The 135,971-nt window shown below is 59.6% G+C and overlaps 6 protein-coding genes and 3 non-coding genes across 30 annotated transcripts in view; 7 read left to right on the top strand and 2 right to left on the bottom strand.

Moving 5' to 3' along the window:
• The window catches only part of RAMP3 (receptor activity modifying protein 3), an 11,861-nt gene extending 7,755 nt beyond the window's left edge, over positions 1–4,106 (bottom strand). Inside the window, exon 1 of the mRNA XM_046020026.1 lies at positions 3,860–4,106. Coding sequence (XP_045875982.1) covers positions 3,860–3,923 — 64 coding nt within the window. The 5' untranslated portion in view covers positions 3,924–4,106. The remainder of the gene's footprint in view (positions 1–3,859) is intronic.
• An 18,656-nt stretch (positions 4,107–22,762) lies between these two features.
• Positions 22,763–24,320, top strand: LOC123951559 (whey acidic protein-like). Its single transcript, XM_046020266.1, has 4 exons — positions 22,763–22,850; positions 23,298–23,438; positions 23,787–23,945; positions 24,304–24,320. Exons 1-4 carry the CDS (start codon positions 22,763–22,765, stop codon positions 24,318–24,320), a joined length of 405 nt encoding a protein of 134 aa, XP_045876222.1.
• Positions 24,321–32,321: 8,001 nt separating this feature from the next.
• On the top strand, positions 32,322–40,572 carry TBRG4 (transforming growth factor beta regulator 4). 12 transcript variants are annotated; one of them, XM_046020633.1, is made up of 12 exons: positions 32,322–32,563; positions 33,025–33,186; positions 33,652–34,139; positions 36,097–36,420; positions 36,910–37,081; positions 37,360–37,517; positions 37,978–38,097; positions 38,782–38,926; positions 39,204–39,449; positions 39,570–39,681; positions 39,774–39,888; positions 40,307–40,572. In XM_046020633.1, exons 3-12 carry the CDS (start codon positions 33,666–33,668, stop codon positions 40,406–40,408), a joined length of 1,968 nt encoding a protein of 655 aa, XP_045876589.1. In that variant the 5' UTR covers positions 32,322–32,563; positions 33,025–33,186; positions 33,652–33,665; the 3' UTR covers positions 40,409–40,572. The 12 variants fall into 12 exon arrangements, with proteins under 12 accessions (XP_045876589.1, XP_045876593.1, XP_045876590.1 ...); XM_046020634.1 differs by having other exon boundaries at positions 32,364–32,563; positions 33,028–33,141; XM_046020632.1 differs by having other exon boundaries at positions 32,364–32,563; positions 33,025–33,141.
• LOC123952412 lies at positions 36,605–36,741 on the top strand. The gene has a single exon (XR_006820654.1). It is a non-coding gene; the product is annotated as a small nucleolar RNA SNORA5 (small nucleolar RNA).
• On the top strand, positions 37,127–37,261 carry LOC123952411. Its single transcript, XR_006820653.1, has one exon. It is a non-coding gene; the product is annotated as a small nucleolar RNA SNORA5 (small nucleolar RNA).
• Positions 40,573–53,122: 12,550 nt separating the features above from the next.
• NACAD (NAC alpha domain containing) lies at positions 53,123–61,674 on the top strand. Of its 4 annotated transcripts, none has more exons than XM_046021661.1 (9): positions 53,123–53,310; positions 55,172–57,119; positions 57,168–60,139; positions 60,267–60,382; positions 60,468–60,542; positions 60,894–61,040; positions 61,133–61,279; positions 61,377–61,499; positions 61,586–61,674. In XM_046021661.1, exons 1-9 carry the CDS (start codon positions 53,244–53,246, stop codon positions 61,598–61,600), a joined length of 5,610 nt encoding a protein of 1,869 aa, XP_045877617.1. In that variant the 5' UTR covers positions 53,123–53,243; the 3' UTR covers positions 61,601–61,674. The 4 variants fall into 4 exon arrangements, with proteins under 4 accessions (XP_045877617.1, XP_045877619.1, XP_045877618.1 ...); XM_046021663.1 differs by having other exon boundaries at positions 55,172–57,840; positions 58,021–60,139; XM_046021662.1 differs by having other exon boundaries at positions 55,172–57,960; positions 58,021–60,139.
• A 1,416-nt stretch (positions 61,675–63,090) lies between these two features.
• On the bottom strand, positions 63,091–107,268 carry CCM2 (CCM2 scaffold protein). Of its 6 annotated transcripts, none has more exons than XM_046020943.1 (11): positions 107,123–107,259; positions 106,289–106,380; positions 82,452–82,625; positions 70,342–70,425; positions 69,724–69,910; positions 66,875–67,011; positions 66,090–66,225; positions 65,031–65,088; positions 64,757–64,895; positions 64,365–64,503; positions 63,091–63,540 (listed from the first exon to the last, which is right to left on the bottom strand). In XM_046020943.1, exons 2-11 carry the CDS (start codon positions 106,376–106,378, stop codon positions 63,266–63,268), a joined length of 1,419 nt encoding a protein of 472 aa, XP_045876899.1. In that variant the 5' UTR covers positions 106,379–106,380; positions 107,123–107,259; the 3' UTR covers positions 63,091–63,265. The 6 variants fall into 6 exon arrangements, with proteins under 6 accessions (XP_045876899.1, XP_045876900.1, XP_045876901.1 ...); XM_046020944.1 differs by having other exon boundaries at positions 69,724–69,907; XM_046020945.1 differs by lacking the exon at positions 106,289–106,380 and having other exon boundaries at positions 107,123–107,268.
• Positions 107,269–113,987: 6,719 nt separating this feature from the next.
• On the top strand, positions 113,988–114,119 carry LOC123952416. Its single transcript, XR_006820656.1, has one exon. It is a non-coding gene; the product is annotated as a small nucleolar RNA SNORA9 (small nucleolar RNA).
• A 3,459-nt stretch (positions 114,120–117,578) lies between these two features.
• MYO1G (myosin IG) lies at positions 117,579–131,216 on the top strand. 3 transcript variants are annotated; one of them, XM_046021441.1, is made up of 24 exons: positions 117,613–117,731; positions 117,918–118,052; positions 119,500–119,708; positions 119,832–119,925; positions 120,626–120,791; positions 121,025–121,078; positions 121,377–121,472; positions 121,596–121,715; positions 122,177–122,401; positions 122,512–122,657; positions 123,018–123,132; positions 123,204–123,374; positions 123,548–123,618; positions 124,025–124,216; positions 124,495–124,569; positions 124,739–124,871; positions 125,389–125,555; positions 125,860–126,067; positions 128,241–128,464; positions 128,922–129,066; positions 129,617–129,721; positions 129,879–129,992; positions 130,571–130,725; positions 130,972–131,216. In XM_046021441.1, the coding sequence occupies exons 2-24, from the start codon at positions 117,961–117,963 to the stop codon at positions 131,126–131,128; spliced, it is 3,234 nt and encodes a 1,077-aa protein (XP_045877397.1). In that variant the 5' UTR covers positions 117,613–117,731; positions 117,918–117,960; the 3' UTR covers positions 131,129–131,216. The 3 variants fall into 3 exon arrangements, with proteins under 3 accessions (XP_045877399.1, XP_045877397.1, XP_045877398.1); XM_046021443.1 differs by lacking the exons at positions 117,613–117,731; positions 124,025–124,216 and adding an exon at positions 117,579–117,594; XM_046021442.1 differs by lacking the exon at positions 117,613–117,731 and having other exon boundaries at positions 117,894–118,052.
• The last annotated feature ends 4,755 nt before the right edge of the window (positions 131,217–135,971 follow it).

Below are 135,971 nucleotides of genomic sequence, written 5' to 3'. Positions count from 1 at the left end.
AGGGGGTCTTTCACAGCGACCAACAGTTCAGAGCACCCAGAAGACATAACCGTGCTAAACATGTACGCGCCTGATAACAGGGCGTCCAAACACAGGAGGCAAACGTGGGTAGAATCGCAAAGAACAAAATAACAGATCCATAGTAACAGCTGCGGATTCAGTCCTCCTCTCTCAGTAATGTACAGAACAAACGAGTCGACAAAAACAGCAGTGAGATTACAGAAGTGGGCCGTGAGGGGGCTAGAGAGCCAGACTGCACTCTGCTTGGGGGGAGGGGGCACCCACGGGTGTTAGGAGTGAAGGGGCGGCAGTGAGGTTGGACAGGTGGACCCCGAGCCAGACTGAGGCGGGCCTCCCAGGGCACTTCCCAGCCCCCGCGCTCCCGCTGAACCCAGTCTCAGGGCCTTCACTCGCAGGTCCAGGCTGCCAGCAGTCAAGTCTCAAGCTGATGTTCCTTCAAGAGGAGCCTTGCCATCTCCTCCACAGCGCCGGACCAGTGTCCAGAGTGGCCTGTCCTAAGTGAGCTCCCGCTCATGGAGGCACTTAAAAAGACAGGGTCACCCCAAAGGGAAGGTCATCCACCTGCTCAGTAACACAGCGGGGGGGTCAAGCCCAAGCCACCTTGCCCGCAGAGATGCCCCCTCCCGGTGGCCTGTCATGCTGGCCTGAGCCGACACCCTCATCCCAATCCCATCCTTAGGTTGCAGCATCCCTGCCCCCATCCCCCCAGTTTAAATGCCCAGGGTAAAAGCAACTTTCCCACAGGCAAATGCAGAGTCAAGTGAACCAGGGTGTGCCATGGCCCCACCTCGCCCCACCACCCTGCCCAGATGCACTGCCCAGCTGCAGCAGGAAGGCAGCCCTGGGTCCAGGGCCACATGGGCATGGTGCCTGTGACTCAGGAGTGCAGGCCCTTGGGAGCCACATGGGGGCAGGGGGGATGATGACGAAGCCACCCCGTGTTCCTTTCCCCTATCACTGCTCTATTCCGAAGGCACCTCTCTCTGCAGCTCCCCAATGGGCTCCCCACCATAGGTGCTGGAAGTCCACCAGCATTCTCCCTACCCAGCCCTTGGACCCATCCCTGGGCCTGGCCCTGCCCTGATGGGATTATTGCAGCATCCCATCTGAGTCTCCTGAGCTCCACCCCCCTCCCACAAGGGTGTAAGTCACACAAATCCCGCACTGTCCCCTCCTCCTGGCTGCCACCACACCTTCCAGTGAAAACCCACCTTCACCTAGACCGTCTACCTGATCTGACACCTGGACCTGCACCTCTGGACCCTCTGGACCCCGGACCTGCATCCTGTGCACATGGACCCCTGGACTGGCAGCGCCTGGACCGGACCCCCAGGACCCCCGCAGCGCACCCGAACCACCTGCTGTCGGCCCACTAAGAACGAGCACAGCGCTTCCTTCTTCTCGTTCTCCTCCCTCTGCCCCGGACCCTCTCTCTTCTCACCCCTCCTCCTCCTTCCTGGACCAGAGTCCCCACCAGCCATGGAGCAGGAGCCTGGCCAGGGCTGGTGGAAACTGCGCCATCAAGGACTGTGGGGCGGGGGAGGGAGGATGCTAGACCAGTGCCACCGCCGGGTCCGCACAACGCAGGCCCCGTGGGACAAGCCAGAAGTGTCCTGGATGGGGGGCGGGGGAGAGGCATTCTAGCACCATCTCTGCCATACGCCCCGCTCAAGCGCTCCCAGCACAACCCCACGCCCCAGCAGCTATAGAACAGCAGGTAAAGACGCAGATTCCTGACAACACCAAGAAAGTGGGCGGCCGCCACAGGCTCCAGCTGCATCGGGAAGGTCTCGGAATGAAGCTGACACACTTCGTTTCCACCAGGGAAACGAAGAAAATGTAGCACCGGGCAGCGCCAGGCTCCTTTCGTCTCGGGGACTTCCAGACTCCAGGAGATGATAAACAACCAAACAGAAGCATTTGCCAGAGAAGGGCCTCTTACAGGGGCATTTGGAAAAGAAATACAGGAGCCTCTCATCCTTCCCCAGATGGAAATGAGGAGCAGCCACGCGGGGCATTAGGCTCTGTGGGCGCGCCATGGTGTCTGGAAGGTTCTGCCCCTGCCCCTGAGTCTGGGCGGAGTCCTCCCACCCTGGACCTCAGTTTCTTATCTGTAAAACGAGGAGTAGGGTCAGAAGACCTTTGAGGCCCCTCTCGGCCAACCACCTGTCACCAGGCCCGGTTGGAGTACGAACGGTCGGGGTGAGAACAGGTGAGCTCACTACCCCGAGGTCCTGCGTGGTGGCGGGTGCCTCCGAATGGAGGTCTGGAATTCCCCCCAAGAAACCTGAATTCACCTTCCTTGTCTGGCCCTCCACCGTCAGGTCTCAAGGAGCCTCTGTCAGCAGCCACCTCCAGAGCTCGGCCCCACCTGTGACATGGCGTGGGACCATGAGCAGGTCTTGCCTCTCCCTGCATCCCACTCAGCCAGCAGCCCCCTCCCAAGGCCCTCCCTCTGGCAGGACCAGCACCGGGCTGGTGCCCCACCCACGCTCCGTGGGAGGGAGACCGTGGAGCCACCAAGGGAGGACCAGACGCCTCTGGTCTGCATCTGGTCCTTCACAGTCCCATGCTGGAGGCAGGCCAGGGGAGCCTCAGTCATCTTGGGAATAAGGCTAAGAGCTCCCTTCCCTTGAGGAACCCAATCCCCATTCCAGCGGCCTCGCACTGGAGACTTACTGAAATCCCATGTCGGTGTGCTCCCGATGTCCGGAAGCCACCACACACCCTTCCCTTCAACACAAAAATCCACCTCTCCCTAGGCTCTGACCCTGGATGGTGAGACGAAGCCCCACTTTCTCCACCCAGACAGACATCTCCAGGGGAAGGGTGGCCCAGAAAGCGGGAAAGCCCCTTCCCACTTTCTGGCAGGTTCCAAATCAGCAAAGCCGACCACAATTTCGAACAAGGTCAACTTTGCCTCTTATAGCCCCGGACATGGGCCAGCGAGGGCAAGGCTGGCCTCCCACAGGACCCAGGGGATACTGACCCCTCGGAGAGGCCCTGAGCACCGGACCCCCAGGCCAGGGCTCCCCAGCTCCGCTCAGCAGGCTGCCCACCCAGCCTCTCCAGCGGAAGCCGTCCTCAAACACACACATGCTCTCTTACTTGATCTTGGATCATCTCTTTAGTAAAATGTTTTAAAACAAGCTTTTCATTCGACTCATTCCCAATTCACAAACAAGGTATCCTCCCTAGAGCCCCGCTTTCTTGCTGGAGGAGGGGCCTGGGAGCGAAGCCTCAAGGATCTGGTGCCTTCCGGGTCCTGCAAGCCCCGGGAACACCCGCACACACGCGGAAGGCCTGCCCTCCCAGGACAAGGACAAGTGGAAAGGACCAGCCCTATATGGGGTCTGGATTCCTCCCACCCAAGCCCTGAGCGTGGGGTGCGCGCAAGAGCTCCAGGACAGGGAGCTCACTACCTAACAGGGAACTGGGAGCCGGACCTGCGCCGCCTCTGCTTGCTCGGGGTGTCGCGCTGGCAGGCCATCCCCAGCCTGCTGGCAGCGAGACCCGAGACATCGCAGCTGCGAGGAGCCTGCGCGGCCCCCACCCGCTGGCCGGGCAGAACCTGAACGAGACCCCGCGCCTCCCTTCCCAGACCCGATCCGTCGCCTTTGGCTCCTCCGGAGACGGTGCACAGGACCCTCCCGCGGAGGCTGGGGACGGCGCCGGGGTTAAGCCTCGCCGCTCCGGAGCCGCGCGCGCCGGGCAGGCCGGGATCCGTGCAGGACAGGAGGCACGGCCCGGCGCGGGCGCGGGAGGTCGAAGCCCGTGCGGATCCCCGCGGCCCCGGAGGAAGTCGGGGCGCCCCAGCACCAGACCCCGCGGCCCTTACCGCAGAGCAGCAGCAGCAGCAGCAGCAGCCGAAACTGCGGGCGCCGCCGCTCTCGCGTCTCCATGGCCGGATGGCTGCGGCGCGCGGTCGGCTCCGTCCCGGCTGGGTGCGCTGGGGGCGCCGGGGGACGCGGCCAAGGGTGGGGCGGCGGAGAGCCCGCCCCTAGACTGCGCCCTCCCCCTCGGGGACGCGCCCACCCACAGGGGACACTCCTGCTTCCAGAGCGCGTGCCTGGCCGGGACGCGCCCTCCAGGGAAGCGCCCCACCTCCCCCCAGGACTCGCCCCCTAGCCCGAGCGCACACCCTCAAGACAAGCCCCCAACCCCCGGTGCGAGCCCCGGCCCTCCAGTTCCGGGGTGCTGCCGGCGGCGAGCGCGCGGTTGGCAGGACGGGGGCGGCTGGGGGGGGAGGGGCGGCCTAGGGAGCGGGAAGAAGTGGGTGCGCGTGCGGGAGTGTGCCAGGAGGCGGGAAGCGGGCGGCCGAGGGCTGGGAAGGTGTCTGGGGCGGGAGCGCTGTGCGGCTCTGAGCCCAGGAGAGACGGGACGGTAGGGTGTGCGGGGGCGGCACCAGCCGGAGGAGAATCGGGCCCGCGGAGGGGTGGAGCAGGGAGGGGCCGCCAGAGTGAAGCAGCTGGTCCCCGAGTCCCTATTGGCCCCAGGCCCCCCAAGATACTTTTCTGGGGGCTTCTCTGTGCCTCTGTATCCCTCTGCCCCCGAAGGGGACGGGGGCCTGGGCAGGTACGGCACCCTGGTGCACACACCACTACCCGTGGCTGGGAGCCCCAGTCCTTAGGCCCTGGTTCCTGCCCTGTGACCTCTGGGAAACCTCAAAGGACAAAATCAGGGCCAGGAGAGTGACTGGGAACCGGGAAGAACTGACCGCAATGGGCCTGAAGTGGGGGAGGGAGAGGCAGGTAGATCAGTTCCCCGGGTTTGGACACCTCGATCACCTTCAGCCCCTAGCGTGGATCCTGGTCCCAGCGGACAGCTGGTCACATTGTCCTTCCTGAGCCCCTTGGAAGGAGGAACCCCTGTGTCCTCGGTACCCACAGTCCAGCCTTGGGAGCGCATATGGTCTGAGGGCTCACAGAGCCAAGCCTGGAGGCAGGGCTCCCTCCGGAATTGCTCTCTGCCTGTGCCCAGCCCAGACCAGAGGTAGGAGCAGGTGGGCTCCCCACCTCGACAAGCCTTCAGCCTCTCTTAAGTGGCAGAGGTAGGGGTAGTAACAGCCCATGGGGTCACCGCGAAACCCAGGTGATGGTGGCAGTCACCATCACTGCTGACCGCATGAGCTGATCTGACCCTTGCCGCATTAGTAAGGAATCGAAGCTTCTGTGCCTTTTCTGGAAGAAGGCAAAATTATCTCAACAGAGACATAAAGCTAATTGAAATTGATCAGCCCCTTCCTGCCTGCCGTCCTCCGGAGGTGGTGGGGTGGGCAGGCACAGGAGCAGCCCAAGCCTTCGGCTCACGCAGAGGGGCCATGGGCTCAGGTCCGCTCCGTGCCAGCCACCCCCTCTCGAATGGCCTGTGCCAACCCAGACAACGCAGGAACAGAGTGCGGGCACCCACCAGCATCCCTGGAGAGTGTAGACTCACCAGTGCCCACGGCACTCACAGGAGGGGCTTGGCCAGACTCCCAAGACCCCCTTGTTCCCACACAGTCCCACACAGAGGGACTGGTCAGACAGCAGCCAGGAGCCTGTGCTAGCCTGGGGGCTGTGGCTCCGTGGGCAGTCCTTGGCAATGAACAGCCTGGCCAGGCAGGGCTGCAGCGATAATGGCCTGAGAGCCCGAGGGCCTTGTACACTCCACCTTGGACCAGGCTGAAGCTGCTCCCCCACCAAGAATACCCTCCCCTCCCGCATTCTGAGGTCCCGTCTGCCCCTCCTGCCCAGGAGCTCCTGGGGCTTCATTGATCGCCCCTTCTCCCCGCTAGAGGGAGTCCCTGTGAGCTTGAGCTCCTCCGACACTCGGGGCCAGGCACTGAGCAAGAGCTTGCTGGTACAGGCGGTTCACACAGCTCGCTAGAAGGGGTGAGGACAATCGCTGCCCTTCCCCCTCATCCTGAGTCCTTCCTGTCCTGGCACCAGCTGGGCACATGGACCCCCCCCACCCCCGTACACAGCTGCCTCCCCTGCCACAAGCTTGCTGCTCCTCTCCTCTCCAGCTGTCGGAGATGGCCTCCACCCTGCCCAGATCCAGGCTGGCATTAGCGTTTGCGGGGACCCCGGGTCATGGCAGAAGGGCCGTTCAGGGAGCTCCAAAGCTGGGACAGAAGAGATCTGCAGCTCTCGCTCCAGGCTGGGTGGAGCAGCTTCGTCTTGGACAAGGAGCAGCCCTGTGGGCAACCCTGGGATAAGTGCCCACCACGTTCCAGCGACTTGGACATCCGGGCTGGTGGGCACCTGGCCGGTCTGAGCCCACCTTGAGCAGGACAGCCTCCTGGCGGAGCCAGGCACTCAGGCTAGTGAGAACTGGTGCGTGTTTGCGGTGTAAGCTGTGGGTGCACAGGTGCAGCGTGTCCAGGGCCAACAGAGGGGCTGTCCCGGTGGAGGGATGAGCTCAAGAGGGGAAGAGGGAAGGGGACAACACCAGGCGGGGTAGGTTAGGGTCCATGCTCATGACAGGGGGTGCTGGCTAACTCGGGGCTCCCTGAGGATGACGCATGGTGAATCCACAAGCAGTCGGAGAGACAGTAGCCTGGATCCCTCCCTCCAGCGACGGAAGCCCCCAGCTCCTCCAGCCAAGCTGGCGTGGGATCCCAGGGAGGCCCCGCAAGCCAGCCGCAGCCCTCAGGCCTCAGGGCGGAGAGGACAGATCAGGCCCAGGGCAGGGGCGGCCCTGATGTCTGGTTCCTTCCCTGAGCTCACAAGCTGCCACCCTAGAAAAGCCAAACATGGGGCACCTGGGTGGCTCAGTGGGTTGTGCCTCTGCCTTCGGCTCGGGTCATGATCTCAGGGTCCTGGGATCAAGCCCCGCATCGGGCTCTCCGCTCAGTGGGGAGCCTGCTTCCTCCTCTCTCTCTGCCTGCCTCTCTGCCTACTTGTGATCTCTGTCTGTCAAATAAATAAATAAAATCTTAAAAAAAAAAAAAAAGAAAAAGAGCCAAACACTCTTTCCCAGGGCTGTCTGCTCCCCATAGACAGGACCTGCACCTGCCTGTGGGCCAGCTGGAGCCCCAGGCCTTCTCCTCCACCTGCCCCTTTACAGAGGCAATGAGACTTGCTTCTGCTGAGCGGCCAGACCCCCTTGACTCCCCTGCGGCCGGCTCGCTGGGGATACCCTCCCCCGCAGACGCCCTAGCTGCTGTTCCCCTCCTCTCCTGTACCTCGGCTGGCAGCCTGGACCCATGCGGTGCAGGGCTCAGCCAGGCAGTCAGTGGGCACCGGAGGGGGCTTTGCTCTGGCTCTTGGCCATCTCTGCTCCAGAACGTGGTGTCCCTGCACCCAGCCAGCCGTCCCCAGGTCCCTGGGATTCCTGCCCTGCCCAGGGGTCCAAGCCAGGAAGGCAGTCCAGCCCCCAAGGAAGAGAATGTCATGGTAATTTGAGTTTCCCACCTACCCAGCTGCCCTCAGCTCAGCCCAGACACCCTTGAGAACAGCCCAATCAGGTTTTATAGGAATCTACCCCAAGCTCCCACAACTCCCCTAGAAATGATGGGTTTCTCCTCCTCCCAGAGGCTGAAGAGAATCTCGGGCATGAGTTGGTGTCTGCCTCTCCATTAGGGCTCCCCCGCCTGGCCGCCTCCCCACGTGGCAGGGCTCAGGTCATGATCTCTGGGTCCTGGGGTGGGCTCTCTGCTCATCGGGGAGTCTGCTTCTCCCTCTCTCTCTCTTCCTCTCTCGCACTCTCTCTCTCTCTCTCTGACAAATAAATAAATAAAATCTTGAAGCTGCAGAAAATCACTGCCCTGCCTCATTCCCAGATTAAGAATGAGGACCGAGGCCAAGGGGGCCACTCCATGCTGACATACATGGCAAGGGGGGGGGGGAGTGGAGGTGGGGAGCACCAGGACGGCTGGGGCCCAGAGCAGCTCTCCTTCCTGACAGCCCCATGTGTCTCCCCCTGCTGCCCTGTGGCCCTGAGCAGGCAGCTTCTACAACAGGAGAGCGAAGCCATCAGTCCCCCCTCCTCCAGCAGGCCTGCAGATGGCTCTCTGAAAGTCCTGTCCCCTCTCCTTACTCTTCCCAGGTGGAAGACTGAGCATGTGTTCTCTCCAGGCTCCTGGACCCCGTGGCAGGTCCTCTGGGGAAAGGACAGGCACGGGTGAGTATGAGTCCCCTGGGTAAGATAAGTGCCTTTCCCAAGGTTCCCAGTGGCCCCAGGCCCTGCAGAGACAGCCGGGCCCTCAAGGGTGACCCTGAGTGGTCTAGTTCCCTTGTGGGTGGCCTGGCAGCCCGGTCAGAGAACGTCCCACTGCATGTGCGCCAGCGTGGGAGGGGCTGAGGTCCGGCAGGCTTGCTGATTCTGGGAGCCCCCCCCCCCCCAAGGCCTGGCTTGCGAGGCCGCAGCAGAGGGCAGGTGCATGGGTGCTTGGCTCCCTCTGCCGGATACGGCCGGCCACTGCATCTTCTCCCTCAGTGCCCTGTGGGACCGTGCAAAGGGGAGAGGGGAAGGTCCGCCAGGCCCCAGGACTGGAGAGGGGGACCCGCAGCCATTTCCCAGCGGCCCCAGGACGCAGGACTCAACTCTTTATGTCTTATCATGATTACTGTCGTTATAATTGTTACTATAAAACGCACACAGCATCTCCATCCCTGTCCTCACCGGCTCGAAGTGCACGCTTCAGTGGCATCAAGCACGTGCACTCTGGGGGCGGCACCGCCACGGTCCGTCCCTACAACTTTCTCCCCGGCACTGTCCCCCACAAGGGAGACACTAGCCCCCATCCCCCGCCCCTGTGCTGCTGCCCACCATCTGCTCTCCGGCCCTATGGGTTGGACACCTCCCAGCACCTCCCGGAGCTGGAACCCTACAACATGTCCTTCTGTGCGCGGTTCCTTCCACTCAGCGTGGCAGCCTCCGGGGTCAGCCACGCGGGAGCAGGTTAGGGGCTCCTTCCTCTTCCAGGCTGGGGACGGACCACGGTGCCACCGGGTCACGTTCTGTCTACTTGTTCATATGGTCACCCACTTCCCTTTTAAGTAAACAAGGCAAGTTCACCTTCCTTTGATTGCAATTTTGTAAAGTCAATCAGAAAATGTTTTGAGGAAAATACGCCCCGATGTTAGCCCTGGTCATTTCTGGGTCTGGAGGGATCTGGAGGGATTCTTCTAGCTCCTTTCTATTTTCTCATTTTCCCACAGTGCCACAAGGGGCCCAGGATGGTTTTTATGTCGTGTATGTGTTGGGAATTTGCGGGAGCGTGTGCGCATGCGTGTGTATGTATGTGCGTGTGTATGTGTGTGGTACGTGCGTGTGCCCATGTGCACGTGTGACTCCTACGGCTCGCACCAGCCTCATGGACTTGGTGAATAGATAAGGTGCACTTCAGGATGAGAAATGGGAGCCACACGGCCACTTCCTCTGCCCTGACCAGGCGGAGGCCTCTCCAGATCCCGGGGACAAGCAGGCCACGCTGCTCACAAGAAGAACATGACCAGTGGAGAGAAGAGCTCCGGAACTCGGGGGGTCTGGGCTGCGATTCCCCCTGCACAGCACCCCTGTCCCTGCAGGCATGTGGAGCGCCATGGGATCTGCAAGGTCAGGGTACAGAGGTAGACATTCAGATGAGCACTCAGGGACATGAACCCGACCACCGCAGAGCCCAGTCGAAAAGCCCATGGGGCACCTGGGTGGCTCAGTGGGTTAAAGCCTCTGCCTTCGGCTCAGGTCATGATCCCAGGGTTCTGGGATCGAGTCCTGCATCGGGCTCTCTGCTCAGCGAGGAGCCTGCTTCCCTCTCTCTCTCTGCCTGTCTCTCTGCCTACTTGTGATCAATGTCTGTCAAATAAATAAATAAAATCTTTAAAAAAAAAAAAAAAAAGCCAGGCCCCAGATCCACAGGGAAGGTGGCTCTGGGGAAGGGGTGGGCAGCCGCGGGCTCCGACTCCTTGGCTCTGGCAGTCACACAGGGGAACCTCACTGTGAGCCTCATTTCCCAGTCTCTTGGGGTCTGCATGCAGTACCAGGTGCGGAGGAAATGTGGGGGTGAACAGGCCTGACGCTAGGACCGGCTGACCATGCTGGCACCTTGCAGGTGCCCAAGGCAGCCCAGGGCAGGAGCTCAGGACTGGGAAGAAGGACTGACCCTGCCCGGAGCAAGGGGGAGCAGGAGGAAGACGAGGGCAGCTCCCCCTCCGCACAGGTCCCCCTCTGGTACCCCAGCTGCACCCCTAAGGACCCCTCGCTGCCGGCCACTGTTGATCCCAATAACTGCAGCTCAGCAAACTTAAAACCCAGCTTCTCGTTGGCACACCTCCCCCCACTGCAAAGGTTTGAGGGGTGCCGTGCCCAGATCACCAGGGCATGTCCCATGATCATGCAGAGGAGCTGGCGGCCCAGCAGGGTTCATGCAAGCGACAGCCCAGAGATAGCAGAGAGACAACGCACAGACAGCCAGACAGCCAGAGACAGCCGGAGACAGCCGGAGACAGCCGGAGACAGCGAGAGATAGCCAGGGACAGCCAGAGACAGCCCAAGACAGCCCAGAGACAGCCAGAGACAGCCCAGAGAGCCAGACAGAGATAGCACAGACACCCCCAGAAGTACTCGGAGATGCCTGGAGGAAGCAGGCCTTTGGCCTCGCGGGGGAGCAGCTGGGAATTCAGGCCATAACAGCGCTGGGTGAGCACATGCTAGGGCCGAAGGCTGAAGGCCAGGAGACAGACTGTCCCTAGCCAGTCTGCAGGCCCCATTCAGGGAGCACAGGTGATATCCTGGTTTTTGTTTGTGTTTCCCCCATTCATAGAAGTAATACACATCATTTCAGGGAGAAACAGAAATGAAGTGAATCAAAAGGAAATAGACACCATTTCTTACAAACTTACTTTAGAAAGAAAGAATCTCATTTGGCTGTGCAAACTGCTTTTTAATGTTTTAAGCGAGAGTCATGTAAAATTAAATAACAGGGAAGATGCCAAAAGTTTTTTCACTTGATTTGTTATGATCATTTTACCACTTGGTAATTGTAAAACCCTTTTTTTTTTAAATTTAATTAATTTATTTTTTTTCAGCTTAACAGTATTCATTGTTTTTGCACAACACCCAGTGCTCCATGCAAAACGTGCCCTCCCCAATACCCACCACCTGTTCCCCCAACCTCCCACCCCTGACCCTTCAAAACCCTCGGGTTGTTTTTCAGAGTCCATAGTCTTTTATGGTTCGCCTCCCCCTCCAATTTTTTTTTTTTATAAACATATAATGTATTTTTATCCCCAGGGGTACAGGTCTGTGAATCACCAGGTTTACACACTTCACAGCACTCACGATAGCACATACCCTCCCCAATGTCCATAACCCCCTCCCCCTCTCCCAACCCCACCTCCCCCCTGTAAAACCCTTTCTTAAAGTTAGTACCTGATGATTGCAACAGAATCAAGAGATTCACAGGGTGGAAACGCCACAAAGCAACAAAGTATAAAGTGGAGGAGGGGAGAGGAGGAGGGGGAGGGGAAGAGAGGAGGGAAAGGAGGGAGAGGAGGGGTAGAAGAGGCAGGAGGAAGAGGAGGGAGAGAAGGAGGTTTGGGAGGGGGAAGGGAAGAGGGGGAGGGAGAAGAGGAGGAGGAGAGGAGAGGGAGGTATAGGAAGGGGAAAGGAGGAGGGGGGAGGAGGAAGAGAAGGGAAGGGAGGAGAGAGAGTAGGGAGAGGAGGAGGTGGAAAGGAGAAGGGAAGGGGAGGAGGGGGAGGTACAGGAGAGGAAAGGGAAGAGGGGAGGGAGAGAAGAAGGGAAGGGAGGAGGGGGAGAAAGGGGAGAAGAAGGGGGAGGGGAGGAGAAGGGGGAGGAGAAGGGGGAGGGGAGGAGGGGGAAGAGAAGAGCTGCGCTGGGCGTGCTGGCAGGGTGGTGTCTGTCCAAGTCGGCTGAGACAGGGTCCCGGAGCTAGCTCCCAGTCCGTCACCACCGGGATGCGCACGTGCCAGCCTGAGGCTATCGCATCTCTGACTAAGCGCTGCCTGACCCTCTGCGCAGGTGGCCCGGTCTCCCGGGAAACCATGCTACCCAGGCTGGGGTTGGATCGCAGTCTGTCCTGCCGATGGTTATTCCGATGGGACATCGATCTGTTGCTGTAAGAGCTTATTACACGTCTTGGCTGATCAGTGTCCTTCCCTGAGGAATGAAGTCCCCGTGACAGGCTCACGAAATAACGTTTCTTGGCCAGGAGATAGGAACCTGATACCGTGGGACCCTTAAGTTATCTCTCCGGTGTCCCCACCTGCGACACCTCCCTGGAGACACACTCGACCTGGCGCGCCCACCCCTCAGGGTCTCCTTCCCTCCCACCCCTCAGAGTCTCCTTCCCTCCCGCTCAGAGTTTCTACAGGGACGTGTAGCCACCACCCAGCCATCGCCATCGTTTGCAGGGCATGCCGGCCCTCACCATCTCCTCGCTACCCCCTGAGCCTCCCCTAAATGGGAACCAAGGCCGGGGCAGGACAATTTCAAGAACAATCAGTTCGGGAAGTTCTAAGGAGGTAGTTACTGTATTTGAAATTGGACACTTTGTTTCGGACACTGACTCCCCTGTCTTCCTCTCCACACCTGTCCACTTGCTGCAGACAGTGCACGACGCCCCTCGCGGGCCACTGCCGGGTCCCCACAGCCGGCGCGGGCTGCCTGGGGGGCTGTGCGGTCGGCATTGGCCTGGGTGGGAAGGGCAGCGGGGATGCAGTGGTGTGAGATGGAGAAGACGAGGAGATTGAGGAAGACAGAAGGCTGGCATGGGGAGCATCACCCTCAGGATCCGGCAGGGCAGAGCTGACCACGGGAGAGGGAGGAGAGAGAGAACAAGGGGTAGGACACGGCCACTGAGACGCCCCCCCTTCCTGGTGAGGGATCGGGCTCCTGGCCGAACACCCATAAATATTGCATGTTTCAGAGCGCCTGGGTGTCTCAGTGGGTTAAAGCCTCTGCCTTCGGTTCAGATCATGATCTCAGGGTCCTGGGATCGAGCCCCGCATCAGGCTCTCTGCTCAGTAAGGAGCCTGCTTCTCCCTCTCTCTCTCTGCCTGACTCTCTGCCTACTTGTGATCTCTGTCTGTCAAATAAATAAATAAAATCTTTAAAATATATATATATATTACATGTTTCCTGAAAAATCAAGTCAGCTTCAAACCTCCAATCCCAAAAGTGTGTAGGAATGTAATCCTGCCAACGGCATGACCTGCTGAAGTGGGCCACCCAGGTCCCCGGGGAACTTACAAGGGTCTTCTCCTGGGACCTCAGCACGCAGACAGCAACAGGAGTGCAGAGCTGTGCGGTCCCCGGTAGGAAGGGTGAGGCTGAGAACCATGTCTGGGGAACATGCCCCCTTTTGAAAGCTCGTTGAGCGGTCGAAACAGGAGGAAGGAAGAAGAAGCCTTGCCCTGCATTGAAGAATAAAGGCTAGACGACATTGCCAAGGCGGCCACCAGGAACCCTGCTGTGCTCCAAGACGGATGAGGGCTGATTTGAGAAGCCAGGCCCGTGCCCAGGCTGCCCACCCAGGGACCGAGGGCTGCAGAGCAGGAAACCGTCCCTCACCCCTGAGGATTCAGCCACTCAGCTGGTCTGTCACCACCATCAAATACCAAGGGACCTGGAAGGAGTCTCGTGCACCTCTGTGTCAGCCCAGGGCTCTGCCTGTCACACACACGCACGCGTGCGCTCGCATGCACACACACACACACACACACACACACACACACACACCACGGCCAGCAGCTTGTGCACGTTCCCAAGCCCCAGCAGTGGCACGAGCGAGCTCTTGGAGACAGCTAGTGGACGCGCCCAGAAAGCCAGCCCAAAGCCGCAGTCCGGGGACAGACCCAAACAAGGTTTAGCCCCCTCTGGGAAAGCAAAGAGGAGGCTGTGGGCACGTGGCTAGACTTGGCAGGATAGAGGAAAAGAGCACAAGCTAAAGAATTCTGCCACAGAAAGGAGCCAGGAGCCGGGAAGGGGGTGTGCCCACCGGTGCAAGAAAGCCTGGGAATCCCTAACAGAGTTAAGGGAAAGCGCGTCTCCCCGGGAGTCAGTAGGTGAAGACTGCAGCTTCCATTGTGAAGACAGTAACACAAAACTTCAAGGAACATGAAAAATCAAGGCAACATGACACCACAAAAAAGCCCCACAATTATGGGGGTGCCTGGGTGTCTCAGTCGTCATACGTCTGCCTTCGGCTCAGGTCATGATCTCAGGGTCCTGAGATCGAGTCCCGCATCGGGCTCTCTGCTCAGCAGGGAGCCTGCTTCACCCTCTCTCTCTCTGCCTGCCTCTCTATCTACTTGTGATCTCTCTCTGTCAAATAAATAAATGAATAATCTTAAAAAAAATAAAAATAAATAAATAAATAAATAACATCTTTTTTTTAAAAAAAGCAATTTTCCCAACTTGCAATTTGCCCAGTAAGTTTAAAATACAGGCATTGTGTTCAGAGCCCTTCGATAAAGTGAGCATCGCAATGAAGCAGCTCTCCCAGTGCACATGCAAGTTGTGTTTACACACTGCTCCACTCCATCATTGTGTGATAGCGTCCTGTCTTAAAGAAACAATGTACAGACTTGAATTAGCAAACATTCTATTGCTGGGGCACCTGGGAGGCTCCAGCGGTTGAGAATCTGACTCATGATTTCAGCTCAAGTCATGATCTCAGAGCCGTGGGGTTGAGCCCTGTGTCCAGCTCCAAGCTTAGCATGGAGCCTGCTTGGATTCTTCCTGCCCCTCTCCCTCTCCCCACTCATGCATGCTCTCTCTCTCTAAAATAAATACATAAATCTTTAAAAAGAAAAAAAAAAGAATTAACACCAATCTCTCAAACTCTTTCAGGAACTTGAAAAGGAAGAGACGCTCTAAAACTCGTTTTATGAGAACAGACCCACCCTGATACCAAAGTCAGGCAAGGGCACTCTAAGGGGAAAAAAACCTATAGACCAATATCCCTCATGAATATAGGTTCATCAAAATCTCAACTAAAACTCAACAAAAATTCTCAACTAAGTATTTGCAAACCAAATTCAGCCCTATATACCCGGATTAAGGGAGATTTCTCTCTGGGATGCAGGAACGGGTCAACATTCACCAATTATCGATGTGGTACATCACATTAATGGAATGAAGGATAAAATTTACATGGTTTATCTCAATAGATGCAGAAAAAGTATTTGGCAAACTACAGAATCCTTTCATTATAAAAGTCCTCAACAAAAACAAAATGAACGGGAGTCAACAAAGGCGAACCTACCACTAGCCTCACACTAGCAGTATGGATGGAAGGTTGGAAGTTTTCCTCCAGGACCAGGGACAAGACAAAAGCACTCTCACCACTCCTCTCCGACATAGTACCGGAAGTCCTGGCCAGACCAGTTAGGCAAGAAAAAATAAATAAAAGGCATCGAAACCAGAAAGTAAAAAGTGAAATGGCTTCTGTTTGCAGATGATATTGTCTTACATTCAGAAAATCCTAACGACTCCCCCAAAAAACTATCGGAACTAATCAATGAATTCAGTCAGTTTCCAGGATACACAGAAATCAGTTGTGTTTCCCTGAGTTTTCACCGAAATATCTGAGAAGTAGATCAAACAAGCCCATCCACACTAGCACCAAAAACAATAAATCACCGAGGAATATGTTTGCCCGAGGAGGTGGAAAGTTTGTGCACTGGAAACTGTGACACTTGGATGAAAGAAAGTGAACCACACGAAGCCAACGGGAAGATACCGTCATGGGCGGATGAAGAGCGTTAAAACGTCCCCAACACCGGAAGCCTGGTCCTGGGTGAGCTCAGCCCTTGCGATTTGGATGCCGGTTCCTTCGGTCCGGGTTGTCACAGGGACCGTGAAAGGGGGAGCCGTCCGTCCCCAGGCTCCCCCGTCCCCGGCCACGCCCCCGCTCCCAGCACAGACGCTGCCCCTCGGTCTCGCTCACAGTCCATCCACGGTCTTGTGCTTCCAAAGACTGAGTCTGCAGGGCGGCTTCCTTCACACATTCCTCTCTGTGCTTCTCTTCCAGATTTACTGATTTCTACCTCCATCTTCACTGTTCCCTTCCTTCTCCTTGACCTTCCCTTCTTGGCTCCTCCAGGGGAGCGCTCAGATGAGTGACGGAGGCGCTGCCCCGGCCATGCCCACAGGCTGCCCCACAGGCAGCTTCCTTGCCATCCAGCACAAGTGGGCCTTCCCTTGAACCCGTGGATTTAGTTACCACCGTGTTTAGTTACCGTGTTTAGTTACCAAGAGTTTGGGGACTTTCCCTATTATTTTTCTGTTATTAATTTCTACTTGAATTCCACTGTGGTCATGGAAAACACTCTGTGGCCTCACTCGTTCTGTGGGCCAGGATGAGCCCATCTTTGTCTGCAGGCGCTTGGAGAGAACGCGTCCCCTGCTGTTGGTGGACGGGGAGTCCTATCGGTGTCAGAGGGGTCCTGGTGGGTGAGACTGGCGTGGAGTTTTTTCCACGTTCCTGCAAATCTTCCTTGAAGTCATTCTGCCAATCGTCGAGACAGGGGTACTGCTGACGGCTTCTGCTTAAACGAGGGCTGGTCCAGATCTCTCAGACCTGCGGGGAGAAGTGGCCACATCCACACGGGCCCCTGGTGGGTTCTAGCAGACCTGGGGAGCCCTGCGGGCCGAGCCCACTGTCCACCTCCCGCCTCATGGGCCTTGGCTGGAGGCCAGCTTTTCTGTTCCCTGCAACCAGGAAGGAGCCCAGGGCAACCTTCCTGCGCGGCCCAGGCCTGGCCTCTTCTGCTCACATCAGCTCCCCCACCTGCCCCTTGAAGGCGGCACACAGGAAGGTACAGCCCCAGACACAGCCAGCGGGGCCCACTCCTGAGGCCCCGGGAGCTCAGACGGACGGTACCTGGAGAAATCTGTGCTGTTGAGAAGTTCCGTGCCCCGAGGTCACACTTCTCGTAGGAGAAATCCCTCCCAGCTCCATAGTAACAAGCAGGGACAGCGCACTGTGGGTTCATGTTCAGAAAATAGGTATCTCCGTGTAAGTCCCTCTGCCCCTGGCGAGATCTGGGGATTCCTAAACCTGGCTTGGCAGGATAGTTTCTGGGGGTGAAAGTCCTGACCCAGATGTCCTAAAGGAGAGTCACGGGGACGGGCCGTGACCTGCCTCGTGGGGTCCCCACAGGTGGCCCCGTGTTTGGACAGGGTCGAGGCGGAAATCAGCACATACCATCCATGCCAAATGTCATGTCCGTGTCTCACTCATCCCAGCTTCCCAACCCCTCAGGATGTTGTGAATGTCCTTCCCTATCCACACCGGAGGTCTCATGCTGAAACAGACCAGGGAGGCAGGGTTGGGGGCGGGGGGCCGGGCTTAGCGGAGTCAGAGCTGTAGCCTCACCCTGGCCATCTGGACGAGGGCTTCTCCTGCTCAAGGCTGAGCACCAGCCCCTGCAGCCCCTCCCGGATTCCTGCCTTACCCGAATACAGTTGTGAATACCTGTGTGTAGACGCCCTGTGGGCCTGGGCTCCCAGGTGGACCCCGCTGGCTCCTCATGGGTGGACAGATCAGATTGCTCTCCTGGGCCCGGCTGGCCTCCAAGCCAGGTTCTGCAGGTAGAGGGTGAGGAGACCCCACCGCAGCCCTGGGCTGACGCGCCTGCCGTCACTTTCCTATCACGGCCCCTCGACCCCAGGTCGGGGGTGGGGGGTGCCGGGAGTCTCTGAGCCCATTAGTGTAGAATCCAGGAGGCTGGAGTTCGACTGAAGAGCGGCATCTGGAGGACGGGTCCAGGACATCTCGGCAGCCACCGGGGTCTGCGCTCTGGCCAGGCACAGAGACAGGGTCCACATCCTTCCCAGAGGCCGCTGCAGAAGGGAAGACCTCGGTGGTCCTTCTGGAAAGGGCACTGGACACAAAGGGGCTGCACAGACGTAGACACACGCACAGACAGAGTTTGCACATACACACGTGCACGCACGCACACACACAAACACCGTCCGTGTCAATGCGTACATTCTCCCACACAGATCACACGGGGATGCCCCGCCTCTCCTTAGCGCCCTCTGGTGCCCCAGGCCTACAGTCCCCCGGTCCTGCGCCCCTCTCCACCAGGAAGCCCTCCCCTCCCCTGCCTTTCTCTCGGCCTCTGCCCATGCAAGTGATAGGGACTCCCATGTTTCCCCACCAGAAAGCTAGATTTTAACAGAAAGTCTCCCGTTCTCTGAACGTTGGCTGGAAAATGAGATGTTTAAATGCTGGGCAGGGGACGAGGTTGCGGTATTGTTGAAGGAAGTGGCAGTTTCTTCTGCTGGAACCCCCCCCCCAAGCTCAGCATCTGCTGGAGAGGACGTCCAAGGGCTTCTTCAGCCTCACCCCAGGTCCTGGGAGCCACTGAGCCAGTGGGGCCCCCCAGCCCTGCCATCTCAGGTAGCCAGTGATGGTGTGGCCGTCAGCCTGGCCCTGGGGTCCCGCCGAAGCCTGTTCCAGATCCATGCCTCCGCCCCACCGGCTCCCCAGGCTCGTGGGAGGGCTCCTCCTGTGCTGGCCCATGGTGTCCAGCTCTCCGGCCCAGGCTGGCTCTGAAGCGGGACCCACCACCAGGCTGGCGCGTCAGAGTGAGGGCAGACACCAGACAGAAGGCCCTCCCCACCCTGCCCTCCTGCCACGGCCTGGCTGGCCCCTGATTATGAGGCTGGGCCCCTCTCCTCTGTCCAAGACCCGGGCCACCCTGGTCCCGTCTCACAAGGACGGGCAGTGGCATGTCCTGGGCACCACCTACCCCCATCAGCCAGCAGAGGGCCGTCGTGAAATCCACTGTTCAGTCCCCCCCCCATCCAACCCCGGGCCCGTGGCGTTCTCTGGTCCTGGCCCCGCAGCCTCCCAGCCCCTCCCCCTTGGTGACCTGGGCATCGGCTGCCCCCAGAAGACCCCGTTTCTCTGTGCCCAACAACATTGTTGGTCATGGCGCCTGGACTGTGGGCGCCTCCCACCCTCTCCTGCAGGCCCTCAGGGGTGAGGCACCTGCATCGGTGCATCCCCTGGGGCCAGAGGGCCACACCTCATCTGGCGGTGGTCTCAGCCACACAGCCAGCCCTACAGCTGCCTTCCACCCTGAGGAACACCCAGCAGCTCCCACCGCCCACTCCTCACCCTAGACATCCAACAGACTAAGGAGCCACCAGGAGGTGCCTTGAGAGACTATGGGTAGGAGAGAACATTGCAGAGAGGAGTGGGAGGCAGGAGGTGCAGCCGCTGTGCACAGGAGCATGACCCAGTCAGACTGGGGTGTGGAAGGTGGGGACAAGGACCTCCGCCCAGGGGCCTTGACGCCAGTGATGGGGACAGGACCCCCACCCAGGGCTCAAGACACCCATGATGGGGACAGGATCTCCGCCCAGGGCTTGTGACACCAGTGATGGGGACAGGACCCCCACCCAGGGTTCGTGATGCCAGTGATGAGGACAGGACCCCTGACTAGGGCTCAAGACACCCATGATGGGGACAGGAACTCTGCCCAGGGCTCATGACATGCGTGATGGGAACAGGTCCTGCCCAGGGCTTGTGATGCCTGTGATGGGGACAGGACCCCCGCCCAGGGTTCATGATGTCAGTGATGGGAACAGGACCCCCGCCCAGGGCTTATGAAGCCCATGATGGAGACAGGAGCCCAGCCCAGGAGTTGTGACACCTGATGACGGGGACTGAGCTCAAGATCCCCACTCCGGGGCCATGATGCCCCCCACAAAGAGGGGTAAGTCTGTCTCCACCTTGAGAGCTGAAGGAAACCCCAACCCAGCCGACCCCGTAGGACCAGTGGGAATGCTGTGTGCTTAGCCCACAAAGGCCACAATGCTCCAGGTGAGCACAGTGGGGCCTCAGTTTCCCCACCTGTCCTGGCTTTCAAGGGCTGCTGGGAAGCCGGAAGGCCTGACTATCTTGGAAGAAGATGGGCTGAGGCTAGGCCGGCGGGGCCAAGAAGCAGTGCACGTCCCTGCCCCGCGGCTGGAGAGCTCACGGCAGCAGCGTTCCTGGAAACCGCTGGTTTCTCCGCCTGCCCTCAGGACTGTGAAGCAGAAGGGCCCTGCGCCCACGCTTCTCCCGCCAACACCTCCTGCTCTGTTCCCAACCCCAGCCCTCTGGGCTGTGCATCCCCTCCCGGCATGGCCACGGCTCGTGACCCCAGGGGGTTACAGCCAACCTCCGCACTCCCCTACCGCGAGACCCCAGCTCAGGGAGAAGGGTGGCCCAGCCACACAGGAGGCTCCCATCGCAGGTGAAGAAATGTTTACGATGCTGCCGGCCTTCAGGGACGGCCATGCTCCCCCACCACAGAGTTCCCCGCCCCAAGCGTGGTGCTTTCTGGAAGTCTAGAGGGCCTGGGGAGGGCTCAGTGTGTACGCACGGGCAGCGTGGCCCCAGTGACCGAGGTCATCGGGGGGACGGGGGGACGGCTACCTCTGCAGGGGGCATGAGATGGGTGGGTGAGTGGTAGACGGACAGATGAGGGAAAACTAGAGGAAGTCCGAGCGAGCCGGGGACAGGACAGCTCCAGGACACAGATCGGGTGTGAGTTCTGTTTCTCCGCGGGTTTCTGAATTGTCCCAGCTTCCTACAACGCGTGTTATTCTTCTGATCAGAGCGATTAGAGGTTGTTTTCTAAGTACTATGAGCTGCGTCACAGAAAGCTTCCCAGAGCGGGGGCGCCTTGGTCACCAGCAGTGGCCTCCTACCGTCCTTGCACGGCCGCAACAGGAAAACCCGGCGGGGAGGGAAGGCCAGGTCCTGTCAGAGGGCCTCCAGCTCCTGGACAGGCTCCCTCCAACGCGGGTTCCCAGGGCCGACCCCAACCCCCAACTCCAGGCAGTCCCCTGCGGAGCTCCCAGAGGCCACACAACTGTCAGGGGCCCAGCCATCCCTGTCTGTAGGGGCATCAGGCCACGCCCGGGTCTGGACTCCAGCCCTCAGGCCAGAGGGTTATGCCGCGGTGTGAGAGGTCACTGGCCAGAGTGTGGGTCACCGTCTGCAAAGGGAGGCCTGATGCTGTCCCCTCCCACACTGTCCATGGGTGCCTAGATGCAGAGACACACTGAGCTGCGTGATGAACAAGGGCCCTGACCCAGCGGATTAGGCTCCTGAGGCGCAGACAGTAAACATCCCCGAAGGGAGCTTCCCGAGGCCTGTACTGGGAAAGGAGAGGCCAGGGCAGCAGAGCTGAGGGGACAGGCAAAAGGACCCCAGGTGGGGGAGCACTGGGGCAGCAGCCCACCAGGACAGTGCAAGGTGGGGTTGGGGGTGGCAGGGGGGAGGGAGGGAGGGTAAGGGAAGGGGAGGTTTGATGCAGGAAGGAGCTCAGGTGCTCCAAGTGGTCAGAGAGGAGGGGACCAGGCAGGATGGACCGCCAGACCTTGTGACCGTAGATCCCACAAGCCGAGGCTACATCCTAGTGAGCTGCTGGCAAGTCTGCTCAGCCTGGCCTCAGACCCAGCATCCAAGCAAGCCAGACGCTGAGTCCCCTGGTCTTGGTGTAGGGGAGGAAAAGAGAGCGGGGACAGGAAGGCCAGCAGGACCTGCCAGCGAGTGACCATGGCCTCACTACCCCTCTGTCCTCCTGGGCCTGGTGTCCCCCCACCTCAGGTCCGTGTGCTGCCCCTTTCCAGGCTTCAGTGGGGAAAATTTTGGAAACTGCCAGCATGAGGCCAGAAGTCACTGTTGTGGCCAGGATCTCGGCCACTGGCCATCCTGGAGGGGCCGGGGGTGAGGCCCCAGAACTCTGCTGAGGGGGCGTGACGCCATCACGGTGCCCCTTGGGGCCAGCAGGAAGAGCCGGGTTATCTAAGCCCTGGTGGGGGAGCGTCTGGGCCGAAACATCTGGAAATCCACAGAGCAGAGGCCGAGGGCCCAGCAGACGGCTGTCTGAGACCAAGGTCATGAGCGGGCAGAGAAGGTGACTGGACCCAGTAGCACTGGCCTCAGTCACCCCGAGGCCCCTTCTCTGCCTGGGGCCGTCAGGGAAGAAGGATAGAGGAAGCTCCCTGCCCCCCAAGAGTGCCACGGGCCACGTGGCCTGGCTGGCCTGCCACAGGCGGGCCCTTCTGGGAAGAGGCCTTCCCGGTGGCCGCCAGGCCCTGCACAGAAAGAGCCGGGACATCCCCTGGCCAGGGGCTGGTGCTCTAACACAGGCGGCTGCTCTCATAGAAAGTTCCAGAGAGGACACACAGCACCGCGGCCGGGGTCTGAGCGCAGGGTGGGGGGTGGGGGCGCACTGTTTGGGGGGCATCACAGGCCCCTTCTCTGCCCTTTGTTTTTTTTTTTTTTGTTTCATTTTACCTTTGTTTTTTTAAAGTGGTACCATTGCCCTGTGACACGATACTGGTTTCAGATGTGGGATTAGTGACTGGGTGACTGGGTGTCTGTGAACCGCGGGACACAGTCGACATGCTGTCTCCTGGACACCCGTTAGCTCGCACTGCCGCAGATTTTCTTTTCTTGTGATGGAAACTCGCAGGATCCACTGTCTCCACGATTCACAAATGAACCCGGTCTTGTTAAGGACCGAAGGCCAGGCTGCCCATCCCACCCTCACCACCCCTCAGGCGATACCTCCACAAGGGAGGGAAATGGCGCACCTTATCAGGGCATTTTTTAAGTTTTAAACTGTGTCCCTGATGCAGCGGTCCATCCAAGGCGGAAGTCCCTGGGCCAGCTGGGCCAGTGCCAGCCCCTCCCCCACATTCCTCCTCCCGCTGCTGCTTTTAAAGGCCCCTGGGGCCCACAGGCCGCCATCCGCCTTCTGCCTGCCACCTGCCACCATGCGCTGTCTTGTGAGCCTAGCTCTGGCCCTGCTGGCCCTGGAGGCCGCCCTGGCCCAGGCCCCAGCCCCGGCCCTCACCTTGCCAGGTAGGCCTGAGCTGCTGTCCCTGGGGGGGCGCCCAAGAGGGTCCTCCTGACCTCCCTCTGCTCCAGGTGCATCCCGGACACACCGGTGGCCCTGATATGTTGGTGATAGGACGGGTGGCGCAGAGTGGAGGAGGCTGGCCCCTGGGGGTCCCCCACAACGAAAAGCAGGGCACTGCCTAGAGACCCCCAGGTGCCGCAAGGCCGAGCCCCCTGTCCTTGGACCCCTGGGTCTTAACCCCACCTGCCGCCGTGGGCCTGGACCTGACGCACCCTTCCGTCCCCCGGTCACACTCTGCTTACTCTCTTCCTTTCAAGAAAGGGGGCAAGTTAGGGTGCTGGGGACCAGACTGCCCATGGTTCCCACTCTCGCCCCACCTTGCCCCCCGACCAAGCAGCCCTGGGGGAGGCGGTCCAAGGGCCCCCCTCACCTGCCTGTCCTGTGTGCAGCGCAGGCTGTGTGCCCGGAGCTCAGCTCCTCCGAGGAGGACGCCTGTGTGGTCTCCTGCAACTCAGACGAGAACTGCCCCCAAGGCACCAAATGCTGCCCCAGGAGCCCCTGCAGCCGCTCCTGCGTGGTCCCCCTCATCGGTAACACCACAGCCCCCACACCCCATGCCAAGGCCTGTCTGGGGGTGGGAGGAGCCAGCTTGCTCTAGGGTCCCCCCGAGGGGGCACCCCACATCACTCTTAGTGACCCGCCCCCCAGCCCCCTGAACTCCACCCAGGAGTGAGCCCATTCCCCTGCTGGCCTGCCTGCTGAGGCTCACCCGGCTCCCCCCAGCATCGCCCAGGCCCAGCTCTGTGAGGAGGCAGCCGTGGTCCCCTCCTTGGGGCACCGGGGGGCACAGTGGCAGTCCTGGGACCGGGACACCAGCCGCAGGGGAGACCAGCAGCAGGGCGGACCCGGGGCCTGAAGGGCCGGCCGTCTCTCCCCAGCGCCTGTGCAGAAGGCCGGCCGCTGCCCCTGGGTGCAGGCCCCGCTGACGCCCACGCCCTGCTTGGAGAACAGTGAGTGCTCCCGGGATGACCAGTGTGCCGGCAACCGGAAGTGCTGCCTGAGCGCCTGTGCCACGAGGTGTCTGGAGCCCCAGGCAGGTGAGCATCCCACGCCCTCCCAGGACGGCATCCCGGCCACGGTTGCAGCATAAGGCCTGGGCTGAGATGGGGCACCAGGCGAGCAAAGGAAGCGGAGACTCAGAGACTCGTCTAAGCAGGACAGCAAGACGTGGTCCAGCGCAGTCTGAGGAGTGCCTATGACCTTGCCACGTAACCTTGGGAGGCGGCTGGGCTCCCAAATGTGGGAGGAGGTCTGGGGCAGGAGCCGGGAAACGTGTATCCTGGCTCCCTGTGCCCAAGCCTGCCTGTGGGCCGTGGGGAAGGCCAGGGCGGGAAGGCTGTGGAGTGGCCCCCATGGTCGGGTCCCACTCCTCTGAGGTCTCCGTGTCCCCTGCAGAGGAGCCGCTCCAGTGAGGGGCTTCCCCAGGAGTTCCCCGGCTGCCAGGAGCGACCAGCCTGAGCCTGCTTGGCAAGAACCTTGTCTCCCCAATCCAGAGAGGGCAAGACGCTTCCCACCTGCTGCCAATAAAAACCCACTTAGCTTCACTTCTCTCTGTCTGTCTGTCTGTCCGGGGCACCTGCCAGGAGGGACAAAGCACACAGGCCTCTGGGAGCTCCCAGGCTGCCCACTCAGCCCTCAGGGGTCCGGCCCCGCTGAGAGGCGTCGCTGGCGTGGGGACGGGGGCAGACTGCAGGGAGTACTGGGGCCCCGACATCGACGTGGCCTCACTCCATGGCAGCGTGTGACCCCATCAGGTGGCGAATGCGGAGGGCAGGTGTGCTCACTGGGAGCCTCAGTGCCAATAGCACTTCGGGCAGCCTCGCAAGGACCTGCAGAGAAGTGTGCCCGCCCAGCACACATGCGAGCTCCCAGGGTTCCCACCAGTCTGCCCTGACTGCAAGCACACCCAGAATTTCTGGAGGCCACCTGCTCCCTGCTTCGCTAAGCTCCAGATTCAGGGGTTCCCACAAACCCCACAGGTTCACCAAGTTTTAAGGACGACCCACAGAAGTCCGAGAGCACAGTCTGTTATAAAGGACACAGATCGGAAAGAGTCAAATGCAGACCGCACCGTGGGGGTGGGGGCGGGGACACAGGAGCCCGTGTCCCCGCTGGGGGGGCCACCACCTCCCCGCACACCCACGTGTCCCCAGCCCGGAAGCCCCTTGAGCTTCAGTGCCCAGAGAGGTCTCGAAGCTGCACAGACAGGATGAAGCCCTTGGCCATTGTCGACCAACTCAACCCCTGCCCTCTAAGCTCACGGCTGGCTCTCGGGCCGCTGGCCCCTGTCCTGTGCCACCGAGGACCCCAGAGCCTCACCAGCATAAACTCACGTATAAGAAAGGAGTCCTTGCAAATATCACAGGACAGTCATATCACCCAGGAAACTGCAAGATTTTGTAGCGCTCTTCCAGGGAGGGGACAAAGACCGGAGTTCTTTATTTTTTTAAGATTTATTGGGGCGCCTGGGTGGCTCAGTGGTTAAGCCTCTGCCTTCGGCGCAGGTCATGGTCTCAGTGTCCTGGGATCGAGCCACGCATCGGGCTCTGTGCTCGGCGGGGAGCCTCCTTCCCCCCTCTCTCTGCCTGCCTCTCTGCCTACTTATGATATCTCTCTCTCTCTCTCTCTGTCAAATAAATAAATAAATTCTTTTTAAAAAAAAAAGATTTATTTATTTGTTTATTTGAGAGAGAGAGAGAGAGAGCAGGAGCAGGGATGCGGGGCTTGATCCCAGGACTCCAGGGCCAGGACCTGCGCAGAAGGCAAACAACCCACAGAGCCACCCAGATGACCCCAAAGACCAGAGCTCTTGACGGTGACCCAGTGTGCGGCTGACCCGCGTGGGAGCTTTCGGCCAGCCTGGCCCAGCTCGTGCACACTCCACTGCCTGTCACGTGCCCACTGACATGTCAGGAGCTGGGCAGACAGGACAGATTATCCAAGAAAAGGGCATCGACTAGTGGCCTTTTGTTTCTGGACCGTTCTCCAGCAAAAGGAACCAGGATTCCTTGGAGACATTGTTGAGTGAACACGGGACGAGGCCCCGTGGGACACCGTGTGTCGGAAAGCAGCGCCCGCCTTCGGCCACCACCAGACAACTAGACCCCAGCAGCGACGGTGGCGGACAGGAAGCTCTTCACAGAAAATGCTGGTCAACACGGAGCGGGGGAGGGGGCACAGGACTAGAAGCCCACCTCCACAACTCTAAAGCCATCATCACTCCAGGCGGTGGCATCAGGTGCCGGGGAAAGCACTGGGAGAAACGTCACAGCCTCAAAGCATCCCATAGACCCGTTCACCACTCACCAGTGGGAGCGGCTCCCACAGTGGAGAGCTCATTCCAGCCGACCCAAGGGATCAAACCCTGCACCGCACCTGCTAGGACCCACCAGGGTGCTGTGCGTCCCAGTGTGACCCAAGGGGACCACAACACTCACACATGGTGGCCTTGCCAGAGACGTGCCATCACATGAGTCCAGGTTCCACTCAGTGTTGTAGAAGATGGGGAGCGGGGTGAGGGGGGGCGGGGGAAGGGGACTCATCTCCTGATCTGCTGGCCTCGCCACACCTAGGATTCCCTACTACAGGATCTCTTAAAACAGTCGCTTTCAGGAGCTGGATGTCCATCCGGGGTGGAAACCCTCTCCCTGCTCCACCACCCCCCACCGCGTGCTCATGGCAGCCCACCCCAGAGCGCCCAGACCCTGCCAGCCTCCTGCCCAGGCCACCCAGCTCCATCCCCCTGAAGCACCACTTTCCCTCCTCCTCCGTGCTGAGGGCCCCCCACCCCGCACTGATGCCCAGGTTGGCCAGAGCCGGGAGAGGCTAGGAGGGCATCAGTAACGCCGGGGCCAGTCCCCGCCACACAATGTACTGAGCACTTGCCCCACCGCCCCAGGAGGCTCTGCAGGACTTCCTGGTGGACACAGTGGAAGGATGGGCAAGGTGGAGGAATGGGACAGGGGAGGGATGCAGGAGAGGAGGGAAGAGGAAGAAGGAGAGGAAGAGCAGGGAGAGGGAGGAGGTGTAACTTGTAAGACCCTCCTCCTCCTCCTCCTCCTCTTCTTCCTCCTCCTGCTCCTCCTCCTTCTCCTCCTCCTGCTCCCCCCTCTCCTTCTCTGCCTCCCTCTCCTCCTCCTCTTCCTCCTGGGGGTCTGGGGAGGTCCGGAGGGAGGGTTTTTTCACGCCCAGGCTCTGTGATCCTACAAAGGACGCAGCACGGCACCTGGGCCACGGCTAAGATGTACTACGGCAGGAGACAGCAACACTCACGCACGGAAGAGGCACAGGGGAGAACTCTGGAGGCGGCCAGACAGCGGCTTCCAGACCTGTCCTGACTAGCCACCGAGGCGGCGCTGGATTCCCAGCAACACATGAGCGGTCACGTCCGCCCAGGAAGCTCCTCAGGGGTTTTCCCCAGGGCTGGTCTGGGGACACCAGAGGGGAGGAAACCCAGCCTGGCAGAGGCTGGCGTTACTGATGCCCTCCTAGCAGGGGCCAGCACCATGCCGTGCCCCCCGGGGTAGACCCAGGAAGGCCCTTGTGCCGGGCACAGTTGAGCAGCCGCGTCCCTAGCCGCCGGCGAAGTCTAACCCCCCCGCCACCATCACCAGCTCCGCGGGTCCTGACTCCGGCAGCAAGTCTGCTCGCTGCTCTGGTTCTGTCACTACGCCTGCCACAAGTGCGACAGACTGGGTGGGCTGAGGTCTCCCGGCCATCCCTCCCCCTCCCTCTCAAAGGCAGCCGAACCCATCTCATCCCGCCTTCTTGTCAGCCTGGGGCCCTGGGCCTTGTCAGCAGGCTGCGCGGAGGGTGCTGTCCTTCCCCGGCACCTTGCTGAGGCACCGGGCTGGGACCCCAAGGCCACTCTGCACTCAAGTCACCAACAGGCTAGGGAGTGAGGGAGCAAGCCGGGCTGGCCTCACTGCGAGGGGCACAGGAAATAGGGTGCAACAGGGGTAAGGAACAGGAACGCGGAGAGGCTCACTGAGCACAACCAGGACAGCGACGAGAACGAAGCCACCCACGTCTTCCCTGCATCCAGCTGGGTCCACTGCCTCTGATAGCAACGGCGGTCCCAAGCTCGGTGCTCAGGAGGGGTTTGAACTCAGATCCTCTCCTCCAACCCACAAAACCCACCCACGAGGGCAGGAGCCTTTCTGGGGACTGTGGCTGAGGACCTCCAGACTGAATTGCCTCTGCCAGCTCCAAGCATGGGGCCACCTGCGAAAATCTGAGTGACTGTGGGGACTCCAGACATAGCCCCCAGGCCTGGACACAGCTCCCCTAAGGTCAGAGCCCCCCTCAGTCACCAGGGGGAGCTGACTCTTGGCTGCCAGGAAGTCAGAGAGGCTTTGAGGAGCCACACAGGGCTCCCTGCCGCAGCTGGTGAGTCCCCAGGCCGTGGGCCCCAGGCGAGCCCCCCTCGTAACCTCCCAGAGCAATGGTGACAGGGACTGTGGCCACAGCAAGGTCCGCATGCTCACACCTGATGTCCTCGGCACCCCAAGCCAGCTTTCCCCCTACCCGGGCCCCCCTTGGCAGCTCTGGCAACCACTCTGCTGTCCCGCCAGCCCAGGAAACTAAACAGACAGCAACGGCAGGTGCGCTAAACGTGGTCTGACGGCGAAGCCCACTCATGGGCCAGAGGCCCCTCTCACGGGCCCCCCACTCTGTGCGACGCACCTGCTTTACTGAGACAATTCACGTAACACACATCCACCTCTCACCCTGTAGAGCCCAGTGGCCCCTCGCATTCTCAGTTAACGAGGCATCCGCCCAATCCAGAGCGTGTCCGGCCCCCAAAGCCATCCCAGGCCCCTGGCAAGTACTTGTCTACTTCTGTGCACGGGGACCTGCGTGTCCAGGACCATCTCCTGTCAGGACTCTGTCACAGAGCATGTCCTCAAGGCTCATCTCGAGTGGCTCTGGCTGGCCACCATCCCATGAGGGACACTCGTTGATCCACTGACTGTCACCCGACCGTGTGTGGTTGGGGCCTTCTGGGAACGCTTGTGCACGAGTGTCACACGGACATGTTCTCCGTTTTCTCGGGCTGTGCACCTAAGAGTCACACAGTTTCGAGAAACTGCCCATTTTCCAAAGCAGCCTCACCGTGTTACATGCCCGCCAGCTACGCTCAGCACACGGAGCTCCCCACGCCCTCACCAGCACCTGTTGTCTCCCGGGTTCTATGACGGGGGTTTTGACGGCCGCTGTGAATGTGGTGCAAATGGGCACCTTCCTGAGGGCCAGCGACGCTGAGTGTCCTCGCACGTGTTCATGGGACACAGGTGGCGCTTCGGAGAGAAGTCTACTCCCACTCTATGACCAGTTTGCAACGGGGCCACTGCCGTTTACCGGGGAGGTGTGAGAGCTCTGACTCTGCGTCTTAGTTTTGAGACGCACCCGCATCACTGCAGGACTTGCTGTTCGTTGCTTTTTCTTAACATTCTTCCTTTTCTAGAGTGATTTTAGGTTCCCAGCAAAACCAAGTGAGAAGTACAGTGGAATCTACCTCTTGTCCCCACAACACACATGCACACCCTCCCCCCACCATCAACATTCCCCACCAAAGGGGATCGTTATGATCAATGAACCCACAAGGCCTCACCACGAACACCCAAAGTCCCCAGCTGACGGGACAGCTCCCTCTTGCTGTGCATATCCGGTGCCTTTGGACAAATCTGTGATACCCACCCATCATAGTATCACCCAGAATGGTTTTACTGCCCCAAAGATCCCACACTCTGCCTGTTCATCCTTCCCACCCCCAGCTTGGGCAACCACAGATCACTCCACGGTGCTGACAGTGCCGCCTTTTCCAGAACATTCTACATTTGGAATCACACAGTGTGCGGCATTTGCAAATAGGCTCCTTTCACCTAGAGGCATGCATTCGAGGTCCTTCCATGTCCTCTCGTGGCTTGACAGCTTGCTCTTTTTAGCACTCCGTAATACCCCACCAGCTGGATGGACCACATTTTGCTTGGCCACCCACCTTCTGAAGGGTGCCCTGGTTGCTTCCAAGTCTTGGTAACGAGGACTGAAGCTTCTAGAAACATCTGTGTGCAGGTTTCCGTGAGGATGTGAGTTCTCAGCTCTCGGTGGGGGGAGTACCAAACAGCACGACTGTGGGCCTGCGAGGCATCGGAGTGTGTTCTGGCCCCTGTCACAAAAATATCATCCACTCTGTGCCTTACGAGCAACGGAAATCTGTTTCTCACAGTTCTGGAGGCTGGAGGAGCTAGATCGGGGCACCAGGATGATCGCGGGAGAGCTGTTTCTCTACTACAGACTTTCTGCTGTGCTCTCACGTGGTGGAAATCCAGGGGCTCTGTGGGGTCTCTGTCTCTTTTTCTTTTTAAGAGAGAGAGCACACGCTTGAGAGGAGGGAGGAAGCCGACTCCGTGCTGAGCGCGGGGCCCAACTACACAGGGCTCGATCCCACGACCCTGAGATCATGACCTGAGCCAAAACCAAGAGTCAGACGCTCAACCGAGTCACCCCAGCTGCCCAGGGGTCGGTCTCTTTTAAGGACACTAATCCCACCAAGAGGCCTCCACTCTCATGACCCAATCACGTCCCAAAGGCCCCGCCTCCTAACACCATCACCTTGAACCTCAGGTCTTGAGGTATGAACTGGGAGGACACAGCCATCAGGTCCATTGTGTATGGTAAGAGTATGTTTAGTTTTGTAACAAAATGTGAAACTTGAAAAGCAGCTGCACCATTCCGCAGTCCCACCAGCAATGGAGGAGCAGACATCTGAGGCGAGAAGCCAAATCAGGATGCGTAATAACGGCGAGAGAGAGAAAAAGAGCAACCACACAGGGAAACGGAAAATCTAGAGAAAAAAATTCCTTTCACCAAAATCCTTCCATAAGAGAAAATATCACAATCATGAAAAAAAAAATAGTATGAAAAGGAACATTCAAAGCCAAAAAGGAGGCCTCAGTAAATGTTAAGTGTGATGGCAGAAATCAGGCCTCAGGAGAGTCAGAAGCTAACGCTGACGGGACCTCTCAGGAAGCAGAGCAAAAAATCACGAGATGGAAAGAAGCCGAGGTGAGACAAGACGGGAAAATCAGAAACCAGACTGAAAGAGCCAACATTTGAACCTGGGCGTTTTGGAAAGAGATTAAATGAAGGAAAGGATACACCCAACCCAGTAAACAAGGACCCCAGCCTGAGGACGGGGCTTTCAGGCGGGGCCCACCACCAGCTCGGGTAAGGAGGGAGACTCTCAGCACTGGGAGAGGTCAGACCCGCAGGCATAATGAAAAGCCAGCTTTTTTTTTTTTTTTTAAGATTTTATTTATTTGACAGAGATCACAAGTAGGCAGAGAGACAGGCAGAGAAAGAGGAAGAAGCAGGCTCCCCGCTGAGCAGAGAGCGGGCTTGATCCCAGGACCCTGGGATCATGACCTGAGCTGAAGGCAGAGGCTTAACCTACTGAAACACCCAGGCGCCCCAAGCCAGCTTTTAGAAGTTAAAACAGAAATAAGAAAAAGGACAGGAGAAGGGGGAGAAGGAGAAAACAGAACGAAGAAAGGAAGGAAGGGAGGGAGGGCTGACACCACAGGCAAACTTGTGGACTCAGAAGCCAGAGGAGCGAGGAGGCTGGAGGGTCTGACGCGAGCCTGCGACAGCAGGAAGCGGATTCTAACCACAGCCAGCCCGGCCTGTAGGGGGACACAGGACGCATCCTTTCAGACCCGCGGGGTCCGAATTTGCCTTCGCCGCACCAGCTCTCCACAGCGAGCCAGGGCGCCCTCCGGGAAGCGCGCGGACGGAGGAGCGACAGGACTGCGCGAGGAGAACCCCGTTAATCTTCCCGGGGAGGGGGAAACCCCGCCGACGGCCCCCGGGGAGGAGAGGACCCGGCAGACGGCCCCAGGGCGGGTCGGAAGGCGCGGGGACACGCCCGAGGGGTGGGCGGCGGGAGAGACCGAGGCGCTGGGAGCGCTCCGGGGAGAGGCGCCGGACTCTGACGCGCTCCGGGAGCCGCACCCGACGACCGCAGCCCGGGGCGAACCGCACGCAGCGGGGAGAGCGCGGCGAGAAGGGGCAATAACCACGCACAGCCCTCAGGGGCGCAGGGCCCGCCTCCCGCCCTCCCAAAACGACACGCCCGCACCCGCCAGCCGGAGACGCTGCGTGGGCCCCACGGGCGCGGCGGGAACAGAGCGTCCGCAGGACCAGGCACACCGCGCCTGCACGGCCGCACGACTCCGCCTGGGAACCGCTCCACCGCAGCCCCTCCGCGCGGGACCCGGGGCGGGCTGCAGGGCGGGCTGCAGACGCCCGGCCGTCAGCCCCGGGTCCCGGGCGCCCCATTCTTCCCGGTTCCCATCTTTCCTGAACTGCCCAGCACCCACCTCTCGCCCCGCTACTTCCCATTTCCTAGGTTGTGCCCTCAGCAAAGATGGCACTCGGCCAGAGAGGCGGCAGCTAGCGTGACTTCCGGCTGTCTGCCCTCAGCAAAGATGGCACCCTGCCGGAAAGGGTGGTGGGCACGACTTCCGGTCGGGCGGACCTCGGCTAGGCTCGTTTCCGGCGGCGCTCCAAGTGACGTAGCGAGCGCGCCGCGCGGCGTGAGCCGAGGACCGTGCGGGGGCACATGGAGGTCAGCGGCGGCTCTCGGGACTGCTGCGTATGTCTGGGGCGGGTGGGGTGGAGGATTCTGGGCGTGGGTCCCGAGGGCTGGAGGGCGCACCGGGATGCGGGGGGTCGGGGTCCCGCGGCTGGAGGCGAGGGACCGGCCGGCCGGTGCGTGCCGCCATGCCGCGTGGTGGCCTGCGGGCCTGGGTGCGGGTGTTCTATCTGCCCCCGACGGCCGGGCTTCGCCGGAGCTGGTGTTAGCCCGACCCCAGCGGGGCCTCCGGACCTCAGCTCCGTCCCCAGGTCGCAGGGCTGTCCTCCGTGGGGGGCGTCCCCGCCGGCGGGCGCCGGGGGTGCGGAACGTCACCATCGGGCGCGTGTGCTCCGGAGTCTGGGGTGTGCGGTGGTGAGACCCGAGGCATCGCAGCTGCGGAGCGCGGGCGAGCGAGGGAGGCGTGGCGACCCGGGGCCAGGCTCCTGGCAGCTGGGAGTCGAGCGCGTGCTCTCCTTTAGCAGGAGGGGAGGCCCGGGCACCTGCCGTGCACCGCCCGCGGGGTCGCCCCGCCGAGCGAGACGGTCCGAGCGGCTGGAGGCCGCAGCAGCGGGATGTGCGATGAAGCCTGGGAGGAGGTGACGTCTCGCCTGGGCGTGGAGGCATAAAGGGTGATTTCCTGGGTCTGTGGCGTTGGGAAACAGCGGGACCTGGGGGAGGCAGAGGGCGAGGCTGTGGGGTGTGGGTTTTCCAGGCACGGCCTGATGGAAAACGTCTTACCCTGCGTCTCCCCACGTCAGCTCTTCTAACTCTCGGGGCCTTTGAAGTGGGGGTGGCCGTGGGCCAGCCCCACTGGGAGGCCTGGGACAGCCGGGTCTGCATTGTCGAACTAGCTGACTCCAGGCGCTGCCGGGGCGGCCGCTCCGCAGCCCAAGCTCTGGCGCCCTACGCTTCGATATTCAGTCACATCCTTCACGGAAATGGAGTCTGTGAGGTTTTTGCTTCAGAAAGCACCGGCCTGCTTAGGGACAGGCAGAGAGGAGAGGTTCTGGCTGGTGGGGAGAGTGGCCATGCTTTCATGGGTCCTGCTCTCAGGTCGGGAGCGGGAGCTCGCCCGCATCACCGCTTTCTCTCCGTTGTCTCTGCAGGGCTGTGGAACCACATGCTAGCAGTCTTAGCTGCCGGCCCCTGCCCCCAGCCCCAGGCCACCATGGCAGCCCGCCTGGTGAAGCGATGTGCTTGCCTCCTAAGGGAGGCCACCCTTGTGCCCCCTGCCACAGCTCCTGCCGTGGCTCCCATGGGTCGACTAAGACTTGCCCAGGTCAGCTGCAGGACTCTGACCTCCTCAGCTACCTCGCCCAGTGCCCACTTCCCACGTTCCTTGTCCGGGCTCCTAGAGAAGGAGCACGTGTTCAGTGCCAGGCCACAGCAGCAAGAGGTGGACCAGCTCATCGAGAAGGCCACCCGGCCAGAGGAGCTCCTGGAGCTGCTCAGTGATGGTCACCGCCTGCACGAGAACCACGCAGCCCTCATGCTCATCCAGCTTTCCCGCCTGCTCTCCGACAAGCCGGAACACAAGGCCTCACTCACACAGGATGCCCGCTTTCAGCAGCTTCTCCAGCTTGTCAACAGCCAGGTGGGTTTCTAGAATGTTCTCTCAGGGTTCAACGGGCAGAAAATAGTGGCACTGGAGTCCAGAGCAGCCAGTCACTTTCTGTAGCCAGGAACTCTGTTGCTTGCCTAGTTTGTTACATCCTTTGGTTAATTATCCACGCGGTCCTCTTAGCTGAATTTCGCTATCCTTCTATACCAAGCAGCAAATGGGACAAAGGAAATGGATACGCAGGAAGCGAGCTGGTTCTTCTCTGTTTCCCGGGTGCTATTGTCCTGGGCAGGCAGTCCTGACCTGTGTAGCTCCCCTCCAGTGTTTGGCTCACAGTGGGCATGCTCCTAAAGCTGGAGGAGATGCCGGGGGTGGGGGGGCGGCTGATGGAGGGTGCCGGGGAGCTGGGCTAAGCGCGGCCATCATCCAGCTGGTCAGATCCTTAACACATGAGTGCAGAGGGCACCTGTCTGTGGCACGGGGGTGGGGGACACACCAGCTCTTGGCTGTGACCTCATCGGCCCACAGTCCCTCCCCTGGTCGGTGCTGGAGGGAATCCCTGCTTCGGTCACTGAGCTCCAGAGCCGTGTGTGCAGGTGTCAGAGGCCGAGGCAGAGGAGAGTCACAGGTTAAGTAAGGGTGGGGTTTCTGACTACAGTCTGGGAAAGCAGTGGGTGTGGCTGGCTGGTTTTACAGAGAGAAAATGCAGGAATGCTTCCGTGGTAAGGGAGGTGTGGAGCTTTTCATCTCGGGGAAACGTGCATGTGTTGAGGTCATGGCAGAAGGTCTCTTTCCTCTGATGCTGTCGCTTGTAACCCCTTAACCAGGCTCCTGCTCGCTCTGTGACTGTGGTCCTGGTTGTTACTGACTGTTTTGCACACACACACAACTGAAGTGTGTTTCAGGAGATGAGAGCAGACATTGGAACAAAGCCGTGAACCAAAACAAACTGGGAATGAAGTATAATGGACGTGGTGACCGAGCTTCCTTGTATAAGTTCTCCTGCCTTCCAGGAGACACACCGATGCGGCACCATGTTTCCTGACACGGACTCAAATTTTCTACTCGCTGGCCTCCCCAGCCCTTCCCCGGCTCCCCTGTTTGCACTCTGCTCCCTCTGTGCAGTCCCATTTCACCGGGGAAGGGAGCGGCCCCACCAGTGGGGTCGAGTTAGAGGCTCGTTGCAGTGACAGGACCCCACCTGAGCCCCTGCGTCCCGGCTCCCTGGGGGCCCTCTGGCGCATACTGCTTCTGCGAGGGCGTGAGCTGGGCTAGACGGGCCCCTGCGCATCCCTGAGGCCTGGAGACATCAGCGGGGTCCCCCTTGTCAGAAACAGCCCCCGAGGAGGAGGGAGGTGCTGGTGCCACTGCCTCAGGGCTTGGGGACACCGTGTGTTGCGGTGTGAAGCCTCACGGGGTGTGGGTCCCTGAGGTGGCCGTGGTGGTGGCACATGAACAGCCAGCCCCTCGTCCGTGGTGCCTGGGGATAGGGGATCACCAGGCCTCCTCTTGCCCACATATCCCAGGGCTGCTTTGCAGCTGCACACCTCAGGGAGCAGGGCGCCGGCACCTGGACGTGCTCCACGGGGGGCTCACTCCCCCTCAGCTAACTGCTTACTGTCACCATGAGCCGGAGAGCGGGTGGACAGTTAGACCCTGAGTCAGCCCTGCAGGCTTTCCCCTGACTGCTGGACTCGGCAGCTTGCTGGGTTCATGTCTGCGCACGAGTAGGGCACTTGTCAGGCGTGCCCACTGCACAGATAAGTGGCCAGGTCTCTGTAACCACCTGCCTCCATGGAATTTGCGTTGGAGGAACCTGGGGGGTTTTCTTCCTCGCACAGAGCTCGTGTTCGCAGGGAACCCAGACCGCTGGCCTGGCGGAGTGGGGCAGGCTGCCGGAAGTGCCCACCCTCCGGCAGTGGGCAGGGAGCCGTGCAGGCACGGGATGGGTGGGTTCTCGGGTTTGACTTCCCATGTCCTCCCCACCCAGATAGCCTCAGTCTGGCACGGGCCTCTCGTGAGGCTGCTCCGAAGCCTCTACGCGCTGGCGCTGCCTGCGGCCAGCAAGCAGCTGCAGTCGGTGGAGCAGGAAGTCCGCTGGCGCCTGCGCAGGCTCAGGTACAAGCACTTGGCCTTCCTGGCGGAGTCCAGCACCGCCTACATGCAGCAGCGGGGCTCCCAGGAGCTGCTGGCTGAGCTGCTTGTGAGCCTGGAGCGGCGCTGGGCAGAGATCGAGGACGGCCGCACGGTGGTAGCCCTGATGGCGAAGGCGGGGCCTCTCTCGGAGCCGCTGATGAACCGCCTGGAGGACAAGGTACTGGAGCAGGGTCACGGGGCCACCTCAGGCACGCTCGGTGGCCACACTGATGAGCTCAGCATGGTTTGTCTTCTCTAAAATTACTGTGTGCACGAGACCTGGGCCGGCGGGTGGACCCACTCTGGGCTCACGCTTCCCGGTGATGTGCCATGCCACAACCCCCCCCCTTCCCCCCCCCCCCAGCAGTCAGGTCAAATTCAGCCCCCGTTGCTGTCGTAGCGGGTGCTGGCCTAGATGGCTGCTACAGCAGGCCGTGCAGCCCATGGGCCCCGGGTCCCCCGCGCTGGGACCTGGGGATAAGTTTGGCTGCAGACAGGGCACCCGGGCCTGGGGGTTCCCCGGGTGGGAGCTGGGGCAGGACCCCACCCGGCTAGGGCCTGGGGTTAGTGAGCTCAGGCCCAGTTGCTGTCCCACAGGGGCCGCCCAGTGCCACGCAGGAGCCCTGGCCTCGGCCGCCCCGCTGACCCCTGCGGCTGTGATTGACAGTGCCTGGAGCTGGCGGAACAGTTTGGGCCCGATGAGCTGCGGAAGGTGCTGGTGACGCTGGCTGCTCAAAACCGGCGGTCGGTGCCCCTGCTGCGAGCCATCTCTTACCACCTGGTCCAGAAGCCCTTCCCCCTGACGAAAGGCGTCATCTTGGACCTGGCGTATGCCTACGGTGAGCCCTTCCGGCCGGGAGCAGTGGAGAGGAGGGCACTCTGCCTGCAGCTGTGTCAAATTCGGTGCCTGCCCTCCCCGTGGCCGGCGCTGGCCCAAGAGGCTGCCACAGAAACACAGTGACCCATGGGCCCTGGTCCCCTTTGCTGGGCCTCAGGGATAAATTTGGTCACAGACACCTCGTCCCCAGACCTCAAAGCCAGGCTGGGGGTGGTCGGGTACTCCTGGGGCAGTCTGTAGACCCTCGCGGGTGAACCCTGGGCTCACTCTGTCCCGAAGGCAAACTCGGCTTCCAGCAGACACAGGTGTTCCAGCGCCTGGCTGCCGACCTGCTGCCCCACGTGCCCAGCCTGACGTCTGGCGAGGTGTCCCGCTGCGCGAAGTCATTCGCCCTCCTCAAGTGGCACAGTGGGCCTCTGTTTGAGGCCTTCGTCCAGGTGAGCCGGGCAGAGCCCTGCGGCCTAGGCTCGGACGCCGTGGGGTCCTGACTCCCCTGGAGTGGGTTCCCTGCCCCTTGCCTCAGGGAGGCAGAGCTGGCCAGACACACTGCCTGGTTGTTCGTGGGGGTTCCTTCTTGGTTCATTCAGGGAGCAGACGTCGTGGGTGGGGCGGTGTTTTCTGTCCTCTCAGCTTCAGAGGAGTTTATACTCTTGGGTGGCTGTCTCAGGGAGCTGTACGGGTGGTGAGGCTAGAATCCGCGCACAGCCCACAGCTGCTCAAGGCCGTGCCAAGCGGCCACAGCATTTCCAGAGCCGCTGCCGGGCGGCTCCTGGGGATCCCAGCCTCCGGGGATGGCAGCTGCTGGCGGGGAGGGTCTGGGTGGCCCTGAGCGGTTGGGGTCATGGGCCGTGGGAGGGATGGGTCCGTCTTACACTGTCCTCCGCCTGGCCTGCCCAGCACGTGTTGGACAGAGCCCAGACCGTCCCGGTGCCGCACCTGTGCAATGTTCTCCTGGCCTTCGCGCACCTCAACTTCCGTCCAGAGCGTCCAGAACAGGAGGATCAGTTCTTTGGCCTGGTACGGTCTGTGCAATCCCCCCTCCCCAGCTGCTGTGGGGCCCCTGGGGAGCAGCTCCAGGCTGGAATTCTGCGTGGGGGCCGTGGGGATGCGAGGGGAGCAGTCTAGAGCCACGTGACGCACATTGTCCTGGGACAGAAGATGCCCGCAGTCCCCCACGCCTGCTGTGTGGCCCAGAGCAGCTGCGGGTCAGGAGGTGTCAGCCGGCTCCCTCGCCAGCTGCACAGTCAGGGCCAGGGGATCCCTGGTCTCCGATCTTGGTGTTTCCTTAACGCCCTGCAGTCATTGTGAGCTGCTGACAGGGCTGCGTGCTGTGTGGGTCACCTGTGCGGCACCGCCCCAGCAGGCCAGCTGCGGTCCCTTCCATAGTGTCCAAGTCCTCTCGAGGCCAGAAACACCTCCCCAGCCTGGGGCCTGCTCCCCATGTGACAGGAAACATGAGTTCATACCATAGACCTTTGCTGCTGGGAAGCCCAGCTGAAGGTCATGCTGGTGCTGAGGAAGGTTTCTGGTACTCTCGACAGGGGCTGCCCCAAGCCTGGCCGGAGTGTGGGCAGGATTACCCCCTTAACTCTTCAGCCCTTGGGGTGTCCAAGTTGTCTGAGAGCCCTGAGCGCTGCCGGCCCGGGATGCCGGCCACCACTGAGTGCAACCCCTTCCTCCGCCTGCCCTGTCCTCGCTCAGGTTCACGAGAAGCTTGACTCGGAGCTGACGGGGCTGCACCCAGCCCTGCAGGTGGACGTGGTGTGGGCCCTGTGCGTGCTGCGGCAGGCGCGGGAGGCGGAGCTGCGGGCTGTACTGCGCCCTGAACTGCACGGCCAGTTTCTAGGTGAGGGTTGGGGGGCGTCCCCTCCTCCCGAGCCGGAGGCTACCATGCGTGCCTGCCTGCTTTTGCGCGCCTCCGCCAGGGCAGGAGAGAGGCGGCCCCCCAAGCTCACCTGGTGTTCGCCGCTCCTCTACCCCCTCCCTGTGGGGGGCCCCCAGACCCTCTTCCCTGATAGTGCATGTGGTTCAGGGGGCAGCGTGGGGTCAGGGTGCCCTTGTCCCCCACCTGGCCCACGTGTCCGTCAGCTTACCCGCTCTTCTCACACCATCTTTTCCCTTAGAGGCCAAGTCCCCAAAGGACCAGGGTACCCTCAGGAAGCTGCTGCATGTGAACGCTAGCGCCCAGCTGGAGCACCCCGGGTACGCGGGCCCGTGTCTGCCAGCCACAGCCCTGGTCCCCAGACTGTCCGCCCTCGACAGGAAGGTGACCCCCTTGCAGAAGGAGCTGCAGGACACACTGAAGGGGCTGCTGGGGGGCAGCGACAGGGGCAGCTTCGCGGTGCCCACGCAGTACGGCTGGGTCCTAGGTGAGCCCCCCCCCACCCCCCTGCTGATAGCCACGGGGCTGCTGCTCATTCCAGCCCTCTGCAGAGAGGGCCCTGCGCCCCCGGGGACGGTCCCCAACACTGCACCCACGCCCCTCCTAGACGCTGAGGTGCTGCTGGACCCCGACGGCCAGTTCCTGCCCCTCAGGAACTTTGTGGCCCCTCATCTAGCCCCACCATCCGGGACCCAGCCGCTGCCCCCTGGAACCAAGAGGTAGGCAGCCAGACGGCTTCCCCAGGGCTCCCTGGTCCCTCCGCGGGCCCCTGGACCATGCCCCACCTGAGCCCCGCGCCCTTCCCTGCCAGGCTGGCCTTCCTGCGCTGGGAGTTCCCCAGCTACAGCAGCCGGAGCCGAGACCTGCTGGGGCGCTTCGCACTGGCCCGGCGCCACGTGCAGGCTGCTGGCTTCCTGGTGGTGGACGTGAGTACTGTGGGGCCCGGGGCCAGCCACGTTGGAGTCCCCACTCACACGGGAGAAAAGGAAGTTTGGAAGGTGGCATTTAAGGCCACAGCTTCTGGGAGCCACTCAGGGCCTCATAGATCCAGTCTGCGTGCTGGCCGTGGAGAGCAGGGTGGCCTTACAGACTGGAGGATGGTTTTGTCACGTTTACATCTTGGATGTTTTTCTGTTTTCAGTGATTTTTAAAAATTAAAAAGCTGTTTTCGGGCGCCACAGCTTTCCAGATTCCTGGCCCAGGGGTCAGGGCGCTGTAACTCTGAGCACTGAGGGAAGCGGGGTCTCCCCGCCAGCCACAGTCCCACGGCTCCGTGGGTTGGGAGGCTGGGGGTGCGGGTGCAGAATAGCAGGCAGAACCACGGTCCCCATGCCCTCCCCGCAGGTCCCGTACTATGAGTGGCTGGACCTCAAGTCCGAGTGGCAGAAAGGCGCCTACCTGAAGGACAAGATGCGAAAAGCTGTGGCAGAGGAGCTGGCCAAGTGATGTGTCCTGAGCCATGGACTGTGCTCGCGGGGGGCCGGGCTCTCCCGAGGCCTGGCCGGGGCCACTGGACACTCGCGCCTGGGTGAGGTTGCCAGAGGGGCGTGCTGGCCTGCAGCACCTGCCTCTTAGGGGCAATAAACCTGTGATTTCAGCTTTCAACACCAGGAGACGTCCCAGGTTTTGTTACCTTCACCCCTCTCTGCTCTGCTTTCCACGCTACTGGCCTGTCCCCACCTCTGCCTTCCCCGGGGTCCCTGTCGGCAAGCATGCAGCTGCCTGGTGCACATGCGGTGCATCTGCGCAGGTGGAGCCTGACGACGCCGGCCCTGGGGCCGTGAGGACCTTCCCAGGAGAGGCCCCTGGATTTTGGGCACGTGGCATGGGGTTCTCCTGGTGGTGTGGGTGCTGAGCACAGTCGTCCTGGGAGGTTCTCTCCTGCCTGGGTGTCAGGCGAGTGTGGGTGCCCCGAGGAGCCAAGCTGACAGGAGGTGCTGGGTCTGGAGCAGAACCAGTGCTGGGACAGCAGGTCTCGTGACCCCTCCCCGCCCATCCGGGCAGGGGGTTCCTGGGGTCACAGGCCTGTGCGCCCTGAGCCTGCTTTCCCACTGCAGCAGTAGCGCCACTAGACGCTGGAAAGAGCAGCTGGTCCCCGGTGGCTCTAGGGTGGAGGGAGCCGGGGATAAGGGCCGCCTCCACCCTGGGTCCCCAAGCCAGCCGTTCAGCACGCCTCCAGAGGATTCGCAGCTCACACGGGTGAGGGGGTGGACACATTGGCCCAGGGGGTGGCTGTCCCTCATGAGGTGGGAGGGGGCAGCGACAGTGGCCGGGCCAAGAGACCTGCCATAGCAAAGGACTGGTGTGGGCGAGCGCCAGGTGCAGATCGGCTCAGGAGGGCCTCGCGCGGCCCACTGAGGACATGTCAGCCTGTCCTGTGCACTGCTCAGGCCCATCTGCCTCCATGGGACACACACGAGTCCCTCTGTGCTCATGAGAAGGGATGTGGTAGCTGTGTGCTCCCGGTTTTCTCAGCGGTGATCTCTCGTGGCACTGACGGGTGTCCCACCGAGACACTGACGGGGATGGGAGTCCACAAGTAGGACAGCTCCTCAGCACAAGGACCCTTGTGCCCTCTACGCCTGCACCTCCCTTTTGCCAGCTGCTACCCCCGTTTTCTCCATTTCTCCCCTGACCTCAGAGCTTCTGTAGAGGAGTCTGACTGCATGCCAGTTCCTTCCGGGGGTCGCTCACGCAAGTATTCTGTGCTGGTCCTTCCCTGCCCCTGCAGTTAGATGGCTCAGCCCCTCTCTCGAGGATAATGCGAACCCCCGTTCTCGGATAAACGCCTGGGAGCGCGGCTGGCACTGTGCTGGCCTACGTTCCCACAGCAGAGTGAGGAGCCCCTTTGTTCTTTGTGTCCTTGCCATGTGCTGTCGTCCTAGATGGCTCGGATTCTCGAAGATGGGGCTTCTCCCCCGTGGCTAGTGCTGGGGAGCACTTCATTCTGGCCATCAGGGGGCCGTGTGTCAGGCTTGCCATCTTGGTGTTCCCACAGTAACCAGTGGTTTCTCCATCTTTGCTGTCCTTACTCTCCATTTGTATCGTCTTTGGAGAAATAACTGTTCAGTTCTGCATCTCTTTTTTTTTTTTTTTTTTAAGATTTTATTTATTTGACAGAGATCACAAGTAGGCAGAGAGGCAAGCAGAGAGAGAGAGAGGAGAAAGCAGGCTCCCTGCCAAGCAGAGAGCCTGATGCGGGACTCGATCCCAGGACCCCGGGATCATGACCTGAGCCGAAGGCAGAGGCTTAAACCACTGAGCCACCCAGGTGCCCGTGCATCTCATTTTTAATTAGGTGACCTGAGTTGTAAGCATATGTTCTAGAAACCAGTCACTTACTGGATGAAGGATTTACAAATGCTTACTCCTATTTTGTGGGTTTTCACTTCCTTGATGATGTCCTTGAACCAACGAAAGGTTTCTGTGAAGGTCACTATCTTTTTTCTTTTGCGTGTGCTTTGTGGGGGTCATATCTCAAAATCCTTTGGTGAATCTAGATCATAAAAATATACCCATTTTCTTCTAAGAATTTTATAATTGTGCTCTTAATACCTTTCATCTGTTTGGGGTTAGTTTTGTATTTGGTATGTGCTTGGTGTCAACTTCGTTCTTTCGCACATGACTCTCCAGTTGTCCCAGCACCGTTATTGGGAGAACAGCTCTCTTCTCGTTGTATAGCCTTGGTGCCTTGGTTGAAACTCCGTTGGCCACAGATGTCTGGGGTTATTTCTGGCTCTCAGTAGCACCTTGTCTCTTGATTCTTGCTTTGTAGGACATTTTGAAGTTAGTGTGAGTCCTGGACTACGTGAAAAGGCTTCTGTACGGCAAGGAAAACCACCAACAGAACTAAAAGCCTGCAGAATGGGAGGAGATGTTTGCAAATGACACATCCAATAAAGGGTTAGGGTCTAAAGTATATAAAGAACTTAACACCAAAAAAAAAAAGCAAACAAAAAAAAACCCTTCCAGTTTAAAAATGGGCAGAAGACATGAACAGACATTTCTCCTAAGAGGACATCCAGATGGCCAGCAGACACATGAAAAGATGCTCCACATCACTCAGCATTAGGGAAACAAATCAAAACCACAGTGAGACACCACCTCACACCTCTCAGAACGGCCCAAATTAACACGGAACAACAGGTGTCCATGAGGATGTGAAGAAAGGGGACCCTTTTACGCTGTTGGTGGGAATTCAGGCTGGTGCAGCTGCTGTAGGCAACAGTACGGAGTTAGCTCAAAAAAGTTAAAAATAGAGTCGCCCTACAGCCCAGCAATTGTACTGCTGGCTATTTACTCAAAAAAGATAAAAACAAATTCAAAGGGATACCCGTGCCTCTAGGTTTAGAGCAGCATTATTTACAGCAGCCAAATTACGGAAGTAACCCGAGCGTGTGTTGCTGATGAATGGGTAAAGGGGAGGGGAGGGGTGTACACATGACATGCAACAATGGGCTATTTACAGCCGTGAGGGAAAAAACTTGGCCTCTGCAATGATGTGGATGATGCTGGAAGGTATTGCACTAAGTGGACTAAGACACCATAGGATTTCACTTGTGTGTGGAATTTATGAAACAGAAAGGAAAAAAGGCCAACTAAAAAACAGACTCCTAACTATAGGGAACAGATGCATACCCAAGGGGAGGTGGCCCGGCGGAGGGGGGGAAGCAGCCGAGGGGCCGGGGCACTTGGTGAGCACGGAGTGACCCGAAGTGTCGGCTCGCTCTGCGTCTGCGGTTAATACGACGCTATGTTAGCCACACAGGATTTTAAAGAGGGTGAGTCCTACTTGATGGTACATTTTCAAAGTGGTTTCGACTATTCTGGGTCCCTTGTGGCTGCCTATGAATTTTAGAAGTAGCCAGTCCTCACAAAGAAGTAGTTGGGACTTGGAGAGGAATAGCAAGGGAGGCTCAGCTCAGTTTGGGGAACCACGTTATGCCTTCTGATCCATGAACATGGGATCTTTGCACATTGATTTAGACGGTCCTTAATTTCAAAGGTTCTCTAATTTTTAGTGAGTAGATTTTGAGCTTCCCTTGCTAAACTAGTTCCTAAGGACTTTATTCTTTTGGGGGTTATTATGAATGGCATTCTCTTTATTTCAATTTTGGATTGTTTATTACAAATTTATAGAAATATGGTTGAGTCTTGGGGCACCTGGGTGGCTCAGTGAGTCAAACCATTGCCTTCTGCTCAGGTCGTGATCTCAGGGTCCTGGGATTGAGCCCCGCATCGGGCTCTTTGCTCAGTGGGGAGCCTGCTTCCCCCTCTCTCTCTGCCTGCCTCTCTGCCTACTTGCGATCTCTGTCATATAAATAAATAAAATCTTTTTAAAAAATACAATTGAGGGGCGCCTGGGTGGCTCAGCGGGTTAAAGCCTCTGCATTCGGCTCAGGTCATGATCCCAGGGTCCTGGGATCAAGCCCCGCATCGGGCTCTCTGCTTGGCTGGGAGCCTGCTTCCTCCTCTCTGTCTCTCTCTGCCTGCCTCTCTGCCTACTTGTAATCTCTATCTGTCAAAAAAATAAATCTTTAAAAAAAAAAAATACAATTGAGTCTTTACCCAAAGTACAATTCATATATAATATCCTGTTAGTTTCAGCTGTACATTTGTGACTCTATTTGTACACGGATCCCCGTGAGTCTAGTTACCTCCGTCACCGAAGTTACTAGAACGTTGTTGACCGTATTCCCTATGCTGTACATTGTACTCATGATTGACGTGTTTTCTAACTGGAAGTTTGTGCCTGTTAATCCGCTTCGTCTATGTACCGCCCCCACAGCCCCTCCCTCCCTCTGGTCCCCTTCTTTGAAGCTGTTGCCATTTTGTGTTTGGGGTTTTAGATTTTTTACAATTTTGTAGGATTTTTTTTTAAGATTTTATTTATTTGACAGAGACACAGCGAGAGAGGGAACAGAAGCAGAGGGAGAGGAAGAGGGAGAAGCAGGCTTCCCGCTGAATAGGGAGCCCAATGTGGGGCTCCATCCGGGACCCTGGGATCCTGACCTGAGCCGCAGGCAGACGCTTAACGACTGAGCCTCCCGGGCGCCCTGTTGTGTAGTTTTTTGAGGAACCTCCACTCCACAGAGCGGCTGCATCAATTCATGTCCCCACCAATGGTGCACGAGTGTCCCAACTTCACACGCTTGCTAACACTTTCCATGTTTCTCTTTTGATACTAGCCATTCTGACAGGGTGAGGTGGTCTCTCCCTGTTGTGTGTGGCCCTGGCGATGAGTGACGCTGAGCATCTTTTCACGCGTCTGTTGGGTCTGCTTTTCTTCTTTGGAGAAATACCTATTCAGATCCTCTGCCTGTTTTTTAATCAGGGTATCTGTTGTTGGGTTTTCTTATTGCATATGTTTTGTTTTATTGTTTTACGTGTTTTATCGCGTATGTTCTGTATGCATTTTGGGTATTCACCCCTCACTTGGTCGTGTGGCTCGTGGGTCCCCCTCCCATTCCGTAGGCTGCAGCCTTCATGTTTCACTGATGTTTCCCACCTGTGCACCAGCTCTCTGGCCCGATGCAGTCTCGTGTCGCCTTTGCCTGAGGAGACTCTGAAAAGAATGTTGCGAGACCGACATCAGAGAACGTGCCTGTGCTCTCCTCTGGGGGTTTTATGGCTTCGGGTCTCACATTGAAGTCTTTCATCCATTTTGAGTTTATTTTTGCGTGTGGGGTAAGGCAGTGCCCGATCTCGTTCTGCATGTTGTCCAGTGTTTGTCGGCGAGACCGTCTTTCCCCATCAGACATTCTTGCTTCTTTCTCACAGATTCGTTGACCCCCTAAGTATGGCCTTATTTCTGGACTCTCTCCAGTTCCACTGACCCGTGTGTCTGTTTCCCGCCAGAATCATACTGTTCGGGTCACTTTGATTATGTGCTTTGTAGTGTAGTGTAGTGTGGGCGCATGGCACCTCCAAGTTTTGCTCCTTCTCAGGATCACTTTGGCTATGAGGGACGGACAGTCAATCTCCATGCACTGATCTTGAACCCGCAGCCTTGCTGAACTGACGTTTCAGTCCCGATCGCTGTGCTGCTTTGAAGAGTTTGTCTTTGACTTCAGCATTTTTATAGACGCCCGCTTGTGGCTCTGCCTGCCTGTGTCCTAGTTGGAGTCCGTTGGGCTTCCCGATGTTTGGGAGCTTTTGATGCAGCTTGGAATTGTGAGCCGCGCCTTCTGAGCAAGCTTGCTCTGTCCTCCTGGCGTTCCCACAGTGGGGGTGTCCAGGCCGTTAACGTATTCCGCAGTTCCCGGAGACTCATTCGCATGTCTTTCCCCCGTTCTTTAGCTAGCATAGTCCGTGGTCCGGCTTCAGGTTCACCCATTCTCCTGCCCATTCAAATCTTCTGTTCACCCCTTAAAGTGAATTTCATCATTTCCCTGCATTTTGGATGTTCTCTCCTTGATGTGACCTTATCATTTGTGATAAGGACCTTATCATTTGTGATGTGACCTTATCCCTTAACTTATTCGCTCAGGCACACGTGTACCATGGCGCCTCGAAGTCTCTGTGGGGTGTGTCATCCTGCCACCTTCGTCAGCAGTTTCTGTTGCCCGCTTTCTTCCCTTACAGGGTAAATATAGTCCTACTTTCCTTTTTAATAAAATACTGTAGTAATTCTGGGTTCAGGGCCAACGCTTTCTCTCCTCTGGGGCTTTGCACCATTGCTTGCTCGTTTGTGGGACTGGCTAAGGTATTTTGGTGAAGTCTTCTGCTTTCCCTTGCAGTGTTCGGCCTCTGGTGCTCCCCCTGGAAAGTACATGGCTGTGCCCACAGTCACCCTGGCCTGCTCTCTGGGCTGTGGCTTCACGGGCTCTGTGAGTCTCCTCCCCGATGCCTTTGACCAAACCTCCACGGTCCTGAGAGCACCCTCAGGTTCAAACTTCCCCAGGTGCTACTGCAAGGCAAGTCAGCTCCTCTGGGACGAGACTGGGAGCTGAGCACTCAGTGGAGGGGGAACAGCAGCCTCTTCTGGAGTGGAACCATGGAGTGGAGCTGGGAGAGGGGCCCTGAGCTGGCAGTGGAACCACGGCCCTGAGCTGGCATACTCCACATGCTAGGCCCAAAGTAGAGTCTCCCTCCACAAGTGGAGGCTAATCAGAGGAAGGGAGCCCCACCTCACTCACACTTGCCTGGGACTCAGGCTCAGCAGCACGTGCCAGGATGGGATAGGAAATGCTAAGATCCTGGGGGCCCCGCATTCTTGGCTCAGCAGTCAGGTGCATTCTCTACCTTCGTGAGCAGGGAGAGGGGAGGCAGCAGCTTGGCTGCATCGGATACCACTGACTCTGCATTCTTTCGAACTTTGAACGGGGCACCTGGGTGGCTCAGTCGTGTCCAACACTTGGTTTCAGCTCAGGTCGTGGGATCAAGCCCGAGTCAGGCTCTGCACTCTGTGCAGAGCGTTTGAGTTTCTCTCCTGCCCCTCCTCCATGCGCACGTGCACGCACTCTCTCTCCCTTTCTCAAATACATAAATTAAAAAAAAAAAAAATAACTTGGCCCCAATTTCCTTGAATAGCTCTTTCTTCGCCCGTTTGCGCATCAGACCATTTCCAGGAGCTCTGAGTGTTGGTGGCATGATTTCCACCAGTTTCACTGGGAAACAGGCTTTCATTCTGAAGTCTGGCTGCCCTCACTCCTTTTCTTGCCTCCCCGTGGGGTTAGGCCCCACAGCCCCGTGTTGAAAACAGGCGGGAATAGATGCCTTTTCCCTGCCTCTGCCCCGGAGAGCATTCTGTCTCGCCACCGAGCACCGCGTTGGCTCTGAGCTTTTGTGTAATCTCAGCCGAGCTCATTTTTACTTTGCCGAGAAGTTTTTCACCATCTGAACGGCTGTTGGATTACGTCAGACGGGTCGTGTGTCACTCAGTACGGTCACACAATTTTTCTTGTTTAGCTTGTGGGTATGGTGGGTTCCACCAAATGGTTTTCAAGTGTCGAGCCATCCGCGCACACCTGGAATAAATTCCGTCTGGTCATGGTCGTGTAGTGCTTTTTATACAGTGTCAGACTCGATCTGCCAGTCTGGCACTGAGATTTTCTGGCCGAAGTTCATGGGCGACACCGTCTGTAGCTTCTTGTTTGCTGCTTGTTTCTGGCACCGTCTTTGCTTGGTTTTGGTGCAGTATTTGAATTTGCCTCAGGAGGTGAGCTCGGATGTGCTCCTTCGCCTCCCGCTTTCCGGAAGAGACCGCTTCAAACGGACGTTGTACTTTGCATGCTTGGGGGAAGTGGCCGGTGCACTCTGGGCCTGGAGTTTTCTTCAGGTAAGCTCTTAAATGCGAAATTAAATGTCTTTCACCGTTCCAACACTGTTCAGACCATCTCCTTCATTTCGCTTGCTCGAATTTGGTGATTTTATTTTATTTTATTTTTTAAGATTTTATTTATTTATTTGACAGAGAGATGACAAGTAGGCAGAGAGAGGAGGAAGCAGGCTCCCCGCTGAGCGGAGAGCCCGATGCGGGGCTCGATCCTGGAACTCCGGGATCATGACCTGAGCTGAAGGCAGAGGCTTTAACCCACTGAGTCACCCAGGCGCCCCGAATTTGGTGATTTTAATTTGCTTCTTGCCTCCAGGGATTTCAGACATCGCCCTGGCGCTCCCAGAAACAGTCTCGCCCGGCGTCTGGCACCGTGTGGCCCGGTCAAGCCAGCGCCAAGCTAAGCATCCAGACACCAGCGCACTCGGCTACTGGGCACTTGTCCTCTGTCCTCTTCAGGTTGTCAGCCTCATTAGGGCTTGGTCGGTCTTAAATCCCCACAGAACCATCGTGCTTCATTGATTTTCTATTTCCACTGTCACTGATTTCCGCTCCTGACTTCATTATTTCCTTCTTTTTGGTGCTTTCGGTCTTATTTTGCTCTTCTTGTCCTCGTTCCATGAGGCAGGAACATCAATGATGTTGAGGTCTTGCCTCTCTCTGATGCGTATACATGCCCCTTTGGCTGCATTACTGCAGACCACATACTTCGATGTTTTGTATCATTCTTATTCAGGTCAGTTCTGTGTTAAAAACAAAGTCCGCCCCCTTCGCCTCCGGATCACTCACGGGTGTACAGCTTTCTTCCCAGCATTTGCAGGGTTTCCTGTCATCTTGCCGTGACTGACCATGTTGGAGTCCACTGTGGTCTGAACACAGGGCCATGATCTCGGCTGTTCTGGACATGCGGATGTGTTTTCTGCCCGAGCTGTGAGCTCCCTCGGGGGAGGTTCCCTACTTAGAACACAGGAGCGCCCCGCGTCGCTGCCCGGGCAGCCCGTGGGGGCGGTGGTGGGTGCGCTGTGGCTGTCCTGCCCCGCCTGGCTCCCTGCCCAGTGGGGGTGCGGTGGGTCGGTTGTTGCGAGGCCGGAGGGGGGCCTGCAGCCACACCTGCGGCGGTAGCCTCCCCGCAGCTGCATCGGCCTCTGCCCCGCGTACTTTGCGGCTCTAACAGGCCGCCATGAGCGCATCTGGGACGGTCACGCCTCCTAGGGGACTGATCCCCACCTCTGGCTCGTCCCGCAGACTGTCAGTCCGCCGGCACCACGCCTCTGCTCAGAGATCTGCCTTCTCAGACACGGCCCTGTGCAGCGCCCTCATTTGGCTGCCGCTTGCCGTTGGGCTGCTGGCCACACCGTGTGTCTGCTGCTGCCAGCCCACCTACCCCGGTGACTCTAAGTGGTGACTTTCCCACAAACAGCACATGCTTCCGTCGGCCTTTGGTGTCCTCTCTGCCCGTCTTTGCCTCCCACTCTGCGCACATATGTGTGCAAAGTACTCGTGTACTTTGTACAATTAGCCTCCTCACGTTTGTGTGTGTTAAGGCCCAAAGCCGTTTTGTTGTCTTCCTGTTCACTGTGTTCCTTGTTCTTTCATTTCTCTCATCCCGCTTTCCTGTGGACTCTTTGAACATTTTTTTTATACATTTTATTTATTTATTTATTTGAGAGAGAGGGAGAGAGCACAAGCAGTGGGGAGAGGGGGAAGCAGGCTCCCCACTGAGCAGAGTGATGCGGGGCTCGATCCCTGCACCCTGGGATCATGACCTGAGCCGAAGGCAGAAGCTTAACCGACTGAGCCACCCAGTCGCCCCTCCTGTGGACTTTGACCATTTAAAAGGACTCTATCTTGACTTACATAAAGTGGTTTGGGGTGTGTCATCTCGTTTTGTCTTTTTTTTTTTTAAAGATTTTATTTATTTACTCAACAGACAGAGATCACAAGTAGACGGAGAGCCAGGCAGAGAGAGGAAGGGAAAGCAGGCTCCCCGCCAAGCAGAGAGCCCGATGCGGGGCTCGATCCCAGGACCCGGGGATCATGATCTGAGCCGAAGGCAGAGGCTTTAACCCACCGAGCCACACAGGCGCTCCAGTAAATAAAATCTTTAGAAAAAAATCCTCTTGAGTGTCAGTTGGTGTTAACGTTTGTTTCGTCGTCACGCACACAGCTGGCCACTCAGGAGGAGAGCTTGCTCTCTGTCCTTCCCGTGCTCCTTCTTCCCTCCCGGTGCCCCAAGAGGCTTCCCTTATCATGTCCGTCCTGGTGGAGGGACATGCTTTCCCCAGGCTTGTGGGGCACTGGGCGGGGCCGGAGCCCTCAGAGTCCCCTCACTCAGGGTGCATTTTTCCGTCGCTCCTGTGCGCATGCACAGGCACACGGCCGAAGCGGGGGTCTCCTTCTTGAACGATGCTCACTTTCAATGCCTGGAACACAGGGTGCGCTTCCTTCCAGCCGAGCGCTCTGGACCAGAAGAGCACTGCGCTTGCCCTCGGCGTTCCCTGTAGAGCTCGCGCTCGTCTGGCTGCTTCCATGATCTCGTCCTCAGTGCTCAGAGCTTACAGCTCAAGTGTCCAGACGTGGATTTCCTTGGATGTACCGTATTTGGGATTTGCTCAGCTCCTTGGATCTCTATGTCTCTGTTTCTGGCCGTGTTGGGGAGCTTCAGCCATCATTTGACTACTCTCTCCTACCGCTTGCTCCTGCTGCTCTTCTGGGGCTCTGGTTATGTGAACAGCAGATCTTGTGTTGTTACCCCCAGATTCCTGAGCCTCTGTCCAATTTTCCCCAGCGTTTTCCTTGTTGTTGTTGTTGTAAACAGGTTGAGTCCTTTCTGTGGACCCATTCTCAGCCTCACGGGGACGTCCCCTGTCATTTCGGGCCACAGATAAGCCACTCAGCAAGTGTTTCATTTCAATGAGTCTGTATCATGCTGTGATTTTGGTTTTCTTCTGTTATAATGCCTCTTTCTTTGCTGACATTTTCCATTTGCTCCAAGATAAACTGTTATTCCTTATGGAAGTTTTTCGAGCATGACTGATTGAAAGTCCTTGTCCGATAATCCCAGCATCATCGCCTCCTCTTGGGCATCAGCCAGTTCCTCTTTCTTATTCTGGTTGTGCCCTTCCTGGGTCTGGGGTTTCCTTGAGTTTCCTGGTAGGACGGGGGATTTTTTTATTGTCCCCTGAACAGTCGGGCGGTTTCGGTTCACATTCTGTCTTTTAGCAGGTGGCTGTCCTGTTCAGGCTCGCCAGGTGGGTCCTGGGCTGCTCTTGTGGCCTGTGGTTTGAGTGGCAGTGGAACGTGCAGAGGTCCTTGCTGGGCCATCCTGGGCCTCTGGCCAGGGGCTGGGGATCTGGCCCTTGAGGAGGACTTCCTGGGCTGAACGCCTGTTGTGGGCACCCCTAACCAGTGCTCAGTTTGGGGCATCTTGGTGGGGCAGGAGGGCCAGTGAGCCGGGTGGGGAAGGAGTGGGCCTCTCCCAGATCCTCCTGCCAGTTCTGGCAGACCCCCTAGAGTCGCAGTGGGACTCCAGCTTCACTTGGGGATGAATACACCCCCCGGTCCTTTTCCTGGTAGCAGCTGGGGGCAGGGCGGGGGGAGGTCAAGAAACGTGATCCTGAACCCCCTTATGTGGGGCTGCTCTGTTGTTCCTCCAGCCCTGGGGACCCTAACCATGTCACCTCCCTCTTCAGGTGCCAGAGTTGTTTTGGTTGTCTCTGATTTCCTGCATTTATCGGCAGTTGGGCAAAGAGACAAAGCTAGGCCAGGAAGCAGACAAAGCTAAAAGGCCCTCAGGGCATGCTGAGGGCTTTGGGTTTCCGGAAAGTGTGTGCAGGCCAGATAGTAGGGGTCGGCAGAGCAGTGGGGCTGTGAAGGACTCTGCTCTGCTGCAGCACCAGGGAAGGGCCATGGAGGAGGCCACTTAGAGGAGTCTGGGAGGTGCGGATGAAGGTGTGGGGAAGGAGAGGAAGAGGAGGGTCCCGGTCCGGGATAGATGAACAGGAATCCAGCGTTTCCAGAGCCTGAGAGGGGTGCAGGATGCCGGCTCAGGCTGGGTGAGGCGGGGCTGCTGCCTAGCGAAGGCAAGGGGGTCAGCTCCACCGTGCGTCCCGGGCGGCGCACGCAGAGACAGGGTTGGGGAGACGCCCCGCCCCACCCCCGCGACAATGACCGCTCTGATTCCCTGCCCCCGCCCAGCTCTGGGTGGCGACAATGGTCATCTGTCTCCTGGAGCCGGAGCCTGGCACTGGGCGGGTGCGAGCGCGGGAGGGCCGGGGAGGAAGCAAGGGCACGGCTCGGGGAGGCTCGTGAGGGCTTGCGGCTCTGGGGTGCGGCGGGGGCGGCCGCGGAAGCGGTGGTGGGGGGGCGTGATTCTCCTCTCCCTCCGCCTGGTGTCCGGGAGCCGAGCTGCGGGGCGCCCCCCAACCCTAGCCTTCCCGCAGGGCTCGGTCTCCGGTTTCCATGGAGCCGGGAGGCGGTTGCCACGGAGACCAGCGTGCGACAATCAGCCAATCGGCTTGGAGCTGCGGCTCCGGCTCACCTCCTGGATGGAGGCAAGGGGGCCGGGGGCCGGGACGGCGCCGCCACCTCCCCCGGGGCGCTGAGGCCCCTGCGCCCTACGCGCCGGCGACCCTTCCCACCCCCGTCTGTTCCAGGCCCGGCTTAGGGTTGATGTTCCCTGGGGTCCGTCCAGCTTTCGACCGGCCCCGAATCCCCTGGCGTCCAGAGGGGAATGCTGCAGGAAAGGCGGGGCCGGGTAGCGCGGAAGGAGGGCAAAGCCCAGGTCGGGGGAAGGAGGAAGGCCGCCCCCCGCCCCAGCCGCTCTGCAGTGCTTGGGGCGCACGCGCACGCTCACTCGGGGCGCCGGGCAGGCGGGGCGGCGCTGACGTCATCCGATGACCCACCCACCCCCTACCCCCTGGCCGAGGGGCGGTGGCCGCGCAGGCTCCGCCGGACAGACGCACGGACAGACCGGGCACCGAGGGAAGGGCGCACGGTCAGGCCATGCCCGGGGAGGCTGCCCGCACGGAGCTGCTGCTGCCGGAGGTGGGCAGGCCCGGGCCCCGCACAGGTGAGGCCTCGGGCTGTGCCCCCTGCGTCTTTCTCCGCCGCCCTGTCCCTGCCTGTCCCCTCTCTAATCCCTTTCCTGCCTGTCCCCTCTGTCCTTCTCCCTTCTCCAATCACCCCTCCCCCCCAACCCCGTCCCCGCTCCGGTCCTTCTGGCGCCCTGCCCTTTCGAGCACCTGAATGCTGACCGCCGCCCCCCGTCCCGCCCTGCAAGTCCCAGCTCAGGACTGCGGGGAAGGGCAGAACCGGGGTGTCCTCCAGGAGCGAAGCGAGGGCCTGTGAACATCCCAGGGCTCCATGGCTCTCGCCGGCGTCCCGCCCTCTGGGCCGCCGCTGTTGCCCCATTGTCTGTGAGGAGCGGCGGGCCCTGAACAGAGGTGGGGGGTTCTTCACTGCACCCCACCATCAGGGGCACCCGCCCCTTAGAGGCCTGAAGTTGCCTCAGGGCTGGTGGCCTGGGCAGCTGGAGCAGGATTGGAGCTGGAGTGGGGGGAAGCCCGGCGACAGGCTGTGAGAGTGGGAGGTCTGATCCCCTGGGGGAGCAGGTCTGGGGGCAGGGCCCTGGGGCGTACAGGCAAACATCACTGGAGAGGCAAGGTCAGCAAGTGCGGGTGGCAGCTGAGGGTGTCTACCTGGGTCTGGAGGGACCAAGAAGGGTGGCCATGAGTGACCCCTAGAGGGCCAAGGGCACCTTGCTGTGGATCAGTCACCTGGGAGTGTCACCGGAGCTGGGTCCAGGGGCCTGGCCTCCCTCTGGGGTCCAGTAAAGCTGGTGGAGGACTAGGACTCCTCAGACGCAGGTCTCCGGCTGCTTGATGACCTTGAATGCTTATAAAAACCTTTGACTTTTGACTTCCCTTTCTCATCCCCCATGGCCCGGCTCTGCCCTCTCCCTGCCCCAGGAAGGGAAAGCAAGGGGACCACCCGCTCTGAGCCTGGTCTCCTCCCATCCCCACGCACCACACCCACCTCTAGGCATTCGGTGTCTGTCACACGGCAGTGGACCCAAAAGACCCCTTCTCAGGATCCCCTGGCCACCTCAGAATCGCAGTAGTGCGGCCCCAGCACCCGAGGGACCGTCCCCCATTGCTGCAGGCCAATGGGCAGCAGAGGGCACTACCCCTTCGTAAAAGCTTCACCCCTAATCCTGGCAGATTTTTGACTTTTGCAGATAGCTGAGGCACAAACGTACTTGTGGGGTGATCATGGGTAGGGAGCAGGAGCCCCCCTGAACGGGTGGTCGGGGCCCAGGCAGCCCCTGTGACACAGCCCTGGGACCCGCTTGCATGTTCCTGGCAGGGGGAGCCCTTCCAGCCCCGTGGAGCGGCTGCCACCACGGAATGGCCCGGCTGGCCCTATCGTCCTGCAGCCTGTCCCCCACAACTGCCCTGTCCCACGGGACCCCACCCCCACCCCCACGCTCTCCAGCTCGGCCTCTGTGGGACATGCAGCCTGAGGACGCACACACAGTGGCCCCACTTCTCTCCTCCGTGAGCAGGAGTGAGGGCAGAGCCAGGTGGCACCCCCAGAGGCTGGCCCTCAGGTGTGGGCAGCAAGGAGAGAGACAAGGCCAGGAGGCAAGACCCCCACACACAGGAGGTGGGAGACCTAGGTCATTACAGGGCCAGCGGGATGCAGGTGTCCTGCCCCTGGGGGTTTCCAATGCAGGAGGTCAGGTGAGGTCACTCGCCAGGTCCCAGCCAGCCAGTGTCCGCAGACGGGTGCTGGTCCTGGCCTCAGGATGCGTGCCCCCCACCCCCACCCCCCGGCCCCAGGCTGTTCCCCTGGCGTCACACCTCTCCAAAATTCTCCCCCAGACACTCCTGGAGGGTGCCTCCCCCCCTCACACCCCTCTCTTTCCACAGAGTCGTCCTGTGATGTGGCCGTGGCCACCACCCCAAGAGGGGACCGGCTGGAGCACTGTGCCCTGACCCCTGGACCCAGCGCCCTGGCCCTGGAGTTTCTGCCCAGCAAGCCAGGCGCCCGGCCCCCGCCCGAGGGAGCCAGCTGGGATGCAGGCCCGGGTGGCACCCCCTCGGCCTGGGCAGTCCCCACAGAAGGCAGTCCCAGCCTGGGTTCCCCCGAGGCCCAGCCTGCTGGCGGCCCTCCCCCAACCACCCTGGAGCCCCGGATAGTGATGGGCGAGGAGACCCGCCGGGTGCCCCTGCCGTCCAGGGCAGCCCTTCCAGAGCTCAGGGACTGGGAAGGTGGGCACCCCAGCCTGGACCCACCCCCCGAGTTGTGTTCTCAGGGTGACCCTCCTGTGCCTTGCCCTGCCCCAGACCCTGACTCCTACTTCACACCACCCTCCACTCCCACCGAGACCACCTCTGCCCTGCTCCTTGGCCCTGGGCCCTGCAGGGAGGCCCGGGAGGCCCCGGCTGAGCCAGGGGACTCGCCGCCCGCCTCGCCATCGGGCTCCTACATCACGGCAGATGGGGACAGCTGGGCCTCGTCCCCATCCTGCTCCCTGAGCCTGCTGGCCCCGGCCGAAGGGCTGGACGTCCCCTCAGGCTGGGGCTTTTCCCCACCGGGCTCTGTGGCCGATGAGCCGGAGCTGCCTCCCGCGGGGCCCCCGGGCCCCCCATCCCCGGAATCCAGCGTCTCGGCCGATAGCAGCTCTTCCTGGGGCCAAGAGGGCCACTTCTTTGAGCTGGACTTCCTGGCCAACGACCCCATGATCCCTGCCGCCCTCCTGCCCTTCCGAGGCAGCCTCATCGTGCAGGTGGAGGCGGTGGAGGTGACGCCCAGAGCCCCTGAGGAGGAGGAGGAGGTCCCTGTCCCTGGAGGGGACCCAGCCGGGGAAGGCGAGGATGACAGCACGTTCGCCTCCTCCCTGCAGTCCCTGTCTGACCTCTCCATCACCGAGGGCATGGACGAGGCCTTCGCCTTCCGGGACGACACCTCGGCGGCCTCGTCCGACCCCGACTCGGCCTCCTATGCGGGGGCAGATGACGAGAGGCTGTACAGCGAGGAGCCCCACGCACAGCCCGCCGCCCTGCTCCAGGACACCCCCGGCGAGCCCGCTCTCACCGTCTTCGTGGCGGGGGCCGGCCGAGCCACCGATAGCCAGGAGCCGGGCGCCCAGGTCCTGGAGGCCGGCCAGGCCTCCCCTCCTCCCACAGCGCCTCCTGCCCCGCAGGAAGCCCCGGGCCTCACCGGGGAGAGCCCCTGGGCCTGGGGGGAGGACGCGGGCTCCATCTCCGGTCTGGCGCCTGCTGCCGTGGGCACGGCTCAGCCCCGATGGGAGGATGATGCAGCCTTAGGCCCAGAGTCTTGGACCTCCCCGGAAGAGGGAACCCTCGCTCCAGGCCTAGACTCCCTGCAGAACCTAGAGGAAGAAGCAGGCCACAGCCCTGACTCTGAGGCCGCAGCTCTGTCCCTGCAGGACACCGGCCTCCCCTCAGGCCAGGCGCCCACCGCCACAGTCAGCCCTGTGCCCCAGCCAGGGGATGCGGACAGGACCTTACACCATGGCCCCGACTGTGAGGCCACACCTGTGTCCCTGCAGGATGCAGCCCTCTCCTCAGGCCAAGGGACCCCTGCCGAGGCCAGGCCTGAGACCCCGCGGGTAGATGCAGGCTGCGCGCCAGGGATTGACCCTGTGGTCACTGCAGCCCAGCAGGAAGGACGAGTGACCTCGGAACTGAGGCCAGCACCTGAAGAGAGGGACACAAGCTGCACAGGAGGCCTGGAGCCTCCAGCCCGGGACCAGGCCCAGCTGGATGGACTGGAGCCAGCTGCAGACGCCGGGGTGCCCTGGACCTCATGGGGCACCTCCAAGCCTGCCACGGGGGCCCTAGACTCCCCCAAGCCTGCCACAGAGGCCACAGACCCCCTTGAGGCCCTGCAACACCCCAGGCCTGCCACAGATGCCGTGGAATGCCCTGGCTCTGACACAGAAGCCACAAATTGCCCCAAGCCTGTCATGGAGACCACAGAATGCACAGAGACTGCCACAGAGGCCCCGGAATGTCCACCATCTGTCACAGAGGCTACAGAATGCCTGGAGTCTGCCACAGAGGCCCTGGAATTCCTTGAGCCCACCTCAGAGGCCCCAGAATACCCTGAGTCTGCCACAGAGGCCCTAGAACATTCTGAGTCTGCCCTGGAGACCCCGGAACATTCTGACCCTGCCATGGAGATCCTGGAATGCCCAGAGCCTGCCACGGAGGCCCCAGACCATTCTGAACCTGTCACGGAAGCCCCGGAATGCCCAGACCCTGCCATGGAGGCCCCGGAACATTCTGAGCCTGCCACGGAAACTCCAGAAAGCCCAGAGTCTTCCATGGAGGTCCCAGAATGCCCACAGCCTGCCACGGAGGCTCTGAAACATTCTGACCCTGCCATGGAGGCCCTGGAACGCCCAGAGCCTGCCACGGAGGCCCCAGAAGACCCAGAGCCTGAAACGGAGGCCCCAGAACATTCTGAGCCTGCCACGGAGACTCCGGAATGCCCAGAGCCTGCCGCGGGGGCCCCAGAACATTCTGAGCCTGACCCTGAGACTCCGGAATGCCCAGAGCCGGCCACGGAGGCCCCAGAACATTCTGTGCCTGCCACAGAGACCCCGGAATGCCCAGAGCCTGCCACAGAGGCCCCAGAACATTCTGAGCCTGTCACGGAGACTCCAGAATGCCCAGAGCCTGCCACGGAGGCCCCAGAACATTCTGAGCCTGCCACGGGGGCCCCAGAAGACCCAGAGCCTGAAACGGAGGCCCCAGAACATTCTGTGCCTGCCACAGAGAACCCAGAAAGCCCAGAGCCTTCCACGGAGGCCCCAGAATGCCCACAGCCTGCCACGGAGGCTCTGAAACATTCTGACCCTGCCATGGAGGTCCTGGAATGCCCAGAGCCTGCCACGGAGGCCCCAGAACATTCTGTGCCTGCCACAGAGAACCCAGAAAGCCCAGAGCCTGCCACGGAGGCCCCAGAATGCCCACAGCCTGCCACGGAGGCTCTGAAACATTCTGACCCTGCCATGGAGGTCCTGGAATGCCCAGAGCCTGCCACGGAGGCCCCAGAACATTCTGAGCCTGTCACGGAGACTCCAGAACGCCCAGAGCCTGCCGCGGGGGCCCCAGAACATTCTGAGCCTGACATTGAGACTCCGGAATGCCCAGAGCTGGCCACGGAGGCTCCAGAACATTCTGAGCCTGCCACGGAGACCCCAGAATGCCCAGAGCCTGCCACGGAGGCCCCAGAACATTCTGAGCCTGACACTGAGACTCCGGAATGCCCAGAGCTGGCCACGGAGGCTCCAGAACATTCTGAGCCTGCCACGGAGACCCCAGAATGCCCAGAGCCTGCCACGGAGGCCCCAGAACATTCTGAGCCTGTCATAGAGACTCCAGAATGCCCAGAGGCTGCCACGGAGGCCCCAGAACATTCTGAGCCTGTCACGGAGACTCCAGAATGCCCAGAGGCTGCCACGGAGGCCCCAGAACATTCTGAGCCTGCCACAGAGACCCCAGAATGCCCAGATCCTGCCACGGAGGCCCCAGAACATTCCGAGCCTGTCACGGAGACTCCAGAATGCCCAGAGACTGCCACGGAGGCCCCAGAACATTCTGAGCCTGCCATGGAGGCCCCAGAACATTCTGAGCCTGCCACAGAGTCCCCAGAACATTCTGAGCCTGCCACGGAGACCCTAGAATGCCCAGAGCCTGCCACTGAGGCCCCAGAACTTTCTGTGCCTGCCACGGAAGCCCCAGAAGCCCCAGAACCTGCCACGGAGGCCCCAGAATGCTCACAGCCTGCCACAGAGGCCCTCAAATGCCCCAAGCCTGCCACGGAAAATCCAGAACTTTCTGAGCCTGCCACAGAGGCCCTAGAACACTCAGAGCCTGCCACAGGTCCCCCTCAGTCTGCCATGGAGGCGACAGACCCACCCAAGCCTGCCTCCATTAGAGAGGAAGTAGCTGAGGGTCTGTTGGCACCTAAGCAGGAAACCTGTGCCAGTGCCTGTGTTTTTGCTGGTGATGGAGCCAGGCCCCATTTTCCTCCAAAGGAGAACCCAGGGGGTGAGAATCAGGGGGCTGGAGGCCTCGGTGGATGGCCTGTGGGTGGACCCCACAGTGCTAGGAAGGCTCCTGGGGATAGTGGCCCAGAGGTAGATCTTGCTGCTCACCCCAAGGTCGGCCCCACATGGCCCCAGAGCCCAGCAGAGGAGGGAAGAGCCAACCCCAAGCCCCGTTCTGTTGCTGCGGCCTCAGAAACTGGGCTGGCTTCCTGCTCTGAGTCTCCCCCAAGGTCTGTGGCCAGGCCTGGCAGGGGCTGCCCCAAAGAGCCTGCCCCCACCACTCCAGCACCCTCTTGGCAGCTGGAGCCCGTGCTGGGCCCAGGCAGTGGAGTGAGGGCTCAAGTAGCCCCCGGAAACCCCAGCTCGTCCCCACCACAAGCCCCCGAAAGCCCTAACAGGGGCGTGCCCAGCATGACCCGAGACAGGCCCCTCGGCCCAGAGCCCGCGGTTCCTGGGGTCCCCACAGAGGCAGCCCCGTGCCCCATGGCACCCCTCACCCCCTGCCCTTGTCAGGGACCCAGGGAAGACTCGACGGAGGGCAAGGAGCCCCTGGGCTCCCCAGGCCTCCAGCCGCCACGGGCAGGAGCCCAGCGGTCAGTGTCTGCCTTCTCAGGAACCACAAAACCTCCTGGGGCTGGGCATCGAGTCAGCCTCCCGCCCCACTCCCCCCTCCTCAGCCCCAAAACAGCCCCCACGGGGGACACCCATGCCAAAGACCAGGCCTGGCGGATCTCGCCCCCCTGCCAAGTGCCTCCTGGCCCTCGAGGGCTCCCAGCCGCCGAGCAGCAGGACGACCAGGACAGCCTGGAGGAAGGTGAGGGGGGCCGAGGGGCCGGAGCAGTCCCGAGCCGGGGTCCAGCGGGGGCAGGTGGGCAGGCTGTAGCGATGAGTTACGAGGCAGAAGCCATCCTCACGCGCACACGCCCCCACCCCATGCCCAGACTCGCCCCCGAGGGCTCCGGGATCCGGCCAGCACTCAGACAGCCTCGGGGAGTCGTCGGCGGAGCTGGAGGAGCAGGACCTCTCGGGAGTGCAGACGGCACAGTGCCCAACCCAGGTGCCGGTGTGGGATGGGGGAGGCTGCAGCCCTGGGAGAGCTTTACCCCACCCTCCCTTGGGTGCTCAGACCCTGTCCTCCCCAGGCCCCCGCAGGCGGCAGCAGCGAGGAGACGGTGGCCAAAGCTAAGCAGAGTCGCAGTGAGAAGAAAGCCCGAAAGGTGGGTGGGTCCTGCCAGGGCCACGCCCTGGGGAAGGCGCCTGCTGCATATGGGGACCCGTCACACCCAGTGGCGGACAGACGTCACTGGTGGGGCCATCAGGTTGTGAAACCGCTGGGGCCAGAGCACCACTGAGACTGTGCCCACAGCTGGGGTCCGGTACCCCACCCTACACCTGGGGGGCGGGTGTCCCCACAGGCTCTACCCAGAGCCCACAGAGGGTCCCCTAGAGTTGGTGGCAGAGTCCTTGTTCTCCCATCAGTGTGCTCTCTCTCGGGCCTACTCGCTCCTCCCCACCCCAGCCTGGGATCCCCAGGCTGATGCCCAGGTCTGAGCCCTCCGTGCCCCCAGGCGATGTCCAAGCTGGGCCTGCGGCAAATCCAAGGGGTCACCAGGATCACCATCCAGAAATCCAAGAACATCCTGTTTGTCATCGCCAAGCCTGATGTCTTCAAGAGCCCAGCCTCGGACACCTACGTGGTCTTCGGCGAGGCCAAGGTCTGGCCGGCCGCAGGGTGGGTGGGGTGGTGACCCGGGGCACGGGCTGGGCACCTGGGGCATGGGCTGGGCTGACTGCTGTGCCCCTGCAGATCGAGGACCTGTCCCAGCAAGTGCACAGAGCTGCTGCTGAGAAGTTCAAAGTGCCCACGGAGCCGTCCGCCCTGGTCCCAGAGTCTGCGCCTGGGCCGCTGGTGAGGCCTGAGTGTGAGGAGGAGGAGGAGGAAGAGGAGGAGGAGGTAAGAAGCAGGGACACTGGGGAGGGTTGGGGAGGCGTCTCATGGCTTTTCCTGGGGTGGGGGCTGCCCCAGAACCTGCCGGCTTGCCCCACTCCAGGTGGATGAGGCAGGACTGGAGCTCCGTGACATTGAGCTAGTGATGGCGCAGGCCAACGTGTCGAGGGCCAGGGCCGTGCGGGCCCTGAGGGACAACCAGAGTGACATCGTCAACGCCATCATGGTGAGTGGCTGGGCCCCCTTGGCCTCCTGCTGCTGGCCCTGCTGGGACCCTCCCCAGCCTGCTCTCTCTGTCTCCTCTCTCTGCAGGAGCTCACCATGTAGCCAGGAGCGCCCTGACTGCACGGCTCCGTCCCTGCCCCCGGCTCTGCTGCTCAATAAACAGGTGTCTCCGCACAGCCTCTGCTCTGGCTCCTCCGTGCTGGGCGGTGCTCCGGCCAAATGGGATTTGTGGAGGGGCGGAGGGGCGGAGATGCTTCCTGCAACCGAGCAGACTGCCCCAGAGGGTGGCAGTCTGGCCCCCCCTTGGGGGGTGTGGCCTTCCCGTAGCCCCAGAGTCTGGGAGTGCTCTCCCCACCATGTCCCCAGAGGGCGGGATCTGTCCAATGACTCCAGGAGGTTGGGGGGGTCCATCCCCCCTGCTCCCACCGTGTCCACGGTGCCCACCCTGCCCAGAGACAGTGAGCAGGCACCCAGCTGTGGCCCAAGCATGGGCCTGGGGGCTGGGTTTGGGAAGGAACTCCCCAGACTGGCGGGCTCTGCAGGTTTAGCCAGGGAAAGCCGGTTCCTGGGTGGGGGGAGGGGCAGCAACCAGCCCCCACAGTTCTTGGCCCTCCTGGCACCAGTTCTGCACTGGCTGTCCATGCTCTCCGTGCTCCCTCTCTCCAAAGTCCAGGGACCCACAGAGGTGGGCCCCTGGAGAGAAGGGAGCGGCTCCTGCCGTCCACACAGGACACTCAGACCTGGTTCCATAGTCCACCCACCCTGGACTGCCTGCTACCGCCACTCACACCCAGGGTGGGCTGGCCCTGCCTGGATGACTTCAGCTCTTCCAGATGCTTCCAGAGCAGGCTGATTTGCATTCATGTCTGGAGACCTACCCCATTCCCCTTAGCTCTGCCGGCCTGGGTCCACGACCAGCTCCTGGACACCCCACGCCAGAACCAAGTCTGAGAGCCTTCCTCCCATCCTGACCTGCTCCTGGCCAAGAGCCAGATCCCACCCCCCCCCCCCCCATAGCCTCACTGGGAGTCCAGGGCTCTGTCCTCCCTTCTCAGGGACCCCAGCATACCCCCACACTCCGTTCGGGGCTTCCCACATGTTGTTGGGGGTCTCCCAGGACAGAGGCACCTTCTAGGTAAGGAGGCTGTCTCCAGGGCCACCCCTGCCTCCCCATGTGCCAAGGGCAGGGGAAGGGCCCAGCTCAGGGAAGACCTAGGAACACGGCGCCACACTGCCCCCTCCCTGGGGCCCCTGGGCTCTAAGATGACATGCTCTTGGCGGGGGGTTGGGTAACAAGTTTGCAAGGGAGACCACCTTAGTGGCAATGAGACTGAGGACTGGGGGACTCAGGCGAGAGGCCGAAGGCAGGTGCCACACTCAGGAACCCGGAAGCCACTCCCAGGGGCGAGGACCTAACACTCGCACCAGCATCCAGGCCCCCTGCTGCCCACCCCAGCAAAAGCCCCAATCCCGTCCTTCCGGTTTGCCGCGTCGAGCACCAAAGGGTAGCCAGCCCCCAGGCCACAGTGTCTAGCCCAGACGTGCGGTCCGGCTCCCACCCCACGAGACCAGAAGCACGCTGGGACCAGAAACGAATTATTCACATCGCAGTAAACTTCTTTGAAGGTCTCTGAGAGTTTCGACAGGAACGTCGTGTGCAAAACCGAAAGGACCCCCGGGACCCCTCTTGGAGCAGGCCGCGGGCACCGGTGCCCGGGGCCGGTCCTTCACAGTAGAGGGTGCAGCGGCAGGCCCCTCTCGGCGCCGTCAGGCAGAGTCCCGGTCCATGCTGCAGCCCAGAGCCTCGATGTCGTTGCTGATGTCCGAAATCATGCGGTCCCACTCGTCCCCTTCCGAGGGCGCAGATTGGTCGTCGGAGCTGCCTGCGGCCCTGTTCCCGGTGCCCGTGGAGGTGGAACTCAGGGCCCGCCGGTACCTGCCAAAGCTGTCAGTGATGATGCCTCGGCCGTCCTTCACCCCGATGGTCTCGAGGAAGTTCTCGAAGTGCTGGCTGTCCTTCTCTGGGATGAAGGGCCGCAGACCTATGGACACAGAGTGGGGCTGACGCTGGGCCTCCCATGGGGAGAACGGGTCTGCCTGCCCGGCCCGCCCCGCATCTGGCCCAGTCCGATGGGCGCCGCGGGCCCACCAGGTCCCAGCACTGCAGCAGGTGGCTGACCCCATGTCCTCCCTCGGGCTGGCAGAAGTCCACCCACAGGCCTGGATGTAGAACAGAAGGGGCCAGCTGACCTCTAGGGGCACCTCCCACTTCTGCAAGAATAAGCCAGAAAGGTACAGAGCTGGTGCTTGGGCCTGGGACCCCAGCCCTAGCTGCTCTGACCCTGGCGGGGAGGCCACAGGGTCGGCAGGAGCTCAGACCGGATGCAGCAGGCCAGGCCTCCTGCCCTACCTCCCAGTGAGTGGCGAGCCCTCGGGTGGCTGCTGCTGAGGGTATGAGCCACCCCCTTGGATGGTGGGGGCAGGGCCCAGGAGCCTCCACCAGCCCCCCATTGGCCCGTGCAGTCTCAGCACGTCAAAGACACGGCCACCCAGTCACCCCAGGGTGTGGGCAGGTGTGCAGCCTGGCCACCCTGCCCACCCAGCTCTCAGGGCCAGCATCCCAACGGCCAGCGCTTCTACCCAGAAACAGGGTCCACTTCTCCGCCCAGCAAATTGCTGGTCACCCACCGAAAGCCCCTAGAGAGCCATGCCCCCCCCCATCCCCATTCCATCACCTGCTCCAGGAGCGATGTTCCAGGCTCCCACGGGCAGCTCCCATCCATCACTGGGAAGAGCTCTGGGCAGCGGATCCCTGGCGGAGCCCCCTACGCCAATGCCACACCCTAGCCCCCACCCCTAGGCTCACCAAGCAGCAGGAACTTGCGGCTGTCCCCATACAGCTGTCGCAGGTTGATGCAGAACTCGTGCACGGATGCCCCGTCGCGGTAGTCGTGCAGCAGCGCGGCGAACTGCTGGATCTCCTGGGAGGACAGCTTGGTGCGCAGCTGCCCACGGGGGCGGGGGACAGGGGTGCGGCGTGAGCAGCGCCCACCATGCCCCCTGCCAGCCCACGCAGCGGCCCCCACTTGACCCAGGGTGCCCCAGGGAGCGCGCCGGCAAGGAGCCCAGGGACACGTACAGAGCCACGTGCGGGTCCCAAGGGTGGGCGGGGGCGGGCAACAGTTGTCCCCCCCACCCCTCCCCCACATGCCTGCACCCGCCCCGCCCGGCCCCGGCTCTGAGCCTGGCAGCACGCACCGTCAGCATGTAGTCCTGCAGCAGCTCGGTGGCCGTGGCGCTCAGCTCGCTGTCGCTGGCCGTCTTGGCGTGCGGTGCCGTCTGCATGCAGAAGGACAAGGGCGAGACGCCGCCTGCGTGTGGGCACTCGGGGAAGGAGCTGCAAGGACAGGAGCCGTGGGCACGGGGCTCTCACGCCCCACCTCAAGGCCCGGGACCCCCGCCCCCCGAAGAGCTACACTTCCGGCCGGACGCCCACGTGTGCGTGGGTGGCCGGCGGGGGCCGGGGACTCACAAAGCGCTGGCTTCCGTCTCGTACGGCTCCTTCACGTCCACCTTGGTGGAGGAGTCGTCTGTGCAGGGGGCGGGACACAGGCTTCCGGTTACGCGCGGGCGGAGGGGCCCCGAGTCCCGGCCCCCGAGTCCCAGGCCCCGCACCCCACGAGACGTGGGCCCTGGTGGGGGACCTGCAGGCCTTCTTGGGCAGAGCTGCCCGGCCCCCAGCGGCAGCCTCAGGCAGCCCCCAACCGGCTCCCCCTGAGGGGGTTCTCGACCGGCACCACCTGTCACAGGTGTGGGCCCCAGCGCAACGCTCAGATCTTCGGAGGACGCTCCAAATAGGGGACTGAAGGGCACTCCCTGAGGGCCAAGGATAGGACAAGGGCCACTTGGGGCTGCCGCACGGTGTCCCGGGGCCCGGGTCACTTTGTCTGCTCACTTCAGACAAGGAGTGGGATCCCAGAGGTCGGACAACTTGCCCAACTGCACGGGGTCGGCCGAGGGCAGAAGGTCAGAGGCAGGGCTGACCCCCAGCCTGGACCCGGTGGGCTCCACGCAGGCAGGGAGGCGGGACCTTGGCATGCCTAAGCTCCTTGCACCCACGAAGAGCCCGGGACACAGCCGCCACTCAGGAAACACTGGTCGGGGACCTTAGGTCCGCGTGACACAGACCGTGGGAGGCACAGACACCATTCTGCGCCGCTGCTGAGCTCGCGGAGTCGGGGTAACGGGAGCATGGGGCGCTCCTCACGTGTGGAACACGGGGCTAAGGACTCCGCAGATTCAGAGAAGGGGGCGGCTGCCACGTGCCCGCACCCGGCAGCCTCAGTCCTGGAAAAAGCCCTCACCCAGTAGCTGTGAGGTCTGCAGGTTCCTCCCCACACACACACCCCTCCCCCCACCCCTGTTCTCAGGCAGGTGAAGGGACTTGAGCTGAGAAGGCCATCCCCGCCCGGGACGTGGTACAGGAAGGCACCGGGCTCGCCAGGGACATAAGCAGTGGGGTGTGGGAACAAGGCACTGGTGCAAAGCCACAGGGACGGGACAGCATCACTGTGCACCCATACTCACGTACCACTGTGCAGGGACAGGTGGTGGGTGGGTGTCGAGGCCCCGTCGAAGATGGCTCTGTCCAGAAAGTCGATGGTGGACTCCGTGTACACGATCTGGAAGACCTGCCCCAGCAGGGAGCACAGCTCCTCCGCAGCGACCTGCCGTGGGGACAAAATTGGGCCTTCCTGGGCAGCTTGCTGGCCCCCTGGCTCCTCAGATGCCCTACCATCACCCGCCACCTGGTGGGCCACGAGGGGACCAGCCCACAGCTGGGAGGCTCTCTGGACCCGAGGGGGCCAGGTGTGTCCACCGCCAGCCCTCCCGTCCCCCTCACCTGCCCACCAATACGCTGCCCCCGCTGCAGCCCCAGGCTCGGGGACGGCACTCCCAGCCTGGAACACGGCTCACACACGTGCTGTTAAGGCAGGGTCCCCTCTGACACTGGCCAGTCACCAGAGGGGCCTGCCGTGAGGACAGGCCGGGGAGGCAGCCCCATGAGGAAGAACTGCCGGCTAGAGGGCAGGCAGAGCCAAGGAGGGGCAGTGATCAAAGGGTCCCCGAGGCGGGAGGTCCCCCCTACAGTCTTATAGACAAACTACACACAAGGAAGGGTCTGGGTCAGGAGATGGGAGGGACCAGGTCAGTGTGGGCGGGGCCTGGACTGTGGGGCTGGGCTGTGGGGCGGGCCTGTGGTAGGCAGGGCCTGGGTCAGCAGTGGGAGGTGCTTGGGGGTGCGGATACAGGAAGACCCCAGGCAGGTTGTGGGCAGGACAGGTGCCTGAGTCCCAAGTCCCGCCCTCTACTCACCTTGCTCTCTGCGGCCAGGATCACCAGGCAGCAGGCCTCCACGGGCCCCACTCCACTCTCTGACAGGGAGACTGTGGTGAGGCCTCTGGAACTTTCTGCACACAGACTCTGGCTGGGAGAGATGCCAGGGTCCTGGGCTGAGAAGTCAACAGCGCAGCAGGTTAGGGCAGCTGTGGGAGCTCCACAGCCTGCTGCGGGCAGCGCCCACCTGGCTCAGGCATACCCCCTCGCCCCCTCAGCTAAGCTGCCCCCGCCCTCACGCTCCTTGGAGGCTGCGCCGGCTGTGCTCCCTGAGAACCATCGCTCTGCAGGAGCCCCCGGCATCCCCGCCACGGACACTGCGCGGATCTTGGGCTAGGACACGAAATACCCAGTAGTCAGCTGCTTTTGGTCTACACACAAGACGGGATTCCCAGGGTTCCACTTGCAGGAGCCATGGGCATGAGTACAAGCCTGACAGAAGGGGACCCCGAGGTGTGTGGGCCCCAGGGTGTGAGGGGGCAGAGTCCAGGACAGGATGTGAACCAGGCGAGCCCTGGCCCACGTTTCTAAGGCTCTGCACCTCCTCGGACAAGGGCAACCCCGGGCATGGCCCGCAGCAGGGAGGGAGGCTCCCGCCCTGGGATGCGCAGGCACATCAGCTCGGCAAACTGGGGAGCAGACTGGGGAACAGGGTTGGGAGTGAGGCCTCCCATGCCCCCACGCCGGGCTACCTCGCAAGGCTACCTCTGGACACCCCCCCTCCTCCCACACGGAGGGCCCCTGAGGCTCAGACGTGGCTGGGAGCTGGCAACCAGGCAGAAGCCACCCTCGGGACAGGTGTGCCTGCAGAGCCCGGGGCCAGGCACCCCGTGAGCCCCACGAATGCCACCATCAGATCCAAGGACTGCACCCCCACAGCCACGGGCCCCCGGCACCGAGCACGTGAAATGCGGCAAGTCCCCACGGTGCCATATGCAGCATCTCAGGGGTGGCACAAAGAAGATGGGGAACATCTTGTTAATGACAGTCACGTTGGTACGCATGGACACGAAGCGCTAAATAATAACACTGATTTCACTTGCTTCCTTCTCCTTCTCCTTTTCCACGGCTACTAGAACGTTTTAAGTAGCTCCGGGGCTGTTCTCAGGTCAGGACAGCCCCACACAGCGAGGACAGGCTGTGTCTGAAAAGCTCCCATCTGGGCCCTGACCACAGTCCCCCAGCTGCCCCCACAGCCGTGGCTTCAGACTCCTACACCCATGGAGACACCCTCCTCGAGATGTCCGCTCCACCCTGCCCTGCCTGGACAGCGGGTCGCCCGCCACATGGAGCCCCTGCAGCCAGACCCAGCCCCACACACCCTCCCCTCCCCGCACTGCCCTGGGCACCAGCGAAGCCTGGACCCACAGAGGCGTGCGCGTGGGGCTGCGCATGGTGGGCACTTAATAAACGTCAGGGTCACGGCCAGTGAGCTGTGGGCCACCACGTGCGTGACCTCATACGTGGCACGTTGGGGCCACGGGGCCACGCAGGCTCAGGGTCGCAGGACCTCGCTTTCAGGGCCACCCGTGAAAATGAGGACGACGCCCACGACACAGGGATTCCTTCTCTCCCTTTAACTCAGAAGCCCTCAAAGCTCTGGGTCCCCATTTTCATCTCATTTCGCAAAGGATCTCCCATGGAGCTCATTCTCTCCCTCCAAAATATCTGTTACCCCTTTCTTAGCAATTTGCTCTAAAGATGAATGAGGATACGCGTCCCACTGCACAACAAACCTGCGGGGGGCCCAGCCCCCCACCCACCGGCTTCCATGCCTGCAGGCGCTGGTCAGAGGTCAGTCTTCCCCGTGGCTTTCTATCCCTCAGGATGCCCCAGACCTCGGGCCTCCTGTCGGACCGTCCACTTCCCAGGCTGGCTGGCCCCGCCACCACCCCGCTGGGGCCCACACCGGTCACTCAAGCTCTGTGCTCTGGAAACTCCACCTGCGAAGTGGGAGAGCATGGCCCTCCTGCCCGCTGAGCTGGACGTCACACCAGGTTATCCACGTCCGGCCCTCTTGCCAGTGAGCCCTTTCTGTACATCAAAAAACTTCGTGCTGTTCAAACTAAAGTAATGCCCACTGTCCAACAGCAGATGTTCGCCTAAGAGCAATGAGGGAAAGCAGAGTAGAGAGGTGTGGGCGGACCCACAGCAAGCCCCCTGGATTTGTGCCGTGGAAGCCCCCCGAGCTCAAGGGGTCACACGAGGAGGCTCACCAGGGCCCGGCTCTTAGGGAATCTCCTGGATCCACCACGGTCTGCTGACCTCAGACAAACAACTTCCCCTCTGTACCACCTGAGCTCCCCCGGCCCCTGCCACGGGTGCTCTGGCAATGGACGGCTTCAGGACCCCACCGGGCCCCAGAACGCCCAAAGGAGCCTGGGACAGTACTGGTCTCAGAAGCGCCAGTCTCAGAAACCCGCCCGGAGGGACGTGACGTCTCTCCCCGTGTCTCAGTGATTTGGTACCAGGCAGAGGTCGTGGCACTGGGGGTGGGAGGGGGCCGGCTCACCCGAAGAGCCCAGGAGGCAGGGTGGCAGAGGGGGACCAGGGGCAGGGGCCTGGGGCCAGTGCCTTGTTCAAGATTCCTCCTGACTCTCTCACAAGGACACGCTCGGCACATCTCTCGGACCAGGCGCTCTGCAATGGTCTGGTCTCCTCTCTGAACCCGGCTTTGGGACGCCTGTGGCCCAAGGCAGGGCCCACACACGGGCAGCACCGAGCGAAGGCCCACTCTCGGGTGGCGGCCAGCCCAGCGCAGAGAAACTGTGTCCAGAGCAGCCCTGGATTCCCAGGCTCACCCCGAGGACGTCCGCCCCGGCCCCTACCTGTCTTCAGCACCAGCAGGTGTGAGGCGTCATCCCGCACGTAGGACACGGCGGCGATGTCGTGGATGGGGACCCTGAGGATGGTGTCCTCCCCGTCCCGCCAGGCCAGCTTGACGTTGTAGGCAGACAGGCTGATGACAGCGTCGTGCTCCTGGGTCAGGTGTCCGGGGAGCTGGTGGGCTCTCTGCTGGGGACCGCAGCACATCAGTCACAGGCCCGCCGCAGCCCCTGGGCTCCCCGCCCCATGCGCAGTCCCGTAACCCGCTGCGGCAGCGCTGGGCCCGCCCCAGGTGCTCTGTGGCTTCCGCGGCTGCCCTCACCCAGACCCTTGGGGTGTGCTCTATGCTCTGGATAGTGTGAATTCTGAAAACAGCCCAAAAGCACAAGGAGCAAAGTCCAGAGAAGAAAGCTCACATTCAGAGAGGCTCGGCTGTGATGGCCCGAGAGCCAAGCACACCCAAGACACAACGGGATGGGGTCGTCCCTGTCATCCCTCCCAGCCGGGAAGGCCCAGCATCAGAGGACCAAGAGCTGGGGTCAGAGTGCGAGGGCAGAGCTCAGAGTTAGGAGGGGTCACAGGCCAGGGGTCAGAGGTCAGGGCCAGAAGGATGGGGTTACCTTTGCATTGTCTATGAAATGCAGGATTTCGGTCCTACTGGAGGGATTCAGGTATCCTGGTATGGACGTCAACTGACCTAAGTACTGCAACAAAGTGAGGAGAGACGCTGCCATGAGGAAGGGAAGATCAGCCCGGGCCGTCATAGACACACAGAGGACGCAGCCTGGCCTCCGCCTTCTGCCACCAGACCTTCTGGCCTGGCTTGGGGCACCGGGGTCTCCGCTAGGAAGTGTGCTCGGAATTCTTGGAGAAGTGTCCCCGCTCAGGAGACGCTACCACACTTCCCACTGTCCTGCACCATGAGGACGGTTATCCCTAATGGGACCCCTTCCTCAAGGAGAATGAGCTCTGCCAGGGACGGAAATCCCCGGCTCCAGCCTAAAGGGGGGGGAAAGGGGGAACAGAACAAGAAGCATGCGTGGCGTGGCCGTCGCAGTCCAGGGGTGCAGGCTCCCGAGAGGACCGAGACTGACCACAGGACGGGGGAGCGCAGCCTCCCCATAATCACCCTCCAGCCAAGTAAGCACATGGCCTCACACGGAAGGCCCGTCCACCGCCACCCCTGTCACCCTGTGCATCACGTCCAGCTGATGGCAAGGCACACTCACAGGCAAAATGCCGTCTGAACACACAGGGCAAGCGCCAGAACCAGACGCAGACATGGCAGGGCTGTTCTCAGGGGCCACCGGACCCAAAGTTCAAAGCAGTGACATTGGGGCGCCTGGGTGGCTCAGTTGATGAAGCATGTGTCTTTGGCTCAGATCATAAATTCAGGGTCCTGGGATCGAGTCCTGCGTCGGGCACACTCCCTGCTCAGTTGGGACTCGGCTTCTCAACCTCTCCCTCTGCCTCCCCCTCTCCCTGCTTGTGCTCTTGCTCTCTCTCTCAAATAAATAGATAAAATCTTTAAAAAAATAAAATAAAATTTATAAATAAAGCAGTGGGATTAACGTGCTGAAGGTTCTAACAGAAAAAGTGGACATCGTGCTTCGTGCGTAATGTAAGCAGAGAGCTCGAAATGCTAACCATGGACCGATGGGGAATGCCAACGATCGACCATAACAGAAACGGAGTGACGGTTCCATCGGTGGACACATCTGCAGGCTGGATACAGCCAAGGGATGGGTCAATGGGCGTGCAGACGTGTCAAGATATGTCAACAGAAACTTCCCAAAATAGAAAGCAAAGAGGAAAAAGTATGAAGAAGATGGAACAGGATATCCAAGAATGGTCACTAAGTTCCTAAAGTGGGGCCGGGTGTGTGGTGGGATGACCAGAAGCACTCAAGACAAACGGGCTCTAGACCAGATCCAGGGACTCCGAGAGCACCAAGCAGGACACCCACAGGGAGAAAAGGGAATAAAAACAGAAGCAACCCAATGCCTGCACGTCAGAGTCCAGCTGTAAACCACCACAGAGAGAGCCCTGCGGTAAGCCCCAGGACAAAAGCGCCTCACCCGCAGAACAAGGTAACAATGGGCAGACTGGGGCACCTGGGGGTGGGGCTCAGTCCGGTGAGCAGCCAGCTCTGGGTTTGGGCTCAGGTCATGAGCTCAGGGTCGTATGATCCAGCCCCACACCAGGGGCTCCAGACCCGCGGTGGTGCCCGCTTAAGATTCTTTCCCTCGGGGCGCCTGGGTGGCTCAGTGGGTTAAGCCTCTGCCTTCGGCTCAGGTCATGATCTCAGGGTCCTGGGATGGAGCCCCGCATCGGGCTCTCTGCTCAGTGGGGAGCCTGCTTCTTCCTCTGCCCCTCCCCACCCTCGCTCATTTTATCTCTGTCTCGCAAAAATAAATAAAAATACTAAAAAAAAAAAAAAAAGAATGATATTGGACTTTTCTTCAGAAACTACAAAGCGAGAGAGGAATGAAACCCTGAAGCGTTGGTGGAAACCCGTCCCCCCACAATCTGTGCCCAGGGACCCAGTCCTTAGGGCAAAGGAGAAATAAAACCTTTTTCCGACAAACAAAATTTGAGGGATTTTAACATTGACTGACTGATCTGAGAGAGAGCATGAGTGTGTGCACACACTCTTGATCTCAGGGTTGTGAGTTCAAGCCCCATGTTGGGCACAGAGCTTATTAAAAATGTTTTTTAGCTTTTTTATTTAAAAAAATTTGGGGGGGGCGCCTGGGTGGCTCAGTGGGTTGAGCCTCTGCCTTCGGCTCAGGTCGTGATCCCGGGGTCCTGGGATCAAGCCCCACATCGGGCTCCTTGCTCAGCGGGGAGCTGCTTCTCCCCCACCCATCTCTCTCTCTCTCTGCCTGCCTCTCTGCCTACTTGTGATCTCTGTCAAATAAATGAAATCTTAAAAAAATTTTTTTTTTAAGTTTTATGTAAGTAATCTCTACACCCCCCATGCGGCTCAAGCTCAGGGCCCTGAGATCAAGAATTGTGCATCCGAACAACTGAGGCAGCCAGGAGTCCCTAAAATTTTTTTTTTTTTTTGATCCAAGACCCAACTACATGTTGCCCAAGAAAAGCCACTTTAAAGAGTGACCTTACATGATGAAAGTGGTTCTCTAAGGAGACGTGACAATGCTTCCCACATACACACCTGACCACAGAGCATCAAAACACACAAGGCTAACACAGAGCTTCAAAGAGAGAGAAACGAATCCACAACGGCAACCGGGGACTTCAAGGCACCCCTCTCTGTCGGAAATGCGCCGACCCAGCAGGCAGAAAGTCAGCGAGGACACAGGGGAGCGTGACGCCCTTGGCCAGCAGGATGTAACCGACACCCACAGACTACTTCATCCGGTAGCACAGAACACACTCTCCTTCAGCTCACGTGAACACTCACTGCGAATCAGCTCGTTCTGGGCCATAAAACACACCATAACAAATTTCAAAGCCTGGAAACCATGTACAGTATATTCTCAAATCACAATGCAACTCTTTGAAAGACACAACTATAGGGGCGCCTGGGTCACTCAGAAGGTGAAGCTTCTGCCTGGGGCTCAGGTCATGACCCCAGGGTCCTAGGATCGAGTCCCACATCAGGCTCTCTGCTCAGTGGGGAGCCTGCTTCTTCCTCTCCCTCTACTGTTCCTCCTGCTTGTGCTCTCTCGCTCTGTCAAACAAATAAATAAAACCTTTAGGGACGTAAAATCTTTAGGGACGCCTGGGTGTCTCAGTCATTTGGGTGTCTGCCTTCTGCCTGGGTCATGATCTCAGGGTCCTGGGATCGAAGCCCATGCTTTGATCTCAATGGGAAGCCTGAATAAATGAATAAAATCTTTAATCCATTATCAGAAAGTTGCTTTCATGAGTATAAAATCAGCAAAACAAAACACAAAAGCAACCAAGGAAGAAAGACACAACTATCAAAACTCACATAAAAAGAAAGGATAATTTGAGTAGGCATATGATCCATTAAAGAAACTGAATTAATAATTAATAACCTTCTAAAACAGCACCAGGCCCACATAGGTTCACAGGTGAATTCAACCACACACTAAAGGAAGAAATGATACCAATTCTCTATAATCTCTTCCAGAAAATAAAAACAGAGAAAACGTCAACCCCAATATCCAAGTCAAAGATACTACAAGAAAGGAAAAATTACAGATCAATATTTCTCATAAACATAAATGTGAAAATCCTCAACAAAATAATAGTGAATCGAATCCAACAAGGTATAAAGATATAAATTATATAAGATAACAAATATACACAATGACCTGGTTGCATTTATTCCAGGGAGGCAAGGCTGATTCAAAGTTCAGAAACAAGTTAATGTAATCCATCACACACCAACGTTCTAAAAAAGAAAAATCATATGATCAGATCAACAGATGCAGAAAAGCATTTGACAACATCCAATGCCCATTCATGACAAAACTCTCATCAAACGAGGAACAGAAAGAAACTTCCTCAAACTGATACAGAACGTGTACAAAAACCTACAGCCAGCATCAACAGTGAGATGCTTAAAGATCGCTTCAGATCAGGAGAAATAAAAGCATATCCCCTCTCACCACTGCTTTCCAGCACTCCCGGAAGTCCCAGCTAATGAAATGAAACAAGAAAAAGAAAGAAAAGGTACACAACGGGAGGGAAGAAACCCAACCATTGTGCTCTGAGATACTCTCTCTGACTGAGGAACCAAACAGGTCCCTCTGGGGATTACTGAGTGCAAGGAAGGTGGACATGGGCCCGACTCGGTGCGCCCAGGGCTGTGCCAGGCCACTGCCTGCTCACACGAGGAGGAACGGGCTGAAGTGCACCCAGAACACAGCAGCAGGCACAAGTCGAGTGGCTGAAACTTCACGAAAGCTGCTTTCAGCAACTGTCCGTGTGTGCCAGCAGCTCTGTCAGGAGGCACACACTCATTCTGGAAAGCTCTATACTTTGTCCTCTCTCAGTTGGGGGCTGAGGAATAAAGCTAAGCTGTGCATTGGCTTCCCCACCCTCTCTAGGGCTGGGAATCTCCCTCTGAGAGAGCGATTTAAGAGTAAATAAGCAGCACATGTATCCACTGGCTCATACTTAGCGTCTCACCAATAAACATTCTAGAACGTTCCTACCGAGCTGCAGCTGGCCAGTGCCTTTCCATCCACTTATGTGCAAGTGTACACCAAATGCAGATGCCTGTTTACACCGATCCGTATTGTTTCATCTATTCTCACAGTTCCGGGTTTAGACTTACTACAAAGCTATGATGACCGAATAATGTGGTGCCGGCGTAAGGACCTACAGACTGATGGGGTGGAGCACAGTCCAGAAAGAAACCCTCACATACGTGGTCAGCTGATGTGTGACAAGGCAGCCAAGACCCTTGATAGGGAAAGGACAGTCTTTTCAACAAACGGTGCTGGGAAAACAAGAGGTCCTCACAGGGAAGAAAGAAGATGGTCCCTTACCTCACACCGTATACAAAATATAATTCAAACGGATGAACCGTCTAAATGTAACACCCAAAGCTCTAAGTCTTAGAAGAAAACGGAGAAATAGCTTCATGACATTGGATTTGGTAATGATTTCTTGGTTATGACACCAAAAGCACAGGCAATAAAACAAAAGAGACAAACTGGACCTCAACAAAATTTAAAATGTTTGTGCATCAAAGACCATAAGCAACAAAGTGGGGTGACGACCGCCTACAGGAGCCGGTGTTTGCAGCCACATCTGATGCGCAGTTGGTATCCAGAACACACAGAGAAATCCTACATCCCAACAACCCAAAACTTACCAAGCTGATTAAAAAGCAGGCAAGGGCTCCAAGCGGACATTTTTCTGAAGACACAGACAGCCAACAAGCACACGAAAAGATGCCAGCATCACTAGTCCCTAGGGAAATACAAATCAAAGCCACAGCAAGAGGCAGCTTCGTGCACCCACCACCACGGCTCCCAGCGAAACCTAAAGTAACGCACTAGCGCGGACACGGTGCAGCGGGGCCCGGGACATGCCAGCAGCAGCATAAAACTACGCGGCTGCCCGGAAAACGGCATGAATTCCCCAAACGCTGAAAACCAGATCTCCGCAGGACCCAGCAACCCCACTTCTGGGAATACACCTAAAAGAACAGAAAGCAGGACCTCCGAGAGCTCGCCGCTGTCGTGGCAGTGACAGCCCTAACAACGAGAACGTGGACACAAGCCAACATCCCTCCACCGACGGTGGCAACACCGCTTGCGGCCCATCAGCGCCGTGCGACGTGGCTCAGCCTCTGACGGGAAGGGACTCCACAGTGTGCCACAGCAGGGAGGGGGCTCAGCGGCATCGCGCTCTGTGAAATTCGCCTGCAGTTTTGTACTCCTGTGCAAGAGGTCCACGGATGCCCAGACGCACACTAGAGCGGGGGCCAGTGGGGCTGGGGAGGGCGGGTTCTGGTGCTGGGTTCGGGCTCTGGGTTTACGAGAGGAAAAGTTATGGACGGAGGTGGACGGTGGCAATGCCCACCCAACAGCACGAACATACTTACTGCTCCAGACTGTGCACTTAAAGATGGTTAAGGTTGGAAACTTGGTCACATGTATTGTCACACGATAAAACAAAGCAGCAAGAAAGCAAAGGGCACCCGGGCGGCTCAGCTGGCTAAGCGTCCGACTCTCGATCTCAGCTCAGGTCTTGATCTTGGGGTCGTGAGTTCAAGCCCTGCGCTGGGCTGCATGCTGGGCAGGGAGCCCGCTGAACACCACCAAGAGCAACGAAGTCAAAGCAGAGACTGGACAGATGCTTGGGGCCCACGTGCACAGCAGCGTGTTCACAACAGTCAGAAATGATGGGAAAGTCACCACACTCTGACGGATGGACGGACTGGAGAAATGGGGGTACGTATACACAGAGTCGTGCTCAGCATTAAAAAGAAAGTTCCGACACCTGCTACAACACAGCTGCCAGTGGGGGACGGGAGGCAGAGCGGGAAGAGCCAGTTACACAGGGACACACCGCATGACTCCACGTGCACGCAGTTCCCAGCGTGGTCCAGTCCACACAGGAGAGAGCAGAGTGGGGGGCACCGGGGATGGGACAGGGAGCTGGAGTTTCGTGGGGACAGAGCTTCCATTCGGGGATCTGAGAACATTCCAGACATAGGCAGTGGCGGCCCCACAGCACGGGCAGTGTACTTAATGCCAGTGAAGCGCACACTTAAACCTGGTTAAAAAGGGCTAAGATGAAAATTTTGTCATGCATACATATATTTTTTAAAGATTTTATTTATTCATTTGACAGAGTGACAGCACACAAGCTGGGGGAGTGGCAGAGAGGGAGAGGCAGGCTCCCCGCTGAGCAGGGAGCCCGATGCAGGGCTCGATCCCCAGACCCTGGGATCATGACCTGAGCCGAAGGCAGATGCTGAACTGACTGAGCCTCCCAGGCCCCCTGTCATGTATATTTTACCATACTAGAAAATCATCTTATTAGCTTTACTCAATAATTTCGTTTGCTAACAACCTTTTGAATCCTAAGCAGCGCGATCCTGTCCGTGAATGGTCACTCCAGCTTCAGGGCTTTGCTGACTTGCAGGGCCCAGGTGCACGCACACAGGACGGCCCCCGCCCCCGCCTCTGGCCTCGGGAGATGATGCCACCATCTCCTCCGTGACCCTTAGCTCCGCCGGCTGCAAACCCAGCTAGCCCATCTCCGGAGAAGCCTACTTTCTTCGTGGAAAGGGGAGCCACCATTCATCTGAGATGAGCTTCACTGCGACAGAATTCTCGGTAAGACATTTTCACTACAGCTGTCATCCTTGTTACCACTCTAAATGTGACCGGGTGTTGCCTCCCAGATAGGGCTTACCACATGTGTCCCATCGTCCTACAAGGTCCCCGATGCACGCCCTGGCGCGTAGCTGCCACGGGGCAAAGCAAGTCAAGGGCACAGCTCCAGAGCCAGAATATGATGACGCATGTGAGACCCCGAGGGGACGCGGGGCTAGCAGTCGTATCTGTCAGTGGCCCTGGCACCAGCAAGGCGGAAGATGAGACAGCCAGACCGCCCCGGGCACCACCCTGCCACCCGACAGGGACCACAACCGGTGCAGAGGCGTGCCAGCCAGCTCACACTCCAGCTCCAAGTACAGAAGGTGTTTCCAAAAATCACTGCTGACGGGACACCACGGACGTCCCCGAGGTGGCCTTCCAACAATGTGCACCCATGGCTGGACTCAGTCGGCAAGACCCCTGCAGCAGAGCGGGGCCTGATGGAAGGAAGGGCAGGACTCCCACACAGGGACGGGGACACTGGGGAGGGTGCACGAGTTCTCAACACGTCAGGCCCGCACAAGTGGCCCGCCCCCACGTGCTGGAAGACAGACGATGTCACACACATACGAACAGACACAACACACACACACACACACACAGGCCGTGGCAAAGTGGGTGAAGGCTTGAAAAAGCTCAGAGGTGGGCCCGCTGGACGGGGTCCCCCGGGTAAGACAGGGAACCCCATGCTGCCGCTCCCCTTGCTCCCTGGAGGCCTGGAAGACACTCCACTCTGAAAGCCCAGGAACCCCGAGGAGCAGCAGCTGACGGCAGGAGGTGCTCACAGAACCAGGCACACTGGCGCATGGGGACAACAGGGCCCCAGGGAGCAGTGCCGGGCAGCGGCGCCAGCCACAGGAGCCGCAGAAGAGGCTGCAGAGTGGCCGTGGGGTGTGGCCTGTGGGGGCCCTGGAGCCGGCTCCCACAGTACAGGAGCCCAGGGCACCGCCTAACGCACACACACGAGGACGCCACCGAGTGCACAGCTCGGGCACAAGGGACAGATCTCTGACAGGGGTTCCATCCCCAGACATGTGGCTGAAGCAAGGCAGAGCCCCAGCAGGTGCGCTGTAGAGACGCCGCAGCGGCCCCAGAGGAATGTCTCTCCCTGGAGTACCTGTGCTCTGGGGACCAAGACACCCTTCACAGACCCGGAGACGAAGCCAGCACCCCGGGACCCGGACGGCCCACAGTGCGTCCTCTCATCCAGACCCACGTCCCCTGTATAGCAGGAGCAGGTGGACCCAGCAGCCTCCAGGACATGGGAGCTACTCATTCCGCTGTGGCCCTCGCCCCAGCTCCGAAGCAGGAATGGGGTCACTGCCAGCAGCCAAGGCTTCTGCCGCGCAGGGACGGTGGGCTCCACCTAAGGCCCAGCCTGGCTCTGCAGAACTGGTGGGCCATGGCTGTGGCCTGCACGGGGGAGCTAGACGGATTCTTTGTGAGAGAAAGTGAGCGCACGGGACACACACATTCCTCTCCAAAGCCACCAGGAGCCATTCCCATTCACCCCCAGGATAGCGCAAAGCCCAGTCCCGGTCCCACCCCGAGCCGAAGGAACCCAGCAGAGACGCACGGGCCCCCCGTAGCTCAGCCTATGCGCAGCCGAGGGCAGGCGGAGGCCAAGCTGGGCTCACTCAGTGGGGAACAGGCCAAAGCACAACAGTCCCTGTCCCAGGGCTGAGTCCACGGCCCCTGCACGGCACCGTCCTGCAAAGGGGCCAACCAGGCTCCGGGTGGCTGGTCTTCCATGGTGAGGACAGACGCATACGCCAGCTACGGGTCTGGTTGTCCCGCCGCAGCGTGTCACCTGGCTCCAGTCCAACCCGGGAAGTTTCCACGCATCCGGGTGTGGAGCACGGGCAGAGGCTCACACTGTCTTTGCGGGTGACCGGCAGCTCTGGCAAAACCTTCTCAGCGGTTCTGCTCCTTCTGCCTTTCCACACACATCTTGGAGTCATCTCTGCATCTACGAAAGCTCGCTGGGATTTCAGTCAGAACTGTGTCAAGCGGCACATGGGCCTGGGGACACGTGCCACACTGACTGGGTTGAGTCCCCCACCCACGGACGTGGCAAGCTCCCAACACGCAGATCTGTGCTTCCCTGTGCCCCTACTGTGCGCTCAGGAAGCCCATCCACGTCTAGGTCCAGTTGTACCTGTCTGTCTGTCTCTGAAGCGCCTGTAAACGCTACTGCATGTTCAAGTTTGGGCTCACTTCGGACATGTAACGTGGCGCTATGCACACATCCTGTTCTGAGGTTTTTCACCATGGATGGGAGTCAGATGTGTTTCCTGCGTCAACCGACAGGGTCCCGGGACATTTCTGCCTTGGCCTGTCGATGTGACGGATCCCGAGCCAGCCCTGCACCCCTTCAGAGCAAGGTCACCCCTTCTCTTTCCGGGAGAGACTGCAGCACTGGCGTCCGTTCCCCGAACACGTGAGGACATCCTCCAGTGAGAGCAGGCAAGCCTGGAGACCTTCCATGGCAGATTCCAGACGACAGCCTGAGCGTCCCTGTCAGTCACAGAGTGGTCCAAGGCAGCCGCGCGGGCCCGCAGGACGTGGGGTGGCGGGGGGGGCGCTCCTCGGGAACTGGTGCGCGTGCCGGCCGGTTGCCCAGCTGCCGGCACCCCGATCTCCCAGTGGAGAAACCGCTCCCCTCTCCACCCTCCAGACCTGCTGGCTCTGCTCTTGACAAGTTTCACAGGGACACGCCGGCGTGCACAGCTCTGGGTTCACCCTGCTCACAGCGTGCTCCGCTTCTTAAATCTCTAAACTTGTCTTTTGCCAAATGAATGACATTTCGGACATGACTCCCTGGAACAGTTTCTCAGCCCCTCCGGCCAGGACTCCGAAGACACACACGCTGGAGAACGTGCTCTGGTCCCACGGCTTCCACCAAGGTGGCCCCTCTGTCCTGCGGGGCATGGTGGGCATTCTGGCTCCCCCAGGACCCCACAGACACCCCGGTCCCGCCTGGGTTAATCAGGGGCCAAAGTCCCTGCTCCTGGCCCGGCCTCCCCCAGGGTGGGTGCTGCCCCGCTCGGCCATGGCTGGCACCCCTCTGCTGCTCTTTGGTCCCGACGGATCGGCTTTCGGTGGGGTCTGGCCACACCTGTCTGTGTTTCTGGGTTACCAGCCTCTTCGACTCCACACCTGGGACATATGAGGACAAGAAAAGCTGGAGGCCTCCCCTGGGGTCCCCAGGTGCCTGTGGGGCTGCCTTGTGTCCACCTCACAGAGGAGCTGACGGCCACCGCATGCAGCATCCAGGACTGTCATTGTGCAAAGTGAGAGGCCCAGGGAGAGGCACATGCACCGCACCTTCTGGAAGCAGAAATCCCCAACTTTCTCTTCCAGAGTTTAACAGGGGCGACCTTTCCCCACACCTGTGCTGTCCTTACATGATGGCTCTGACTCTTCCCAGGTCTTCCCCAGCCTCTCCCCACACATAAAAAACATCCTGTTCCCTCTCCCAGAGGCACTCAGGCTCGGCACGCAGAGTCTCGCCAGGGTCTGGGCTCTTGTGCCACACCAAGAACCACCCCCCCACCCCCGGCTCCTTTCTGGAGGGAGCCCTGGGCTCTGGACCTGTGTCTCCACCTTCACAGTGTGTCCCGTGCTGTGAGGCAGTAGGCCCTCCCATGTCTCCCTCAGAACTTGGTCCGCCTGGTCACCATGGCGGGACGCCTTTGTCCCACGAGGTCGCACTGGCCCACTCTGCGACAGGTCCCGCGTCTCCGCGTGGGCAGCACCTCTCCTCCTGCTGGGCCCCCTCATGGGCCCTCCATCTCCATCTGCTCTGCCGTCTCCCGCTGACTGATTTCCTCTCTTCACCTTCTGGCCACTCCTCTGGGCGCCCTTCCGGACTCTCCTTCGAGCCCTCCAGTGAACGTGTTAAGACCCACGTAGACGTACCTCTCATTCGAAAAGCTCCGTCTGCCCCTCAGAAGTAAAGCCTGTACCTTCTGAGATCACCGTGTTTGCTCTCACCTCTCCAAGGACGTTACACTGACCCCCCGTTTCCTGCGTGGCTGTGGCCAGGCCCACATCTCTGTCCCGTGTTTGCCGCAGGCTCTATCTCCTTGAACGTGTACGAATCCACGCTGGCCCCGACGGAAGCCACGCACACGGGCACAGTCACCGGCTGTGCTCAGCCTGGCGGGCAGTAACCCAAGCTCCCCTCCGAGAGCACCCCGGGGCCCCCGTGTGGGACAGGCCTGCACAGGTGTTCGGGAAGCGCAGCAGGGAGGGGGCAAGGGACTCCCACTCCACACCCAGCTAGCCTCGCGTCATCACTCAGGGTCGCTCCAACTCTCCTCTGTGCCAAGTGTCCCCACAGCTGAACCTCCCCAAACTCGTCTCTGCCAGGGACACCACCCACCTCCCGTCACCTGACAGCCAGGCGAGAGCAGGAACCCCTCCAAGGACACCACCGCCCCACACCCTCCCCGACTGGGGCTCGGACTGGACAGCTCCGCATCCCCAAAGGGGACTCGAAGCAGGCTGGCTCCGTGCCATCTGCCGCCCCACCCTCCCGGGCGCTCTCACCAAGCGCAGGTGCCCCACTCCTGGCGGAGCACCCTCCGCCACCCTGACCTCGAGGCCGCAGCCCCTCTCCCCGGTTCACTTGCACTCAGCGTGTTTGGGGGCCCAGCGTGCCATGCTTATCTGCAGGTGCCTGCACACAGGACTGGACAGGGTTTGGGGACTCTCGGCCATGACCACACACGCGGCATACACGCGCCAGCCCTCGAGAGAAAGGAGGCGGATGCTCCTGTAGAAAGAGCCGGAAATGGGGCCAGCGGACGGGAACATGGAGCGTGGGCACAGTCACCCGCCACAGCAGCGTCAGCGGGATGGCGGGGGGCACACCCCGCGGCCGGACTCACCTTCACCTCCTTCTCGATGTAGTCGCTCAGCAGCCTGTCAGGCTCCACGCGCTCAGGCAGGGACAGCGCCACAGTGTGCAGAGGGCGCCGCTCTGTCACCTTCTCATGGGCTTTCTTATCTCTACTCTTTTCACCTTTCAGGAATACTCGTTTAAAGGGCGACACAATTCCAGGCTGCAGGCAGAAACGGCAAGGGTTGGAGGTCGTTATTCAGGAAGGCTTCGCATAGCCCCCACGGTGCACATGCCAACATGGCCAGGCCACCACCACGGTCCCCATGCAAAGGGGCTGCCTGTGCAGCCCAGGGATGATGGTACTGAGAATGCCGGCCAGGGTCGGGGTTGGGGGGCTGGTGCCGCCTTGGGCACATGGAGTGGGGGGGGTCCATCCTCCACCGGCTCTCAGACACTCGGAAAGATGAGGGCGCGCTCTCCGGGCGAGTAATCTCGTGGCTCAGGAGAGGGCAGGAAGGGGTAGGATCCCCCCAGAAGACAGCTACGTAGTGTCACCCGAGCCCCTGGCTCCAGCGGGTCCCTTCACTCCAGGACCACGGAGCAGGCACCGTGGCCTCAGCAAAAGATGCACCTCAGCAGCCGAAAGCCCACCCGCTGCCTGTGTCCATACCTGCGCTCTGCACACCCTTCCCACCGCCAGGGCCTCGCTGCCCCAGGGTGCTGACCGCACTGCACAACCTACACCACAGAGGCTAACCCTCTCACCCAAGGAAACCTACGTAGTGTGAGCCGGGGGCCTCGCTTACTCGCCTCTCCAGCCGCTTACACTGCCTATTCTCCACCTCAGCAAGGTTTTCACGCAAGGACGAGGCCGCTCCGGCCAGCAGCTGCTCACACATCAGCTGAGGCCGCACACCCAGGGCCTCAGAGGCGCACAGACGGGCTGCAGAAGGGACGAAGCATCTGCGAGGAGCCTGCCCGCCCCGGGCTCTGTCCAGGCCCGGTTCTCCTCAGTCCCTGGAGTTTCAGCTCGCACAATCTCCGGGCACAGCCAAGAGTGGGGACAGTGGGGAGTGCTGCATGGGAGCAGGTGGGCGCTGTGGGCAGCTCACACAGGGAGGGGTGGGGAACACCCGGCCACAATGGGCCAAACAGCTACAGTAAATTTTAAGTTGAAAACGACCCTGGAAATGTAGGAAAGCAAACACCACATTTCACCAGCCCTACCGCAGGCTGGCAGGCCACACCGGACTGGGGCTGCCCCTCTGGCCCGTACCCCGGTCAGCAGGGCTTCGGGACCCCCGGCTTCCGTGTGCAGAGCACCTCCCAGCTCCTGCGACAGGTGCACGCAGCCGCCTCAGGGCTGCGGAGAAACGACGGCAGGCACGTGCACACCTTACCCTGTCGAAATGTACGAGCCTCACAGACGCAGACACCCGTACCTACGCCCTCTCTCTCCCTGGCCACCCCACAAAGCTCCCCGTCCTGGACCGTGACCCGCCGGGCACAGGCTGAGGCTGAGTGTGACCAGCAGCACACACAACTGCTCACAAGCTCTCTCCACCTCGTTACTCCCCTGCTCCTGGGAGCACCGGGAAATCGACTCTGAGAGGACAGGTTTGCCACGGTCAGCCTCTCACCCGTGAGGTCCAGGCCAAATCGTCTTGGCCACAGACCACATGCGCTGCGGGAGAGGTACAGCTCACAGAATGGCAGTCTGCACGCATGGCCGGTCGGCACTGGGAGGATCCGGGGCCTCAGCCCTGCAGCCGGCCGGTCCGCAGCACGTGTGCGGCCCCCGCGGCGAGGAAACCCAGACCGCCCACTCCAGAGGCCTCTGACTGGCCCAGGGCCCCCGCTCATAAGGCGGAGCCCGACCCATCCTCCTGTGCCGCCACCCCTTGGGACCCCGCAGGGGACCCCCGGCACCGCTGCTGGTCAGTGGGCATTCGGTGCCCGCGCTGGCCAGGTGTGGGGAAGGCCCCGTCGGGGAATGAGACCGCCCCTACCTCACGAGGGCACAGTCAGACCGGAGGAGGAGCCCAAAGCCAGGGAACAGGCACTAAATCCACCGTGAAAACCGCCGGCCTGACGCCTCAAAGACAGTGCTCAGAGCCAGCTGCTCTGCCTTTAAAGGTGCCCCCGCCCCGGCCACAAGGCACAAGCCCATGAGGCACGGGGGCGCCCGCCCGCCCAGCGCGACCCGGTGGGAGCGGCCGGGAGCGCCCAGCTTCCAGTCTCCGCCCTGAACGGCGGCACCGCAGGCTTCTGGGTGCTGCTTGAACATCTCCAACTTTCAGTGGTGCACAAGTGTTCCCAGACGGCGGAAGGCTGAAACCACTGGGTGGAGACACCGATCGTGGCAAACCTGACCCTTCCCGTGGCCACCTGAGCCCGCGTCAGCTGTGCCCTTGTGAGGTAGGGGCGGTCTCATTCCAGCGGCAGGCAGCGCCCCCCACCCCCACCTCTCCAGAAACACCGCGACCAGGTGGGCACTCCGGGTTTGAGAATGGAGGCTGCTCTGAACACAAAAATGTAAAGTGAAGTTCTGGTTGAGGAAACACAGGGGGAGACAATTCAGAGTATCCTGACACAGAAGCAGGGTTTCCGAACACGATCATTGATCCTTTAATTTCTGGAATATTCTCCAGATCAAGATGTCAAGTTTTTAAAAGCACGTCTGACAGTGCCCGTGCACCTTCCTCACTCCACAGGAATTTTTACTGAGTGCTGATGCTCACCGTCATCACCCAAAGGATCTCACAATCCCTGACCAGACAAAGACCAACTCAGCCCCCAGAAGGAGCACAATGCTGACGATGTCCCTTCAGTAACGGAGCCCAGCACTAGGTGCAGCCTGGGGTCCACCTGAGCCTGAAGCTTCTGTGAAGATATGGGGCCCGAGGGGCCGGGGCCAGGGCAGGGACACGGGGCTTCTGCAGCACACAGAACACTGGCCGCTTCTGTAACTGGGGGGATCTTTCTGGACTGGCTTGGAAACGAGCCTGAGAGCCTTACCTATCCTACAATATCTTCCATTTTATGCTAGAAACAACTTTTGAAGTTGGGGACCTAGAAGGTGGCTCTTAAACTCTCGGTCTGGCTGCCGAGCATTTCCCAGAGGAGCGCCCAGCCAGGGTAGCCTAGATTTGCTGGGCTGAAGCTCGGTGCCGCTAAGCTGGGGCACCCAGGCTCTGAGCAGGTGCGTCGACTCCATGACTCTCGGAGGCTAACGTCTCCGCCAGAGTGTCTGACTCACCAGCCATGTTTCTGGAAGAACGAGCACAACCATTCACGGGGCAGTGGGCCCCACCTGCAGCCCCCAGAGCTAACCATAAGACGACACACCAGCTGGCCGTGTGTGCACAGCACTAGGCTCGGCACGCTCCACAGGGTGCCCAGCGGCCAGGAGGGGAGGGACGGCGCAGGGTACCCCGAGCGCCTGGGTGCAAGTCCATACCTTCTCAAGGACGTATCTTATCTAATCCTTTAATCATAGCTCAGAACTGCTCCTGAACACACACTTTCCAAGTGCAAGGCCACGGGCGTCCTCAAGTCCAACACTCAGCAAATGTCTACTGAGTACTCGGTAGGTGCCCGACCCTGGGGCTGAGACGTGAGGGGGCCTCCGTCCCTCCCCAGCGGCCCAGCGGACGGGAGGCTGCATACAGCGGTAAGGCCCACGCAGGGCTGCGGTCGAGCCTGGGGGAGGCGCCGAGGCCAGATTGGTGGTCAGGCAGACTGCTCGCAGGCCCGTTTCAGAAGAAACCAAGGCCACAGCTCTGTCCCGCTGGGCAGCTCAGCGGGCACACGTGGCAGGGCACCGAACCCTCTGCTGCAAGCTTCCCGACCAAGGGCCCCTTTGTGTCACACCCACGCTGCAACACTGCCCACCTTCTTTTGTTTTTAAAGACTTTTTAAAAAATTTTTTAAAAGATTTTATTTATTTGACAGAGAGAGATCACAAGCAGGCAGAGAGGCAGGCACAGAGAGAGGAGGAAGCAGGCTCCCCGCGGAGCAGAGAACTGGATGCGGGGCTCGATCCCAGGACCCTGAGATCATGACCCGAGCCAGAGGCGGAGGCTTTAACCCACTGAGCCACCCAGGAGCCCCAAGATTTTATTTTTACACCATCGTTATAGCCAATATGGGGCTCGAATTCAAAACCCCAACATTAAGAGTCGCACACTCCTCCAACTGAGCCAGCCAGGCACCTCCTCCTCAAGACTCACCCCCAGTGCTCATCTTAGTGTCAACTAACCGCCAGCGCTCTCGGTTACACAGGTCGACAGGCGCGCTGTCAGAGTGATCTGCAGGACAAGGTGCCTCCCACCAGGAAAAGAACCTGCTCCGGGCCCAGGGAGGAGTGGGACACGGCCCGCGCCCTCTGGCCCTCCTCAGACCTCAAGGCCCCCAGCTCCGGGCCCCGACAGCTTGCCTGGGCAGGAGCAGCGCAGGTGCCTCCAGCAGGGTCCCAGCACAGGCGACATTCCGGGCGTGTGTCTGCCAGCGCCACAGGCTCTTTCTCCGCGCCCTTTCCCTAAGTCATGTTCCAACTCAGATCCCATGTCTTAACCAACTGCGAAGCCACATGAACCCACTCTTCCCCCCGCAGCTGGGACACCTAGGTCTCCTACGCCTCGGGTTAAGATGGGTGGACCCTCCTCTCCTGCTCGCCAACCGCCGCCAGCCACCGCTTCTCAGCCCCAGAACCCAGCGGGAACCCTCCTCCCCTCTTCCCAAAGCGGGGGTCGTGGGCCCGGGTCACCCTGGCTCACAAACACACCGGCCAGGCTTGCACGTACCTCGTTCTCCATGGGACACCTGCTGGGCAGTCTGGGGAGGGGCTGTGGTCCCTCCCCCCTGCCGAAAATTACTGTGCACTCTCCCCTGTTCGCTTCTGATCTTGCTGAAAAATATGGTCAGATGTGATCCCTCCCTCTGACAAAACATGTGAATGCACAGGAAGACCAGAAACCACGGCTTCCTCCAGCAAACCCCACTGAAGCTGTTTACCATTTGTTTAAAAAGGGTAAGAGGCGGGCGGCGCCCTCAAACTGCTGGCACAACCGGAACGGCCACAAGCAGAGAGGCCCGAGGAGAGCTGTGCGTGCTGAAGGCGGTCAGGAGCTTGCACCGCAGTGGCCTCTCTGCATCTGTGGCCAGTGCTATGTGGCCCGCTAAAGGACACTGTTCTGAAAGGCCCACCGCTCTGCAAATCCGCTGCCAACAAGAGTGACTGAGCAAACCCGGACCTCACAGGGCTCCCCTCTGACCCCTCAGGGTGCGCCCCCACCCGTGCGTGGCCACCTCAGCCCCAAGCGCCCAGGCTGGGGCTGGGGCAGGGCACGCCCTTGGAGCCCTCGGCCTACAACAGCCTCTGTGTCCCCGGGGACTCCCAAGTTCGAGGTCCCCACGTGACACAGCTGAGCATGTTTCCGAGCAAGTTCCTTCAACGTCTTTAGGGTCAAACGCCCTCATCTGGAAAAGCAGAAGCTGGTGTGCTGCTGATGAGGCCTGACACGGAATATTCCAGAACAGCCTGTCAACAGGAAAAGCTGCACAAGGAAACGTCTGGTTCACTGAAGGGGCCATGTGTGCTTGCAGATCCACAGCCTGAACAAGCACAACACATGTTTATTACCAGGGTGAACCAAACCAAAGTGCTAGCATTCAACAGCTTTTTGCCCAGAAAAACGGCCTTTCCACACGGCTCTACTTACACTGTGTGAAGCTCGGGGCTTCCTGACTCTGAGACCTCGGGCTCCGAAGCCATCGCTCTGCGCCCAACGGCGAGCACGCGCGCCCCAGACGGAGAAGGCGCCGCAGGCCAGGAAGGTGTCCTGAACCAGATACGCTCGAATGATGCCCGGCACCAACCAGACTGTCCGTCTCCGGAGGGACTCGGGGCAGCAGGCGGCCTGGACGCAGACATCTTTCTCCAAGCCTCCCCCACGCAGCAGGACCGGGTGGCCCTGGCCTCCGCACGGCCACTGAGGCAGGTGCAGAGCGGCCTGTGGGACGGGCACGACTATGGGACGCCCCAGTGGCACCCCCCCAGCCAGGTGGCCTGCTTTCACAGATGTCACAGTCGCCCGGTGGGTGAGAAAGAGCAAGGCCAGTGAGCATAAGGGCAGATGCCATAGATGAGACATGGGGGTAGACACGCGGCCCCTGCGGGCATCTCGGGAGGGCTGCGCTCCGAGATACAGCGGGACACGCAGCAAGCAAGTAAATACAGAAAAAGAATTAAAAACTCTAGAAAACCAAAGTTGGTCCTCACAGACACAAGCCGTGTGATACTACGGCACGGCCTGGCTCTGAACACCGGACAGAGCAAGACAATGACTGCAGAAGCACAGATCCTGCGGCAGAAATGACCGTTCCCGCTCGGCCGGACCGCACATGCGGAACACAGACCAACCCAAGGGGCCGGGCGGGCACACTGCTCCGGGTGTCTCTGCGTCTAAGAAATGCGTGCTTTTCAGGGTTTTTTTTAGACTTTATTTATGCATTTGAGAGGGAGGGAGGGAGAGCACTAGAGCGGGGAGGATGGTGGTGAAGAGAAGCAGACTCACCCATGAGCAAGGAGCCCCATGCAGGACTCGATCCCAGGACCCCGAGATCATGACCTGAGCCAAAGGCAGACGCTCAACCCACTGAGCCACACTGGTGTCCCCAGACATGCGTGCTTTAAAAAAGAGAGATCATGAATTCAAACTGAGAATTTTTTTTTTATTTGACAGAGAGAGATCATAAGTAGGCAGAGAGGCAGGCAGAGAGAGTGAGAGGGAAGCAGGCTCCCTGCTGAGCAGAGAGCCTGATGTGGGACTCGATCCCAGGACCCTGAGATCATGACCTGAGCCGAAGGCAGCGGCTTAAACCACTGAGCCACCCAGGCGCCCCAAACTGAGAATTCTTTTTTTTTTTTTTAAAGATTTTATTTATTTGACAGATTGAGATCACAAGTAGGCAGAGAGGCAAGCAGAGAGAGGGAGAGAGAGGAGGAAGCAGGCTCCCCGCTGAGCAGAGAGCCCGATGCGGGACTCGATCCCAGGACCGTGAGATCATGACCTGAGCTGAAGGCAGAGGCTTAATCCACTCAGCCACCCAGGTGCCCCCAAACTGAGAATTCTAATTTGAAACGAATCTACCAGGATCTTCCCTTATGTCACCTTTATGCTTGTGTCTTTCTCTCTTACGTGAATGATCTTAGTTCGGGATGACCTGGCTGGCCAGCAGCCCCCAGCACAGGTGCTGTTCATGGTCCACACAGTTTTGGGGGGCAGGGGGGTAGGCGGGGAGCCAGGAAGCAGGGGTCAGGTCTCAGCACCCCGCACAGCTACCTCCTCATCACCTCGCGTCTGCAGCTCTGTTCTGTGTGGGCGCAAGGTGACCACAGCTGGACCGGCACCACCTTCCAGCCACAGACGCCGCTCCAAGGAGGGAAGAGAGGTTCTGATCCTCTTAAACACCCTTATAATTAGGAAGTCAAGGGGCGCCTGGGTGGTTCAGTGGGTTAAAGCCTCTGCTTTCGGCTCAGGTCATGATCTCAGGGTCCTGGGATCAAGCCCCGCATCGGGCTCTCTGCTCAGCAGGAAGCCTGCTTCTCCCTCTCTCTCTGCCTGCCTCTCTGCCTACTTGTGATCTCTGTCTGTCAAATAAATAAAATTAAAAAAAAAAAAATTAGGAAGTAGAAAGAAATATTCTCCACTGGGGGGCGCGCAGCTAGTTGACTGGGTAGAGTGTGTGGCTCATGATCTGGGGCAGGAGTTCAAGCCCCATGCCAGCTGTAGAGACGACGTAACAAAACAAAATGATTAAGGTCTCAAAGACTATGTATACTTTACCCCAATACAAATTTAAAAAATAAAAAAGAAATATTCTCCAATATTCTCCACCAGACCAAAAACTGGAGCAAGGGCCAAACATAATCTGACCCTAGAGTTTTGTTTTTTGTTTTCTCTTTTTAAGAAATTAACTGACAAAACTGCCATAAGGTTAAAAAGGAACAGAAGAAAGTGAGGAGCCAGTGGAAGGATGAAGGTGGACACGGGCTCAGACCCGCGTCTGAGCTCTCCAGGGCTCACAGCACTGACGGACCCCGGCACCCACACTCCCCCAGTAAAACTAGCTCAGCACAAACCCACGAGAAACAGGGTGAGTGTTCCGTGTGGAACCGTGTCATCTGTCATCCACCACACAACCTCAGCTCGGTCAGAAAAGCCAGGTGAAATGCTTCCTCCTTGCCCTCTGGTCACAGCTGTCAAAGTGACACTGTTCCTTAACAACGGCCCAAGGTGAACAGGAACGAGCCGCAGCCGTGGCCCGCGGACGCTCAGGTGGCCCCAGCTCAGATCAGGGACGGCTCTGGTGGAGAACATCTCAGGCAGGGGACCACTGGGGCCCGGAGCGGGGGAGCAGCGCAAGCCAAGGGGCAACCGCCTCTGCAGGAAATGCTGTCTGAGGTCTCGCAGGCACCGAGGGTGCTCACCCGCGTGTATCTCCAGGGCTTTTCAACCAGGGAGTAAGGACATGAGCTTTCCATGTGGAAGAGACCTTTGGAGCACAGCCTGACGCTTCCAACTCAAACTTGGGATTCCGGCATTACGGATTCCCTCCTTCCAGATGCTCCGCCCTGTGTCCCATGCTGGAGCTCCGCGCGTGAGGATGCTAACTACACGGACACCGCATCCTAAAACCTACGGGACAGTTGCAAGATGACAGTATCAGTATTATTACTAATATGACTACTGAAAACAATCTGGGGCTTTTTGGTACTTCTTGTCCTCGGTGTATATCCCACCGGGGCTGTGCTGTCACATGTCTATGATCTCATTACTTGAAATAACTCTTCTCCGAGGGGGTTATACCTTTGTGTAGCTTTATGCCATTTTTAATACCTTTTTAAAAACTATTTTATTTATTTGACAGGCAGAGATCACAAGTAGGCAGAGAGGCAGGCAGAGAGAGAGGAAGGAAAACAGGCTTCCTGCTGAGCAGAGAGCCCAATGCAGAGCTCGATCCCAGGACCCTGAGATCATGACCTGAGTGAAGGCAGAGGCTTAAGCCACTGACTCCCCCAGGCGCCCCACCACATGTGTTTTTAAAAGCAATTTGTGTTTCTTCTTTCTGTGACCCTCTGTTCCCATCTCTCACCCATTTTTTCCTCCCTGCCCCTGCCTATCATTTTCCCTTTTTAGAAGCATCTTATTTAGGGACATTTACCTTCTGTTTTAGAAGGTGCAGATAATGTTTTCTTGATTCGTCTTTCTACTTTGCTTGTGCTTACGTGGTCAGGTCTTTTTGTCTTTCCTTTTATGGGTTATTTATTTTTATTTGTTTTTATTTACATCCCAGAGCCCATTTGTTGCTCATCCTGGTGTCCAGTATGAAAGACGGACCCATTTCACCCTTTCCTGTACGGTGACCCAGGTACCCACGCCGCTCGCGAAGAGTCAGATCTCCCCATTCTCCTGCACACTCAGCTCCTCGCAGAACGGGGCCTAGTTCTGACTCTGCCCCTCTGCGCCCGCAGCTTCACATGGAACAACCCCACACCGGCTGGCAGGGGCAGGTCCACTCTGGGCCTGTTCCCACGTCGCTCTTCTTTTCCAGTTTTCTCGTTCTTGCTTGCTCGTAGCTCGGGGGAGCTTCCGCTCAAGTAGTCTGGTTCCAGAGAAGAGCCTGGTGGCCTTTTCACTGGGATCATAAATTAATTCAGGGGGAACAGACCCAGTCATGAGGCCGCCAATCCCAGCCAAACATGAGATGTCTCCCCACTTCTTCTAGCCTATTTTTTCCATGTTTCGGGAGTTTGTCCCACAGACATCTCAAATGTTCCTGCTAAGTTTACCCAACAGCGCCCACTCACCCTCGGGACAAGGACCTTCTCCTCCGTGATAGGCCAGAGCTCCAGCAGGACAGATAGACTAGCAAAGCTGGCTGGAGGGGCTGCTGGGGGTGGGCAGGGGACATAGCATCTGAGCCAGAGCCCAGCCTGGGGTGCAGGAACTGCGGAGCGGGGTCAGCCCCCACGCCCCCCATACCCCGCCCATTCTTGTATGGACATGAAGGCAGGCTGTGGTGCGTCAGGACTTGCTGTTTCCATTGGCGCAGTTAACTGAAAGAGAAGCTGCGGGCATCAGGTGCTCGGCGAGAGTGGCCAGCACCCCTGCAAGGGCCCAGATGCTCTACTGAGCCCACGTCTGGGCCCAAGGTCCCACATGGCCAGAAGCCACTGGTTCACAGAGCCTGGAACAGCAGGGCTGCTGGTCCCACAGTGCCGGGCACGGTCCGCCACCTCAGACACTGACCGTGCCTTCTGCAGGAAAGCTGTGCCCTCGGAGAAGCCGGAAATCAGCTTGCCTGCGCCTGGCCCTGGTGCCCTGTGGAAACTCTCCTTTGGCCACACAAAGCCAACCCGTGCCGGGGCATGGTGGCCTCCACCAGGCGAGAGTTGGGGCAGACTGGTGGCTTCCAAAGAACCACCTGCGAGGGTCATCTGTCCTCTCTGCGTACCTGTGCAGGGCAAGCCGGGACACAGGCAGAGTGTAAGGTCCCACTTCTGCAGGTCACCTGAGAGCCAGCTGGACAGCACCATGGAGAGCTCAGCACACGCAAGCCACGGCCACCAATGAGAGAGGACGCCCAGCACCTTACAACCTCTTGGGACATGCTGCGACCACATGTGGGCTTTCGGCTACTTCCTCCCAGCGTGGCCAAATGCCTGCGCGAGCCTCAGCAGAAGGACAGGCAGCGCTGAGGCCAAGCCCCCGCGACCTCCCGGTGCCTGTGACCAGCCTCACAGCTGCCAGGAGCTCTGGCAACAGCCCGGCCTACAGTTCTGGCCTCCCCAGCACCCATCTTCTTCCAACCTCCTGACCCCAGAGTTGACACTGCTGCTGTGAGCCAAACACACAGAAACCAAAGGAGGAGCACCGTCTGGGGAGGAGCGCCCCCAGAGGGAGGGGAGAGGGGGAGCGTCCAAAACAAAGGCAGGGACTGGTCAGCCCAGTTCTGACGAGTCCCCCACCTCACGCCGGCAAGGGAAAGCCTGGCTAGCCGCGCCCCGCAGGAGAGAGAGGGCACCTTCCCTGAGGGACACAGCCGGCGGCGTCCGTGAGCAGGTGCCATGCAGGCTGCACGCAGAGGGCAGCGCTCCTACCCTGCACGCACACCTCAGCCAAGGCCGCGCGGCGGGCACTGCAGACCTGCGCGCTCTCCGCCAGCAGCCGACGCCACGCCCAGGGGCGGGGCCACGCAGGCTCCTGCCCGCAGGGCGCGCCCGCCAGACTGACGAGCACCTCACACCAGTACCTGGCTGGCGGGCACCTGCGCGCGCCGAAAGGACCCCTGCTGGTGAGAGCATGGCCCGGGCCTGACCCCGCGGAGACGGGCGCTCCGAGGCAGACCAGCAGAACAGTGTGTGAAAAGCTGGCGCGCCCGGCCGCGGGCAGTGAGGGCGACGGGGCCTCACGGCAGACACGCACGGACTCCGAGCAGCTGCGGGCCGCCCGAGTCAACGTGCCGCTGCGACACGGGAGCGCCCGGTACTCCTCCCGCAACTCCTCGGGGTGAAGTTCTTCCGAAATAGAGAGAGTGGTAGAGATGCATGGAAACAGCACTCGTCCCGCAAGACCGCACACGACAGGACCCGCGCGACGCAGGCCGAGACGTTTGCCCACGACGTGGGCCGGCTGGCCGTGAAAGAACTCGCCCCCGGGGGTCAGAGAAAAGGGCACTGAAGCACATGAAAAAAACAAACATAAGACCCCTCCGAGGTGCTCCCTCCTGCTGCGGCCAAGACCCGGCCACGGAGGAAGAGGGAGGTGAGGCCATGATGTGCCACCACTGGCGGCTGGCACTGGGGAGACTCGGCCAGCGTCCAGGACCGCCAAAAGGGTCACATCGTGCCCTCCCAAAACGCCGTGCCACTGGGAGCCAAGCACAAGCTTCTTAGGACACGCACAACCCCGACATGTGCGAAGAGCTCTGAAAATGAAGGTTCCCACGCAGGGAACTCGGGTGGATTCAGGGATGTCACATGTCTCCCCCGAATACACCAGGTGATAAGATACCAGTGACAGGGCTTTCTGCCCCTAGTGACTACAGCAACGTTCCAGCTCTAAGAATGAACTCACGAGAGCATGCGATGTAGACACACAAGGGGCCACAGATGTCTCTGTGTAACAGGTGTCAAAACAGCAGAATCTTTGTAAGGGGCATTCATAACCAGTAATCCTGGCTCTTCAACCCCCCTCCAGGATAAAGTACTGTTCCTGATACTAATCAAGTGCGCTCCGTCACCTTGTCTCTATTAGACCTGCCGGATGTAGCTACAGAAATCTGTGCAGGCCAATAAACAGCACCCCAGCAAGGTGGCCAGGGTGGGCCCTACTTCCCCAGCAACAGCAGAACCACATGACAGAGTTCAAGCGACAAGGGGATGGGGAAGGGGGGGTGGGCCCTTCAGAGATCTACTCACTCTGCACAGTGCACATCCTGACCCACCACCCTGTGCTCCTTCCTACAGTACTTGGGTCTACCTTACAGCACTAAGAGCCTCCCCAAATATGGTGAAGGAGTTTCAGGAAGGCGGCAACAACTCCCCAGAAAGCACTGGACCCAATGGGCACTAAACATGTATCGGAAATAAATGAGGTCAAGGAAGTAAAATCGTGTATGTGTACAGAAAAGTAAACACATGTAGGAAAGTGATCTGAAAAGCTCTAATAATAGTTGTTCCTAGTGGAGAGGATTTTTTTCTTCATTTTTTCTTGATTATACTTTGCTGTTTTTCTAAGCTGTAAATGTATTTTTTTTTTTTTTAGTAAGGAAAAATCTTAAGTTCATTTTGGAAAATAAAACTCAAAATTATTAGCAAATACCATTTTCATCTCTTGGCTTGGCAAGTATTCAACAGTCTGGTAATGTGTCACGTGAGCAAGGATATTTGAAAACATGCATTCTGATAAGTGACTATTCGGAATATGAACGGGCACTACTGTGGAGAATAATTTATCAGTATGTACTAAAATTACAAATGTACATAAAGCTTCCTAATAATTGCATTTTCAGGGCTTAATCCTGTAGATACACTACACACCTGAAAGCTTAGCAGACGGCTCATCTCCGCATTTTGTGTGAGAGCAAAAGGGCGACATAAAATTTTATAAACAGGGTACTGTTGAAATGAATTGGACCAATCCATAAGGGAAAATGCCACCGAGCCCCAGTGAGGACTAAAGAAACTGCATATGTATAATGCAAGATCTCCAAAACACCATCAAGAAGAAATAACCTAAAAGAGGCCCCTAGTCCCCTAACAGAAATAACACCCCCACAACAATGAGCACATCTACGGGCAGATCTTGGTTCCTAGATACCATTGCCACTGAAAGCAACCAGGCTCCTCGGACTAAAGTCTGGTTCTGGACAGGCCGGGGCAGGAAAGCAAGAGAACAGCCTAGAACATCTTGTAGCAAATGTAACCGAGAGCTCAGGGTACTGGGGACTAGTCAAAAGTCACCGGCCACATGCCAACGTGAATACACTGAACAGGACTGAACTGCCCTTAAAAATGCTTAAGATGGTAAATGGTAGGTTATGGGGTTTTGACCACAATTAAAAATAAAGACACCAGGGGCACCTGGATGGCTCAGTGGTTAAAGCCTCTGCCTTCAGCTCAGGTCATGATCTCAGGGTCCTGAGATCGAGCCCCGCATCGGGCTCTCTGCTTGGCGGGGAGCCTGCTTCCCCCCCTCTCTCTCTGCCTGTTTCTCTGCCTACTTGTGATCTTTGTCTGTCAAATAAATAAATAAAATCTTTAAAAAATAAATAAATAAATAAAGACACCAGGGCCAGCCCACAGTGGCTCCTACTTGTTGAGTTTGCAACAATTTGAGCTTCAAAGCTAATAATAACAGTAAAAGAACTTTAAAATACAAAAACCTAGGGGCAGGGTGCCTGGGTGGCTCAGTGGGTTAAGCCTCTGCCTTCGGCTCAGGTCATGATCCCAGAGTCCTGGGATCGAGCACCACATTAGGCTCTCTGCTCATTGGGGAACCTGTTTCCCCCCCAACTCTCTGCCTCCCTGCCTACTTGTGATCTCTGTCTCCCTCTCTCTGTCAAATAAATAAAAATCTTTTAAAAAAAAAAAAAAGAAAGCAAGCAAGCAAGCAAGCAAGCAAGCAAGCAACCTAGGGGCACCTGGGTGGCTCAGTCGGTTAAGTGCCCGACTTCAGCTAAGGTCATGATCCCTGCATCCTGGGATCGAGCCCCGCATCGGGCCCTCTGCTCAGTAGGGAGTCTGCTTCTCCCTCTCCCTCTGCTCTTTTCCCCAATAGTTCACATGCACTCTCTCTAAAATAAATAAAATAAAATAAAATAAAGCAAGAAACCTGGCTGGGGCACATGGGTGGCTCAGTTGGTTGAGCATCTATCTCCAGATTTCACTTCAGGTCATGATCTCAGGGTCATGGGATCAAACTCCAGGTCAGGCTCTGCACTCAGTGGGGAGTTGGCTTGGGGCTCTCTCCTCTCCTTCTGGCCCTCTATACTCACTCTCTAATAAATAAATCTTTAAAAAGAAAAATGCAGAAACCTGGCAAGTGGTGAGTCAGCTTCAGCAGGAATGGAGCAAACAGACCTTGATCAGCAAGTCTGGGTGCAGTTTGTGAATCAGGCGGCAATACAGGATTGATGTGAATTTCCTGACTGAATGGTCCAAGAATGGGTGGTCCTTATATCAAGAAAACACACACTGTGGGGCACCTGGGTAGTTCAGTGGGTTAAGGCCTCTGCCTTCGGCTCCGGTCATGGTCCCAGGGTTCTGGGATCGAGCCTCTCATCGGGCTCTCTGCTCAACAGGGAGCCTGCTTCCTCCTCTCTCTCTGCCTGCCTCTCTGCCTACTTGCAATCTCTAGCTGTCAAATAAATAAAAATCTAAATTAAAAAAAAAAAAAAAGAAAGAAAAGAAAACACACACTGAGGGCGCCTGGATGGCTCAGTTGGTTAAGCGTCTGCCTTCAGCTCTGGTCATGATCCCAGGGTCCCAGGATCGAGCCCCACATCCGGCTCCCTGCTCAGTGGGAAGCCTGCTTCTCTCTCCCTCTGACACTCCCCCTGCTTGTGCACAGCCTCTCTCTCTCAAATAAATAAAATCTTTTAATTAAAAAAAAGAAAACACACACTGAAGGAAGAAGGGTCATGGAACATCATGTCTGCAATTGCTTTTTTTTTAAGATTTTCACTTATTTATTTGTTTATTAGAGAGAGAGAGAGAGCACGAGCAGTGGGAGGAGAGGGAGAAGCGGGCTCCCTGCTGAGCAGAGAGCCCGACATGGGGCTCAATCCCAGGACCCTGAGATCATGACCCGAGCTGAATGCAGACACTTAACCGACTGAGCCACCCAGGTGTCCCAAACAATTGCTTCTTAAGTGGGTTAGAAATGTTAATACTTGGGAATATGGGTGAAAGGTCTCTGAGTACCCTGTGTACTCTCTATGCAACTTCTTTGTAAACTTAACATTGTTTCTATATAAAAAGGTAAAAATTCAATTGTCTACAGCAAAACTGATACTGTTGGCTTCAGTACAAGTGCAGGACTGCCAAGAGCTATACAAAGACAGGCGGCAGCATCCGTGGAGCGCTCCTGCCCACCAGATCCTGCGGCCCAAGAGAAATCGTGTCAGGGGCTCACGGTGTCGGCGACAAGCGGCGGCTAGCAACACCACGAACCGTACAAGCACTCGACCCAAAAGTAGACCGATGAGGGAGGAACAGAGCACACGAGAAACAGAAAGCAAACAGGGACGTGGCCGACAAACACAAACCTATCAATAATTACACTCGGTGAGAAGCAGAACCAAAAGGTACCAGGTGTCAGACTAGATTAAAAAAGTATAACAAGGGGCGCCTGGGGGGCTCCGTCGGCTGAGCCTCCAGCACATGGTTTCAGCTCAGGTCATGATGTCACGGTCCTGGGATGGAGCCCCGGGTCGGGCTGAGCTTCAGTGGGAAGCCTGTTTGTCCCTCTCCCTCTGTCCCTCCCCAACTCGTGCTCACTCACTCTCTCTCAAATAAAGAAAGTCTTTTAAAAAAAGAAGAAAAAGAAGAAGAACTCACCACTGTGGCACCGGCTGGCTCAGTTGGTAAAGCACACAACTCCTGATCCCGGGGTTGTGAGTTCAAGCCCCACGCTGGGTGTGGAGCCCACTCAAACACAAATTAAACAAACACAGCAATGATTTTAAAAAAAAAAAAAAAAGGATAAAAAAAATTTAAAAATTTAAAATTTAAAATTTAAAAAGGATAAAAAAATTTAAAAAAAAAAGGACAATCCACCATTCTCTGAAAAGACTATGAAAACACAGCTCCCTTTTCCAGCTACATGGCTGTATGGGGCCAGATTTTCTACACACACACATATATACACACAACACACAGCAACAGACTGAACGCAGGCGCAGACAGGACAACCCCACTGTCTGCTGTCCATCCAGACACTAAGGAGAGTTCTACAACCATTACGAGGAAAATAAAAGCAAGCGAGGCAGTATGGCTCTATTAACGTCAGGCCAAGTAGAACTCAAAATGAGAAACATTACCACAAGTAAAGATGGTCATTTCACGATGAAAGAGACTCATTTCAACGAGACATAACGATCCTAGAATGTGTAGGTACTTAACAACAAAACACGTGAAGCCCAAACACACAGAACCACGAGGAGAAACAAATCTGAGACAACCAGAGACGTGACGGCCACTTGCTCAGTAACTGGCAGAGCTGTGCAGTTCCCCAGGGAGCGGTTTGGCGATGTCTTCCCAAGTTTGACACATAGCTGCCGCATAAATGGCAACTCAGTTATTAGGTATTTACCCAAAAAAAATGCCACATGTGTCCATGCAATGACCCGTTCACGAACGCTAGGTCGTGGTGTAGACATACGGTAGACTGCCACTCGACATCACGGGTGAGTAAAGGGTCGCTGAACAAAGAATATGCCCAGCCTGGGGGCACCGGGGTGGCTCAGGGGAGTAAGGATCTGCCTCTGACTCAGGTCATGACCGGGTCCTGGGATCGAGCCCGCATCAGGCTCCCTGCTCAGCAGGGAGCCTGCTTCTCCCTCTTGTGCCCTGCTCGCACTCGCCCCCTCAAATAAATAAAATCTTAAAAAAAAAAAAAAAAGGAGTACGTACTGCCTGAATCCATGTGTGTGAGATTCTCGAACAGAAACCCGTCCCGATGGGCCGGCTAGAGTCCCAACCTTCGGAACAGCGGCTGCCTCAGGGGAGGGGGAGGCATCCTAGGAGGCAGGAGGGACCTTCTGAGTGACAGTAATGGTCTGTTCTTTGGCAGGGCTTCGGGACGCACAAGCGTACACTGCTGTTAAAATTTAGCTAATGTACTTTTTAAGATGCGTATGTTTCGGTGTGTATAACTTTTAGAGCAAAAGAAAACCATAAACGATATTGAGCCACAGCTACTGACAAGCCTGCTGAAGCACCCAGACAGGAGTGGAATGGTGTCTGTAACTGACCCTGAAATGCACCAGAGGCAGGGCAAGGGTTCGGATGGGCTCAGAGACACACGGGTAGGTGTGCATAACAAACCAAGTTAATGGCAGAATCTAAGTGGTGGGTGGACAGGGATTTGCTGTAAAATCCTTTCAACTCTGCTGGATTCAAGAAGGTTCATGATCAAATGCTGGGGGGCGGACTGCACAGTCTTCTTCCAAGGAGGAGGCTGAAGGTAAAATCCTGGGGGAGAGGAGCCTTCTTTTTTTAATAGATTTTATTTCTTTATTTGACAGGGAGAGACAGAAAGAGCACAAGCAGGAGGAGGGGCAGAAGGAGAGGGAGAAGCAGGCTCTCCGCCGAGCTGGGAGCCCGATGCAGGGCTCCATCCCAGGACCCTGTGATCATGACTGGAGGTGAAATCAGACGCTTGGCCAACTGAGCCACCCAAGCATCCCCGAGAGGAGGCCTAACAGGGCCTGGCATGGGTCTGACCTCCACGCAGAAGGTCAGGTCAGCTTCGGATACTGTTACACCACAGAATGTACACGGGTGATAGTCACTGAGAGGGACATGTCTCCTGGCAGTTAGACCTGGGACATTTGCTGACATGTGACCCGTAGGGTGAGAGACCTACCACATGGTCAGTCCAAGCGTTAGATTCATAAACTGCATCCCCGCCAGGTCGACAGTGAGGGAAAATGCAATGTTCTAGAGCACCCAGGACTGCAGAGTTAATGGTAAGGACACACAGAAGACACACTGGCTTGTGGGTCCAACAGTGCAGGGAACTATAGTAAAGAAGTGTCTCTCTCCCGAGAGTCACGAGCAGCAGCAGGTCAATCAGCAGGTCCCGCATGAGGGAGGGGCTCCACACGTAAGGACAGGAGTTCGCTCGTCCACACCCACAGTGCTCGCTTTCAGAGTGCAACAATCCTTCCCGCCTCCCAGGTTACAAGATACCCACCTTCCTAAGCCCAAAACAAAAGCCTAAATCCCCACATCCTGCTGCACTTGGTGAAGCGGATTAGTCCCACTGCACGCATCCAATCCCCACAATCAAATGTCTTAATTCTTGGCACAAGCCCAGTCAAAAAACCGCTACTATTCAGGCACACTTAGGAGGAAAAAGTAACATTTCTGGCCGGCAGAGCACAGCACAGGTCGCCCTACGACCCTGTATGGCCTGTCTGTGCGTCAGGTGACCGTGGAGACCAGGTGCTCAGAACCTCTGGGTGAGACCGAGACCAATTCCCCCCAACTCCCCCAAGACGGTCCTTGCACAGGACTCCCACCTCACCTCCCTGATCTCCAGGGTTTTCCTCCAAACAACCTGAGTCTGTTTTCACAAAGCCAGGGACCAGGCGGCACACACACACAGCTCTTCTCCCTCAGCCCTGGACGCCCCAGATCCAGGCGTGGCAGGGCCGGTGCCCCCACCCCCGAGGCCTCTCCTGGGCGTGCGGACAGTGTCTCCTCCCCTTGTCCTCATGTGGTCGTCTCTCTGTGCGTGTCTGCACCCTGACTGCCTCCTCTGATGAGGACCCCAGTCGCACTGGCGTAGAGCCTGCCCTAGTGACCTTGTTTTGCCTCAGTCACCTCTTTAAGAGCCCTCTCCAAGTACAGTCCCGTTCTGAGGTCCTGGGGAATCTCGGGGCTTCACCCCGTGGACTTGGGGGGAAAGGTTCAGTCCAGAGCACCTGGGGAGCAGGGTTAGATGAGGAACGAGCTGTGGTGCATCGAAAGTACTAGAAGTTGGGGCAAAGGAGCTTTATTTCAGGATTTTCTCTACGCTTGTCCTTGACACCTTCACAACAAAAAGGATTTGTCATTTGCTCTCATCAAAGTGCGCTTTCTCTAAACTTCCACCCTAATGGGTCCTCCAAGCCCCACTTCCAGCTGCGACCACAGAGCTCATCTGTGTCCCTGCATCTGGTCCTAGCACTCGGTCAGTGCCAGGAAGAGCTGTTACAGGCAGTGACAAACAGCCCAGCAGCTTCCGCCCTGCCCCTGGGCCCAGGGCCCTCCCAGCACCTCGGGACCCCACCCGCATGTCTCCTGCTCCTGAACAGCACCCACATGGGCCTGTGTGGGGCGAGCTGGCGCGCACCGCGCCCCCTTCTCCCACGCGTGTGCGCACCTGCTTTTCAAGCAGGATGCCGCGGCCCCAGCCCTGCTTCGCGTGGCACAAAGCATGTCCCAGGCGCTGAGATAAGGGAACAGGAGGGTCTCATGCCGACGGCTCCACAGGACTTAAGGGTGGCAGCTGACTCTCGCCACAAAGTGGGGATGAGCCGGGTTGGTGCTGCCGACAGGAAGGAAGACGTGGGAGAGCCACAGGGACCGCGTCATCAAGCCCATCGCTACAGAAGGCGCTGGTCCCTGACCTCACGGGCACAGTGCTGACGGCCCCCCTCGCTTCACAGCGGTCCCCTTGACAGTACCATCACTGAAAGAAGTGTGTTCCTCTCCAGGATGTTCCTCCCGAGTGATGTTCCGAGCCGTAGCAGAGAGACACCGTGAGTTTTGGGCCACTGGCACGGCCAGCAGGTCACGGGGTCTGGAGGCGGCAGGGACTCTATGGTTCCTTACATTGGAAACTAATAAATACAGGCACCATGGAAGCAGCAACTCTCCAAATCAGAGAGGAATGAGCCTCATGACTGCTGGCCTCCCTGGGCTTGTCTGCTGGCTGCTGGGCCTACGGTCCCTGCCAGGCACCTACCAGCTCGGTGGCACTACATGGTCACCCAAGAGTCCCTGTGAAACTGACCGAGAGGCAAGACAAAACAAGGCACAGACCCCAAAATCCCTGTTACCCCATGTTACGACTGCGACATGTTGTAACTGGCCATTGCTTTTTGTTTTTTGGTTTTTTAATTTTATTCATTTGACAGACACAGATCACAAGTAGGCAGAGAGGCAGGTGGTGGGGGGAAGCAGGCTCCCCACCGAGCAGAGAGCCCAATGCGGGGCTCGATCCCAGGCCCCCAAGATCATGACCCAAGCCAAAGGCTGAGGCTTAACCCACTGAGCCACCCAGGCACCCCCTGGCCGTTGTTTAATGGGAGAAAAGAAGAAAGTAAAAAACAGTGCATTGCTTATATGAAGTACCATTTCCTTAAATTCTCATTTCAGCTATGCACGCACACACACACGCCTGTGGAGAAGGCTGTCTGACATCTGGAGACAAAGGTTTTGTAAAGACACTGGTCCAGCCAAGCTCCCAGTTCCTCACAGACACTGCCTGACGGATGGTCCAGCAGCTACCGGAGCTGACGGCCGAGGGACCATAACTTGGGGGGCTGTTTTCTCCCCACTTTTTATAGGAAAACTCAAAAACTCACACAAGTGAACAGAATAATGTATGAGGAAGACCCACGACCAGTGCATTCCACTATCTCCCCTCAGTTTTCTTTCCTGTCTGGGTAAAGCCAGGTGCAGGGGTCCCACCATTTTACCTATAACTGGCTCAGCGTGGAGGTCGACCAGCTCAGAACTCAGCCACACGTAATACAGACATTATATGCAACAACATTAGTAATAACTCCCTGCTACTACTTACCACCCAGTCCTACATTTCCAGAGCACCTTATAGCCTTTCTTTATTTACATTTACAGAAAGCACAATAAAGTCACCCAATGTAAAAATATTTAACCATTCAGGTTGAAAGCCCGGCCGCCGGAGGGGTGACCAGCAGCAGCAGAAGCTGGGCCCCGCACCACAGAGGCCTGGTGGTGACCTCCCACAGCCTGGGGCCCTCGTCCGATCAAGCATACGGTCCAACTCATGAGTACACCGAAGCTTCTCACAAAAAAGAATTACATCTTGATAGAACAGGGTCAGAACTTGTGGTACTTGGGTCCATTTTATAAGGAGGCAACATTATTTCTCCAAACCCCAAATCAGGACTTGTGGTCTGAGAGACAGCAGTCACTCTGGGGACATGTGGCGGGGAGAGTGGCCCCCCGTGGTCATTCCTACTCCCCAGGCCCCATGCCTCTAGCAGCCAGTGGACTTCCTGGTGCACACACACACATCCACCAGATGTACCAGGACCGGCTCCTCCCACCCCCCATCAGCCAGAACTTTCCATGGGACATTACAGGGGCTCCGTCACCCTCATCCTATGTGCCAGGGTAGCCTAAGAAAGGACAGGGCTGGGGGCACCTGGGTGGCTCAGTCGGCTCAGCAGACGACCCCTGATTTCGGCCCATTTCATGATCTCAGGATGGAGAGATCAAGCCCCATGTCAGGCTCTGTGCTGGGCATGGAGTTAAGATTCTCTCTCCCTCTTCTCCCTCTCCTCCCGCGCTGCTCAAGAAAGAAAGATAGGATGGAGCTGTGCCTGGGGCACTTGATATGAAACCCACCCTGTTCTACTTACTCTGGTGAGCTCTACAGCTCACCGACTCCAGTGCTGAGGAAGTAACAGGCCACATGACAACACACCTGAACAACTGCCCGAGAAAGCCCCAGCATGAGTGTCTGAAGGCCTGAAGAGGCCTAACCGTCCACAGCTTTAAAGTTAAATCTGGGGTGTCTGGCTCGCTGGCTCGGTACAGCATGCGATTCTGGATCTCGGGGTCATGAGTTCAAGTCCCATGATGCGCCGAGAGCTTACTTTTAAAGAAAATTAAAATAAAAGTTAAAAATAAAGTTTAAAACTGCAATGTTGAGAGAGCTAACCTGAAGAGAAATTTAAATGTCCAAACTGTACTTTCTGGGCGCCTGGGTGGCTCAGTTGGTTAAGAGGCTGCTGCCTTCTGCTCAGGTCATGGGTCCGGGTCCCGGGATCGAGTCCCACATCGGGCTCCCCGCTCAGCGGGAAGCCTGCTTCTCCCTCTCCCTGCCTCTCTGCCTACTTGTGAGATCTGTCAAATAAATAAATAAAAAATCTTTAAAAACAAAATAGCAAACTGTACTTTCTTTCTTTCTAAGATATTATCTATTTGACAGAGCATGCACAAGCAGGGCGGAAGGGGGTGTGCAGGGCGGATCGCAGAGGGAGAAGCAGGCTCCCCACTGAGCAGGGAGTCCGATACAGGGCTCCATCCCAGGACCCTGGGATCATGACCTGAGTCCAAGGCAGACGCTTAACCCACTGAGTCCCCCAGGTGCCCCCAAACTGCACTTTCATAAAACTATTAGGTCATTACTTCTGCTATTTTGGCTTGAACTTGGGTATAACTTTTAAAATAGATCAATCTGGTTAATGGAGCATAACGAGGACAACGCAAGCACCAAGTGTCATGAGCTGGTGGTGACCTCACACTGAATGGAGGAGCAGAGCAGAAAGGCTCTGCCTACTTGAGACTGGCAGAGAGCAAGAGGAAAAGTGTGCTAAGTTGTGGCCTGGATAGGAATTCCCGCCCCAGAGCTGTCTGCTGGCCTGCCTGTGGGAAAATGAGCTAGGGCAGGGGCCTAATACAGAGGAAACACAGAACTCCTGCATTAGGCAACCATGTAACAAGTGATTATCTTCTCCAACAAATGATTATCTTCTCCAACAGACACAATGAGATTCATCCTTAACCTTCTCTAGGCCTAAATCTTCACACTGCCCCCACCTCAAAAATTCTTGACTTTCACTGGCTTCTCACTTCTATTTCAGGAATGTCCCACTGATTCTTCATCTCTCCCAACGTCTCTAATATTTCTATCAAACCTCATATAGGGCTCTGAAGTCCGTCAATCTATCCCATGCTTCTCTGTCACAGAACCAGGTTAGCATCCGTCCGAAGGGAGGGACCCTGCTCAGCCAGCCCCGTCTGGCCTGAGTGTGGAAGATACTTCGAGGCCAAGACTGGTGACCCGCTGGGCCGGGAGCAACGCTGACAGCCAAGAGTGCTGGGGACGGGCCATCTGTGCAGGTCCCGGCCCACCTGCCTGTATGTAGCAGGGAAGGAGGCCGTGGACTGACTTTCTTCTGGAGCCTTCCACCGGCTGTAGCAGAAACATTAAACTCAGCTCTCCCCTTCAGGGTGGGCAGCATCTCTCGGCTGTCTAGCGCCTGCAGGCTGAATCACTTTCTCGGGCTGTTTTCCAGACTTCGGTAACCGCAGCTGGTACCACACTTTAATTAGACATAACACAACACGTTGCCGACAGAACACAACAAGGAGGAAAGGAAGTGAGGGAAAATAACCACCCGATCCGCGGAGGGCCACCGGGGGCCACACGGATTTCAAGTTCAACCTTTCAAGAGGGGGCACCTTGGGAAACAAGGGGATGAGTCCGCTGAGGGCACAGCTGGCTCGGGCCAGCACAGGCTGTGCAACCAGAGGACCTACCCGAGCCTGTCTGAGAACTGCACACAAAAGCGCACACTAAGGAAACCCGCGCGCTGTAAGTCCACTACCTGGAAGAGAAGCTGCGCTGAAACCGTTTTGCACTTCAGTTCAGCTGAGCTATGACAGTCTCCCGAAACGAGAGTGACGTTACCAGCCATTCCTGCCGGTAAGGAAGGCCACATTTTGGAAGGCCACAGAAACCGAGGAGTCCCCTGAACTATGTCCGAAATGCAGCCGCCGACGGAGCGTGCCCGGAGCGGTGCGGCGGGGGAGCGGGGCCGAGCGGGGCCGAGCGCGGCGGCCCGGAGGCGCACCGTGCGCGTGTGCGCGGCACCACGAACGGGAGGCACCGAGCGGCACGTCCCTGCGCGGGGCGGACTCCCCATTGTCTCCCCCACACCGGTCCTGAAACTTTCCGGCGCCGCGACGGGCCGGCCCGTCCGCAGCCCCTGCGCCCTGCGCCGCCGGCCTGGCCATGTGCAGAGCCGGGGCTGGGGGACCCACTGACCGGAAGGGGCGGAAAGGCGTGGCTCCTTCCTCCCCCGCCGCGCGGCCGGGCCGGAGGACCACCTAACCCCCATTGTCCGGGGGCTCGTCTCCCGGCCCATCCGCGGAGCCCAACGCCCGCGGCCCAGCGCCGGGCCCGAGCGCGCGGCGCCCCCGGGGAACCCCGGCCTGCCGGCCGCCCTCTCCCCCCAAGAGTGTGCGCCCCTGACCGCCCCACGCCTGACCTCACATCTAACCTCCCCCCGTGGGACCGCCCAGCGCCCCGCGCCGGCTGGCCGTCAGCGCGGCCCCGAGGGACCTCCCAGTCCACCCCCGGCGCCCGCCCCACCGCCCCGCTCCGGGGTCTAGCCCGCCCCCCGCCTGGCCCTCGGGAGCGCCCGCCCGCGCACGCTCACCTTCTTGCCCTTTTTGCCCTCCTCCTCCATGTCGCCGCGAGCGGCCCCCGCGGCCCGGCCCGCCCCGGGAGCCCCGCGCCGCCCGTGGCCGCTACATGCTCGCCCGGCCCCGCGGCTGCCGCCGCCGCCGCTACCGCTCCTGCGCCTCCCGCCCGCTCGGCCGCACTCTCCCGCCGCGGCCGCCAGGGGACGTCCGCGCCCTGCACCCCACACCCCGCACTTCCGGGCCGATGCGCGGCCCCGCCCCGCGCCCCGCCCTGCGCCCCGCCCCCACGCCTCAGGGCCGCCGGGAACGCGCCCGCCTGGCCCCGCCCCCTCACGGCCTCGGGATCGCGCCTGCCGCGCCCCAATCCCGCCCCACGCCTTTCAGAGAGGACGAGAGCGCGCCTGCCCCGCCCCCGATCCGTCTCCGGCCCCTCAAGGCCGCAGGAGCGACTCCAACTTTTCAATTCTGCCGCCATCTTTAGGGCAGCCAACTTCCCGGCCTGCCTCGCGCTCGGGAAGGGCACGCACAGGCCAACAGGAAACGGAGGGAGGGGCTAGCCAGAAGGTGAGGGGCGTGGCCGGTGGGAGAGGGGCCAGTGGAAGGGGCGGGACTCGCGGGAAGGTCTACGGGTAAGGTGAGGGCAGGGCTGGTGGGGAGGGGAGGGCTGGAAGGCGGGGCCTGCGGCAAGGGGGCGGGGCTAGCAGGGAGGAAGGGCGGCGGGGCCGGCAGCAAGGTGAAGAGGCAGCGCTGGTGGGAAGAAGGGGGCTATCGGGAAGGGGCGGGGCCGGTGGGTAGGGGAGAGCGGGAATGGCGGGAAGGTGAGGGGGCATCTGTGGGGTAGGGGCTAGGCCGGCAGGAAAGGGGGGACCGGATGGGGAAGGGGGCGGGGCTGGCAGGAAGGAGGCGCAGCCTACGAGATGGGGCGGGGCCGGGTGGAGAAGAGGGCGGAACGCGGAGGGAAGGGGCCCGCAGGACCTAAAGGATCGGCGACCGGAGGGGGCGAGGCCAGCGGGAGGACCGGGCGTTGGGCGTGGCCAGCGGGCGAGGCGGGGCCTGTGGGGTGAAGCCCCCTCCTTTCTCTCTCGGTTTGCCCGGCGGTTTCTGGGCCCCCGTGAGGCCCCTTCTGAGACCTCCCCGCGCTAGCGCCGGTCACTCCGACTCCGAGGGCGGCAGAGGTGCGGGCGCAACAACGCCCGGGCTCTGTCCGAACGCACGTGGCCCCTCAGCAGCGCCTCGGACAACCGCTTCTTCACAGCGGAGTCCGGGCGGGCCGCGGGGCTGCCGCCCGCTGCAGGCAGGAGTCCTCGGCCGCCGGCCACGGTGTCGCCACCAGCGGCGCTGCCGTTAAGTGCCTGCGGGCCGCTGGACGGCGGACCGGTCCTCGTCTCCACTTCCGTTCTCCAGCGCTGGTCCTGTGCCGGGGCTCAGCGTGTGACCTCCGGCTCCGGGCGCACTTGCTCCTGCTCCGCCGGACGGAGCGGGCCCTCTGAGCGCTCACCCCTCGCCGGCTGGCCCAGCACCGCCGCGCTGAGCGGCAGGAAAGGACTTTGCGGCCTGGCTCCGGGAGTTCTGGGCGGGCACCTGCAGAGTCAGAGGCCTCCTCGGCGCCCGCCTCCCCGCGCCGAGCCCAGCTCCTTCCAGCTCCAGCGAGCGCCTGCCTCCCGTCCGCAAGGCAGCCCGCCCTGAGCAGCTTTCCCTGCGCCCAGCAAGTGCTGCCGGCGCTTCTCCACCTTTGGCGGGCTCCGTTAGCTGGCGAGGCTCTCTCCCACAAAGCTGGATCTCAGCCCTGGGGGTCACGGTGTTTCCTCCCGGGGAGCGTTCTCTCAGCCTTCAGAGTAGCAGCTGCTTCTTGTATCTTCAGAGTTTTCTTTCCTTTTTCTAGGCAATCCCTTGTGACCCTCATCCCCTATGATACTTAATGATTCTTTATATTAAACTTTTCCTGTACCCTGTTTCTGGCTCCTGATTGGACCCTATTTGATAGTCTCAAGCAGCCCCAAAGGCATTCCAGCCCCGGCACATAAAGCGGCCGTAGGTGAAACCTTCCACTCTACCTTCTACGCTCATTCACACGCAAACGAGGCAGTGCGTCTGGTACCTAGTCTCCCACCGCTGCACGGAGGCCTGACCATCCCCATCACCCACTCAGGTGGCGATGCAGCCGAGAACACTACTCCCCTTAGCTTGTGTTTTGGGAAAAACCCACTCTCCTCCTCGTCTCAACTCAAAAGAAGTGTCCTCAACACTTCTCTCTCTCTCTTTTTTTTTTTTAGGAATTCTTACTTATTCATTTGACAGAGGGATAGAGCACAACAGGGGGAGTAGCAGGGAGAGGGAGAAGCAGGCTTCCTGCAGAGAAAGGAGCCGATGCAGGACTCGATCCCAGAACCCTGAAATCATGACCTGAGCCAAAGACAGAGGCTTAAACGACTGAGCCACCCAGGCGCCCTGCCCTCAGCACTTCCAACACCAGATGTGTGAGGGTTTTCCCCACACCAAGCAATTCTGTGACATCAGCTGGGTGTCCCACACTTGAACTCGCTCTGGCACCATCTACCCAGATATGGCATCGGATCCCACAGGTCGACAGCTCGGTCCCACAAGAACCCACACACACTTCAGATGCCAACAGCAAGTCCAAGTTGTTACCTGTGCTTCTGACTAACTGGCTATGAATCGGGGTTCCCACGATCCTCTGTCAGGTTCAATGAGCCTGCTAGAGTGGCTCACAGAACTCAGGAGAAGCGTCTGCTTACTGACCACCAGTCATCCTAAAAGGACATGATAAAGGGTACAGGGAAACATACAGATGAAAGAGATGCCAAGGGCAAGGTGTAGGGAAGGGCACATGGAGCTTCCGGGCCCCTCAAGGTATGCTGCTCAACCAGCACCTCCACGTGCTCGCGGCCCAGAAGCTCTCTGGAACCCCATACTATCAGGGGAATAATGAGCACCAATCAAATGAGAATAAGCAAAGGCCATTTGTGCAGAGGCTGCTCTAATGGAGACACTGTATCCCTTGGACTGGATGAGGCCCAAAGGCAGGCAGTGGGGGAGAGAGCTTCATGGCAGAAAAAGGGAGATTCAGGGGTGCCCTGCTGGGGGCTATGGGGCTGAGGGAGCTGGAGCTGGGCTAAGCAGATATTGGGCATCCCTTCTGTGTTTGGTTTTCTCTGGTTGGCCCTGAGTTGGAACAGGGTACAAAAGTGGGCATCGACCGAGTGCTGGCACATCCGGCTTATGTGGATTGTGCCGGGGTGCTGTGCGGCTTCCCAGGCCATCACTAGACACAGTGGTCTGAATTCCAGCAGCTGGCCTCCTGGGCTTCCCAGGGTCCTAGGATCAAGTCCCACATTGGACTCCTCGTTCAGTGGGGAGCCTGCTTCTCGCTCTGCGTGCCACACACCACCCCCCCTCCTTGTGCACTCTCTCTGACAAAATGTTTTTTAAAAATAAAATAATCTTTGGGGCACCTGGGTGGCTCAGTGGGTTAAAGCCTCTGCCTTCCGCTCAGGTCATGATCCCAGGGTCCTGGGATCAAGCCCTGCATCGGGCTCTCTACTCAGCAGGGAACCTGCTTCTCTTCCTCTCTCTCTGCCTGCCTCTCTGCCTATTTGCAATCTCTTTCTGTCAAATGAATAAATAACATCTTTAAAAAATAAATAAAATAGGGGCGCCTGGGTGGCTCAGTGGGTTAAGCTTCTGCCTTTGGCTCAGGTCATGATCTCAGGGTCCTGGGATCGAGCCCCGCATTGGGCTCTCTGCTCGGCAGGGTGCCTGCTTCTTCCTCTCTCTGCCTACTTGTGATCTCTCTCTGTCAGATAAATAAATAAAATCTTTAAAAAATAAAAATAAATAAAAAATAAATAAAATAATATAATCTTTATAAAAGTTATTCAGGGATGCCTGGCTGGCTCAGTTGGTTCACCGACTGCCTTCGGCTTGGGTCATGATCCCAGGTGCTGGGATCAAGTCCCGCATCCGGCTCCCTGCTCATCGGGAAGCCTACTTCTCTCTCTGCCTGCTCTGCCTGCTGCTTCCCCTGCTTGTGCTCTGACAAATAAAATCTTTTTTAAAAAATTAAAAAGTATTCAGTGCAATCCCAAAGCTTACAAAATTTTCTTTCTACTCTCACAATGAGACACAATCCAGATTTTTCTAGGGTTCTCTCTTTAGAGCAGACTAATAAACCAAACTTTGTTGGATGCCTGGTTTGTCCCTGTTGGACCTAGCTGTTGGGTTTTTTTCCCCACCCAGCTCAAGTATCACCTCTTCCACTAAATCTCTGGATACAATTCTTCTCTCCTTCAGCCCCAGACCACTTTCTGGGGCTGTCCTGATGCTAGAGTTAGCCATGATAGGACATTTCCTCTACTAGACTGTAAGGTCCTTTAGAGACTGTGTGGGATTCCTCTTTGCATCTGAGAAGTTCTAGCAAGACAAATGATAGGCACTTGAGACTAAGACGGGAGGGCACTGAGGTTACCCAGACAAGATCTCATACAGACGCCTTCCCACTAGGCTGGAGTTTTCAAGAAAGCCCTGAACAACTGAAGATTTATCTTCAACTGGCCCGCTCCAAGATGGTTTTCCCAGACTCACATCTTGGCCAGATTCCCATTAATTGGTGTGGGGTTGTTGTTGTCGTTTGGTTTTAGTGAATCTTTTCCCTGTTCCCAAGGCTGGGAAGACGTCAGTGTTTTCTTTCTTGTCCCTCTCACCCATCCACTATCTCGCTAGTGAGAACAAAACAGCAAATAGCTAACTAGATGTCTCTGGGTTGTTTTTGACACATGCCATGCAGTACTTCATATCACGCTGTGCCCATGGTAAATCCAACCGGTTGGCTTGCTTAGTGAAGAAAAGAATTTCTTCAATCACTTCACGTGAATTCTCAGACTTTGTAACTTCAAGTTTCGGGCCCTGTACATGATGAACAACCAAACCCCAGAAGCACAGCCACGCTCTGTAGCCTCCTGGGGGAGACCCCGTGAGCTGTACTTTGGCGTCTCCTTGGCTCTAATTCTCTGTGTATCCTTCCAGAGCCAAATTGCTAATATTCTCTTCAGACAGACATCCCAGTTGGCTTGGAAGAATAATGGAGTTATTCTTTTGAGATGTGGATCTGGACAAAGTTCTTTCTAACAGTCTGATGGTTGAGAACTGCTGAGAGGTCTGTCTCTCTGTCAGTCTCATGCAGCCTCCCTGTACTATGCAACTGAGCTTTGATTATGTGGTTTTTAGTATTTTGGCTCCCTTATTACTTGGGGGGGGGGGGAGATTTCCATGGAGCATGTAACCATCTCCAATGAATTTTATCACCATTTTAGAAAACAAGCTCTTCTCTTTCAGTCCTCAGGGAGGCCAACTTTTGGGTCACACATGTCGACCATCACAGCTACATCCTACCCCTCCATATCCATGACCATGTGCCTTCCCGGTTCTCTTCATGTCACGGTGGAGTGTTGGAAGGCCAACAACCTGCTCCAAGTCCTGGCGCCCAGCTAGTCCTAGTTAACCTCTGGCTGAATGTTATTTTCCTGGTAGCAATCCGGAAGGAATATTCCTGCCGGGTCTCGGGAGATTTAGTAAAATACGGAATGGGATTTGTATATTAGAATGCACGAATGAATTTAGCAGGTGCAAAACGAGCTTCAAGCACTGCTCGGATTCTTTATCTACAGAACGAGTCCTCGCCTTCCTAGCCTGATGTTCTAGAGCCTGGCATGTGTAGTCGTTGGCACCCCTCTCGGAGAACACCTGCCCCCCGCCACGCTTTGCTCTGTCTCAACAACCCGCACCTTTTCCAGCTCCAGTACCTTCCCTGGCGCCCTCCTCGGCGGGTGGGGGTGGGGATCGAGTTAAAACCCAAATCTCCTCCCGACCCAGAGGACCTCTCCACAGAGGCAGAAGAGAAGACACTTTTATTAAACCAGAAAGTGACGCGCATCCCGGGCAACCGCTGAAGGGACGCGAGGGCAGAGCTCGACCTCGCCGTACTGCGCGGCACGGCGGACCCAGCCCCACGGCGGGCGGGGGGCCCTTAATTCGTCGGGACACCGGGCGCCAGTGGGGCCTCCCGGGACGCGCACTGGTCCGCAGAGGGCAGTGCAGCGGCGGCCCGGGCGACATGCGCCCCTATGTGAGGACATGCGTCCTATGGGAGGACGCGGCAACCAGCTCGTAAACCCGGCCCGCCGCAGCCGTTAAGGGACTTCCGCCTGCTTCCGGCTTCCGGCGGCTGCGCCATGACGCAGAGCGCGGATGTACGCGTTGGCGCCATGTGTCTCCAGCAGCGGCCAACTTCAGGGCGGCGCAGGCATCGGACACCATCCGAGGCCTCTGGTGGCTCCACGCGGCGCACGCTCCCGACTGAAGCCGGATGAGGTCCAGCCGGAGTGGGGGCCGCGGCGGGGCGCCGGCCGAGCCTCCGAAGGGATGGGGTCGCGCGACTCCCGAGCGCGGCGTGGGCGGACCGCCTGTCCCCTCTGCCGGGGGTGCCCGGCCTGCGGCTGCGGAGTGCAAGCGGAGTGGCGGCCTCCACGCCGGGAGGACTGCGGGGAGAGGCCTCTCTGGGTAATGCTGGGCGTGCGGGTGCCCCGTGGGCTTGCGACTTGAGGGGTTTCTGTCCCGGCGTGTCGAGGTCGCCGGGCCCCGCGGAAGGCCGCTGCTCCCGTCCGGTCCGCTCGCTAGGGCTCCCCGACCGGGGGTCCCGTCCCGCGCGCTCCCCCAGCCAGCGAGCTGGCGTCCGGACCGCGCACCCTCCGCCCCCCCCCCCCCCAAGGAGCGCACAGAGCCCCGATCCTGCCCCGCGACCCCTCCTCGGCTCAGCCCCCGGTACTGAGGGCACCGCGCGCTGTGTGCCCGGGGTCGTGCGGGCCGCAAGCCTCCAGCGTGCTTGGGTCTGCAGTGACCCTGTGCATTCCTGCAGCGCTTGCCAGAGCATCCTGAAACGGTTTGAGGCCTTGCTCTGCTCCGTCCAGAGCGAGGTTATAGAAATTTCAGACAGGCACGCGTGTTGGGCCCGGGGCCACCTGCCACGTGTGGTCGGAGGAAGCTTCGTCGGTGGTTGAGTTCGGTTTTTCCCAGGGCTGTGGCGGGGCGTCCTCCGGAAAGCGAGCGAGCACCCCTGCCAGTCCACTCTTCAGCCTTCATTCTCCGCCCAGCTCAGACTTTCGAGCACCACCGTGAGGTGTTTTTGGGTTCAGTGAAGAACAGGGGCCCGGGTCGCCCAGCCAGAACCTGGTGGGGTGATGGAATGCCAGCCCCTGCCGGACGCCCCAGGCCACCTTCCCGGATGCCAGCCCCCGAGGAAGCCGAGGGAACCCCGAATCTGGAAGTGGGTGGGAAGCGTAGGTGGGCAGGAGATTCTCTTGGGTCCCTGCCAGGGTGGGAGGGAGCGCTGCTGGTCAGGGATGGGCCAGCACGCTCCTGGCAGGGCCGCGTAGCTCTTGGGCTCCTCTGGGTGGCTGGTCACACCACATCTCCCTCAGACGTGGAGGCTTCTGGCAAACGTGGGGTCTGTCTCTCCAGTCCAGGTGTGGACGCTGAACACTGCAGCCTGGGGGCGGCACTCGGGAGCTGCTCCATGAGGCTCCTGGGTCTGTGGTCCTGGGAGCAGGGCCCTGGCTGAACCTCGGCCCCTCTTCTCAAGGATGCTGGAGCAGCAGACAGCCTCAGGGTGGACCAGGTAGTGCCTCCCTCCAGAGCGGGCCTGCTCTCTGCTGGGAGAGGTCTGGCCTGCCTGTCCCACGCGGCCACCGGCCTCCTGCCCCCTCCCCCGGCTCCCCTGTGTCTCCCCGTGGGAAGAATTAGCTGTCTTTGTGTCTAATCAGCCTCATGTGTCCTGCGAGCATCCCTGCAACTGGGGGGTTACCTTGCTAGCCGGGGGGCCGAGGGCCAGGGGTGATGTCAGACCCATCCCCGCTTCTGACTGGCAGCCCCGCCCCCCAGCAGGCTCTGCTCTGGGTCCCTGTCCCAGCACAGGACACGTGGCATCTGCCCTTCCCCACTACTCCAGCGGCCAGAGTGCCAGGAGGTGGCCTGGTCCATGTTGGCCAGGCTGATCTGGGATCCGCAGCAGTAAGTATGCTCCGGAGGCCTGTGTTCCGTTCATTTCCACAAGCCCTTCCCATCTCCTAAATCGGGCCATTGAGGCCCAGAAGGGTTCATTGGCCTCAAGCTCATGACACTGGTTTTGGCCAGCGGCGGTCTCGTATCTGGACTCCTGGGACTTTCTCTCTGTGGTGTTAGATTCGATCTGCCACCGTTTCCCCAAGACCCTGCTGGGTCAGTGGGGCATTGGCCTGGGAAGGTCAGGCTGCTGCCATGTCCCGTCACAGAGACCTCAGCCCACTATGGGGTCAGAAGGGGTTCCGGGCAACCGGCATTTAGTCCCTGGCTGTGTGCTCACGTCACTTGTGTTCACAGCCAGCCTCCACGCTGTTCACACGTGCCCCTGCCTCGTGCCTGAGGAAGCTGACCCTGGGGTGTGGCCTGTGCGCAGACGTGCCCTACAGGTATGCTCCTCACTGGCTCCCATTCAGGGAGGAGGTGGGGGGGTTTCTGGGTAGGGCCCAGGCTGGGGAGTGGGCAGCTCAGGGCCTGGTGTGCACATCCGACGACGTTTCTTTGCCCCCAGGTTTGGGTGCCGCACTGTCCAGTTCCAAAACAAAGACCTTGCTGTGCATCGGGGCCTGGGCCCCTCTGACCTCTTGTGTGCGGCAGACAAGGAGCAGTTAATAAAGTTTTCTCCGCATGTGATGCGGTTGGCTTGTGTCCTTTCTCGATAACAAGGAGCGGGTGCCCTGCCCGCGAAGGGAGTGGCAGTCAGACTCCTTCCACCCAATGTTTGCAAAGTGCTGAGTGGGTGATGGGCTACAGGCACCTGCCTTTGGGCGCTTGCCCTGAGGATCCTGGATGGGTTCTGCTGTCTCAACAGGCTCGTCTGCCTCTTATTCTCCTCCCCAGTGCAGGTCAGATCTGGGAGCAAGGCCCATCTCAGGCGTGGGCACACAGACGTGTGCAGGCCGTGTGGGAGTGACGCATGCTCCCACTTAGCTTCATTTGAAAAGTAACACGTCCACACGTAGCCAGAACTTCTACATTCGGTGTGTTCCTGATGTCATGGCACCCCTGACGCACACACGCCTGGTTGATGGGAAGAGGGGGAGGTGGTCTCCGCAGTGCCCTGGTGGGGCCCTTCCGTGCAGCAGCCCGCAGTTCCACGTGCCCTGAGATGCACTGGACCTGCGCCTTCAGTGAGCCAGAGAACTGGAGGGAGCTTGGCATCTCCAGCAAACCAGTGACAAGCAGGGGCCAGGGTGGGGTCCCCAGCGGTCCCCCAGCTGAGATCCTCCCAAGGGGTTTGTCCCAAGAGGACAGGAGACCAGGAAGAGAAAAGACATGCAGTGTCACCCCAGCCTTGGGACAAAGGCATGGGCCGCAGGTCCTAAGTGTGCAGACTGCAGTTAGGGTCCAGGTCACAGGGTGGCAGTACTTTAAGCCAAGCTCTGCCCAGGGGCAAATCCCAACTTCAGAAGGTCTTGACGTTTCTACCAGGAAAAAACCCAGAAGCCATCCTGTGACGTGAAAACTCAGGCTGAGGTTTCACCGCACAGGCTGTTTCAGTTGAAACCGGGGGCTGGGAGACCCCATTGGCTAGGAGGCTGGGGAAGTAAAACCCTGGGGCCAGATGCTCCGGAGCGCTGGTGTGGAAAAGCCCTTAAAAAGCACCATATGGCGTTGGTGGTATAGTGGTGAGCATAGCTGCCTTCCAAAAGCACCATACGCGGAGGGGATCCCCAGAGCTGGGACGATGACTGGACCTTGGAACGGTTGGGCCAACAGCCCCCACAGAGGATGGTGCGCAAGGGCACGGCCTGGATCATCAGGCTCTTGAGTAAGCACGTCCCTGTCTTACTGAGTGTGTATCCATCCTAATGAATCTGAAGGGCAAAAAGCCCTCATGTGTCCATGTTTTTGAGTTTTAAGAAGTGCACTCATTGAAAGACAGTCGCTACGCTGGCTCTTGAGTGCGGGTTCCCCAAAGCAGTGTGTGGATGACTCATTTTTGCCAAATACTCTGGCCTCCCTGGGGTATTGAGAGAGAAGTGTCTGCCAGGAGGATGCATGGGTCAAGGAGGCTGTCTGGGGACAAATCTGAGCCAGCCAGTCTGTGGCTTCTAATGGGGCCGTGAGAGCGGAGTGGGACAGGCGGGGGGACATCAGGGGCGGCCTTCCGGGTGACATCCAGAGGCTTGGGGCTGCAGCCAACTCTGAATCTGTCTGAGGAACCAGACCGCCAGCCCTGCGGTGCAGTGTGACAGTGACGGGAGGGTGGTTTTGTCATTTACATCCTGGTATGGTCTTGCACACGTTGAAGTTACCCGAGGCCCCGCCCCAAACACCCACTTTTTATTAAGATACAAGGTAGCAAGCCCGCGTTGCCCCTACTTCTGAGCTCCGGAGCTCCGGCTGTTAAGAGGTTTGGTAGCTGGGACAGGTGACACCCCTGGTTGGGCCTGGTTGGGGTCAGGGGCAGGTGTGGAGACCACAGAGGCTCCGAACTTACCAGGGAGGCCAGCAGGAGCCCACCAGAGCACCGGGCGCCTGGACTCTGAGGTGTGCCGGCCCTCGGGGTGCGGGAACCAGGAAGCCAGGGTCAGAGCCCCTCCGGAGGGAGCGGCAAGCCGAGAGGGCAGCCCCTCCCTGGGACCAGAACCCACTTCCTACTTCACTGCACTGGCTGGGGAGGTGGCTGGGAGGGCTGAGCCTGCTCAGAGCTCCCTCCCCTCCACCCTTCTGCAGAGGAAGGTTGGGGCAACACTGCCTGGGGGCTCCCGCTGGCAGGATGGACGAGGAAGGCCCCGAGTGCGGCAAACCCGACTTTGTGCTTTTGGACCAAGTGACCATGGAGGACTTCATGGAGAACCTAAAACTCAGGTAGACGCAGGGCTCGGGCTCCCTCTCCCCGGCCCCCAGGCTCCCGGGTCTCCATCAGCCCAGGGTGGGAGCCTGAGGTGGGGCACACACAGCACACACACCCACCGCACACTGTGTGAGTGACAGCAGGGGGTCCTGGTGGGGTGAGACCCTCCTCCCAAGGCCAGGGCGGCCAGCCAGTGCTGCAGCGGGCTTCCCAGACCCCTGCCCCCATCATGGCCTGGGTGCCTTCTGCTCCTCCTGCCTGGCAGGGACAGGCAGAGGAGCCAGCCCCACTGACTGGGTGCACTGTCCATCTGCCACTGGGGGTCGTGCTGTGCCCTGGATGCTCTAAGGGAAGGGGCCAGGTGCTGTCCGGGGTGCAGCTGGACAAGCTGAGATGACACCTGGGGGTGCATGGGGTGCCCCAGGGCGTGGCTGGTAGAAGTGACATGGGGTCTGGTTGCCCTGGAGGAGCCAGGAGATGGTGAGATGGGATGGCCACCAGGAGCTGGACAGCGGGATGGCTTCATCCCCGACAGCCAGCGGGAGCACAGGGTTAGGGGATGGGCCCCCTGAGCACACATTGTTGAAGGTAGAGGACAGGAAATGGGCTATTTTGTATGGGGGGGAAGCTATGCGTAATTTCACATCGTTCTTCTACACTAGCTTGTGAGACAGGCATGACCATGTCCTTTTTAACAATGGAGTACTGAGCCCTAGTGGCATGCAGGGGGGCAGGCCCGGGACAGATGAGAGAGGGTGTGGAGGGAGCTGAGCCAGGGGAACTCCCTCGACCGAGGCAGTAGCAGAGGAAGAGGAACCCCTGACAGGGGACGGACCACAAGCCACCAGGGAAGGGCGGGTCCCAGACAAAGGGGGCGCTGAGCGGGCTGGCGGGCCTAACTTCCAGGGCAGAAAGGTCAAGAGATGGACAGACCCAGGTGAAAGGAAGGGTCAAGAAGTAGGAGGATGTGCAGGGAGAGGACGGCGCCTGCATCCCCAGGCCCCCTCCCTGCACCCTGCCTGGTCCCAGGCACCTGGGTGGGGCCGGGCGGGGTTCCCTGCTGCCTCTGGGTCCCCACCCAGGCCCCAAGACAGGAAATAGCCCGAGGCCCCTCCCTCGGCCTCTAGCCCTTTCTCTCCTCCACCTCCAGCCCTCAGCTCTGCCTGTCCCTTCAAAAATCGGGTGCTGGAGATTCCTGCTCTGACAGGTCTCCCCCCACCCCCGCCCCCGCCCTGACCACCACCTGTGGAGCAGCGTGGGCCCCAGCGCTAGCTAGCCTGCATTGAGGGTGGGATTCCAGCAAGATGGCACTGGGAAGCATCAGGTCAACCCGCACTCCTTCCCACTCTCAGCCCTGCGGTGGGCCAGGGCCCCCCAGACTCCCAACAGGGGCCCAGCGCCCCAGCACCTGGGGTGCACCCCCACAGCCCTGAGCACTGAGGCTCGACCCGCCTATGCCAGGTTCGAGAAGGGCCGCATCTACACCTACATCGGCGAGGTGCTGGTGTCGGTGAACCCCTACCAGGAGCTGCCCCTGTACGGGCCTGAGGCCATCGCCAAGTACCAAGGCCGTGAGCTCTATGAGCGGCCGCCACATCTCTACGCCGTGGCCAACGCCGCCTACAGAGCAATGAAGCGCCGCTCCAGGGACACCTGCATTGTTATCTCAGGTACCAGCCTGGGCCCAGCTGCCTCGCCCAACCCTACCCTGCGCCCTACCAGCGCCCAGGGGGCTGGTCAAGGGGAACGGCCACCTTTCCCTCTGACCGTCCATCCATCCATCTGTCCGGCAGGGGAGAGCGGAGCAGGGAAGACGGAGGCCAGCAAGCACATCATGCAGTACATTGCGGCCGTGACCAACCCCAGCCAAAGGGCCGAGGTGGACAGGTGAGAGCGGGCAGGGCTGGCGCAGGGCCGGCTCTGGGCCTCAGGCCTGGAGGGGAGAGAGATGGAAGTCAGCCACCTCCGGCCAAGTTCAGAGGGCTCCTCTGCTGGTAACCCGCCCAGAACCCGTCCACCCAGCAGAGGCTGGGCCCGGTGCCACGGGTAGGGGGCGTACCCTGCCACTAGGAAGAGGGAAGAGGCAAGGTGCACAGGGCCAACAGATAGGGGCTGTGCCCCTCCTGGGAGACCCCACGGAGGGGAGAAGCTGGCAAGATGGGCAGGAAGGGCCTGGACCTGGATCAGGGCCTGCCCGTCCACCTCCTCACCAGTTGCTTGCTAGCTGTTACCAGTGGGGCCCCGTGGGCACAGCTTCCTGTGTGAGCGCCCTGGGTCTTCCTGTTGGGAGGGGCGAGGTGGGGTTCGGGGGGGGGCACGTGCAGCTGGCGGCTGCCCACCCTGCTGACGGCTGCCCACCCTGCAGAGGAGGCAGAGGGCAGAGTATGCGGCTCCAGCTGCTCGGTGCAGGCAGCAACACACCCAGGAGCGGAGTCGCTCTTCTCGCCACACCCCTGCGCAGCCCAGGCAGGTGGCCTTCCAGCCGGTCCCCAGCCTGAGCCGTAGGAGGCCTTGGGCAGGGATGCTGGGCAGGACAGTCCCCGGAGGAGGCCTGTGCCCTACCGCCCGGCCCCTCTGCCCCGCACAGGGTCAAGGACGTGCTGCTCAAGTCCACGTGCGTGCTGGAGGCCTTTGGCAACGCGCGCACCAACCGCAACCACAACTCCAGCCGCTTCGGCAAGTACATGGACATCAACTTCGATTTTAAAGGGGACCCCATCGGGGGGCACATCCACAGCTATCTGCTGGAGAAGGTGGGCCCTGCGGCCACAGGACTCACGTGCTGGCCCTTCCAGGCCTGGGTCCCCAGTGGTGGGGCGGGGGCACTTTCTCTGAGGTCCCAGGCTTGTAGGTGGGGCTCCTCTGTGCCAGGCCCGCCTGACCCCCTCTGCCTGCACTGCGCCAGGGGGTGGGTTGCTCCCCTGGGTGGGGTCCCCTGGGTGGGGTCGCAACCCAGGCAAGGGCCCAGCTGCCCCTCCCTCCACAGTCTCGAGTCCTTAAGCAGCACGTGGGCGAACGGAACTTCCACGCCTTCTACCAGGTGAGCCAAAGCAGGTGTTTGAGGCTGCGGGGGAAGGCCTTCTGATCGCCCCACCCTCAGTCCCTTTCCCCTCCCTGCTCCTCCTTGCTGTGACAGCGCCAGTGCCCCGCCCTCACTGGAGGGGGACTGTCCCGGGACACCAGCAGGGTGGTGTCTACACTGGGTGAGATGCCCTCTGCCTGGACTTGGGTGGGTCCACACCAGTACTGAGCTCCCCTCCATCTGGTTGGTCCTCTGGCACGTTTGGGCAGGGTGTTTGCGTTCTGAGGGCCTGAGGCAGGGGTGTGTGGGCTCCCAGGTGCTTCGGGGCTGTGAGGACGAGGAACTGCAGAACCTGCACCTGCAGAGGAACCCCGCGGTGTACAACTTCACCCGGCAGGGCGCAGGGCTCAACGTGAGTGGGGGCAGGGCTCCGCGGGTGCTCAGCGGGACTGCTGGGCCCCGATGTAACAGGCACTCCCTGGGAGGACTCGGAGGCTCCACGTGGCCCTGGAGTGCTGAGCCCCTTGTCCTGCAGGCCTTGGAGAGCGACGAGAGGAGCCACTACCTGGCAGTGATGGAAGCCATGCGGGTGATCGGCTTCAGTGCTGAGGAAGTGCGTTCCGTGCGCCGGGTCCTGGCGGCCATACTGCACCTGGTGAGCCTGGCCGGGGCTGTGGGGCCGTGGCCCCTGGAGAGGGAGACTGAGCTCCGTGGGCCCAGCTGGCCCATCCCACCCTCGGGGAGGCTAAATGCGTGGCGGGGCTCCTGGAGGCCCGGCCTGGAGCTGGGAGCTCTGCAGACGTGTCCCGCCTCTCTCGTGGGAGGTCCTGCTGGCTGGACATTGGCTCCACAAGCGGCTGAGCCTCCCTTACCGGCCAGGAGGCCCGAGGGCAGGGAGTGCCTTGTGGCTGCAGGCAGCGGCCCACGGACCTGACATTCTGGGCAGGAAGCCTTGGAGAAGACTCTGCTGTGCTCCCGGGGGGCATTCTCACGACCAGGGCAGAAGCCAGGCCCGCCACCCCCAGCCCTGCCGTTCCTTCCTTCTCCCCCGGCAGAGGTGTGCAGGCAAGTTCTGCTGAGACCTGGAGCCTGACTGTCCTGCCTCCCCATCCCCAGGGGAACATCGAGTTCGTGGAGACAGAGGCGGCTGGGCTGGAGCAGGGGCACCTGGAGGTGGCTGAGGAGCGGCTGGTAGACCACGTGGCTGAGCTGACGGCCACGCCCCGGGAGTTGGTGCTGCGCTGCCTGCTCTCTCGCACCGTGGCCTCAGGAGGCAGGGAGCTCATTGAGAAGGGCCACACTGCGGCTGAGGCCAGCTACGCCCGGGACGCCTGTGCCAAGGTCCTCTGGGGGCAAGCTGTGGGGAGCGAGACGGGGACACCCAGGGGGCCTTCCTGGAGGAGGCAAGGACTGAGACAGCCCGAAGGAGCTGGCTCCTGGCCTCTCCCCAGGCAGTGTACCAGCGGCTGTTTGAATGGGTGGTGAGCCGGATCAACATTGTCATGGAAACCCGGGGACGGGACCCCCGGCGAGACGGCAAGGACACGGTCATCGGTGTGCTGGACATCTATGGTTTCGAGGTGTTCCCTGTCAACAGGTGGGGAGCCCGGCCACCACGTGTCGACTCTGACCCCAAACCCTAGGGCCACCTTGGTCCCACAGAGCTCCGCTGGGCTGGGGAGCAGGACCTCCGGCGGCTGTCCCGGCCTGTCCCCAGCCCCAGGCTCAGGCCCCGCGCCGGCTCCAGCTGTGCCACCCATCCCGCAGTGCCCTCGAAGGCAAACTGGGGACTCAGGTACCCTGGCCGGGACCGCCAAATCCACTGCGGAGCATGCGTGTCAGAGCTGGGGCCACAGCGGGAGGATCACCCCCACAGTGGGGCGCTCAGGGAGGGGTCTGCCCTGGCACCCGGCCCTGCAGGCAGGACGTGACCGTGACCCGGTGCCGCCGCCCGCAGCTTCGAGCAGCTATGCATCAACTACTGCAACGAGAAGCTCCAGCAGCTCTTCATCCAGCTCATCCTGAAGCAGGAGCAGGAGGAGTACCAGCGCGAGGGCATCACCTGGCAGAGTGTGAGTGCCGGCGGGGCCTCCCGGGTGGGGGCACCAGGGCCTCGGGCTGATGCCGTGCGCCCCCCGCACAGGTGGACTACTTCAACAACGCCACCATCGTGGAGCTGGTGGAGCGGCCCCACCGGGGCGTGCTGGCCGTGCTGGACGAGGCCTGCAGCGCCGCGGGCACCATCACCGACCGCATCTTCCTGCAGAGCCTGGACACACACCACCGCCACCACCCCCACTACACCAGCCGCCAGGTGCTCCCCTGCCCCGGCCCTTGCCCACAGCCCAGTACCCACGCTGGTCCCCGCCCCCCCCGCCCCCCAGCACGGTGTTGCCCACCTTGGCGGGGCCTGGCCTCCTCTCCAGCACTGTCCACCGCACAGACCCCGCCCTGTGCCTTGACCCTGGCCCGCCCCCCATCCCCCAGCTCTGCCCCACAGACAAGACCATGGAGTTCGGCAGAGACTTCCGGATCAAGCACTATGCGGGGGATGTCACGTAAGGCCCTCCCCGCTTCTTAGCAGCTGAAGACATGCCTGACACCAGATTCACAAGAAAGCGTGAAATGGAGCTTTTAAAATCAGAGCTCTGGCCCCTGGGTGCACCATAGAAGCTTCTGGAAGCTTCAAAAAAATGCCCATATCTAGGCTCCACTTTGGGGAGTACCTGGGGGAGGGGCTCACTGTTACAGCAGCGGGGATTAGCTGGGGGGTAGGGGACAGGCAGGCCATGGACTGCATTCCTAGCAAGCCCCCAGCTGGAGCTGCCCATGCTTGGGGCACACCCTCAGGAGTCCTCCAGAAATCTCTCTGACATTACTGTTAATTTTCCTGTGCTCCCCTCCTCCCGAATGGGACTTGAGGTGACTCCCAGAGACACACGTGTCTCATGTGCCCTTCACAAGGACAAGTGGAGAGAACAGTGCACCCAGAGGTCAGACCCCGTGTCCTGAGTCTGCACAGGAGCTGCAAGGTGTGGCAAGATGTTGGCACCGAGCTTTCTCGCCTTTTGTCATCAAAGGGCAAGACAAGGACTCCGAGGTTCTCAGTGCTGCACAATCAAAGCAGTCCCCTGCCTCAGGAGTTCCCGAAACTCAGTAGGCACTGATCTGGGCCTGTGGTGTATACTGGGGCACAGACAGGTTAAGCCCCTGGTCCTAGGTCACACAGCACGAATGTGCGAGAGCCAGGGTCCAGTGCAGTGGGCACGAGTGCCAACTCCTGCTCCCGGGGAGATAGCTCTGAGGGCGGGAATCGAACATGCTGAGAAAGCTGGTGTGGGAGGGGAGGGAGGGAGGCAGACCCCAGAGAACAGAGGTGGGGGAGGGGCTTCCTGGGGACCGTCAGAGGCCCCTCACCAGCCCCGGCCCCCCAGGTACTCAGTGGAGGGCTTCATCGACAAGAACAGAGACCACCTCTTCCAAGACTTCAAGCGGCTGATGTACAACAGGTGCGTGGGGGCCCGAGGCTGGAAAGGCCTTCGCACACTCGGGTCTGACACCTGCCTGCTGGGCTGACAGCCTGAGGTTTGACACTGAGGCCGCAAGTCTCACCAGTGGCAGAGCTGGGGCAAGGGCCGCCCTCCAGAGGGCGCCTGGCGATGTGGCCTGTGTCCACAGCTCGGACCCCACCCTGCGGGCTATGTGGCCGGATGGGCAGCAGGACATCACAGAGGTGACCAAGCGCCCCCTGACCGCGGGCACACTCTTCAAGAACTCCATGGTGGCTCTGGTGGAAAACCTGGCCTCCAAGGTACCGCCCCCCCCCCCCCCATCACCAGCTCGGGGCCTCTCGGCTGTACCTGGCCGCTGTCCTGGGCCCCCACCGCCTCTGCACATCACGGGGAAGGTGGTCACTTCCTGTTGGCTGCTTCCCCACCCCCACTCGGGCCGGGGGAACCCAGCACCTTGCAGATTCAGGTGTCCTGGGTCAGGCTGAAGCTAGAGTAACCGGGAGGTTTGAACCCGCCCTCCCAGCTCCTCCCTGCTTCTTGGGTGGGGCTCACAGGCGGGAAGGTAAGGGACCAGCAGGGGGACGCCAAAGCCGGCTTAACCACAGAACATCAGGAGACTAAGCCTGGCCTCTGCAGGCCCACACGGCTCCCGGCTGCCCTACCACCTCCTGACCCGGCCCCTCTGCCCCCCTTCCCTCTGCAGGAGCCTCTTCCCTGGGCAGCCAGCGGGTGTGGTGGGGGGGGGGGCAGCTGCACACTTGTCCTGTGGCCACGGAGGCTGATGCTGGTGGCTCTGAGTGTCCTCTGTTGTGGCAGGAGCCCTTCTATGTCCGCTGCATCAAGCCCAATGAGGACAAGGTGGCTGCCAGGCTGGATGAGGACCACTGTCGCCATCAGGTCTCATACCTGGGGCTGCTGGAGAATGTGCGTGTCCGGAGGGCAGGCTTCGCTTCCCGCCAGCCCTACCCCCGATTCCTGCTCAGGTAGGACTTCCTGCTACCCCGGAGCTGCATCCCCCTGCCTGTGGGTCTCCCATGGGCCAGAGTCCTGTGAGGAGTCAGACGGGGGGCCAGAGGGTCCCAAACCCAGCCAGTGCTTCTCAGCGGCAGACGTACACGACACAGACAGCGAGCACCCCTGTGTGACACAGGGGATGGGGTGGGCAGGTGCTCGGGTGAGTGGCACGTGGGGGTGGCATGGACTGGGCGTGTGGGATTGGATTGGATTGGGGCAGCTCCCCACCTCTCCCCAAAGCTCAGTGCCCACTGCCCTGTCCTGTGGTGACAGGTACAAGATGACCTGTGAGTACACGTGGCCCAATCACCTGCTGGGCTCTGACAAGGCAGCCGTGAGTGCCCTCCTGGAGCAGCACAGGCTGCAAGGGGACGTGGCCTTTGGCCACACCAAACTCTTCATCCGCTCGCCTCAGACTTTGGTCACGCTGGAGCAGAGCCGTGCACGCCTTATCCCCATCATCGTGCTGCTGCTGCAGAAGGTGCGGCCTGGCTGGATGCCTACCTACAACGGAGGGTGTAGGGGGATGGGTGTAGGGGGGGAGGGATGGGGTGTATACCTGGAGGGGAAGGGGAGGGAGGAGTGTGCACTGGGTGGGGGGATGGGAGGAATGGGTGTGCACCACCTGGAGTGGGGAGGTTGTGCACGCACTGGCAGGGCCCACAGGAATCCCCTCTACCAGGAGACTGACCAGGACCGAAATTGACTTAAGCAAAAGGTGTGGATGTGGTTAGTTTTACCTCAGTCCTGTGGTCATCAGCTTCAGGCCCAGGTGGATCCAGGTGCTCAAAATACGATTTTCAGCAATGTGGCTTCCCTCCTTTACTTTTCTTTCTTTTTCCCTTCCTTCCTTTGTTTCTTTCTTTTTTCTTTTTTAAGATTTTGTTTAAGATTTTGTTTACTTTGTGCAAGAGAGAGAGAGCACACGAGAAGGGAGAACAGCAGAGGGAGAGGGAGAGAGAAGCAAACTGCCTGCTGAGCAGGGAGCCTAATGCAGGGCTCGATCCCAGGACTCTGACATCATGACCTGAACTGAAGGCATATGCTTAACCAACTGAGCCCTTTTTTTTTTTTTTTTAAGATTTTATTTGTTTGAGAGAGGGAGTGTGTGGGTGAGCAGGGGGAGTGACAGAGGGAGAGGGAGAAGCAGGCTCCCCGCTGAGCAAGGAGCTGAATGCTGGGCTGGATCCCACAGCCCTGAGATCAGAACCTGAGCCGGAGGCCCGCAGACACTTCACCACCTGAGCTCCCCAGGTGCCCCCCTTCCTTTTCTCTTCCCTTCTTTTCTTCTGTTGTCTCTGAAAAATCTCAGACCTAGAGAAAAGCACGCAGAACAGTGCACCGACCTCCCCCTCCTACTCCCAGCGTCAACTGTGCCGCCCTGACCAGTGTGTGATTTGAGTCAGACACCTGAAGCTCATCCCAGTGATTTTTAAGCAAAACATGTCTTTAAAGACTTATTTATTCATCTTCGAGAGAGGCCTCGAGCATGTGAGCCGGGCCTGGGCTGAGGAGAGGGAGAGAGAACACCAAGCGGATTCTCCGCTGAACGCGGACTCAGGGGCTTGCTCTCACGGCCCTGAGATCATGACCTGAGCCGAAATCAAGAGTCAGACACTTGACCGACCGAGCCCCACAGGCGCCCTGTCAAATCATTGTGTTTAGAGCCATTTTAGTAAGTATTCCCAAAGGACAGGAACTCCGCCATCTCGCCCCATGCCTTTTTATTTTCAATGTTTCAAACCGACTGAAAAGTCGAAGATGGCTGTGATGCCTTACCATCCTCCCGGGCTGTCGTGCGCTCCCCCATCCCAGCTCTGTGTGTCCGTCTGTCTGTCCCCACACCCATGTATAGGTGCCTTTATATGATCTCCTGAACCATACCAGTAACAGGGCCGCTCCGTATTTCAGCACACGTCTCAAGGACAAGTACGTTCCCTTTTCTGACCATGCTGAGGTCAGCAGACGAGAACCCTAACACCGACTAGACAGTCTACATATCTGAACAACATGCAGGCCATATTCGAGTTTCCACAGTGTCCCACTATTACCTGTGGTGACCCCACATTTAGCTGTGACATGACACCATGCCATGGTCACAGAAATGGGACTTGGGACACTCACACTGGGTCTTCGCGGCCCCACCATTTCCAGGACCGTCCACACTGCCATCCTGTCCCCGGTCTGAGTCAGGTTCCTGAAGTCTGCTTTCATCTGTGGGTCCCTGGGCTCCCTGCCACATAGGATTTCCAGTCTGGGTTTTAATGGTTGCATTCTTGGGGTACCCCTCTATGTCGGGGCCTCTACGAGTTGGAGGTCAGACCTGGGCCAGCGCAGATTCCAGGTGGACCCTTGGCAGCTGCCGCCCACGAGGGGAAAGTGCCCCCATCTGCGGGTGCCAGGCAGAAGGACATGGAATGGGGAGAGTGGCTCTCCCAGGAGTTAGGCGGAGACTGCAGCAGGGCCCTGTGCCCACCTGGGAAGCCACCCTGCGGCCAGGTGGAGGTGGCCCCCAGGAGTCATGGGCAGATCAGCCTGGCCTGCGCCCAGCGCAAGGTGGGGAGGTGGGCAGGGCGCAGGGGAGGGGAGGGAGGGAAAGAGGCGGGGAGGCGGGGCCTGGCGGGGACTGACGGAAAGCCCGGCTGGCCCCCCAGGCCTGGCGCGGCACGCTGGCCAGGCGGCGCTGTCGGCGACTGCGGGCCATCTACACTATCATGCGCTGGTTCCGGAGGCACAAGGTGCGCGCTCACCTGGCAGAGCTGCAGCGGAGGTTCCAGGTGGCGAGGCAGCCCCCGCTCTACGGCCGGGACCTCGTCTGGCCGCCGCCCCCCGCGGTGCTGCAGCCGTTCCAGGACACCTGCCAGGCGCTGTTCTGCAGGTGCGGGCCCCAGCTACTGCCCCTTCGTCTGTCCCCGTTCGGCCTGCGACCTGCACGCAGCCGTCTGCACCCCACAAGCCCCATTCATAAGCAGGAAAACAGGAGGCTGTGCCAAGTAACTGGGTCCCCACACCCCGCCGTCACGGCAGAGCTCTGCCAGCTTGCTGGAGGCCTGCAGGGGAGGGTGGCTGGCTGGGACCAGGGGATGCGGGAACAGTGCATCGGCGCAGTACTCTGAAGGCAGAGTAGTTCTCCAGAGGAGGGGCACAGAGTGGGCGGGGCCACCTCCTACAGCTGGGGAAGGGGAGAACCGGACAGCCAGGGCCAGGCAGAGAGGCTTGGCCTTCTCCCCTGGGGGAGAAGAAGCTAGAGAAGGGCATGGATGTGAGGGAAGCAGGACAGGGGTGGGGAAGGGGAGGGCTGCATGAGGTCCATCTGACCTCCCGGTTCCCTCTAGGTGGCGGGCCCGGCAGCTGGTGAAGAACATCCCACCTTCAGACATGGCCCAGATCAAGGCCAAGGTGGCGGCCATGACGGTCCTACAGGAGCTACGGCAGGACTGGGGCTGCCGTCGGGCCTGGGTCAGGGACTACTTGTCCTCTGTGAGTAGTGGGGCCATGAAGTCTGGGCACCAAAGAGGGGTTCAGGGCTGAGACCTTGCCGGTGTCCATCCCAGACGTCCTCTCCCTGGGCCTGGCCGTCTGTCCAGCCTGTGGGCCATGCCCCTCTGCCCTTGCCCCTGGCCTCTGGGCTTTACTGAGCACTTTCTCTCTGCCCCTCCCTCTTCTCCATGTGTGTCAGGTAGAGGCGCCCCACAGGCCCCCCTCCACAACCTGCACCCATGCCCTAGTTCCCCCTGGCCCTCACACAAGCATGGCAAGCCATGCCCCTGGCTCCATTCTACAGGGAACGAAGGCTAAGGGGCTGAAGGGCTTCCCTGGACCCCGGGACGCTGCCTTCTCAGCTTCTGCTTTGGTGGGCAGCTATGGCGGGCTCAGGCATGACCAGAAGCTAGGGCTGCTGGAGTGTGGGCTCAGGGCCCTCAGATGAGCCAGGGAGGCTGGCACAAGGCCTGACTCGGTTCGGCTCGCGAGGTGAGGGACAGCTGTGCCCACTTATCAGCGTGGCCAAGCAGCTCCCATCTGTCCTCAGGCCATAGACAACCCCACAGCCTCAGGCCTGTTCGCGGAGCGACTGAAGGCACTCCGTGAGAAGGACAGCTTTGGGGCCGTGCTGTTCTCCAGTCATGTCCGGAAGGTGAGGCCTGTGGCTGGGTGAGCAGCGGCAGCCCCAGCCCAGGCTCAGGGCAGAGGTTTTGGAAGTGGTCAGATCCAGCCCAGTCCGTGAGAAAAGGGGTCCAGGGAGAGGAGGCTCTGGTGCCAGCCAGGTGAGCCCTAACGCGCCTGTCCCGCAGGTGAACCGCTTCAACAAGAGCCGGGACCGGGCGCTTCTGCTCACTGACCGGCACGTCTACAAGCTGGACCCCGGCCGCCAGTACCGGGTGATGCGGGCGGTGCCCCTGGAAGCGGTGAGCCTGGGGGGGGGGGCAGGTGGGGGCGTCTCCACTCGTGCCTACCTGAGAATGCCCCAGCTTCCCAAAACCCAGCATCAGCTCAGGATGCCGGGGCCTTTCTGCTGCTCAGGGTGGACAGGGTGCCGAGACACCGGCCCCTCTTACCCACATCCGTGGCGGTGTGGTGGTGGTGGGGGGCTCCCGCCCGACCGCGGGACCCGTTGCCGTGCGCAGCGGTCTCTCCCTGGGTTCCCCGGAACCGAGTGGGGGCCCGTCTGGAGCGCCGGCCACACCTGTGTGTCCGCTAGACGCGGGGGGGCGGGGAGCAGAAGGCTCAGCACCCCGGCCGCACCTGCACGTCCCGGGGAACTCGGGAGCCCCGGGAGGGCGGTGGCGCCGAATTTGAGGCGCGGACGGCGAACACTCCGTCCCGGAGCTCGTCCTCCTGAGCTGCGCCTCCGCCGGCCCGTTCGTGGGTGGAGCTGGAGAGGGAGGAAGGGGGCCTGGACGGGGCGGGCGGCGGGCTCCGGGAGACTGCTCTGGGCGAGGAGGAGGGCCGCTCCCCTGACCCCGGCCCCGGGCGCGCCGCGCAGGTGACCGGGCTGAGCGTGACCAGCGGCCGGGACCAGCTGGTGGTGCTGCACGCGCGCGGCCAGGACGACCTGGTGGTGTGTCTGCACCGCTGCCGGCCGCCGCTGGACAACCGCGTGGGGGAGCTGGTGGGCGTGCTGGCCGAGCACTGCCAGGGGTGAGTCGGGCGCCGCGGGGACCCGCGCCCTGCGGCACTGGCCCCGCCCCGCCCCGCACCGCACCGCCCTGCCCCGCACCGCCCCGCCCCGCTCCCTGGCCGCCCTTCTGTCCCGCCCCTGACGCCCCGTCCCACCCCGGCCGCCCCCCATCCGGCTCCTGACTGTCCTCTCGCACCTCGGTGCCCCAGACCGCCCGCCCTGCCCGCTGACCAGTCTCCCTCCCTACCCACCCGCCCCCGCTGCAGGAAGGGAAGGGCCCTGGAGGTGCGCGTCTCCGACTGCATCCCTCTGAGCCAGCGCGGGGCCCGTCGCCTGGTCTCGGTGGAGCCCAAGCCAGAGCAGCCAGAGCCGGACTTCCGCTGCAGCCGTGGTGCCTTCACGCTCCTCTGGCCGAGCGGCTGACCTGGCCTGCCGCACCAGGCAGCCCTCTAGGCCAGCCCCAGGCCGGACACCCATGCGCCCTGCAATAAAGGGTTCTCTGTATCTGTGAGACTTGGGTCTTTGGGTGGACGTCCGCACAGCGGCCAGCAACCTGGCAAATGTCACCGCCACATCCTCTGCTGACCCCTGAGGGGTCCTGAACTGGAGGAGAAGGCCTGGGAGCCCAGTCTGGTGGGGCAGCAAGACTGCATTCCCCCCGGGCCCTAGCCTGTGGACCCACTGGTGGTGGAGTCCACGGTTGGAGCGGAAACCCTGCCCTTTACGTTCCAGGCTCTTCCTTCTACAGCTGAGTTCTCTCCTCCCCCCACCAATTCCCCTCCCCTAAGGCTCCTTGCTTTGCCAAGGGTGCTCCTTGCCTTGTGGCAGGGAATGGCCATTGGGCCAACTAACTATTGGGGAAGCTTGTGGGTCCCAAGGCCACCCTCCTGGGCAGGGCTGTGGCTGAGCACGCACTGGGACAGACACTGTCCCAGCTGTTGGCTCTGTCCCTGCTGGGGGTGGGCATCCCAGGCCCCAGGAACCCTACCTCTGGAACTTCTAAGCCAGGACCTCCCACAGTCTAGGACAGGACCTTGTGTCTGGGGCATCTCAGAAGCCAATCAAAGAAAGTCCAGAGTAGACACAGCTCCACTCTGTCTCGCCAGCAGCATCCCTCCCTCCCTCCCCAGACCCTCTGACCCTGCAATGCCCCAGCCCTGCCCCCTGCCCCATCCTGCCACCTCCACTGACTCTTGTCACTCTATAGATGGCCCCTTGGCTTTCAAAGCTGCTCCCTCCCCACTGGGGCACACCAAATTTGGGTGCCATCCTTGCCTCGTTGTGCCCTGTTGATATGGAGGGAGGTTGGCAACTGTCCATCATGGCCGTAGGGTGTGTCATTGAACGGCTCACAAGTCCCAAAGGCCTCCCCTGGTCACTGCTGACTCCCCTCTCTGGGAGGTTTGGGGAGTCACCTCCTCGCAGAGCCCAGCCTGGAGGCCCCTGGACACCCCTACATAGCCCCCTCCAGCATCTGTCCCCAGCGCTGGTGGCCTCGGGACAAGCCAGCTGTTCTCTTGAAGAGCAAGCTGGCTGTGAAGGGTGCCCCGGTCCACTGGGGTCGGAGATGCTAAGCGGCTCCAGACAGCAGGTGCTCTGGCCAGATGTAAATTCCCTTTCCAGTAGGTGGCTCGCCAGAAGTGATCAACCCGGCCTGCTTCCTTTCCAGATTCTCCATGACTGCCTGACTGCCCCGCTGAGGGCAGGGGTTTGAGGAGCCCAGATGGAGGTGCCTCACGCACCACCTGGCAACATTTGGGGGTCCTGCCCTGCTGGGGGACAGTGCATGGTGAAGGCCCAGAGCCAAACACGGATTCTCCAGCATCCCGGGAGAACAGATGTGGCTGTCGGGTAGGTTCCTGGGGCTGCAGGATCCTGAGATCCGGTCAGAGGGGTTGAGCGACGGGCCAGGGTGAGGAAGGAGCTAGAACCCCCTTATTCAACTCTGATCTCCCATCAGCCTATTCCCACACATTAGACGTCACTCCATACATCCTTGTACTTGGCGTTTATGAAGCGCTTTGCAAACTACACCTTGCCCTCTAGCGGCCGGGTCCGTGTCAGCTTTATCCTGCGCTGCGACGGTGGGGGACCTGGGCTCTGTGACTTGCTGGGGCCCTTGGTCTGCTGGGTGGGGCAGATTCAGGCTTGCAGGCCCCGCGCCAACAGAGGCACCGGCTCTGCACAGGGGACTGTGGTCCGGAACGTTTGCTGCCTCTGAGTCCAGTTTGGCTCCTGAGTCCCCTCCAACCCTCGGGGTTGGGGGGGGGATGTCTGCCCCCACGTGGGCTCCCCGGAGTCTGTGCTGGCCCTGGGAGTGAGTGGCTTTAATCAGAAGGTGTGGGGCACTTCTGGGCCCAAAACTTAATTGAAGGCAGAGTCCGGGAAGTGAGGCAAGGGCCGGATGCAGCCACCCCCGAGCTCCGCGGCCAGGGCTTGAATCCCAGCTCTTCCATCAGAGTCCTGAGCCCAGACGCTAGCCTCCTCATTGCTTCCTGTCTGCAGAACGAGTCTCCAGAAGGTCAGGGACCACAGGAGGCTATGGGGAGGTGTCCAGCACATAGGGCTGGCCCTCATCCTGGACGCGGGGACAGGAGACCCCCACACACAGCCCCGGGGGGTGGCTCCCCTCGCTGTCCTTGCCCCCACAGCTCCGGGCATGGGCAGGGCTGTCTCCACGGAGCAGGTGAGGAAACAACCATACCGCTGGCCTGTTCTCTGTTTCTTCTTGTGGTATAACTCACACACTGCAAGACTCATCATTTTAACACGCAATCCAGTGTTTTTAGCATCGTTCGTGTATTCTGTGGTTTGAGTCTATCAGCCAACAGTGTCATCTAATATTAGAACTTTCCATGGCCCCAGAAGAAGCTTGTCCCCATGAGCAGCACCCCCCTCCCCTCTCCAGTCCCCGGCAACCACGAGTCTACTGTCTGCCTCCGTAGACTGGCCTGCTCTGGACAGTTCATGTAAAGGGAACCAGGAGCTCCTTTCTCTGCCTTACTTTGCTCAGACTTCAACCGTATCGAGCACACGTTCACGAATTCACTCTTTTTTTTTTTTTTTTGGAAGGATTTATTTATTCATTTGAGAGAGAGAGAGAGCAAGTGGAGGGAGGAGCAGAGGGAGAGCACGAATTTCAGACAGACTCCCCGGTGAGGGCAGAGTCTGACACGGGGCCTGACCTCATGACCTGGAGATCATGACCTGAACTGAAACCAAGAGTCGGATGCTCAGACTGAGCCCCCCAGGAGCCCCGTTGTCCATTTTGCTTTGATAGCCGTGCTAGACAGTGTGCGGTGGTCGGGGCGCCTGGGGGGCTCAGCCAGCTGGGCGTCTGCCTTCCGCTCAGGTCATGATCTCAGGGTCCTGGGATGGAGCCCCACATGGGGCTCTCTGATCACCGGGGAGCCTGCTTCTCCCTCTCCCTCTGCCACTCTCCCAGCTTGTTCTCTCTCTCAAATAAATAAATTAAAATCTTAAAAAAAAAAAAAAAAGAAGAAGTGTGCGGTGGTAGCTCGCTGAAGTTTTGATCTTTGTTTCCCTCATGCCTGGGGTTGGGCAAATTTCCGTGAGCTTATGCACCACGTGCACATCCTCTTTGGAGAAACGCTAACACCAGGTTTTCGCCCACTTTTAAACGGGTTGTTTTTATGACTGAGTTGGAGGAGTTCCTTGTATATTCTGGATGCTCTGCCACATTTTTATAAGTAAAAAATATATATATTTATTTATTAGCTTATTTGAGAGAGAGAGTGTGAGAGCACGAGCAGGGGAGGGGCAGAGGGAGATGGACAGGCAGACTCCCCGCTGAGCAGGGAGCCGGATGCGGGGCTGGATCCCAGGACCCCGAGATCCCGACCTGAGTGGAAGGCAGACGCTTCACCGACTGAGCCCCCCAGGTGTCCTAAAGCTTTATTATTATTATTATTTTTATGTTGTGCACCGGCTAAAAACCAGGGCTGCACTGAATATGGGGGCGGCTTATCAGCACGCGTCTGAAACACTAGGTGACATCACTTGTCAGCGCAAAATTGGTGCCCAATTCCAGGTGAGAGCCTGAGCTGGGGCTTCCCGGTGAACTGTGAGCTGGTGTTCAGCCCCGTGAGTCTGCCGGGAGGGGAGGTGTGAGCACCGTTTTTCTCAAGAGGTATCCACGGTGACACGTGGGCTGTGGGCCCTTCTCAGGCGCTCACCGAGGTGCTCCTGCTAGCCAAAGCAGCGGGCCCAGCCCCTGTTCACAGAGAAGTCTCCCCAGCAGCGTGGAGTGGATGGCCGGCGCTCCGGCAGACAACGGGTCCCCGGCCCTGCGGGTGGGTACAGACGATCCCACCGTCCTCTGCGGTCACCGATCCCCGTCCCCTGCAGGGACCACACCAGGACGCACTCCCTGCCCCTCCTGGAAAATGTGGTGGTACCTTCTAGAAGCTCTGTCATGGTCACAGGGGAGGCGCCCTGTGTCCCAACCCTACGAGCCCTTGAGTCACCGGGTGCCAGGACTCACCGTTCCTCCCAGGAATCCAGACAAGGCCATGGGCATGTAAGACGGCACAGGGCCAGTGCAGGGCCCCGAGTGAGCTGCAGTGAGACCTCAGGGCCAACATCATCACAAGTGTCCTCAGCAGGGACGTCCCTAGGTGCTCAGCTACGGGGACAAAGGTCCCAGCAGGCACCCCACGTCTCACGGGCTGGCTCTGGCCTTGGCGAGCTTGCACAGTAGGCCTGGCTGGAGTGGCTCATGGGGCTCTGTCCCTCTCCTCCCACCCCCAGAGGTCAGTTCGCAGGCCGGGCTTTTACTCTCACCCAGGGAAATAAGTTCGTGGGCTACGAAAGGTCAGAATAATCCAGAAACCACATCTGAGTAAGCATGAGCGTCCACTCTGCTTACATCTTCCCCGAGCTGAGCAAACCGGAGGCCGATGGTCGGTGCTGAGAATAGGCGGGAAGCTCAGGGTCCTGGGGACAGGGTGGCCGGCTTGGCGGCAGCTCCCACGCACCACCCTTTCCTCTGTCCCCACCAAGCAGTCGGCACATGTCCACGTGAACAAGGGAGGACAGAAACCCCACAATTCCCACTGTCAGCCAGGCGGTGTTCCTTCCCAAAGCAGGGCTGACCTGGCACTCCCACCCTGGCCGTGACCTCAGGCCAGCTGTGGAGAGCCGGGGCAGAACAGGCAAGGAGCAGAGTCATCTCATAGAGACACCCCAGAGACACTCACAGAGACACCCACTTCAGAGACACCCCAGGGACACAGAGATGCCCCAG

This window comes from Meles meles, chromosome 10, assembly GCF_922984935.1.
Source record: "Meles meles chromosome 10, mMelMel3.1 paternal haplotype, whole genome shotgun sequence".
NCBI lineage: Eukaryota > Metazoa > Chordata > Mammalia > Carnivora > Mustelidae > Meles > Meles meles.
This window is presented reverse-complemented; position numbering and strand designations above follow the sequence as displayed.

Bases quoted from the DNA above. Each gene is read 5' to 3' on its own strand.
- TBRG4 (XM_046020637.1), top strand. From the start codon at position 33,666: ATGCTAGCAGTCTTAGCTGCCGGCCCCTGCCCCCAGCCCCAGGCCACC. The intron at 38,927-39,203 runs GTGAGGGTTGGG...CTTTTCCCTTAG, and splicing joins ACTGCACGGCCAGTTTCTAG to AGGCCAAGTCCCCAAAGGAC. The intron at 39,682-39,773 runs GTAGGCAGCCAG...CTTCCCTGCCAG, and splicing joins CTGCCCCCTGGAACCAAGAG to GCTGGCCTTCCTGCGCTGGG.
- CCM2 (XM_046020943.1), bottom strand. From the start codon at position 106,378: ATGGCTGGTAACGTCACTCTCGTTTCGGGAGACTGTCATAGCTCAGCT. The intron at 70,426-82,451 runs GTGAGTCCGGCC...ACTTTGTTGCAG, and splicing joins ACATCGAGAAGGAGGTGAAG to TACTTAGGTCAGTTGACGTC. The intron at 67,012-69,723 runs GTAGGGGCCGGG...TTGACTTCTCAG, and splicing joins CCTGCTGGTGCTGAAGACAG to CCCAGGACCCTGGCATCTCT.
- NACAD (XM_046021659.1), top strand. From the start codon at position 53,244: ATGCCCGGGGAGGCTGCCCGCACGGAGCTGCTGCTGCCGGAGGTGGGC. The intron at 60,383-60,467 runs GTGCCGGTGTGG...TGTCCTCCCCAG, and splicing joins CGGCACAGTGCCCAACCCAG to GCCCCCGCAGGCGGCAGCAG. The intron at 61,041-61,132 runs GTCTGGCCGGCC...GTGCCCCTGCAG, and splicing joins TGGTCTTCGGCGAGGCCAAG to ATCGAGGACCTGTCCCAGCA.
- MYO1G (XM_046021441.1), top strand. From the start codon at position 117,961: ATGGACGAGGAAGGCCCCGAGTGCGGCAAACCCGACTTTGTGCTTTTG. The intron at 122,402-122,511 runs GTCCTCTGGGGG...GCCTCTCCCCAG, and splicing joins CCCGGGACGCCTGTGCCAAG to GCAGTGTACCAGCGGCTGTT. The intron at 130,726-130,971 runs GTGAGTCGGGCG...CCCCCGCTGCAG, and splicing joins CTGGCCGAGCACTGCCAGGG to GAAGGGAAGGGCCCTGGAGG.
- LOC123951559 (XM_046020266.1), top strand. From the start codon at position 22,763: ATGCGCTGTCTTGTGAGCCTAGCTCTGGCCCTGCTGGCCCTGGAGGCC. The intron at 22,851-23,297 runs GTAGGCCTGAGC...TCCTGTGTGCAG, and splicing joins CCCGGCCCTCACCTTGCCAG to CGCAGGCTGTGTGCCCGGAG. The intron at 23,439-23,786 runs GTAACACCACAG...GTCTCTCCCCAG, and splicing joins CTGCGTGGTCCCCCTCATCG to CGCCTGTGCAGAAGGCCGGC.